This window comes from Anthonomus grandis, chromosome 5 (assembly GCF_022605725.1).
Source record: "Anthonomus grandis grandis chromosome 5, icAntGran1.3, whole genome shotgun sequence".
NCBI lineage: Eukaryota > Metazoa > Arthropoda > Insecta > Coleoptera > Curculionidae > Anthonomus > Anthonomus grandis.
This window is the reverse complement of record NC_065550.1, coordinates 12903057-13047235: the sequence shown is the minus strand read 5'-3', so window position 1 is coordinate 13047235 and position 144179 is coordinate 12903057. Positions and strand designations below refer to the sequence as shown.

At 31.8% G+C, this 144179-nt stretch overlaps 4 protein-coding genes and 2 long non-coding RNA genes across 7 annotated transcripts; 4 read left to right on the top strand and 2 right to left on the bottom strand.

Moving 5' to 3' along the window:
* Positions 1-21772: 21772 nt before the first annotated feature.
* LOC126736498 (NADH dehydrogenase [ubiquinone] 1 alpha subcomplex subunit 7-like) lies at positions 21773-22623 on the bottom strand. Of its 2 annotated transcripts, XR_007660680.1 has the most exons (3): positions 22412-22623; positions 22037-22359; positions 21773-21961 (listed from the first exon to the last, which is right to left on the bottom strand). XR_007660680.1 is itself a non-coding variant. In XM_050440876.1 (2 exons), the coding sequence occupies exons 1-2, from the start codon at positions 22514-22516 to the stop codon at positions 22156-22158; spliced, it is 309 nt and encodes a 102-aa protein (XP_050296833.1). In that variant the 5' UTR covers positions 22517-22623; the 3' UTR covers positions 21773-22155. The 2 variants fall into 2 exon arrangements, 1 of the variants encoding a protein (XP_050296833.1); XM_050440876.1 differs by having other exon boundaries at positions 21773-22359.
* A 140-nt stretch (positions 22624-22763) lies between these two features.
* Positions 22764-24299, top strand: LOC126736499 (uncharacterized). The gene is made up of 2 exons (XR_007660681.1): positions 22764-23061; positions 23954-24299. It is a non-coding gene; the product is annotated as an uncharacterized LOC126736499 (long non-coding RNA).
* Positions 24300-43278: 18979 nt separating this feature from the next.
* LOC126735873 (enhancer of polycomb homolog 1) lies at positions 43279-115416 on the bottom strand. Its single transcript, XM_050439967.1, has 12 exons — positions 114682-115416; positions 94248-94386; positions 92533-92633; positions 92320-92460; positions 92035-92252; positions 86267-86513; positions 81050-81253; positions 80777-80967; positions 77329-77687; positions 73930-74358; positions 65051-65141; positions 43279-47895 (listed from the first exon to the last, which is right to left on the bottom strand). The coding sequence occupies exons 1-12, from the start codon at positions 114832-114834 to the stop codon at positions 47709-47711; spliced, it is 2460 nt and encodes an 819-aa protein (XP_050295924.1). The 5' UTR covers positions 114835-115416; the 3' UTR covers positions 43279-47708.
* Positions 55100-56345, top strand: LOC126735874 (peritrophin-1-like). The gene is made up of 5 exons (XM_050439968.1): positions 55100-55256; positions 55361-55433; positions 55554-55750; positions 55807-55933; positions 56055-56345. The coding sequence occupies exons 1-5, from the start codon at positions 55187-55189 to the stop codon at positions 56239-56241; spliced, it is 654 nt and encodes a 217-aa protein (XP_050295925.1). The 5' UTR covers positions 55100-55186; the 3' UTR covers positions 56242-56345.
* Positions 85430-86688, top strand: LOC126735875 (uncharacterized). Its single transcript, XR_007660534.1, has 2 exons — positions 85430-85557; positions 86281-86688. It is a non-coding gene; the product is annotated as an uncharacterized LOC126735875 (long non-coding RNA).
* Positions 115417-133382: 17966 nt separating the features above from the next.
* LOC126736274 (DNA-directed RNA polymerases I, II, and III subunit RPABC2) lies at positions 133383-134049 on the top strand. The gene is made up of 2 exons (XM_050440553.1): positions 133383-133673; positions 133728-134049. The coding sequence occupies exons 1-2, from the start codon at positions 133547-133549 to the stop codon at positions 133994-133996; spliced, it is 396 nt and encodes a 131-aa protein (XP_050296510.1). The 5' UTR covers positions 133383-133546; the 3' UTR covers positions 133997-134049.
* Positions 134050-144179: the final 10130 nt, after the last annotated feature.

Here is a 144179-nt window from a genome sequence, read left to right as displayed (position 1 = left end):
AAATTTGCTCGGGAATTTGGTTCCGCTACGAGGTCTGTTAAAGCTTTCAGGAGTTTTCACTAATTCATGGATGACTGAGTAGTTAGCTGCTAACACCGCATATTACACATAAACACCGCATAAGTCACTAAGTACTTTCAAAAAGAAACATTGTGTTAGTGTATAGGTCTCGGTACTTCTGGTGTTTTTTTGTCTCAATTTCTCAACAAGGAAACATTAATCATCATTTTTTTAATAATAAAAAAAATAATCATTTATTTTTTGGTATAATATAGTGCTATTAAAAGGTTTTAATATAATGCTGTTGTTTTCATTAACAAAACTGATAGTATCAGGTATGTATACCAAATCCAAGCAAGAGGAGTTAGTCGAAACAAAATATTACACTATATTTTTTATGTTGTTGGGCAGCAACTAAATATTTTGACCTATAAAATTGGTAATTAGTGTACCTAATTTGGCCAAACCTATTTAGATGTGTGTGTTTTGTATATTATATAAATAGAAAAAAAAATTAACAATTATAATGAGAAAGTACAATAAAACAACATTTAAAATTTTAAAAAAGCTCTATAATATAGTGCTTATAATATAGGTACCTATTGTTTATGCTTATGCACAAATTAATACTAATACTAAGTTAATATACAATTTATTACTAAAATTATACTTAACATCTTAAAATTATAATTAACAATATGAGTGATCATAAAATGAATTATTTGAAATAATTTCAGTGCCCCTTAGAGTCTCTTCAATAATTTTTTGTTCCTCTTCATTTGGTTTTTTATTATTTTTTTGTTTGTAGTTTCTTTTTTTAGTTGAGTAGAATGACTGTTTTTTTATATTTTTGTTTATTGGTTCTTTTTTTATATTTTTGTCTACAGAAATAAATGGGGTTTTGCTTTCAACTTTTAATAACATTAACATATTTTTAGATTTGTCTAACAAATCCTTGAGATGTTCTGATGAATGTTCTTCATTCTCTACCTTGTTATATATATCTAATAAATTTGATTTTATTTGTTCTTTGATAGCTTCATCCATTAATTTTGATGGTATAGCAATATTAGGATTACTTATTAGCATATTTAACTCAACATTATTTTCAATTTTATTTTTTCCTTCACAAATCACAGCCTTAGTCACACTGAAATTACCAAGACAAACACAATGTATATGTTTGCAAATAATATTCTTAATATTAAAATCTATGCAAGTGCATTCCAAAGAATGTATACATATATTACAATATACACATTTTAAATTGCAGTATGGATTGTCATGTATCTTGGTAACATAGTGCTCATTATTATTTGCTATTTTAATAACAAATTGGTTTCCTTCTTGTGCTGTAATTTCACTTTTGATTGTTAGTGCAAGACGGTGTTGGGCACTTATTTGCTGACATTGTTTTGTACTTTTGCCTTCGGTTAGCTTAATTAGCCTATCAATAATTTTATCTCGTATGAGCTTTTGCACAAAATGTACAGACTTATCCAAACGTTTTACCTTCTTTCCCTGCAAATAGGTATGCTTTAGATTTTATGCATATTTTCAATATGCATATTTGTCGAAATACCACCGCTTCCTGTAGCAATATGCCCATTGTTTGGTGCAATTGCTATAATTATTTTTTAAATAAATTCCCATATCTTTTGTAGGATCTTCATCCATAAGTAATTGAATCACAGAATGAAACTCTTTTTCAAATTTGTCACACTCTAATATTCTTTGCAAGTATTTCAAAGTTTGATATACCCATTTCCTTTTTTCCATGTTTTTTACTTTACTGAGATTATTTTGCCATGCACGATCTATGTGCCATGAACAATACAACCTGTTTTTAACCTCTGTGCCCATAACTAAACACCAAGCATTAAAATAGGTGTTTGTTATATCACTCATAAACGTCATTGAGTGAATTGCTCCAACTTTATTTTTAATATTTCATTTATATAGGTATCTTTTCTATTACTATACATACAAGCTACTGGAAAGCCTTTAGAAAATTCATCAAGAACCATTAATGTGGTTAACTCGAAATCATATGGATTCAACCCATGTGTACTATCTATACAAATGATATTTGATCCAAAATTTTTCAGTACTTCAGCTTGAACACTGTTCATAAGGATAAGGCAAAAGTCTGACTCTATTAATAAGGTCTCTAGTTCAGATACTACACCTTGTTTTTTATAGAATAATACAGGATTATTTTCTTGTGTTTCAAGTTCCTTTATCCAAAGATCTATGCTAACTGCATCTACTGAATGCCGACAATCATTTCTGAGGTCAATGTTGTAAGTTTGTTTGACATTATTTATATCCTTCTTGGTAAGAATATCACTCCTCTGTATTTCTTGGCTGGATATGTTTTCACGATAATGATCCAAAATCCTAAAAAATAAAAAATATATTATTGGATGATCTGCTTTTTCTGTTGAGTTGACCATAATTTAAATAATCCGTACATTCAAAAATTTTAGATAAATAGATAGATAGATGTTAAAAGGGCTAGAGAATTAAAAAATCCAAGATACTTTTCAATTGTTGAGCGTGTGAGATAAAAATTTCTAAATTGATTTTTGCTATAAATGATGTAATACCCAATATAATAAGTAACTCATTATGAATTCGTCACAACAATACAGGTTTTACTTAAATCATATTTATTGTTGAAGAAAATATTTCAAGAGTACAAAATTTCCAAAACTGCCTGAATAACTTTATTGGGACACTTCATGTGAATCACTAAAGGGTCATTTATATTGATCGCATTTTGCAAAATCCTATATTCGTTTTTTTTTTATTTTACATAGACAATTTCATAAAAAATCTACAGCTGTACAGGTATGTACTACTGTAAAATTATCAAAATTATCTGAAATAGGTTGGTAGTATTAATGATAGATACCTGTAAAAAATTTTCAAAATTATCTGAAATAGGCTGGTAGTTTTAATGATAGATTAAAAGTTCCATCTTACCTGTCACTTGAAACACCTAGCATTAATTTTGAAGCAATTGCATCCTTTTCTGTTTTAGGGATATGCAGATGCTCAACTTGTTTGTCATGGCCATAATGGGTGTTGTAATATTTTATTTCACATTTACCATCCTTATTAATTTTTACAATTATTTGGCTAGTACAATACCGATCTGTTTTTTTACTGCCTTGACTTTTTGGAACTCTCTTCCTCTCCTGAGTTGATAACATTTTAATTTTTTCTACAAAATGAATAGGTATTTATATATTTTTCAAATAACAGCACACCTAGTTTTCTAAAATTAAGATTTCCAGCTTATTAATATTATAATATTGCAATGGTGATATACATATATGTATAGTAGAGATTATATAATACAAAAAAAGTTTTATAAAATTAATTTAAAAAATATGTATGTAGTACATATTATATGTCTAATTAAGTAATAATAATAACTTAATCTTACCAGATCTAACGCATTGTAGATATATCTTGCTGATACCATCATGTGTCCTTTTTGTGCCTGTATCTTTACTGAACTCAACATTATTTGTTTTTTCTTTATCGGAAAGCCAGTTTTGAAAGTCTAAATATATAATACAATATAATAGGTAAAAATGAATTATAAAATTGTTAGTCAATACTACAAGCTCGACTACAAGGTAATAAGCATTTTTTTTGCATTATAATTTTAACAGTCTTTAGCAAAAAAACTATTTTATTATTATCCTGTATAAATAACTTGATTGAGCATACCTAGTTAATTAGTAAACCAAAGTTATAATAACTTATTGAGGTGATTTATTTTCAAACTTTATTATTTTATATATGTATATCGAACGATAGTAATGAGAAATAAATAATAGGCTAAAATAAGATCCAACTAATTCATACCTTTGTAAGAACTGAAGAACAAGTATTCACAATTATCTAAATTCAAGTTATGTTTATTTGACAAATGATGCCTTAAACATTCATTATTTCTAACAGACACATGGAATTCTTCACATTTACATAATGTTTTGTCATAATGATATTCAACAATGGCTTTGTCATTTGAAGCATGAACTTCTTGACGATGCCGGTTATAATTTCCTAGCTTTGAAAAAAGCTTTTGGCAATCAAAACAATAACCACTCATGTTTTTAATAGGCAAACACAACAAATTTTTAACACTCTTCAAAACTCACGTCACTTTTAAAACCAACAGAGTTAATAAAATATTATATTATATTTTAAAATTCCCTTACTTAACAAAAAGAAAATAAAATAAACAAATCTGTAATCACCGCCAACTAGATTCAAAATTGACGGGCGGCGGACATGCGCAGAAAATGGAGCCGCATCCTGAGTGTAGCCGCCAGTCATATTTGATATTCCTGATTTGCGTGTGGAAATTTGTGTTTATGACCTAAAGAAGTAATGTAAATCCTTCTAAGTTACAGAATTTTGTTACTTAAGGCTTCAAATTTAAATTAATAGCATATATAATGGTCAACGTGATGCCTAATCGCAAATAGAGTGTATAATTATAGTTAAGCCGGGTGTAATTGTGAATTATATGTAAGTAGAAAATCCTTTATAATTTTTAAAATTTTGACTTTTTGTACTTCATCCTCACTTTTTTATCAATAATATGTTGAAACTCAACATTCTATGTAAAAAATTAAAAAAAAATCGGTTTTTAGACGTCCCTTTAACTTTACCGGACTCAACACCTATAATAATAAATGTGTGTGAAGCTAGCGTCCGATCCATGTCCAGCAACCAAAATCGAGAACGCAGCATAATATGTCGGTTGCCACTGTTGCCAGCGACTCTTCTCAAACCTCTAAAAACCAAGGTTTCGTTGTGAAAATTAATTAAAAAGTAAAATAATAAAGAAATGAAAAAGCTCTAACTGCCAAAATTCCCAAAGAATTTAGATAAAACTTTTTTCTATAATAGATAATTAATATCTAATATAAACGGCTATAACTTCCAAAACTCCCAAAGGATTCGAATGAAACTTTTATATGTAAGAATAAATATCTAAGCCGATTGCAGATGGTATCAAACCTCTATGAACGAAAGTTTTTCGGTAAAAAATTATTGAATTGGCTATAACCCCATAGCCAATCCCATCCCAATTCCTTATAGCCCCTTGGCTATAAGGAATTGGGATAAAACTTTATTTAGTGTTAATAATAAACATTTTAATTGATCTGAGATTTAAGAGATGTTGCAAAACACTCCATTTAAACTAATCGAGTTATTTTAACCAATCAAAAGACCATAATAATTTTACAATTATTTATTTTTTTATATAGCAGTTTATAATTTTGTACATCTAACAATTCAATAATTTTTATTAGAAAACTTTCGTTTGTAGACGTTTGCAACCATCTGAAATCGATTTAGATATTTATTATTAATACATAAAAAAGTTTCATTTGAATCTGTTGGGAGTTTTGGAAGTTATAGCCATTAAGTTTTTTTTTTGTACATCAAACAATTCAATAATTTTTTACCCAAAAACTTTCGTAAAGCAATCGATGAAAACAGACAAACATTTTCAGATGAGGGTGTTTTATTAGATTTATTGAAGTTGAGAATCGATTCAGGGGACGACAAATTAAAGAGTCACCTGGAAAAGTGTCATTGCAATCCAGTTTACACATAGCCAAAAAAACAAAACGAATTGATAAATTTATGTGGCGAAGTTATTAAGGAGAATATATTAAGTGAGGTTCAGAAGACCATGGCTTACGCAGTCTTAGCTGATGAAACAGCAGACGTAGCTGAGAAAGAACAGCTGTCAATATGCCTACGATTCTACGACGAAAGCAAAAGAAAAATCAAAGAAGAATTTGTAGGGTTTGTTGAACTAAAAGCACAGAATGCTTCAGCAATTGCCGAAGCAATTGACAATTTCTTTATTAGCTCTAACCTCCCTACCGAAGATTGCGTAGGGTTTGGATTCGATGGCTATTATACAATGCCAGGGAAAGAGGGTGGCGTACAAGCCATTTTGAGAAAAACATATCCTCGTGCTTTTTTTTTCATTTTCATTTTCATTGTTCAAGTCACAAACTCAACCTTGTTGTGAATGATGCGAATGCAGTGCCAGAAATCAGAAATACTGTCGTCACTGTAAAGGATGTTCAGAGAATCGACTACACGTTGAAACTACGCTCCAAACCTATCACGATTGTTTGAGACGAGATGGTCCGAAAAATATAAAGCAATCAGAAAGTTTTCTCAAAATTTCCCAGAGCTTGTGAAATCTCTAGAAACGTATCCGTAGAGGGAAATTATGCCACCAAAATCTGCATATCAGTTGCATTTAGGCGTTACAAAACCAATAGCCAAATATTCAGTAGTTTTAGAACCAGTATTTAGCGCACTGCAAGCTAAATCGATCGACATATCTCGGTGGGGGAACACATCAAAAATATCAAGGACATTCTCAGAAATGACGCGAGTTTCCCGATAGAATAAGTAATAAAAAGCCTCAAAAAGCGAGATGTTGCAATGGATTTGACATAGAAATTTCGGTTCCACGTCTTGCTCACAAGCAAACACATGGAAGTAATCCGCCATCAGACAATGTTAACGAATATTGGTGGGCGGCGGCGTTCCCTGATTATACCATATATTGATTCACTCATTTTATCATTGAATATTCGATTCTCCCAAGAAAATACTCCGGCGTTTGCTTTAAGTAAACTACATTCCTTGTATATGACCAAAACAGTATTACAGACTTACACAAGAACGTAGAATCATTCCAAGAATTTTATAACCTGGATATCACTGAAGAACTGAACCTTTGGCATAATTTATGGGTGAAGAAGGCTTTACCAGATGATCAATTAAGGTACATAGAAGTAGTTGATCTGTTCAACGAAGCCGACATTTTTGCCTGCTGTTAGGAAGGCATTGATTATTTTAAGCACTATTCCATGCACCACGGCGACCGTAGAACGGTCCTTCAGTACGCTGCGAAGAGTTAAAACGTGGCCTGGATCCTGGATACGCCCTTGGAATCAATACCTCATCTCAAGTACATCTGTCAAAATTTTTGGGTATTAAGGGAAACTGAGAAAACGTCATTAGTTAATTTTTAAAAAGAATGATAATAACAAATGTGGGTCACAAGGCTGTTTATGTTTTTATTTATGTAATTTTAAGGATTATTAGTCTTACTTAAATGGAATATGTTTATTTTAAAAAATACATACGTGTTATTGCTATCTTGCTTTTCATTACATAAGAGGTATTGCAGGCAGTCTAATAGGGAGGTAAAAGGTTTTAATCTTTTGTAGTGAAAAATAAATAAGGAATAAAAAGTACAAAAAATAAAATTATTTCTTATAACTTAATTATACAAAATTCTTTGGATTTGAAAACACAGAAATAGTCAAAACTTAAAATAGTAGTTACTAGGTTATAAATGGCTTATTGAACGAAAGTTAGTGCAATCTGCAATTCAACCTAATAAAAAAAAACTTATCAAAAAAGTTAGGCATTTGTATTTCCTGCTTATCTTTGGAACTTCTACAAAAATCATAATGTGGTAAATTTTTATAAAATTCATGATAATCAGGATCCATAACTTTTGTGATAGCAAAAAGTTAAAAAAGAAGTAAAGGCGTTTATTAGTAACATTATTTATCTCAAAAGACTTTATTTTTCTTAAAGGCAAATCATCAGAATCAAAGTCTGTTTTGAAATATATGACTCCATGAAGAATACCATTGAAACATTGGACCATTGTACATTAAAAAAATCATAGTATAAATATTTTGTGTTTAAGGGAAACGGATTTTTGCGTACATGCTTAGTTACTGATACATATTCCCCTGGTAAATAAATCTCTCTTTTATCTAGATATCGGTCTATTAGACTGTGTACGCTATCAGACTCCATCTGTGTGTGGCCCTTAATGAGAAATTTTTGCCCCACATTTTTTCTATTGCTAACAGCAAAGGTCAGTAAAGCATTTGAAAGAATCGCATTTCGGTTTTGATAACCACAACTATCGCTATAAATTATTATGGGTAAATTTGATTGACTAAATTGCGTCTGAAGATAATCAATTAATTATACAGCAAAATTTGAGGCTTCAACCCTCGCTTTTTGTGTTTCTTTATTGTCTGGGTTTCTTCTTCTCGATTCTGCCTTCTGAGCATTATTTACCACAAACATCTTTTTTTGATCCCATGTTAAGTCATTCTAAAAGTTTTAAAATATTTCTTTTTTTTTTGTCATTCGACACTTTATTGCAAAAATACACTTATTTTTTCATCAGTGTTTACCAGTTTCCCTTATTTTTCTTTCTTGCCTGATTTTATTGTTTTTCCAGTTTTTATTTTTTCTAGTAAACCCAAGATACCGTTTACCAAGATTATCGTTTTATGCGCTTGATTTTATTTTCGTTTCTTTTCCATTTATTTTTGTTTAAATCTAATTTCTTCCGTCTTTTATTCCCTCGTTTAATAGGCATGCTTTCTTGATCTGAATCTTCTTTCGACGTTCATCACCATTACCCTCATCTATATTTTCCACATCAGATTCTTCACTTTCTTCACTGCTGCTCATTACATAATCAGGATCCATCTTTTTATTATTTTCAATCAATGCTTTTGTCCATTGTCATGTCTGAAGTTTTCAATTTGGATGTTGTTGTTGGCTATTGTTTTAGCTTCGATATTTAACACTTCATCTTTTTCTGGGAGACTTGGTTTCTTTTCAACGTTGGGATTAATGGTGCTTTGGTCAGAGATAATAATGTTAATAGGTGTATTATGATAGAGCATACTCGTTAATTTTCTTCGAACAGGATTCCATCTTCAAATTCGATCGGTAAATCTTCTAAAAAATAACCAGGAGGGCAAATATCTGACTATACCTCTGGTTCTGGTAGATTCTGAGTGGAATCAGGTTGTTCAATTTGCTTAAGCAGAGCCAATATTTTTTTGCCACGATTCATTCTGGAAAAAAATGTGTTCTAATATCCCAACTCAAATTAAGGCTTAAAAAATTAACCCATCCTAATAAAATCATACGTTGTTTACGCAAACCGTTCACTAAAAAAAATCAAATTGTTAGGCAGCAATTTGACTTTTTTAAGGTATTCATATTTCGAAATTGTTATAAAATGAAAACGGTTTGACTTAGAGAAAGATTACCATAAAAATCGTAAAATACCAATAAACAGTTTAGCAATAAGTGCTTAATTTTTTAAAATTTTGTGACAATTAAGAAACATGCTACACTACGTATGTTGTACACTTGTAATGGATATTTCTCAGTTCTGAGTACTTTGCAATACCACGTATGTACACAAGGAAAGAAATAGGCTAATATTGTATAGAATAATTAAATTTAGAATTATATATAAACCAACAACGCGTAAACTAGTATTTCTCCTACCGAATTAAGAAAAGATATATAAGAAAAATTGTACATACCTCTAAAATATCAAAAATCTGGCAACACAAACTTTAACGCAACAGCCGCCATTAACAACTACAACAAAATAAATACTTACGAGTTATTGCAGGCAAAATTTTGACGCGAGGTATTGGCACGTGACAGAAAGTAGTACATTCATTGGTTCGTCTTGTGATTGGAGGACAGAGTTGTTCTCGACATGATTGCGTGTGCTGCCCTGGGCGCGATTTTGAAAGTCAAAAGACTTTATATAAAAGACTTGTAAGTTCTAATTTGGCGACTATTTGACATTTAATATATAACTTGTCAAAAGACATTTTGCCGTTTTTTTTACGCACTAGTCCGTAAGTTAATTTTTTTATGCACTAGTGCATAAAGCGATTTGGTTTTTTTATTTTTTTCCACTCATAAAAAAAGGATCACTTCACAGTTGTTATATAAATAACTAATTTCGATGTCCACATACATGGTGCTATTTGACAAAATTTGTGACAAAATTCATGGACGTGTTCTTTGGACGAAATCGAGCAAAAAAGTTTTTATCAACACATGTCCTAAATGTCTTAGATTTTTACACTACAGGGTCGTAAAGTTAAAAGAAAAAAACTTACCCCTGTGGAGATAAAGTGGTAAAAAACACTGAAAAATTTCAAAATAAAAACTAAAGTGTGAATGAAGCAGTTTTAAAATGACCGAAGATTCTGGTGAAAGTTTTAAACTTGTATTTAGGAAGGATTATAGTGATAGTTCTGAAGACGAACTATGTGCATCAGGCCCACCGGATCCAAAACGTGCAAAAGTGCAGTGACAAGAAACTTTAATTAATTTGGTTGCCGCCCACCAACAACAACTTGCTGAGTTGGCACGTCAGTCCAAGACGGCGATGTATGCAAAGTCGACGAAAAACGTCGATGACAAAAGAGCGCAAACTCCTGTTATCAGATACGGCGTGCCAGATTCACCATTTCGAATGTCTAGCTTTGACCCCGTGAAAAGTGTTTACCATATAAAAGAGTGGTTAGATATAATAAAAGAGTGGTTAAATGACTGCACAAAGCTAAAGCAGGTGCTGCAAGTAAGTGATATTTTAATGATAGCAAAAGCTGGCGACGCATAACGTCATCAAGGCTATCGCTTTTATTGTGATTGGAGGCCTTTTAGCAGAACCTGGGAAAATTTTTGCGAGGATCTTGTTATTGCATTTCCTGATAAGGAGACACCAATAACTGTGAGTCTCTTTGTGATTATGGAAAGCAGAAGTAAGAAACATTCGTAGATTTTCTGACCAACTGCCATGGGATACCGTACTCAGTATGGTTGAATATGGCCCAAATCATAGCCAAGCACGTTCTGCGATAAGAATTAAAAAAACAAGGGGCGAACATGAGCGGCATCAAACTCACCAAATAGCTCCAAAAGCTATTTGGTGAGTTTGATGCCGTGAAAAAAAAGTTGAAGCAGGTTCATCTGGTTCTCGTCGAAATGAGCGCTATGTACGGGAGCCTACCGTCGAAATAAGACCTCGTCAATCTGCAGAATTTAGAGGTAAATGTAGCCAAACGATGCATCAACAATATAACTGCAAAATAACGTCCAAGCGGAACGAAATTTCACGAAAGAAGAAAACTACCACAATTCCAACGTGCACCCATTGCAAGAAAATGGGCCACATTCATATTGAGGAAAATTACTGGGACAAAAATGGAAAACCCTAGAAAGCCCTTGTCTTAAGAAAATGATGCCAACTTGTCGAAACATCCATAGCCACTCCACTTCAAGAATGGACTTCTACTTATAACTTCAATGATGCACGTAGACTATTTAAGCAGTTAAAATTATATTATTAAATCCCGTGGTTGAGGTATATCAATTAAAGTATATGCTTTCCAAACACCGACCTTAATTATATTGTCGTCAATAACACTGTTATAACAAAAACAAATCCGGTAAAGTCTTTCATCCCAATCGCGGCGCGTTTGCTTACAATGCGCTTGTATCACCTATCCTTACATATTGGCTGTGATGTATATTAAAAAGATGCGAGAGAATTTATTTCGGCCAAAAATGGGCAAATCCTTAAAAAGTATATTATAGATTGCAGATCATGTGTCCTTGGAAAGTCTCATACTGGCCCAGAACATGGATTACGGCAGAATGGTGAAAAGCCTACTAATATTTTAGAAACATGGCACATCGATCATGCCCTTTGGTTAAGTCAAATTGATGCACGCAGATTTTGGTAATAATTGATGCATTCTCAAAGTTCGGTCGATTGCAACCAATACCAAAGAAAACATCTGAATGTTCAATTCGTGCATTACTTCCGGTCTTTAAAGAATTAGGAAAACCTCAACGAATTATAGATGATAGAAGAGCCGCTTTTACTTCAACTATATTTAAAAACTTCTTGAGTAAAAATATGTTAAACTTCACCATATTGCAACAGGCGTACCTAGAGGAAACCTAGTTGAACGTATAATGAGGACAGTTTTTATTAAGAGCCACCCTTACTGATAAAGAGAAGAATACGTGGAATACGCCGCAATAGCAGCCATAGAAGACCATTTAAATTAAACTATTTATTTAGTGACCGGTTATGCACCCTCTGTACTTCACTTCCAAAATCCAAGATTTTTTTCACTCAACAATTTTTAAAATGCCGCCGATTGTCTAATGACTATGGCCGTCATTTGTATGGTCTAGTACTGGGACATCCTAATGAAACATCGATGTTGACCATCGATGCCTTAAAAACATCGGTGTTTTCCTACATCCATATCGGGAAAACATCAAAGACCGACTTAATCAAAATTAAATATGTTTTTCACTATAAACACTTCACTTATAAATTGAAAATTAGTCTAGATCTGCAGGGCCGCCGAGAGAAAAACCGGGCCCGGGTAATTAGTAATTTTAATATTAATAAAAAAGTAAAAAAAACCCCAAACATTCGCCAAGTAAGAAATTCTTTTGAAAAATGACCGTTTTTCGTCTATAAATCCAATCTAATAGCACTGTTGTTGTATTAAATATTTATTAACATACATATATATAATTATATCAAATTTCAAACAAACTGTGTTATTACATTAGCTATTAACGACAAAAGCAGCTATTATTCATGCGTATTATATTGGATAACAATAAAAAATATTTAAAAAAACAATAAATTTTTAAAAAACAATTTGTTACTGGTAAGTTGTAGGGGTTGGGCGCGAGGGTTGGAAGGTTAGGGTTTATGAAAAACGATTTTTTTGTATAAAATAATTACCTTAGAGGAAAAACTTTGTAATTTACTAAGGAAACTCAAAAAAATACCATCCAAGTGATTTGATAAAAACTATCAAAGCTTTCCATGCTGTATAAGTGATATAGAAGAGAAATAAAGAATTATATAAAATAATATAAATTATAGTTAATTTTCTGTAACTTAAGAGAGTAAATTATTGATTTTTTTTTGTTTTAAGGCAATTATTATTTTATACAATAAAAACGTTCATCAACAATACTTTTAGACCTTCCACCCTTCCCAAACAACTTACCAGTAAAAAATTCTTTTGTAAAATCCCTGTTTTTCAACATGATGGACCAGTGAAGTTCCTGTTTTATGTTATACAGTATATTTGTTTCATACTATAAATTTTAATGTAATTTTGACTCAACGTTTTAAATTTTAATCGGTAGATAACCTCTTTAAAATAAGCCTATATAAATATTTTGACACCCTATAAATTAAAAATTAAAAACCAAAATAAAAATAAAACTAAATTAAAAACTAGACTAGTACAAAGTCTTTCTTTAAAAAATACTAAAATCCATTCACAAAAAGTCAAGATAACAGAATTCTTAATCCAGGAGTGCCTATAAAATACAAAATAATTTGTCTTTTATTTCCAAGCAACACATTATATATTATTATCATTAAATATAGATTTATTAAATGATTTTTAAATTTTTGGTTATGGTATATTTATCAACCGTATATTATGGTTAAGGTATATTTATTGAACTGTGGAATTTACATAACTAGTAATGGAATATTATACACAAAAAATCTAGAAAAAATAGGAAATGCGTTAACGTGTATGAAACAATAATTATATTAAGTAAGATATACAAATAGATATTATACAATATTCCATACTTAAAGGTTTAACTTTTATGAAATAATAATTTTATATCATTAATATGTAATAAACCTTCTTGTTAAACGCGAATAAAACATAAACATAATATTTAATTCCTGAACGTATACCACGCGAACATTTTATCCGATATTTATAGTTGAATTAAACGAAAATTAGCGTTAATTTAATTAATTAATCATGTGTATCTTGGGCATGTCATTTGAAAGAAAGAAAATATCACCACATCTAAAATCAGGGAGAATCTCCCCCATTCTCCCCTCCCTCTCGGTAGGCCTATAGGTCTCTATAGTCAATAGAAATAAAACATCGATCAAGAAGACTGATATTTCAAAAACATCCTCCAAGGCTCCTATGTATCCGCCTAAAATTAATGGATGCGAAGTGGTCACGAGCTTATAAATATACCTGGATGGAGTGCCAATTTAATGAAAAGTAAATGACCACTACTAGGGGGCCGCCATTTTTGCGTGATTGTGTGCTTTCGATGTTGGTCACTCTGACAAATTTTAGTTGTACAAACTGTAGGGAAACAAAACAATTAAAGTTTTTGAGAAGTTATGTTTACAAAAATACAAAATAGAAAGTTACATATAGGTAAGAATTTATGATAGTTGCGTTAGATCTGCGATTTTTCTGGTACTTCTTTAAGAATTTCGTTAAAATTTATGAAAGAAAGTAATCTTCACCTAAAATGAGACAAATTTTCAATAAACATTTTAAAATATTTGTTTTATTCTGATAATCTTGAATCTTTTAAATTCTAATACCATGAAAATGATGATATTCGTTTAAATTTTTGCTTGTATTTACTTAACAAATTCAGTTAAAGACACTTATTTTCTTTCTATTTTTACTGTTACGTCTTTTACTTTCCTTCTGTGTACAGTGTTTCCACATTAATAGGTACAACCACCTATAAAAATCAAAATATAGATGATTTTATGAGGGTTTGTAATTAGCAAGGATTTACATAGAAAAAATAAACAACTCTATATTATTCTATCATAAACACAGTCAATTCACAATAATTCTGTTTTGAGAAGCAGTAAACCAAATACGTTTAAATAAGGTCGGTGATACATTATCCACGTATTAAATAAGGAGGAAGCTATATCGCTTGTTGCAGACGATATACTCAAGCGTCATTTATAAATCGCCAAAAACTAGGCAACCATAAGTATAGGTTTAAACCGATTCGAAGCGTTCTATCGGTTTTAACCGCGGTTAAGCCCTTGGTTCACCTTGAACAGTCCCTTTATAACATAATCGTGTCCGCTTGGACGTGTTTGGTTGAAGTAACTTCGTAATTTGTCAGCTGTCACTATCATCATTTGTTTGTTTTTAAATAATACCCCAGAAGCCAGTAATATTATATGTAATTAGTTCTTAAAAATAAATATCAAAAAAGAAAACTTATTAGCCATAATAAATTTTGTGTCATTTTTAAAAAGGAAATAATTTGTTGTTTGTTTTTATTTTTTCCCGCATTTATTTCAATATCTTTGACATGTGACGTTTAGAAAACAGCTCCGGATGTGGGTAATTACTGTTCCAAATTGATGACGTATAAAGGGCTAATTGGCGACGTCACGTATCTCAAGCGTTTATAACTATAACCGCTTGGACGTGTTTGGTTAATACCATTTAGGAACGGTAATTACCGATAGACCGCTTGGAATCGGTTTTAAAAGTCTGTTTAAAAAGTAAGTTTTTAAAAAAGTAATTTATTATAGGTACCCAGTAAGTTCAGCATTTATCTGTCTATATTTTATGACATTAGAATTATGTATTATTTATGTGCTTCATTATTATATAAATTTGACATTTAGGAATATCATGTGCTAATAGTAGGCCATCAAAAAGTGGTAAAAATGTTCTAGTCTTTCCAGGGTTGCCATCCGTCCCGATTTGGTCGGGACAGTCCCGATTTTACCACTAAAGTCCCGCGTCCCCACTTTAAGATCTTATGTCCGAATTTTGGCTGATTATCCCCGAAAAAAAAATGAAAAACAGATTATCAAAAAAAATCTGCATCCGTGCTTCGAACGAATGCGGGTCGCAGAGTTGGCACCAACGCTTAACGTCTTGGCTAGTCGGGGGATTCCCCGTTGAATAGAATTAATATATTATTTTTGTTATTTTTCCCATCTAGTATTTAGTAGTTTTTGAACTAAACCGTTCTGTTAATCTATTACGGCAAGCACGATTTTGACTTTGATGACGCTATAAATAGTTGTAATTAATATTATAGTTGATTTTTTTTTAAATATCGCGGTGCATCGATAAACGTTATAAGTGTGTGTGTTTCATTAAAGCATTTTAAAAGGTAAGATAAAACCTGTATTTTAATTTATTCAGTAGTTATATTTTTGTAGTTTCGTTTACGTTCAAAAAAGATTTCTAGCATTTTAAAAATATTTTATTCTGAAAATAGTATTAGATAGGATGTGGTTCTTTTATTCTAATTAGATTTAAAATGAAAGATATCTGTATTCATTATTTTTTTAGATTGCATGAAAAGATGAGCTTGAGGAAGTATTTGGTAGCACAACCTAAACCATCAACTTCACAAGCGCAAGATGGTGAATCTTCTTCTGATTCTACAGAGTCTAGAGAACAAAAAGAATACGTAGATCCATCTTTAAGTCCACCCAATCCTAAAAAGAAAAAGAGGCTTTGCAAATATAGGAAAGTTTGGCAAGAGGATTTTCCATGCGCTGCAGGTACATCAAATGAGCTATATGCCCGGTGCATTCTTTGTAAAAGAGACTTTTCTATTTCTCATGGCAGTTTAAGTGACATTAAACACCATAAGGATGGAAATGAACATAAAAGACGTGAAAATGCGGAAAAGTCACAAATACTAACAACATTTTTTGTTGATAACAAGAACATACAAAACACTAGTAATGTGATAATAGCCGAGTTAGCACAAATTTTACATTGTGTTAAACACAATCACTCCTATAACTCTTTAGATTGCGGGATTAAACTTCTTCCGAAAATTCTGTATGACTCACATATTTGTAAGAAAATGTCTTGCGGGAGAACCAAAGCGGCAAATATCGTTAAAAATATTTTTGAGCCAAAGTCTGTAGAAGAGATTTTAAATGATTTAATTAGCGAAAAAGGGGTTTATAATAATTTTTCTGTAGCAACGGATACATCTAACAAAGGAAACAGAAAAATGTATCCCATCTGCCTACAATATTTTTCAATTAAAAAAGGTGTTCAATACAAACTACTGGATTTCTTTGAGGAAGCTTCAGAAACGGCTGATTCAATTGCCAATTCTGTTACCAAAGCACTAGAAAGAGTAAATTTGAATTGAAAATCTCGGTACTTTTAGTGCTGACCACACAAACGCAAATTTCGGAAAAATAGATCTGGTTACACTCTTTTAAGAGAAAAAAATTTTCGGTTTATTAAAAATTAGTGTTTGGCACATGTTGTTAACAATAGGTTTAAATTTTCTCTTCAGCAATTAAATGTTGATGTTTAAATAATTATTTTAAAAATTTATAACCACTTTAGTTCTAGTGCTTCCAGAAGGGAAAATTTAAAGGAATTTGTTAAGTTTGTAGATTTAGAATGGCAAGAATTATTAAAACATATTCCAACAAGATGGTTATCTTTAGTGCCTGCTATTCAGCGACTTCTTAAAAACTATTCTGCAATATTATCCTATTTTATTTCATTGGGTAATGAATGTCCCTTACATATTAAAAAAATTCTCGAAATTGAGAAATATGAAGAAGGTGTGACTGAGACGCTTATTTACACTCCAAGACAGTCATTTACTTACATTTTTGTGCCAATTTATTTCCCGTTTTTGAGAAAGTCTCGCTAATTTTACAAAATGAATCTAGTACATCTACAGAATTATTTGAAATTATGTTGAATTGCAAGAAAAGTTTAGAGAACCGTTTAGAAGAAGAATTTTTTATATCCTATGCTCAACTATCGGAACAAACAACTTTAATTAATGATTTTAAGTTGGTTTTAACTCGGACAATAAATTATCTGGAAAAGAATTTTGATTTTTCTGAGAATAATATTTTTTTCATAATACAGCCATTAAATTTAAAAAAAGATTTTTTTTTTAATGAATAATTAAAAATTGTAAATGTTTTAAAACTAGATGAAATACATGTTGATACATTATTTAATGAATACTCAATTATAAAAATTTGCCTTAAAGAAATTTGTGAAAAGAACATAACAATTATAAATAAATAGCAATCTATTTTTAAAGCTACATTCAAATGCCCTCATTGTTGAAAATTGTCTCTTTTTTATTAAGTATTCCACCATCTAATGCCTATGTCGAGCGAATATTTTCATCGATGTCGTTAAAGTGGACAAACACAAGGATTAGATGTTCAGTGGATTTAATTAAAAGCGAACTTCAATTTAAGTTGTGCGGAATTCGTAGAGAAGATTAAAAATGATCAATCTCTTATTTTGGCAGCAAAATCAAATAAAAAGTATTCTTTTAAAAATAAATAAAATTATAACTTTAGTTTTTAGCATTTCTATTTAGTTAGAATTAGTATATAGTGTACCTAGTAACTTTCTTAAATTTAAGTAAACTAGAAATATTAATTTTTCTTTTTAGATGTAGTTAAATAAATAGTCAAATGTATTAGAATGTAGTCAGGTTAAGTTTCTTTTTGGATCATATTTCTAATAAATAATATTATTTAGTTTTTACTTTTAGGTAAATATAATAAAATGTAGATAACAAATTTAAGAGTAGTTTTTTTAAATCAATTTTATAATATTTCGAATTTTTGGCTGTGTCAGTTCTGTCCCGATTTTCTAAACAGAAAAGGTGGCAACCCTGAGTGTTTCCCTTTATCAGTACGTCTAACATCATCATCAATAAACAATCATTTTAAATATGATGTTTATTTAGTGGCCTCTAAGAAGATTATTTTCCATTTAAAATGTGACATGAATGCATGGGAAAGATTGAGAGGAAAGATGAAATGATTGCTTTTGTGTTAGTGTGGGTAGGTACCTAATTGAGAAAAAAAAATATAAATTATAAATATCTCCTTGTATACTAAAAAAATAAAAAAAACTTTAATTAATTTTTTGCAGACTTTGTACATACAAATGTCGAATAGTAAAAATTGTAAATTCATTTATCTGGAAGTTGTAAAGGTATAATGTTAAAAAAACTTACTTACTTTTACCCCCTGTATAAAGCCAATTAATTTTAGTTTAAATAAAATGGTCTAATGGGGATATTCTAGAATAAATTTACTATTTAGCACTAAAAAAATTGTACCTAATTATTTTTTTTTAAGAAATTTAACCTTAAAATCAACCCAAAAATGAATATTGAATCTTCCTTTAATCTGTTTTTGTTCCAGTTTAAATCATGCATTTATATAATTATTAACGGCGCCTATATATATTTGAAACAATAAATCCACCACATAAATAAAATATTCTCATTTGTAAATGAAGCAAAATCAAAATTGAACGTCCATCTCGGCAGAGCCGCACTTTCAAAGCGTTAACGGATCCGAATCTCCCACGTGGTAACCCTACAGCACGCATTTTTATATACTTTATAAAATGTTCTCTTTTTTTCGTGTCACGATGTTAACACTAGAATCTGCACTGCAGAATTGAATTTTTTGGCCTTTTATTTGCATATATAGTTTTGTATTTCACTTATAAATATTTTATGTATTGTATTTTTACAAATAAAAAACATTTATTATTAAAATATTATCCCCTATAGAATCTGTTTGTTTTAGTAAAATAGGGATATTATTATTCTAATGGTAATGTATTTCAATCGATCAATCAATTTATTAATGCCAATATACAAAATAGTATTCACACAAGTCAAGAATTACAAAGCTAAAGTTAAAAAAAAGGGTGACTGTTTATAAAAATTGATAATAATTTTTTTTCCTAAAACACTACATAAAACTCATTAAAACCAAAACACAGTGATTGATATACATACTATGAACAATACACAATCACAATATGTCTTAAATAAAATGCAATATATAGGTAGGTACTCAGTATTAGAGAATTGAGTAATGAGATATAGAGAATGTGAAGTTTAAAAACTCTTCAGTTGAATAGAAGGCATTAGAGACTAGATTTTTATTTTATTCTTACGTTCCAAATCTAAATCGCCATAGTCGGTAGGAAGTTTATTATATAACTTAACAGCCAGAAATCCGGGACCACTCTGACACCTTGTTAAGTTGGAACTAGCCTATTTATGTTTTTAGTAGGTACCATAGTTGTGTATATCACCATGTACTTTATACCGATCCCTATTCCTGTGTACCCATAAAAGATTTTCCAATATATATACGGAAGGTAAGGTAAATATTCCCTTCATAGAGAAAACAGATCTTCAATCCTCCCTGCAACCCAGCCTACCCAAAATTCTGATTGCCCTTCTCTGTAGTGAAAACAACCTTTTTGTTTGTGGGGCATGACCCCACTCTAGAATAGCATATGTGGCTAAGGGATGGAAGGTGCCAAAATAGGCTGTTCTTAAGCCAGATTCAGATAAACATCCAGCTAGGCGACGAAGGGCATATATAGATGTTTTTAGCCTTCCGGCAACAATATTAATGTGGGAATGCCAGTGAAGTAGAGGATCCAATAAAACTCCCAGAAACTTAACAGAAAAATCCTTTGATATGTCAGCTGGTCTCAGAGTAAAAATAACTTTGTTGGCCTTGTCTGCGTTGAGATGCAATCGGTTCATGTTAAACAATGGCTGAATTTCCCCCTGCAATACTCTCAATTTCCTCTCTACGGTCTCAAGAGTATCTCCGGCACATGCCACTGTTGTGTCATCAGCAAAAATGGTGAATTTACCAGATGGTTCAGTTAATGGTAGGTCATTTATATATTTATTTATTTAATATATCAACGGGCTTTGGCCCAATATTACAAAAAAATATAAGAATAATAATTGGATGATTAAACTAACCTAACCCAACATACAATTAAAGCTTAGAATATAAAGATTACCTATAACTTGGAACAATCAGTTCAGAGAAAAAAAAAAAAAAAAAAGACAATACTTATAGTTAACGCAAAGGAACAATTACCATCACAATTCACAACACCTTATAGTTCTAGTTTAAGACAGCATTATCAATTAATAAGATTTAATATAGATCACAAAGAGGATAGGCCCCAAAACAGATCCTTGGGGAACACCTATGGTTATCCCACTTGCTGATGACACCCCACCAACACTTACCATCTGATCTCTATTGGCCAGATAGGAAGCGAGAAGTTTAACACTGTTGGGACTGATTCCATATTTAGAAATTTTTTGCAGCAATATGTTATGGGGAACACAGTCGAATGCCTTGCTCAGATCGCAGAACAAGACACTGCCATATTGCAAGCTATCAAAAGCATTTAACAAGTAATCAACTAAGTCTAAAATGGCCACTTTTACCTTTACCCTATACCTATACTTTTACCCTTCCTGAAACCAAACTGGCTGGATGTAAAAAGATTGTTACCCTCAAAAAATTTCATAAGTTGAGCAGCAATACATTTTTCAAAGATTTTTGAGATTATGGGCAGCAAGGAGATAAGACGGTAGTTCTCGGGTCTATCAGGAACACCCTTTTTAAAAATAGGTATTACCTTTGCTGATCCGAGCAAACCTGGAAGTGTGCTCCCTGAAGCATCTGTTTATTAGTTTTGTTACTGGAGCTATGATAACGTTTTTAATAGACTTAATTAATTTGACATTTAGCCCATAGATGTCTTGACTAGTCTTATTTTTTAAGCCATCAATAATCTCTCTGACTTTTATGAATGATACAGGAGAGAAAGAGAACACATTCTCCGGCATACCCAGAACAGAGAGACTTTGGATTGGGCCACCCTGCGACAGTGGAATGTCTCTAACAGTATCATGGGCTATACGCGAAAAGAAATTATTGAAATCGTCAGCCGTTACCTATTTACCTGTAGTTACATATCTGTAGTATAAGGAAATAACACAAAAATCATCACATATTTTCTAATCTGTTTGGGTTGGCATAGTTCAGTGCTTACAAAATACTTTTAAACATTTCTAGGTTAATTCTAATTTATATGATATCTGTTATAATGAATTATTGTATATTATTAATATAAGTTTAACTAATTACCTATATTTCAGGAAAATTAAATAATAAATGTATTGAAGAAAAACATTGTTTTATTTTCATTTTGGAATGGGTGATATGTTGTACACTATTGTTAACTGATAACACCCTGTGTGTAATTCCCCATTGCTTTCATAACTTTATGAATAAACCAAGTATTTTTTAGAAAAAAATCTCAACATCTAACTTGTACTCTGGTGCCTTGGAAAAAGGCTTACTTACCTAAAATCAAGGAAAATTAATAATGAAAAATCCATTTAATTTTTAAAACTCAACAATAACTCATAAATTACATACTGTTTTTTTTTTTAATTTCTAATGTTTTTTGTTACGTTCAAACTCATCATCCTAAGGAATTCCTAATATGTGCTGCTATTTTCCTAATAAATAATGTGCTGTATAACTATAATGATTGCTTAATCCCAATTATAAGTTTTGCCAGGGGTAATTTTTTTAACCCCCGAGGCATCATCTCCAGCAATTCTTTTAGGTACAGCAACAACTTCTGGAGGTTTTACTTCCCTCCTGCCATCCCTTGTGAAATAGTAATTGGCACTTAGTTTGTGAGTGGCTCCGTCTGGTAGAACGGGAGGAGGTGGTGATCTTGTTGCAAGGAAGTCCTAATAAACAGAACATCAGATAAAATATAGAACTCTTATAAACCATTTATACCTGGAAACGTAAAGCTAACGTATGTTTTCGTCCCAATAAAAACTCTCTGACCCGTTGAAGGAATGGATTTACATCATGGATTTGCACTTTGGGTTTTGGGGGCATTTTTATGTTCGAAAAACGAAAATTTTCAGAGTATATTTCCTGAAGATCTCGATAGATAACCTTAAAAATGTTGCGTAACGGAAGTGGCTACGGAATGGTATGATGTGAAATGTGTGTGAAGCTAGCGTCCGATCAATATCAAGTTCGAGAACGCAGCATTTGTCGGTTGCCAGCAACCTATTTATAGGCCGCGCTCGCTGTTATTTAATCAACATAATACCCGTATATCATGAAAAATCCAAGGGATTTTAATAATTTTTTGTCCAGATATTAACAATGAATCCTTAAATCAAATTATGGTGGTCCCAAACGTCTACAAATTAAGGTTTCTTTGTGAACATTAATTAAAAAGTCAAATGATAAAGAAATGAAAAAGCCTCTAGCTCACAAGTCACAAACTTCCCAAAGGATTTGGATAAAACTTTTGTGTGCAGTTATCCATAAAATGCCAGCCATAAAGTTACCGCTCCTCGTGACCGGCCTACTATTTGCGTCAAGCCGGATATTTTTAAAAATCTAAGGAAATTAACATAATCTGTAAAAAAGTATGTAATACTACTATCTTTTTTATGCATTAAAAAATAAATTTAATCTTAAAAAACAAGCGTACATGAGGACCAATAATATTTTTTAAAGTTTAATATTAGTTATTTCGTTTTAATTATTTCTGATATTTTATGGTAAATGAGTTCTTATATTAAAATATAATATTTTTTCCATACTTTTAAATATATATAAATTTAAATTCTCATAAATAAAAATAAAGTTTGAATGAAATCCAGATTTTTTTCTAATTTTGTATTACTTGGTGCCCTCCTATTTTTATGCAAATCGGAGTTCAGGAGTTCGGTTACAATAGGGTTTTTTGAGATACTTTTAAGTATACACTAATATAAGTTAAAATAGTTGCCACCCCTTCATAACCTCTAGAAAAAATTAAATTTGGACAAAATCCCGATTTTTTCAAAAATGTTCCTTATTTAGTGCCCTCCTACTTTTATGAATCAGTGTGCATGGGTTTTGTTATATTAGGGATTCTTGGGACACTTTTAGGTATACACTAACATAAGTTTAGATAGTTGCCACCCCTTTATAACCTATAGAAAAAACTAAATTTGGACAAAATTCCGATTTTATTAAGAATGATCATTATTTGGTGTCCTCCTACTTTTATGCAAATCAGAGTGCATGCGTTTTGTTTTAATAGGGGTATTAAAGATACTGTTAGGTATACACTAACATAATGTTGTGAAATTGGTTGTTGTTGTCATGGAAGCTTCTGCTTGAAAGACTTGGATTTGGATAGTACAACTAGGGTTCATTTCAAGGACGAAAGTACCTTGGTTAGTATATTGGTATATTGTCTTTATTGGGGCCACATTGCTTTACAGCTACGGTTTTGGATGTTGAAATTATAATCCATTTTTCTTGTTCCAGCTTCTGGATCTGGGTTTGGATGGTTTGGCAATTTGAAGGGTGCACCTCGCATAGCGGATTCTCAGAAACGCTAAAAGGGCTGTTTTCTTTGCAAAGGTAGATTTCATTTGATACCTCTGAACCTTTGGCATTGAACAGTACACATGAATGTTCATTAAGGATAAGGTATTGGCTTTGAGGGATAATTAATATAGTTGAAACATGGAATTTAATGGTACGGGTAGAGGCTATATATTACATAATTTTTGAGCTCTACAATAGGTATTTCTATAATAAAGAATATTTTATTTTCCTTTGTATAACTTTTAATTTCAACAATCTTTTCAATAAAATATTTTCTAGAGTAGCTGCAAATGGTAATTTAGTTTTACTTAAATTAGGGCAAATTAATTTAATTTCATTTAACAGTTCTTTTGGATCGATAATTGAGCTGTGAAAATTGTGTGACAAATTTTTACTTATATTCTCAAAGTGTGCAATATATTTTTGGGCTATAGTTATTTGCTTATTTAAAATTGATTTAAATGAGTTTTGACTATTTGAGATTTCTAAAATTGCTTTGTCATATTTTTCAGCATCTTCTTGGGCAATATTACCAGTTATAGATTTTACTACAGAACCTAATCCTTTAATAAGTCCTCGTTTGCTACGCTTATTGAAGAGGGGATTAATTTGAAAAGTGTCAACCAGTTTACACTTTTCATGTGTAAACTAAGTTAACGGTCGGAGATACTTACCGACCGAAACGTCGTGTTGTACGAAAACAAAGACAATGTCAGTCCGACTCCCCGTTTTTACATTACCATTGTCTACCACTTTCAAAAACAAATGGGGTATTTATCTTCGACTATGCGCTCATTCAATCTTCTAAAATCGATAACAACTCGCCATTTGCGTTTCCCAGAAGAATCGGCTTTTTTGGAATGATCCATATGGGACTGGACCAAGAAGAACACGAATTTCTAATAATTACTTGATTGAGCATTTTTGATATTTGTTCTTTTACTTCTTTTTTATGAACTTCAGGGTAACGGTAAGTTTTGATGAAAATCGGGCTTTCGTCTGTCAATTTTATTTTATGACGTACTTGATTTGTAAAGGTTAATGGTACTTTGTCGCAATAAAAAATATCTCGATATTCAAAACACAACTTTCTTAATGCCCCTTTTTCTTCCTTATTACAATGGTCTAAGCGTAAATTTCAGATTTTCTTTTAATAAATTGTCATGTTCGGTTATTAAATTCCAATCTGTTTCCATTTTTTCGCAAAAATTTACATCTAAAGAATTAATTGGTTCAATTTCGACTGAATCATTAATTTAAAATTGAACTGGAATTTCACTAGAATTAGTTACTATTGTATAAGCATAAAAATTTGAAATATTAACTAATGCTTTTGGTATTTCTAAACCATTTTCGAATTTTTGGTAATTTAAAATTCTTAACCAGATTTAATATTTACAGCTAATTTAATAACTTGTTAAGTTCTTGGTTCAACGGTTATGCAGTAGTTTTGAAAAATTTAGTTGGAATTATTAATTTTTTGTTTTTTATTTTCCAAAATTATAGGAATGTTAGCATTTTGTGTGCAAAGTTTAAATCTATTTTAGCATTTAATTGCTTTAAAAGGTCAGTATTAGATTCAATTAGTCCATCATATTTTTCCGAAAAACTAAACAAGTAAAATTTATGAGAATCTTGTGCATTAAATATATTAAAAATAGGTATATGGGCAACTTCGATATGAAAGGAATTGGCGTGTGCCGTCTGAATATTAAAAATCACTTCACACACAATCTCATGCGCAATATAATTCCTGAAACATTTATATGCAAGTTGCGGACTCATTAAACCCCTTGAACTACCGGTGTCGATTAAAAAATGGGCTCTAATTTCTGTGATGTACACGTACGGTAAATCTGATCTAATGCTATTAACATATATTATGTCATGGGGTTGTTATCTCTGTTTTCCTGAAAATTTTGCTTATCAGGCTTATAACTATGTTCATTGGAAGTATGAGGTGTTCGACTCTGACGGTCATCGAATTGTGTTTCTGCAAAGGCATTGTCTGCTGATGGCGACAAGAATTCGCTGTTATAGTCAAATCGGTATAATTATAAGAATTATTATAATAGGAGTCTTAAACTGATCATAATTATTATTAGCAGCATAATAATATCGGAATTAGAACAAATGAGATCGGGTGCACGGCCTCTTAATTTAATTAAAATTGTGCCGGTAAGAGCTAAACTAATGGGATTGTTTATATTATTAGCATCTTGAAAATTTGTTAAAAGATGTTCACATAAAGCTGTGATGAATCTATTCAATTGTCTTGGATTCCCATCGAAAGTAGGGATATTATCGGCTTGAATATCGAGACTCATTTGCTTTTTTTCTACAGTAAAGGTAAAGGAACTATTTCTTTGTATGAAATACTTCGTAAAAAATGTATGAACTCGTTGAGCTCTCTTACTTCATGTTTTATTTTTATTTAAATCTGTTCTAAAATAATTCTACAATCTACATGCTATCCCTGCTGTCCAGTGGGTGGGATATTAGTTATCAGAACATTAAAAAATATGAAAGAAATAAAGGGAACACTTATTAATTTTAAGCAAAAAACAGTTGGGTATGTAGGTTTTTTACTTAAACGCTAATTTTTAAACATATTCAATTATATCAACTGTATTTTTGGTGTTTTCAACCGACAACCTAGGCACAATGACTTTTTATATGTAAATGTTTTGGTGTAATCTTTTTTAAGATGCCTGAAAAATAACTTCATAGAGAGAAAAGAATTAAGTTAGTCTAAAACAAATCACAAAAGAAAGTTAACACAGAATTGCCATTAAATGTGAAAAGGATAAGTTTTTTTGTATAATCTTTAACGAACTTGACCTATTTCTAGGGTATTTCAAATATTAAGATTGGTTTGTGTATCCTTATCCTCGGCTATCCGGTATTATAATAATAATTATGCTAATAATAAGCTGTTGGATTTATTTGCTCAAATACATCCAACAGCTTAGCATCGTCAAAAGGTATAGACTGTCAAACGCCAATAATACAGTGCACAAAGGGAGACATTAATCTATCAGAGTTTTACCTACATAACATAGCAAATAAAAAAAAATTAAACAAAATACAAATTTTGGTTCGCATCAGAAATGCTCACAAGTATGTATGAAACATTTGTTATACAGGTATAAAAGTATAGTATTCGATAAATTTTGATAGACTAGGTTAAAGACTATTGTAGAATTCGTCCAATGAGTATGGACAGATCTCCAAAATCAGGTTTTTTGTTACTTGCTTAAATCTATTTAAATGTAGTTGTTTTGTGGTTTCGGGTATTGCATTAAAAAGTTTTATGGCATTAGTCATATAGCCCTTATGGGTCAGACTAAGCCTGTGTTGTGGAAGTAAAAGATTTCCCCCATGTCTGGTGTCATATAAGTGCCTACTATTTACTGTGCTAAATCTAAAAGAGTATGTTCTGGCAAATATCAGACATTGGTGAATGTATAGGCCAGGCATTGTCATGATTTTTAAATTTTTGAATAAAGGTCTACAACTATCTGTTGGTTTTTTGTTTTCTAGAATTCTGAGTGCCGATTTTTGCAACTTAAATGCTCTCTGCCAGTCAGCCGAGTTACCCCAAAATAACAGTCCATATGACAACTTTGATTGAAAAAGTCCCATATACGCCGTTCTACATACTATAGGTAGAAAAGTTTATAAAGAACCGACTGCTCAATATGCTCACAAACCCATTTTTCAACACAAAATCGATAGAAAATCCGGTGGCAGAGAGAAAAGACGACCGCAATATATTTTCTCTCGCTTCTTATTAAAGAAACCGCAAGAACAAAGCAGCCGCCGTACTTCGTTTCTTTGTACCTGCCGGGAATTTAAAGCCTATGACGTAGCCTGAAGGCCTACTCAGTGTCGTCTCGTACGGAAAGTGAGTTAATCGTGTTATAAGGCATTTAAAATCTGTTGTGTGTTTTTTTTAAAGTATAATAGTGAAATAGACTATAGTTTTTTAGTTAGACTATCCGATTTTTATTGTAAAAGGTAAGTAAAATTGGTTTAAATTATTAAATTGGCAAATAATTTAAAAAAAGAAATGAAAATTAATTACTGTTAAAAATTATATTATTTAAAATATACTTTGATTTTAAGTGACAAAATAATAGGTATTTAACTTGTAGGTATATATGTACAGCCTAGAGTGTGCATGTGTATATAAATTTTTTTACTTTCTAATTTTTTTTTTGATGTCACCTAAGAAAGTAGGCAAACAGGGACAAATAATTCACAGCCAAGGGAGAGAGGTTATTTCAGTTAATTCCAAATTTACTACCTAATTCCGTCCTAGTATTAGACAATGCAGCTTATCACAATGCTCCTGTAGTCAAGAATGTTACATCTGGAAGTAAAAAGCAGGAAATAGTTGACTGGCTCAAGGAACGTAATTTTACATTTGATGCAAAACTCACCAAGACAAAGTTATATGAAATAGTGTCTGAAAATAACAAAAAGTATGTAACTGTACTGTAAAAACCAAGTTGGACGACCTAATGGAAAACCATGGACATATTGTGTTACGTTTGCCTCCATATACCATCCAGAGCTTAATCCGATAGAAAAAATTTGGGCAACTATTAAGAATTGGGTAGCAAACAGAAATTCCACTTTTAAATTGGCGGATGTCGAAACTTTGACAAGGCAAAAATTTGCGGAAATTTCGAATGATGAGTGGATAAATATTTGCAACCATATAGAGACAACATAGAAAAACAATATTTCAAAAGTCATCACCTTTTTGATGAAGCATTGGATTCTTTAAAATTTACAGTAAATACAGGCTCATCTGATGGAGAGATCGAATGGTCTTCATCGGATGAATCTGATTTAGGTTGTAATACACTATCTGATAGTAAATAAAAATATATAATATGTAAAATAATGAAATAAAACTTTAAGCTTATACCAATTTGTTTCTTTACACAAGTCGTTTAAAATACCTAATCCTTAAAAAAAAATGCGAATAAAGAATAATTTTCAGCTACTTATTTGAAGTCCTGTTTTAAAAATAATTAGCGAACTGCATCCTCCTGTAAGTAAAACTATTTTTTATTAGATTTTTTATGGGCACATCACAATGCTAAAAAATATAATTTTAATTTATCTACATTTTTTTAAACGAATCTCGGAGCAATTAAATTCAAATATATGCATTCTTAGTTGGTATTTCAACTAAATCAAACGCACTTATAATATCGCTAGCTATACCTACTAAAAGTCTAGGGCTATTTAAATTCTAGTACAAATAAATATTAATAATTTCAACAAGTGTGCCGCCTCCACTGTCTTCAGACCTCGACATAGTCATCTGACCCGATCGATAGAATAACGAGATGCGCGGATTTTGCGGCCTGTTGATGTCACCGGTTCTTTATAAACTTTTCTAACTATACCGGAGGCGCCCATTGAACAATGAGCTTGGAAACGACAATTCGATTATTTTTTAGCAAAAAAGAGCAGGCTCCAACTTAAATTTAGCAATTTATTTCAGTTCTCTAGCATTTATAGTTACTTCACAATTAATTTTCAAAGTTCGAATAAATACGCCATGTTTAATTTTGTCCTTGTACCAGCGCGGCCGGGATGATACGTCACAGGCGCTCAAGTGGACGCAACGACCGACGCTAGCATGTCGACCGCGCACGCTGCTTTGTCAAAATAACGCCTGGGCACTAGGCTGTGGCTGGCTGGCTAGCGAGCGCTCTATAATACACCGTCGCGTCGCGTCGGCGTCTATGACGTAGCGCGTAATTGGGACGGAATCTCGGGAGGTATAAAAAACCCCAGACTAGCAGCCTTATAACTTTGCAAATACTTACCCTAACAACTTGAAATAAACGTCATTGTTCTTATAAACTTATGTTGTATTTATTTTTGGGAAAATATATATATATTTTTTTAAATTTTCCAAGCCCATTCTGCGCAACAGAAAAAGAACCGACGAGAGTTTTATTGCCAGATCTATTATATGGTTCTTCCATGATAATTTATTATCTAGATAAACACCCAGAAATTTGATCGCGTCTATTCTCTGATGTCTTTCCCTTAAAGAGAAATTAACCACCTCTGTTTTATTTAGATTCAAGCATAGATTATTGTCAGCAAACCATACTTTTAACTTGTGAAGAGTTGCACTAGTTCCATTCTGTAGGGAAATCAGATCTGAATGCTGACTGAGAAGAGTTGTGTCATCCGCATATTGTACAGATATCACCTCTGAGAAGTGGGCGGGTAATTCATTTACATAAAGTAAAAACAGAAGAGGACCCAAGATTGATCCTTGAGGCACCCCTGTTGTTATTCGAAGTATGGAGGATGTTCTTCCTCCACAAGTCACCATCTGCTGACGCTCACAAAGGTAGGACTGGATAAGTTTCAAGCAAATACCCCGGATACCATAAAAACCAACTTGCTCAACAAAATACTATGCGAGACACAGTCGAACGCTTTTGAGAGGTCGCAGAAAATTGCACTCACTGTCTTGCCCCTCTCAAATGCATGAACCAGGTAGTCTACCATTACCCTGAGTGCATCAGCAGTGGATCTTCCTTTTAGAAAGCCAAACTGCGCTGGTGAAAGTAAATTATGTTTATCAAGAAAAGATATGAGACGTTGGTTTAGACAGAGCTCAATGGGCTTGGATAATATCGGTATTATTGATATTGGTCGATGATTTCCTGGATCATCCATATTACCCTTTTTAAATATAGGAACAACTTTACTTATTTTAAGCTTTTGTGGAAATGTACCAGATGAAAAACATTTGTTTATTATTAGAGATAGTGGTAGGGCCAAACCATTTACAAGTTGTTTCAATATTTTATTGCTCAAACCAAAGATGTCTTGAGCAGAACTATCACTTAAACTTTTTAATAGATCAATGACTTCTATTTCGGTAACAGGTGAAAGAAATACTGTTGAATTGTTATGTACATATTTTGCTGTAAATTGTACGGGATCATTAGATTTTTGCAGTGTATTTGTATCGTATATTTTGTATATTATTGTATATCGCGTATTTGTATTGAGTCAGCTATATTCACAAAGAATTTGTTAAACTCATCGAGAGTTACATTACATTTCGAATTACTAGGATCATTATTTTTTGTTTCTTTAATGATGTTCCAGATGGTTTTGGATTTGTTATGACTATTTCCTATTTTGTTTGTATAATACGAGTGTCTCGCTTGTTTTATTTTAGTTTTATATTCCTTGATACGAATTTTTAGCCATTCTGAGAGATCTAGAGTACTGTTTTTGAAGGTGGTAGACAATGGTACAGTGAAAACATCTTGTCGGACTTGCATTGTCTTATTTATTTAATGTAACACGACGTTTCGGTTGGTAAGTATCTCCAACCGTTATCAAGTGTAAACTGACAGCAAACTACTATTCTATAGGCTTATATACTAGATGTGTGTAGCGATGTGGCAGGGGTGGGGGGGGGAAAGTCATCCGTGAAAAGAGTTGGGGGGGGGGGGGACACGCGTCTCTCTAGATCCTACACTGTCCTGAGAGTAGAGGCTTCCAGATGTTGGGTATATCGACGCTTGGCTGGCTGAAGATCCTCTGATTCTGTGAAGTGAAAGCTGCCTCTACTAACTTCCTCTTCCGCCAGTGATGTTCCTTGTGCAGAATCTTGGCTTCTGACCAATGGATATTGTGTCCATTATGCCACGCGTGCTCTGCTATTCCGGATTTGGAAACCTCTCCTCTTTGGGTCCAGCTGCGATGTTCCTTCGCTCTGATTTCTAGGGGGCGCTTCGTTTCACCTATGTATGAGTCACCGCACTAACATGGGATCCGGTAGACGCAATTTTTGGTATCCACCATGCCATCTGGTTTGGTCTTTGGTACCACGCTTCTGATAGTGGTGCTAGATCTAAAGGCAGTTCTAATATTGTACTTGCTGGCAATGCGTCGGATTTGTTCCGATGTATCCCTGATGTAAGGTATGGGTAGAAGTCTGGTTGTCGTGGGGGCCTCGTCTCTGATTTGATTTGGACGCGTCCTTTGGATAGTCCTACTTATTAGCTTCTTTGGATATCCATTCTGTTGTAGGTCTTTGTAGATAGTATCCACTTCAGTCTTGAGATCCTCGTCGTTTCTACACATCGCACCCCTGCCACATCGCTACACACATCTAGTATATAAGCCTATAGAATAGTAGTTTGCTGTCAGTTTACACTTGATAACGGTTGGAGATACTTACCAACCGAAACGTCGTGTTACATTAAATAAATAAGACAATGCAAGTCCGACAAGATGTTTTCATCTAGAGTACTGTTATGTTTATTTAAGGTAGAAAAGAAGTTTAAGTTATCTCTCAATCTTTTCAGTTCGTTATTAAACCATTTTTTTTCTTTATTTGTGGTGAGAATTGTTTTAGTTTTTTTGGGAATATAAAAGTCTATAATAGACATTAGAACATTGAGAAATATTTCAAAAGAATTGTCAACGTTTAGTAATGAAGTAACACAGCGGGAAAATCTCTCTCCACAATACGGTCTGAACTCTAAGACCGTTGTGTGGGTGTTTTCAGTAGTTTCATTTATTGATTCATATGTATTAATAATAGCCATATGATCTGACATATAAGTGTCCCATAGAGTACATTTACAATTAATTGCACAATTTGTTATGCAGTTATCAAGGCAACTGCTTTTTATGGTTTTTGAGATTCTAGTTGCGCTATTTACCAGGAATTTAAAGTCATATGTGCTGACAAGTTGGGTGAATTCGGCTGAAGTGAGGTTATCCTCTAGAAGATCTATATTAAAATCACCATAAATAAAGGTACATTTGCGTCTATGGAATAAGAAATTTAGAACTGTATCAAGACTCTGAAAGAACACGTCTAATTTACCTGATGGAGATCTGTAGACACTCAAAACTACAACCTGCAAGGCTTCAATCTCAGTCGCAACGACTTCAAAGTGTGTCTCTATTGACATGTTGTCTATAGTTGGGATCTTCTTTACAAGAAACGGTTCTCTGGTGTAGATAAGGACTCCACCTCCTCCTGCTTCAGTACGGCTGAAACTGTTGGATAGATGGTATCCAGGCAGAGAGTAACTTTCTACTGCTTGTTGAGGAAGCCAATGTTCTGATAGACATATTATATCAAAATTCTTGTTTTCAATCTGGATTTCCAACTCATCCAATTTTTTTGTCAAACTTCGGATGTTAAGGGACATCATTTTGAAATTGGAAGTCGGGTGTATGCGGGCAACTCCCTCTAATTCAGATTCTGGTTCAGATTTTTCCGTCCATCTAAAAAATTCCCTCCAAGTGAGAAGTTAAACCTTTCAAATGCAACATTCTTTGGCCAGAAGGAATTGCTGTAGATGGTATCCTTTAGTTCTGGAGTCACTCCTACCATAAACTTTTTTTTGTCTGATTGGTTTTGTTTTGGGATACACTGTTTAATGTAGACATCAGTGCAGTTGCTATGCTTGGTAACATAATTTTTTATATCCATTTCGGTGATAGTTTCATTAATTTTTGATAAGAAGACCCATACCCTTCTGTTTTGTTGGGCAGACGTGGAACCTAATTGTGTTTCATGATCTTCTCGACTTCCAATTTGAAGGTTTTTTTTCCTAAAGGATCGACGTTCTTGTCTTCCTTGATGTTGTTCGAAGCTTCGCCTCTTTGATAGGGATTCTGTTTCAGAGTTTTGAATGTGTTGTTTACGAGATTTTTTGCCTTTTGCAAGCACCCAGGCATCACCACCGCCAGGCTCGAAACCTGGAGTATCATCGTGTGGATTTTCAAAGAAGAGGCGGCATTGGATTGTCTGGGTACTGGGACCATACTTGAGCTACCGCTATCTTCACGTTGTTCAATGACTGATAACATTGATGACAGTGACACTTCAGTTTGTTTTTGTTTATTTTGTTTTCTTGCCAATTTACTAGGATCGTGGGGCCCTCCTTGCGACTGAGGCAGGTCCTGTTCAGAGTTTTTTGCTTCCTTAGGGTGCACTTCCTGCTCGAGATTCTGTATTTTTTGGATCAGCAAAAGATTATTCTGCTGCAAAATAATGTTTTTGCTTGACGATTCATCAAGCAGTTTTTTAAGGTAAACAATTTCTATATTGAGTTTTTCCTCCGTAATTTTTAAGTTTTCTTTTAATATTTCAATTTTCTGCTCACCTTGTTGGACCAGAGCTTCCAGATTACTTATTTTGAGTTCCTGACTTGCCGATTCTTTTGTGGGTTTTGAGGTTAGGTCTTGCACACAACAAATCATCCTTGAATCATCAAGAGGTGTTAATTTGGGAAAATCTCTTGATAGGCATGATTTGTGATAAGTTTTTCCACAAACTATACATATTGTGTAGGCACAAACTTGCGTTTTACAGCATTCAAACGTATTTTTTGCCGGAGCATTGTTTGTTGTTTCTTCGTTTGGCGGCGCCATCTTGGTTTTTTTTCTTATCTTTATTTAATAATTAATCTAGTCTAAAAACTACGAGAATTTTTTTCTCAAATTAAGTTATCGATTAAAATTCGGAAAATAAATGTTAAACCACTGTGTTTACTGGGAAATTGGAGTTTTAATTAAAGCCACAAGAGACAGCTCAAAACATTTTTAATTTATAACTAAAAAGATTACACTGTCAAGCACAGAACACAAATATATAGAGAAGTGGTGGTTGCATACAAACTGATGACAAGAAATTCTTCTGACAAGTCGGCTAGCGTCCTCTCGCTTGGCAAACTATTGTAACTAACTTGACATTTTTACGTGCCTAATTAGACCAATCAAAATGGTAGAAAGGCATAGCCAAATTAAGGCGGGAAAACAAATTTCATTTAATTTGATAATCTTATCATTTAATCGTAATATCTAAAGCAAACGCCTTATCAAAAAGGTTACTCATAGAGAAAAGAGCCTTTTTGATTAGGTGTTAGCATCAGATATTGATCTAAATAAAAATAAAACTTTTCAGAGTTATTTTACATATCTAAATGAGTTAATTTACTGCAATAAATAAATATGTATTGTAGTGTAAAGCCAGCAGTATCAGCATTATTAAAATCTGTGGAGAGAACTGATCAGAAGAAATTCTATAGCTCAAGGTCTTAATAAAATTTACAATATCGAATCAATTAAAATATTACTTCCAATATTGAAAGAGAACTTTTTAGAAAAAAAGTCATGAATATATAATAACATCCTTAAAACAAATAGCAAACTCAACCCACGCTTGCTTCATTGAAAAGAAAAACAAACTCAAATGGTATGACTGATGATAATGACAAATGATGTCTTATCAGTCAATGTCAAGAACTGTCTGTCAGCTCCCTGTCAATTTTGCCAAGCAAGATGGCCGACATACGATTCCGATTTTCACCATAGCCATATTTTAGCGAGTAAGTGACTATAAGCGTCTTTAAGACATCTATTCGAGCGATCAAGTCATGACGTCACCGTATAAGGCACTTCAAGCGTTTGTTAGCGATCTCCCGAGACCGCTAATAAACTCGATATGTCAAAGTCAAAGGGAAGCTATACGAACAATAATAGACAATAAATATTTATATCAATTTTTTGATATTTTTTTAGAGTAGAAGCATTATATTTTTTACTATTAGTTTTAGTTTATTTAATCTTAATGTCTCATATACATTAACAGTTAAGACATCCAAACCTAATAAAAATGCAGAAAATAATAAATTATAAAAACAGCGAATAGATTTGCAAAAAATACAGTGAAGAACGTAAAGGTGAGGTTGCTTGGATATTTTTTTAAATTGATTTTTGATTAGTTTGTGTTTATTTCTGTGTGAAAAAAAATATGAGTGAGATTATGTTTGCGCCAGTAACTTTTTTGTTTATTGTATTTCCTCTTGATCTGTTCCTTAAAATGTATAAGATCGGATTTAGTTAGTTTAGTATTTAGACTCAAAACGTTTTGAAAACTTAGACAAATGGGTGTTTTCATTTCATGGTTTAGGTCAGTCTCCAAAGCGAATGCAATACCGATGAAAGGTATAGCTAATATTTACTAATATTCATAGAAAAAGAATATATATTGGGTTACTTGGGTTGCTAATATTTAGACTCTGACGGCTGACATGACGTCATTCGAGCGCAACCATATGATGACGTAACGCTTAAGACATTGTAAGGCAACCGAGTAAGACGCTTACTCGTTAAAATATGGCTTAAGCTTCAAAGACTCTGACAGCTGTTAGACATGACGTCATTCGAGCGCAACCATATGATGACGTAACGCTTAAGACATTGTAAGGCAACCGAGTAAGACGCTTACTCGCTAAAATATGGCTCATACAAGCCTCATACATGTGCTGTCAAGGCACCCGACATCTTTCATCTTTTATGTCATATACTCTACGAACTTAAACTACTTAGGCCATTTCACCACAATACCTGGTTATAAATAACCGGTTCTCGGTCGCTACCGTAATAATTTCATTGTCTTACAACAAGAAATTAAACTTTTTTATCATGTAGAGCGAAAATAGTGTCCATGAAAATGTTTCAGTTATTTTGCTTTACAACTAAAACATTCGCAATTCAATACTGTTTTCAAGAGCCAGATATACAGGGTGTTTCAGAACTATGGGATCAAACTTCTAGGGGTTGTTCAGTGCAACAGTAGAATCCATTTGAGTATAGGAACCCATGTCCGGAAATCACTACGCCACTACGGCCCTAAGACGCGTTTAAATTTAGAAAAAATATTAATTACCTAAATAGGATCTGATGCATTTATTTTTATCTTTATAATATGTATGTCACTGCCTGAATACCACCCTGTTAAGATAAACCTTTCATAATTTTTGACAAAAAAAACATTCAAACATTTGTCTAATTAATTAATACTAATATCAAAGCAAAGACGAATATTAATATTAAAGGCGACAATATTTTAATACTTACTTACTTACAAACGGCTGATACTGCACGGTTCTCTAGAAACCAAAAATAAAGGCACTCAATATCCTTCTACCCGCCAGCCCGTTCATCAGACAGCGGCGCCAGGCGCCAACGACGGTCTTCTAGAAAGTAACCATTTAAACTACGAAAGTAACCATTTAAAAATAACATGTTAGTTGCGAATCTGTCCGAAAATGTTTAAGCTAGAAGTCTAGTATGGGCGCCTACTACGCCGCCTTAAATCAATATAAATAAATACGGTGTAAATGAATAATTCTATTAGTTGATTTGTAGTAAATTTCGTCGTTTAAATTATTTTCTTTGCAAAACGTTAAGATTGTAAAACGTCGGCGCTTAAGAGTAGAAATGAAACACTATTAATTGCAGCTTCCTCAAACACTAAAATAAAGACATGGACTTACATAACAAAAAATTAAAAAGCAAATGCCTTATGAAAAAAGTTGGTGAACAAATTCATAGCAAAACCCGAATTTTTAAGGTTTTTTTTTAAACTCAGTATTTTTTTTTGTTATTTAGTTTCAAATTCTTTCAATTCTGTGTTGTTTTTTCTATATTTAAACAAAGGCTGTAATTTTCATTTATTTTTTAAAGATTTTTTTAAAAGTTAAAGAAAAATAAAAAAAAATTTAAAATTAAAGAATTTTTTTTGAGTAAAATTAGTAAATACATATCTTTATTTCACTGCCTGAGGAACCTGGAAATCGGCGAAATGTCGCACTAAACTAATAGTGTTCCATTTCTACTCTACGAAACTTAACGTTTTACAAAGAAATTTCTAGTAGTCTTTAGTGATCGTGTTTAGTGTGTTCGTATAAAATAAATCTTAATAATCACTATTTTGGTGCATCAAATGTTTTAATTCACACCAGAAAAAACAGGAACGGTAAAAACGCTATAGCATGCATTTTTTCCTGGTATTTTGGCTTTTGTCACTTTTGTGGCGTAAATTAATATTTAAAAAATGGCGCTTACAGTGATTGAGGCCATTCAGACATTAGAAACTACCATTGAGATGCCTTTTGACGAAATTGGAATTTAATACTAATGCTAATCGGTGAAAAACAAAATTATTCAGATATGTCTCTACGGGTTAATTTTAGGGAGACCGATGTACTGATTAACATAATAAAAATTCATGAAATTTTATAACGTATTTTAAATGTTTAAAATACGTTATAAAATTAAGCATGTGTACAAAGTATCTAAACATATACAAAGAAAATTATTATGAACATATATCTCTTCTTTTCTTGCAAGCTAACCAAATATTCTGGGACACACTGTATAAATTTTGCACTCTACTCGTATTTGGATGACTCTCTATTTAAAAAACCATAGCATATTTTTTAATAACATATTTTTGTAGTGGTGTGTAGGACATTCAATTCTATCGGTCCTCAAAACATTGATTTGATACTCTTTGTACATTATAATCTTTAATATTAAAACAAAATATTAAAGGATTAAAGTTCAGAAACCGAAAAGACCTTAAAAATACGGATGTGTTTGGTTTTATAATAAATGTGCGTGAGTTTATAATAAATATAGTATTTTGTAACTACAATGACTCTGTTCATCTGTAGTCAAAGTATACTTATGTTGCTGGTTTTTATGTCGCAGATTATCACTTTGTTGCCACACTAAGGTCTGCCTGAATCAGGATATAAGTAATAATATAATAGAAATTCCCGGTGTTGCAGCTAATATAAAAAAAGGATTTCCTTACCAGGTTGTTTTAAGTAAAATCTGTATTGTTGTGACGATTTCATAATGAGTTACTTATTATATTGGGTATTACGTCAAAAATTTAAAAGATAAGTATATTTTATTTTTAATTTAATTTAATTTTACTTTAATTACCTTGATAACGGTAGTAGATATAACTACCGAAAAGTTGGTTCAAATTAGGTATTTTTAAAAAAAAAGTAGGGCTTTTATCGTTGTTTTTTATAGTTTTTTTAATTGCAATATTCATAACAAAGTTAGGTAGGATATTGAAAAGAAGAAACGAGCTCAGAGATTAATAGATTGAACCTCAGCTCCTAGGTATATAAAAAAAAAAGTCTATTATACCTCAAGTAAATTATTGTATTTAAAACTTATTGAACTTAAATTAAATTAAGTATATCGAACGGTATCGTTATAGATTTAAGTTCATATTTCTTTTAAATACGTGAATAAGTCTATTTTCTTCTTCTTTTCAATTGTTAAGCGTGTGAGATAAAAATTTCTAAATTGATTTTTGCTATAAGTGTCGTAATACCCAATATAATTAGTAACTCAGGTTGTTTTATTAAACAGACTTGACTCTTGAAAGTTTGTGGTTAAAAATAAATATTTTTGGGAGAACAATCTCTTCTTGGAATTATTTATAGGCCTCCTAACTCAGGTATATAATGCTCAAAGTTTTTTGGAGTATTTTGAAGAAATCCTAATTGATATGTTTTCTCAGTATACTGATACTTCTTACTTGGGGAATTTTAATATTGACATTTCTAGAATAGAAACATCAAGTATGTCACTTGATTTCTATTTGTAAAACTTTTGGTAAGACAAATTATTGTCTGAGGTTCAAAATCACTCGGAGGTGAGCCAATTTAGGAGTACAAGTTTATTACCTTTCTCAAAAATCCGTAAAAGCTTTTATAATTTTTTATTTAATCAATTACAAATTAACAATTGCTTACTCCATAAACACGATTAGATTATAGTTGTGCTTCTGTTATGTCCGATGATGTTTTAAGAGCTCGTGATGACAATAAGATACTGCCTTGGTATTGTTAAATTATACGAGGGGTTTCCATTACTTTTTTGTTTCAGGTTGAAACCATTACTTTTACTACATATACCTTAACATTTTATTTAAAATTGGCTAATAGCTCTTACAATGCTGACTATATTTCTTATTTATCCCATCTAAATAAAACAGCTGAAGTAAAAATTTCGTAAAAAAACGAGTATTTCACAAACACAAATATCTGCTGAGTACTATGTAAAAGTTAAATGCTTCTAATTCGAGTATAAATCTTATAAGGTTCAAAAACGCAAAAGCTTGGGCCTTATAAACCGAACCTTACCAAGAACTACGTTTCCTTAATACTGTAACGCCGCCAATATCAGCTGTTCTTCCAGAACCAACGCGTTACCACGTTGTGGCGGTCATACCGCACGAAATCTCTAGGGACGCGTGGAAGGTTAGCGAATCTTCTGGAACCATGGTATGCCGAGTATATAAGTAGCCTTCTTTTTAGAATCATTCTATCTCATTTCCTGTATTTCCATCCATTTAAATTTTTAAAAAAATTATTACCTACTTTGAATTCTTTTATAATATAATTTTTATGCATATTTATAGGTATCGGCTGGAGAGGGTTGATTTCAATTGTAATGTAAACACTTTCAAATTGATAAGGCTACAGACTGAAAAAATAATTGTGCTTTGTCTAGATATCTAAACCTGTTTGCCTTTTATTTTTATTTGCTACTTATTACATTGTACTGTATGTATGCAAATAAAAATATGTATTAATAATATCTCACTTAAAATAAATAATATCCTTTTAACAAAATTATATAAATATTCCATCGGGATTGAATACCATTAAGTGATCTAAAAGCAGTTTGATGCAAAACAAAACAAAAGTGAAAAAGGGTTTAATGTACGTACATATTTACATCAGTGTTCAAATAAAAGTCAAATTGTACTTTTTCGAAAAACCTACGAAATGCAGGTTTTCGCGAGTATCTTTATTTCTTCATCTGTTTCTTCTTTATTTTCTTACACATAACTAAATATTTACATGTCTCATATTATTTACATAAGAAGTAGTAATTAATCTTTAGTCGACGATTTTTTTTTCAAATTTGAAACTTCATTATTAGACCCGTATAGAAAGTTATCGCAATATTTAGTAAAATTAAATAATGTTAATAAAGAGGTACAAACATTTAGCAACTGTTATTGAAGCTGATTTAATTTTTCGGTTTTCTTATATAAATCCTTTTAAAAAGATTAAATTCAAGTTAATATGCAAGCATTTTAATTAAGATTTTATTTGCACTCCTTTATTAACTGCAGTGGGTTATATTTTATTTACTTAAGTCTAGTTTCAAATTTCTGACAACTTTATTGTAATAAAAATATATATGAAATCCTAAATAAACTGAATTATAAAAAAAATGAAATGGGCAACTTTTGATCCAAGTGATTTAACCTCGACTTGTCTGTCTTAAGGATTTTTTTTCTTTAACTAATCTCCTGCAGTTATAAACTGCATTAAATTAATAACCCTGAGGCTATTTTTTTAATATATCCAATTCTAATCATTTTATCTACAATGGAAGAATCAGTTAATGTTTTTAAATTTTTTATTTAGTTTAGTTAATAGAAAACTAGGACCTGGGTTTTTTTTTAATCAAGTTTTTTTTTTAATTTCGAGTGATACCTATACATATATCAATAATTTATCAGTTATTACTATTATTTGTAAAAACAAGATATTTTTATCTTTCTTATTTCTTATCACATCGTGAACAAATCAGGCGGGGTGAAAATTCATCCTGATGCAAAATTCTAAATTTATAGTGAAATAAAATGATGAAAACCAGGATTTTTCCTCGACATTTCGAAAGAGGTTATCGAAATAAAATTAACGGTTTGTATAAATGATATTAACTTTGAATATATTTTTACGATTAAATTACTCTTTTGAAAAAGGATTACATGTGCAAATCTATGAGAAGTTGTTAAAAAATTACTAAAATAAAATATGTGATGATCACGACGGTATTTTTATATTAAAAGGTTTTTATTATACCTTCGATATTGATATTCATCGTTGGATTTACTAGCCTGCGAATGACGAAAATTAACATTCATTATTTTAAAACAGAAGTTGGTTAAACTGTCAGAAACCATTTATTGAAGAAAATTTTAATTGCTGTTCTATGAACAAGCTACAGATTGTGCCCTGGCCAATATAACAAAATACAACCAATTGACCATATATCATCAGATACGAAGAGAAAACTTAAAAGTTAGTTTGTATAGTAAAAAGTTGTTTATATAGTTTCGAGCACAATTATAGTACTAAATATGTACTTGCACCTGAAATATTTAAGTCAACTGTTTGTCACTAAGAAAAAAAATTATTAAAATTATTTAAATGATTAGTTTTACCTTGTGAAAGTACTTTTAATAAGTTTTTAGTTTTAGTTAGGTACTTCGAAATGTTAAAAAATTACAATTTTTGGATATTCTAAAATTCGGCATCCATATTTATACAAAATCAAGGACTTTTTTAAATAGTTTAAGAAAGAAAATCCTATATAATATAGACTAGTGTCACCATTTTAATCCTTTAGAGCACTTGATTTAAAATAGGTGATGCATGTCTTGCAATCTCGTAAATTATTAGAGAAAGAAAGTGGCAAAATGGGAGGAACTTTTGGCAACTGTATTTGCAAATAATTGGCGTTGAGTTGTCTTGTAGTTTTTGATTTATTTTGAAAAAACTTAAGTAATTATTACATTTTCGAAAACGCTCTGTTTTTTTATGAAGATTTTTAAAACATGTAAGGTTTTTTTAAACTCATTCTATGTATTAGAAAAATTTCTATATATAAAAATCATTTTGGGCTCAAATTTTATTTAGAACGTTTGGATTTTTTTAAACAAGCAACCGCATAAAATGTTAGCACAATTTCTAAATAAAAAAAGCAGTTGGCTCAAAAAACTTAACGTATGTATATAAAAAGAAAACTTTATGGTATTTTCGAAAAGATCGATTTAGCCCTTTCAAAATTTCTTAAAAATCACAAGAGATAAATTGGCGAACTAAAAATCATTTATCTGCAAATACAGTTACCTAAAACTTTTCCGATTTAGCAGTTTTTCTGTTAGCTGTTTCTGAGACTACATGTATTATCAATTTTGGAGACACTGTATGAAGTACAACCAGTAAAACACAATATTTACAATTTTTTATCGCCAAAAATGTCATCTCAGGACGCAAGGTTCAATTTTAACATAAAAGGTGTCAGAAATGTTGCCCTATATCCGCAATGTGGTAAGTTTAATTAGGACCTTTTCAGTGAATTAGAGAAGTCATAACGTTCAAGTATAATATCGAACTGATAATATTAAACCAAGCCACCATTAGCGGAAGTTTTAATATTACCCGAAAAATAAGGAATGTAGCTTAGATCCTAAACATTTGCACCATAGATTCGTATTGAATGAAATAAAACCCTACAGGAAGTAAAGAAAATTTCTCTTCGAAAAATCAAACAAAATATGACATAAGAAAAAGTATGTAGCAAATATATTATTTCCCATTATTTAACATGTTTTTTTTTAAACTTTACAAAATGGTCCCAGTCTCCTTGCAAATGTTACGGCCTGATTAAAAACGAAATATAATGTAGATGACTAGAAGCAAGTAAAAAAGTTGGTTAAGCCAACAGCTTATTATGCTGTAATAAATATGAAAGTTAATGAACAGCCAACGCGAGAATAAAAATAAAATAAGGCAGCCAACATTTGCAATCAAAACCAGGCTTAATTATGCAATAAACTGCTAACTCAAGAGGTTGATCGCAAATCTCAAAAATTTATATGTAAGTACACATTCTAGTTTTGGTTATTTGGGAACGTTACAGAAACGTATAATTTTTAGTTTATTTAGTAAAACTAAAGTTAAATCTTAAAAATAGGTTTATTTTGTATAAAACGGCTCCCAAAAAACCAAAAGAAAAACAATGATAAGAACCTGCTTGAAGTAAAATAAATGGGTGTCTCATCTATAAAACTGAACAATACTCGAACCTTATTTTTAGTTTATTTCGACGAAACAAAAAGTAGAAGTAGAAATAATAATAAATTAGGTACTAAAATTAGTTTTTATAACAGCCTTTTACGATTTTCTTCGCTTATACTTAGAAAATATACATACCTACGAGTTAAACTATGCACTATATACACAATTACTTACAAAGGGCTAATATGTTACAAAAAAAAGGGCTAACTGTAATAAATTAGTTCATTACTAGCTATCACTATCGTATTACTTTTTTGTTTTTTGTTTGAGGGCAAAAAATTACCTTGCGCTCTTGAACAGAGATGTAGAGTTTTTGTCCTCAATTTTGTTTTTTTACTGTTTATTTAATTTTGCTATACCCACACAGAATATTCCATGCCTACAAGTCGAAATGTTTGCTTTCAATCGAAAAGGATTTATAATTAGGACAGATATTTAGGAAGTGGGAATGGTATTTAACCCAATTTTTGGTTCCTTTTCTTGGCTATTAATGTTAGAAACTATTTTGCAAAGGTTGTTTCTTGTTCTTAAGCAATCTAATGAGGCAATCAATGCCCTTTGACCGGCGTTTGACATTAATTTGAAAAAAATAATATCAATTATTAAAATATTATAATACTAAGCTTTGTATTGATATCGGGATATCACTGGCGTTATTATTTTATGTAATTTATTAATTAATTATTTCTTATTATTAATAATATTCAGTATTTTTTATTTGTGACTTATCGAACAAAACTTACTCAATTTTCCAATCTTATCTTTACGAAAAAATGAGATGTATCGATAACAACAGTTGAAAACTTTCACCTGTACTACACATCGATCGACACTTTTCGCAGTCCTTATATCTTCAGATTCTTAATGCATAAGCTATTTTATGGAATGTGGTTAGGTGGTAAATCGTCCATGCTTAAAATAGCCATACCTTGAATACACATCAAATAGGTAATTACTAATGGAAACACTTTATTGTTTATATAATAAAGTGGTTAACCAGCTGCCAAATGATTCCTGTCTGACAGATTTTCATTATAAATTAGGTATATTATTTATAGATATACAATTAAAACTAAAAATAATACATTCAAAAGACCAAGCCAATCGATGAAAATTTTTGATGCCGATGTTTGTCTTGTTTCCATGTCCCGCTTGTCTGATCTATATCGGATAATCTATATTATAATAATTAAAAAGAAATTTCAGCATGCTGCCATATTGGTTTCTTCACTTTACTACTTTAGGTTAACTTAACTTTTTCAAAAATGTTCAAATTAATTACGCCAAGCATCGTTTACTTATAGAAAAGTATATTATCATTCTTAAAAGCATGTAACATGCACACATTCTTATGTCGACAGTAAAAGGTACAATATAGTATGATTTCTCTAGAATATTAAATCTGCTTGAGATCTTTTGTTTGGTATCGAGCAATTCCCATTCTTATTACAGTAATGACAAATTCACAGATACCAGAAAAGAAACGGAAAAATTCTGTCAATGCGATAACTTTTTGCTTTATTTAATGAAAAGCTGCATTAAGATGTGTATTTCATCAGTTCTCTGCCTCTAAAAATAATAAATATTCATCAATAAATCATCATTATAAACATTAAATGTTACTTAATTTTAAAAAATATATGAAAACATCCCGTTACCAACAAAAAACTCTTTCGATGTTGTAAAAAAAGCCGAGGCAATTACAGCCCTCAAAGGCTAAAAATACTCTACACTGGAGATATAAAAAAATATAACCAATAAGTCTCCAACTTCAATTATATATATGAAGCGTTAATTTCCCTAACGTGACAAAATGCCTTATTAAGACTTTTAAAGTTTTATATGTACATAAAATGTTACAAATATCATAGCACAATTCTGTTGCCATAAATTATTTATAAATTGCAGTCGGTTGGATTTGGACATAATTATTTAGTATTAAAATATGAAATGAAACTAGGGAAAAACGTCCTCATTACAATCCCGAATGGGAATGCATGCTTCAAATTAGGTTTCTTTAAAAGAAAATGAATTAACTGCATCTACAGTTAATAAGTTACATCGGATAATAAAATTAACCTTTGTAGTATACCTCTTTAATCATTTTAAATTTCATTTCTTTTTAATTGCAAGCCAAATTTGACAATTTAGAAAAATGTGATGTAAAAAAACATTTAAACGAGTTTTTAACTTTCTAAATTATTAACATTTAACAAGTAAACTTTTCCATAGATACATTAAAAATGCTCTATTGTGCTTTGGTACAATCAAATTTGGAACATGCTACAGTAGTTTGGTCTCCACAATCACAGTCATAAAGCTCTAGTTGAACGAGTCCAGCATATATTTCTAAGGTTTGTTGCATTTAAATGTGATATTAATATTTCTTGTATTCATATACCTTGGAAAATAGAAGGATTGTCTTTGGTGAATCCTTTGTATTTGAAGCTCTAAACCATATTAATAACTAATCAGAATTGTTATTCTTGATTAATTTTAATGTACCTGGTACGGCTGGCCTCCACAATTATGGCTGACACTCTCCTCTGGATAGAGCACTTGATCTTGTTACCCCTCTGAGATTGCCATATTCAGCTGTTCACTCTTTGGCTTTAAAAATTATCTGTTGCGTAAAGTAGTTCAATGAAATGCCAAAGTTTACAGAGTTTAATTAACTTTAAAATATACTGAAATTTTAGACTCAGTGTTGTGTTATTAATACTATTATTACTGTATTTTGTGTCACTAATAGCCATGGTTAATTTGATGAATGTAATATAGATATATATGTATATTGCTTCTAATTTTATAATTATAGTTTATTGTAAAAATGGGGTCAACTGTAGATTTTGTCAATAAATAAACAAAATTTTATAGTCGGTGCAACAAACGGATGAACATTCAATGCATTTCCACTATAGCTCGAATTTCAATTTCTTAGTAATATAAAGACATTATTTTGAATTAAAGAAAACATTCCGACTGAACAATCCCAACAACTTCAGACCTAAATAATATCACTAATAAAAATCTGGAACCACATAGTAGCCTATTATATTAATTAAAAAAGATTTCTCGTTTTTTTTTTTTTTAATTACTCACTTGAACACATCACTACAAAGCGTATATTTTTCATTTTTCATCTTAAATTTTATCGGAAATTGTATACAAAAAAATAACGAATCGATAGGTTCGTGATTTACTTTTGGACACACTACGTATTTAATTTACCCATTAAAACAGGGTTACTATCTTATTAAGCGTATCATTTTTTAAGTTTAATGTCAATTTGCACAAAAAAATACTTTCTTTGCACAAACAAATTATCTATAATGTACAAAAAATATTCATACTAAATCACATTGTGGTCTACATACAACTAAACATTTGCATTTCCTTTAAAAGTTATTACTAACTAAATTTTAATATTTTCATATAAATAATAATTGCCCAAATTATAAAATATTTACCAGAAATAATTTGAAAAATTGTGATGTTTACGTCATGCAATACTTTGCTAGTGACTAAATACTGGTATACTGGGCGTTGCATAGATAATTATAATATATATAATAATTATAAGAATGAATGAAACATTCATGTAATTTTGAGCAAAAATCTAAATCGAGCGGCAAATTACTTACACAACCGAATATGAAATTATTAAATTGCATTTAAATTGCATGACATAAACCTCTTCAACATAAATAAAATCAATTTCAAAGGAAAGGCTCAATCTCGGTATGTACGTTTGCGTGTACGTTTGTGTGTCCACTTCATGCGCATAATAACAAATCTACCTATATTTCTCACACCTTCTTTTCAACCTTGGCCTCTTATTCAAGGATTTTTTCTCCAAAAATGAAATGGAAATCAGTGGTGCGCTCGCACTAACCTTTCGGCCGGCATCAGGTCACCTCCATCACCATACTGTTGTTCTTGTTGTTTCGAGTCACGCCGCCATTATTTGATTTTGGGGCTGAACTGCTCCCTCCGCCTAGCGGTGGTGTAGCTTGATGAGGTGGAGCGGCTGGGTCGACGGCTACGTCTACTGCCGCTGTCAGTGGGTAGTCTAGAAGGTTCGTGTGGTTAGCACTGCAAAAAAATATTGATTGTAAGACTTCAATATTATAGTTTTTTCAAAATAGGTTATATTAGGATTTTATAACTAAGTTTTTATAGACAGTATTTATATAGACAGAATATCATAAAACTAGACGAATTATTAAACAAACCATCCGAAATAGTCAAAGCTATACATGAAATAAAAATATATTTTAGAAAAAAAATATTAACGGTTAATTATAATGTTTTATTACCAGAGCCTTCGGTCGATTTTTATTTTGGTTTATCGTTTGGTTCCTGAAATGTCACGCACACCGAAATCATTTATTAACTGAGATTGGTTGAAATAAAAGCGACACATAACACGCCAAGGAGTATAAATATTACCAAACTTTTTTAGTTTTTTTTCTGTATGTTTCATGTTTATATCTTATTTATAATGATAATAATTAATATAAGTAATAAAGTAATGTCTTTATTAGGTATGAAATGAACATTACATTGGCCTTTAAAGGTTGGCAAATAGAAGACTACTCATAGGTATTATAAATGGCAACAGAGCTTCTCGCTTACTTTTTGGTTGATAAGCGGCGCGGCGGATTCCAATCATTTGATTTGCAATCATTGATTGAATAGATGCATACTTTGCGATAAATCTATTGCCAAAGATAATTGAGTAGAATTACTTATACGCTACGCTGAACTGTTTTTTCTTGTTTGCTACTGCTCAAAATCGAATTTAAGTAATGTGTGTCCGATTGTACTTCACAGTATTCGAGTAACAATATTTTTTTAATCCGATAAAAATTAGTAAGCTGGCATGCACGTTTTAGGTCGTACCAGAAAGTAGAAATTAGACCTAGTTTTAAAAAATTATTTACATTGTATATCGTCTTATGACTTTTCACCGACCCACCCAAATACTTCACACAATATGGCTGTCTACAGTACGGCTGGAACAATTGGGATAATTAATATTAATGGTTCTGAAAATCGATGTGATTTAAGGACTGCTGCATTATTTAACGAAAGCAATCCTGGAAAAAATTTAAGTCATACTTACGTGAGGCAACTAATTCTCAAATTTAAAGAAACAGGATCAGTGGAAAACAAAAAAAGAGTTCAACGTTGAGTACTTCATGAAGCGGCACAAGTAGAAGTATTAGGCCATTTTGCTATGAATGCTATATTGTCTCTACGCCAAGCTTCAGCGATAACAGAAAGTCTTAGTTAAATTTTTATTTCACAATTAAGTCATTTTCATCCATAGAAAATGCAAATTTTTAATGAATTGCGTGAATACAACACTGACTAAAGAATAGAATTTTGCGAGGGAATGGCAAAAAAATTACGTATTACTCCTGAGTTGCTCAAAAATATTTGTTTTAGCGACGAATGCACGTTTTTTTTAATGGTTTTGTAAATAAACACAACTATAGATATTGGAGTGATGAAAATCCGTATATTTACAGGGAAGGACACATACAGTATCCAGAAAAAATCAATGTGTATTTATTAATGGTAAGCTTAACGGCAAAACTTACTGTTACTAAATGTTGGGAACCACCATTCAACCAAAAATTGTTGCAAGGCATTTTTTACATGATGCGTTTCCAGATCAGGGGATTCAGAATCAGGGATTGGAAGAAGAGGTCCAATGGAATGCCCGGCGAGATCACCAGATCTAACACCCTTCGAGTTTTTTCTCTGGGGTCTCTTGTGTGTGATTATTATAGAATGTGCATCTATTCCAAGATAAATGTTAGAAATGTGAGAAATGAATTTGAAAATAGATCATACTTTTGTTTAGCCCAAAATGGATTGCATTTTGAGCATCTAATAAAATAAAATAATACTTCATAAAAATTGAGTTTATTTTATTGAACTTACACCTTTCTTTGACTTATTAGATTAGTAAGTGTTCTCTTTTTATCCTGGACCACCTGGTGTGTAAAGATTTTAGTAAACCCTATTTTTAAAAAATCTAAATTTAAGAAGGATAGAGAAGTATACATACGAATGTCCTAATAATTAGTTTGTCACCAACTGTAGGACACCATGTAGAATTATCTTAGAACAGGTTTAAATATGTTGATTATCTTTGTTGAAATTGCTTAGTTTCTTACCTAAATGAGAATAAGGGATATAAATCTTTTATCCATTAAAATAAAAGATTTAAATCCCATTATCAAAGATATTAAGTAAATGTACTTTCATACTTTCAAAAATGGGTATGTAATTATGTATGTATTAAATTAATCAGTGACCAGATAGATATGTTAAAAAAAAACAAAGTTAATTCTATAGGTAATAATATTAACAATAAAAGTATATACACCTTATTATTTATTTACTCATATCATACACTTGTTTTTTGACAATATGAATAGGTCCCACCTATTAGTTGGGCCTCACCTATTAGTTGCCAGGCACCAACAATTTTTCTAATATTACAACTTAAAATTTATTTTTACAGTAAGTATACACTTAAGTATTTCAACCTACAATTTAGTCTATTGATTATAGAAACCATCAAGTCAAAAAAACATTTACTATATAATATATAAACTAGCTGTTGGTGCATCATTTTGTTGCTTAGTTTAATTAGTAACATTTCCCAGGATAATGTGGGCTTGCTGAGGCAAAATGTTGGTTTGGTACCCTTAAGTCAGTATCAATTACATCATTAAAGTTGACACATTTTCATTCTGTAACTTTTTGCTACTAATATATCTTGTACCAGTTTTTCACAAACACTAAATAAACAAGATTCTATCAACATTTCCATAAAAACTCACATTTTGGATTGTTCAAATTCTTATCGTTCAAGTCTTACAACGATATAGTGTCATAGCGTCATCCAAAAACTCTTTGAACGTAAAAAAAGGCAGGAATCTAAAACACGGTCGAGGAGAGAAAGTACAAGTTAAAAAACCTTACATCAGATTTGTCTAAATTTTAGCACATAGATTCTCACACATATTCCACTCACAGCTATTTTTTTGTTCGATATTCAATCTGGATATCTATAAATTTAATAAACTGTAAATAGTTACCGGTACGCTGCAACCACCTAATCAAGAAGCCAGTTTGAATAGCTTACGAGGGAAGCCAATAATATAATCTTAATAATAAGGGAGGTCGTAATTATTATGCCAGACAACCAGGCATAATTACGGCCCCTTAAGGACGTATCTTCTAAGAAAGACTTAGGTATCTATTAACTTGGAAGAAAGTTTCAAATTACATTTGGTTCTGTTACCTACTTACCACTTGTTCAGTATCTCAACTTAAATATATGTGCTAATTTTCAATGGGCTAAGATACGTGGTATTTAATTAATTCGTCACTAGATCTTTACTTAAAATTTCTTTGACAGCCAATTTGTATTATAAAATATTGACCAAAAAAATTAAAAGAAAAGTATTCAAAAAATCCATATTTCGTTCATACTTTTTTACACTACCTTTAGAATTGCGTTTAAAATTTGTATAACAAGTATTGCCAAATAGTTTCAAATTCAATCGCATGTTAACACCCTTCTTTGATGGACCAATAACAATATACATAATTGTTTATTGTTTCAGATGGAAACAAAATTATTAGGTATGTTTATTTAATCTAGTAATTTTGAACAATGAAGTTTTCATCATTTAAAACAAAGATAAAGGTCCATCAATCTAAGTAATGATATATACAGGGTGTCTCACGACGAATAGACGCGATCGATATCTCGGAAACTAATTTTTCAAGAATTTTGAAAATTTGGCAACATGGCACAGTCGATGGGGGCTACACAATTAAAATATTTTGACAGTTGTGACGTTTCCGGTTATACCGGAAGTAGGTGTCAACTTCGTTATTTTAAATAGAACACCCTGTATATTTTTACATTTTTGGCTTTTACGTGAAATTTGAAATATATTTTGTGTATAATGTCCTATACCTAAGTGTAACCGTTTTTGACATATTTTTAATTTCATGTGAAAAACTATGTTTATAAGCCCTAATATAATTACCGATTACTCCCTTTTAGTAGCGTTTATTTATTGGTTAGTTTTGGTTTTATTTTAGAGGAAGGGCTACTTTAAGAGATTATTTTAATATTTGGCTAAAAAAAAGATACAGGGGGGTTAAAAACTAGCATTAAAAATTAAAATGAAAAAATCATTAAAAGTCAATTTTTTTAAATGGAAACCCCCTATTTTTATAATTTTTTCATAAAGATAATTAAAAATAAGGTTAACTTTGTATAAGGTTATCTAGTCCAAAAATTGATAGTTTCCGAAATATTGGCAGTTTAAATTTGGCCTAATATTAAAAGCCGTATAGTAACACGGCTCAAGGATTGTTAATTAGTTGGGCATGACGGTTGTCATAGTAACCGCTAGAAGCGGCATTAAGATAATGGATTATATGCATTAAATTTATAAGTTACTTGCTATTTAAGTTTACTATATATATATATATATACTTATATATATATATATATACTTATATATATATATATATACTTATATATATATATATATACTTATATATATATACATATACATATATATATACTTATATACACTTCAAACATTTTACTGTGATACAGGACTATCACAATATTCACAAACTATTATATTTGGTCACAAAATATAAAAATACTCATAAACCAGTTCAAAGAATTCCTAAAAAATCAATGAATATATATATATATATACAGGGTGTCTCACGACGAATAGACGCGATCGATATTTCGGAAACTAATTTTTCAAAAATTTTGAAAATTTGGCAACATGGCACAGTCGAGGGGGGCTACACAACTAAAATATTTTGACAGTTGTGACGTTTCCGGTTATACCGGAAGTAGGTGTCAACTTCGTTATTTTAAATGGAACACCCTGTATATTTTTACTTTTTTGGCTTTTACGTGAAATTCTAAGTATATTTTGTGTATAATGTCCTATACCTAAGTGTAACCGTTTTTGACATATTTTTAATTTCATGTGAAAAACTATGTTTATAAGCCCTAACATAATTACCGATTACTCCCTTTTAGTAGCCTTTATTTATTGGTTAGTTTTGGTTTTATTTTAGAGGAAGGACCACTTTAAAAGACTATTTTAAAATTTGGCTAAAAAAAAGATACAGGGTGGTCAAAAACTAGCATTAAAAATTAAAATGAAAAAATCATTAAAAGTCAATTTTTTTAAATGAAAACCCCCTATTTTTCTAATTTTTTCATAAAGATAATTAAAAATAAGGTTAACTTTGTATAAGGTTATCTAGTCCAAAAATTGATAGTTTCCGAAATATTGGCAGTTTAAATTTGGCCTAATATTAAAAGCCGTATAATAACACGGCTCAAGGATTGTTAATTAGTTGGGCATGACGGTTGTCATAGTAACCGCTAGAAGCGGCAGTAAGACAATGGATTATAACAGAAATGTACACTTTTTAATTAAATTACACTTTTAGGAAGAAAACTTAAATAGCAAGTAACTTATAAATTTAATGCATATAATCCATTGTCTTACTGCCGCTTCTAGCGGTTACTATGACAACCGTCATGCCCAACTAATCAACAATCCTTGAGCCGTGTTATTATACGGCTTTTAATATTAGGCCAAATTTAAACTGCCAATATTTTGGAAACTATCAATTTTTGGACTAGATAACCTTATACAAAGTTAACCTTATTTTTAATTATCTTTATGAAAAAATTATAAAAATAGGGGGTTTCCATTTAAAAAAATTGACTTTTAATGATTTTTTCATTTTAATTTTTAATGCTAGTTTTTGACCACCCTGTATCTTTTTTTTAGCCAAATTTTAAAATAGTCTTTTAAAGTGATCCTTCCTCTAAAATAAAACCAAAACTAACCAATAAATAAAGGCTACTAAAAGGGAGTAATCGGTAATTATGTTAGGGCTTATAAACATAGTTTTTCACATGAAATTAAAAATATGTCAAAAACGGTTACACTTAGGTATAGGACATTATACACAAAATATACTTAGAATTTCACGTAAAAGCCAAAAAAGTAAAAATATACAGGGTGTTCCATTTAAAATAACGAAGTTGACACCTACTTCCGGTATAACCGGAAACGTCACAACTGTCAAAATATTTTAGTTGTGTAGCCCCCATCGACTGTGCCATGTTGCCAAATTTTCAAAATTTTTGAAAAATTAGTTTCCGAAATATCGATCGCGTCTATTCGTCGTGAGACACCCTGTATATATATATATATATATATATATATATATATATATATATTCATTGATTTTTTAGGAATTCTTTGAACTGGTTTATGAGTATTTTTATATTTTGTGACCAAATATAATAGTTTGTGAATATTGTGATAGTCCTGTATCACAGTAAAATGTTTGAAGTGTGACAAAAGCACAAAAAATTATCTTAAAAACCCCAAATAAAGACTTTAAATACGCATGGACTTTTATAGGGCTAGCAAGCGGCAGACGACAGTTATGATTAGGGCAAATTAAAGCTGCAGTGGCATAGAAGATAGAATACCCTGGAAAGCTTTAACCTTTCCTTTGGCAACTTAAGAACATTAAATTCTACAGTGGTTCGCTAGGGGTTATAAGGAGACGCTTTATTTGGAAGGTTGGGTCACCTTTTATACCAAACCGCCTCGACTGTTTTAGCAGTCTAGACAATTGAAACCCGTGATTGAAATTCCGCCGGGAAGTGGAACATTTTTGGGAAAACATAACTTCTATGAATGTGACAGCTGCAGGTCTATTAAATTTTAGATCCTATTGTAGCGATCGTATTTCAACAGGACTATTTGAATGCCCAAAAAAATACCGAGGAAAAAGCAATAGAAGTGACCAGATTTATCAGCTCTTGGTCTATATGGCATTAAAAGTTTCTCGTGGAAAAAAATCCGAAAAAAGTATCCACCAACATCTTGCCAAACTATGCAACTCTTATATTAATGCAAAAGAGCCTATTTTCGGATAGGTGGTTGAAAGGAAAATAACATGTTTACCAAAAAAAGGCAAACTAGCTGAACCAAAGATAACGAAGTACAGACCTATCTCCTATCTAAGCTCTTGATACTCTTGATCTCAGTGGAACCGGTCATCAAAAACCACAAATAAATAAATATATTTGTAATCTGTTCTAAATGAAAAAAGAGGCACCCTATTGTATGGATATTCAATAAAAAAAAAAATTGATCGATTAAAATCGGTATCACAACGCTTGCAAAACAGCAGATAAGAGAAAGTATAAATACTTTTGTACAGTGTATCAGTGATAGTACAGTGATCCTTTTACTTACCTTTACAAGAATATAACTCCATGAAGACCATGAAGGCTATAGTAATGTATTTAATATTGGTTATAGCGGCCGCCACTGTGTCTAGTGCAGGCAAGTTTAAATATTAATAATTTGGGTCATTTTGATGGGTTTACTTCGTAAATAATTATTAAAGCTTCATATCCAATTCATTCAATAAGCCATTGTATTTTCAGATGAATTAGAAGTCCAAGACCAAGAAGTCCAAGAAGGAGAACCACAACAGGACCAAGATCAGCCACTAAAAAGGTGCGTAGTCGAAGTCGAAGATTATAAGTACAAGCTCATACTTGATAAATTTTATTGAATAACAAATAATAGTGAAAATTAAGTTTTTCTTGGTGCTAATGTGAAATATCATTCTTCAAGCCTTCGACCAAGATGTCCAAGAGACAATTCTAAGGTGGTATACATCCCAGATGCTAACTGTAACAGGTTCTGGCAATGTAGTAATGGCGTTTCTATTAGAATGTCTTGTCCTGCAGGTCTTCACTGGAATCGCAGATTAAACGTTTGTGATTGGCCTAGACGTGCGAAGTGTATTGGAAGAAGATTTGATGATGCAGGTATATATTTTCTCATTGATTTCCTTTGATTATACAGTTGGCTTTTGAATTTTTAGATCAGTCAGATGATCATGATGAAAAAATAGTAGTAAATCAATTCCGTTTACAAGTAGAAGAAGACCCGGTTTTATTAGTACCTGAAGGGAAATTAGCATTAGAGCATCAAAACCAACCTATAGAAAGGTTAGTAATAAGTTATACTGGAATAATATTCGATTCCCTGAATATTAAAATATTAGTAAGTTTAAAGAAAAAAAGTATAATGGTTCGGTAAAATTAAAAATCGTAATCTTTACTATTAAAGTCTTAGACGCAGATGTCCCAGAGACAACTCCAAAGAAGTATATTTGCCAGACCGCAACTGTAATAAGTTTTGGCAATGCAGCAATGGTGTCCCTATCAGAATGTCTTGCCCTGAAGGTCTCCACTGGAATCGCAGATTAAATGTTTGTGTCTGGCCTAGACTCGCGAGTTGTTCCAGTAGGGTGTAATACACGGAATCACAATATTTTTAGTATTATTGGAATATAATATTTTAATAGTCCCCCAATGTCAAAACGTTTACTAAAATATATAACATTTGTTTATTTTTGAATCTGTTTTTATTTTGGAGTAACCTATTTACGATTATATCAAAACGATATTTTAAAACTGGAAGCCGTTCTACTTTAATTTTTTTGTTATATTTAAGAATAATTATCTAACTTATATTGAAAATCATTTATATTACACAGATTACAAATGATCATAATCTAGCATTTGGTGATTTTTATTTATCTATTCATAAATGTTAAATATGTTAATCTCAAGATGATCATGAAACGTTGCATTTGCACAACTCAACACAGGGATCAAAACGTAACTTTTGCCCTAATAAGTATGACGAAATGATACAATAAATCGCAAACAGATAGAGCAAAAAGTTCAGTGTATCTATCCCTTGTGCAAAGAATAGTAATTCAGGATGAAGTCTCCTGAATTACTGTCAATGATGGCAGGTAAAAAGCAAACACAAGCCATCTGCCTTCTTGTAAATGTTGTAGACACACGCAAACCTGCAGATAATTATAATCATATTCTTCTCTATTAGCCACAACAATAATAATCCACAACCCTAAGGAATTTTCTCTAGACTCTTTCAATTTCCTCATTCAAAATGCCATAACAAGAAAACTATACTACAGAACAGTATGCCAATACAGAACGAACAAAACAGCAATACAGCTTTAAAAGGGTTTTTATTGACCAATTTTCACACAATATTTTGAATATGAGTGTTAAAGGTTAACTATCAAATATCACTAGCAAGATCTCTAACTTTAGTACCCAGTGCAAGTATTAGTGCGCAGTGTCATTATGAAATGAATTAAATACTGGGTGCCGGCATAAATCTAGTAAATCTAATTTTAAAGCATTTTGATGTATTATTTGCCCAATCCTGTTCACATTGCACCAATAGTAAATCCAGTTCATGAAGTATTGTATACGATTGGTATCCAAATCTTAAAGGATTGCGATGAAGTGCAGCATAATCCAACTAAAAGTCACCTGTATATTGTTAGTCATTTTAGAATACTTTATATTACTCATTCAAAGGCATTAAGTAAAAATACACTGATAGTAAAAGGTTCATTTTATCTTTATACCTAAACAATCGAATATTTCAGTGTGGAAGCAAAAAAAAACTCTCTCGGGCTGACCCGTCTAGCGATGTAAAGCGAACGCGTTCAGCCAGATGCGAGGCCGAGTCTCAAAATTTGAATTAATTCACCCACATCGCTCGAAGTGGGTACTTTACGCGGAATTATGATAGGCCAGATGAGGAATCATTTCTTTTCCAAAGTTTTTGTGGCGCACTGAGCGAAATAAGACTCTACGATAAACCTGTAGCAGAACTTTAGCGTTCAACATTTCGGGTGAAATATTATTCAGTGTTTCACATACCTTGCCATAAAGTTCCTCTAAATTAGGGGCACATACATTATCATGACTGTGCCTATAAATTTTCTATGTGATATCCTTTCTATAAGATATTTCTCTCTATTTAGGTTGCCATCAATAAAAAAAGAACCAATAATTTAGTTTCCTATAATCCCGACCAATCTTTTGTGAGTACGTTTTAATTGCAATATTTAAATGTATATTTCCTGTTGAGTAACTTAACGCAACAGATAGATTGTGATGTCCATGAAGGAAAAAAAATGACTTATCGGTGAAGATGATATCCAAAACCGTAGTAGAATTGGCCAATTTTCAAAAGAAAATGCAAACCTGTCAATTAGGTCCAGTGTGGAACTACCTGAGTATTGCCATTAAATAATTTGTTGCAACCAGAAAATATACCTAAACAGCCCGCTGTTGGAAGCAAGATGAAATAAATCAAAGGGACATGAATTCTCTATGGTTCGCGCTTTCATGTTCATATCGGTATATTAAATAAATATAACCTATTCCGACACAACAATAAGTAAAAGCCTTTTTTTTTAGTTAAAATCTTAAATTTAGTTTAGTTTCTTATTTCATATATACCGGGTGACACAGACAAAAGGGAAAACTTATAACTTTTTTTTTCTTTTCAAGATAAACTATTGAAATTTGGTATAGCAATAGAATAGTTATAAGAGCATCTTTTGACATATTCTATTATTTTCCATCCCTTCCGGTTTAATAGGAAGAGACACTAACTTTCATATTTTAAATGGGACACTTGGTATATTTTTACGCATTCCGATAAAAAATAATATTCTAAAAACAATAATACTGCATTTGCCACTTTTTATTTTATACTCATAGAAAAAATAATTTTTTTTAAATTTTAAAATAGGGTACCATGAATGCATTGAATGTTTTAATTTTTAATCAAGTAATCACGGAAAAATAGTTTTCATTGCATTTTATGACTTAAATCTTCTACATGTCTATTTAAAATGTCCACACCATTAATTTTGGCATTTAGTTAATTTTTTTAAATAGCACATTATTGGGAACAACCACTTTTCAAATGCGGTTTCTTTTTCCCGCTAATTTGATATGATTATTTTTTAAATCGGTTGTTAAATAAGCCCATAAGAAAAACTAAGTCACATAAATAAACGCACTTAATTAATAAAAATAGCATAGAAGGCTTTGATTGCTACATTTAGACATTTTAAATATGCGTGTGAATGATTTAAGTCCTAAAATGTAACAAAAACTATTTTACCGTGATTACTTGATTAAAAATTAAAACTTTCAATGCATTTATGGCATCCTATTTTAAAATTTGAAAAGGTTATTTTTTCTATGAGTATAAAACAAAAGGTAGCAAATATAGTATTATTGTTTTTAGAATATTATTTTCTATCGAAATACGTAATATATACCAAGTGTCCTATTTAAAATAAAAAAGTTAGTGTCACTTCCTGTTAAACCGGAAGTGGTGGAAAGCAATAGAATATGTCACAAGATGCTCCTATAACTATTCTATCGCTCGCTATACCAAATTTCAATTGTTTATCTTAAAAAGTAAAAAAGTTATTAAGTGTTCCCTTTTGTCTGCGTCACCCGGTATATCTCAATTATTAAATTATATAATTTCTTTTGACCTACTTGACTTGACTTTCAAGTGGCACTTGACGACCGACAATTAAAAAAAAGATGGGAAACCCCAGTAGCGCACATGACAGAATCTTGATCGATCATTATTTCAAAACGCTTGCAAAACTCATAAATAAAAAAGTATAAATACAAAGGGTTTAACTTGACACTATGGCTGTGCAGCATCAAAGATGGTTAAGAGAAAATTTTCTTTTTTAGGATAGCTCCCTCAGAAAGGCCATCATCTTGCAAAGTTGAAAATGAACTGGTCAGGAAACGTCATGAATAATTTCCGCTACACAATAGTCCTTAATACGCATAGGAAACTCTTCTGTAGTTAACTTAACTTTTCTTTAGACGCCATAGCCTAACCATTTTTGTATAATATCACAATGACGAGCAAAAGAAAACAATTCAATAGCCACAGTCTGGGAATATTCTCGAAAAACAGTTATTTCTTATGGAATATCCTGCCGACATATGTTGAACGTTTATGATTGACTGAAAATGAAATAAAAAGAAGCCGCAATAATTCGGATGCATAATATGATCTTTTAACATATATAAAAGGAACATCTTCTTACCTTTAAAAGAAATAGAACTTTTATGAAAATTAAATATATATAATAAAATTGACTAATAGAAATGTAAACATTGGAGTCACACGAAATAAAACGTAAATTGTGATATTTCGGTGACGTCATGATAAACACTTTGTTTCTTTCGTCTCGCCATTGGCTATTTAAAACAACTCTCTCAGTAAATGCAGACTTGGCGGGAACAGACAGTAATAATTAAATTACTTTTAAAAGTTCGAGAAATGATCATCAGGCTTATTGGATAAATCGGGAAAGTTAAAAAGAATGAAAAGACGTATTCAGCATAAGAAATATACTAACATCTGCCTAGCGCTTTAGGCAGTACGCAGCCGTCAAAATTCCAGAGTATTTCTTTACAGCAATACATTGAGTTATTTAATTATAGGGAACAATATCCCTATAATTAAATAATCCAATGTATTGCTGTAAAGAAATAATCTGAAATTTTAATTCTAATGATTTTAACCTGTTCACGTTTTTTGACTACGGCCTAAAGCGCTAAGCAGATGTTAATATATTTCTTACGCTGAATACATGTTTTATTCTATCTGACTTTCCCAATAGTCAATTGCAGCGTACAAGAAATTTAATAATTATTACATAGATGCAGCAGTGGATAATTCAGCAAAACCCTTAGATTTAAATCTGCTTATAAAGTTTGTTTACTAAGCAATTTTTCCATAAAGAACATGCAAATTTACGATAATATAGCAGGTTACACTACATCATCTTAAATTTAGGAGACCAGTTCATCATTTTGTATCGGTGTGAATCTGTCTGAATCTAAGTACGACTTAAATATCGTCCTGCATTTATTGCTTTTAACGCCGGACAAATTTAAGAATTTTAGTCAAGTTCTATATTAAAATAAAACCCAAAGCCGATGTGTTCTTTTGTTTGGTGTATTGAGAGCCCAAAACAATAATTAGTGTTAGTCTAAATCCCAAAAAACCATAGTGCCAGTAACCTGTTTGTTTAATAAAACCAGTTCTTCCAAAAAAATATGAAAATTGTTCTCCTATTCTTTGACGAGTATCATCCTATTGGAATCTACTGTGCTGTGCTTGTGGTATGCAGATAATAAGGCTAATGTGATGTGTTGAACTTGATCTTCCCTGGCTAGCACACTTGGCTCTTACCGGTTTTCTGACTGCTTGTTTGTGCGAAATTTTTAGGCGCCTATCTTTATTCTATTTGGTCGCATCGGAGTGCTATGGATTGTAGTCGGCTCGAAACATGGGAAAAGGTTTGGATGGTCATATTTATGGTATCAGTGGTAATCTGGTATTAGTCGCGAGCCCGAGGGATAAGACTCACAATAATTTTTACTTGGCTTATCAAAGCCGTTATACACGTTTGCCGAGTTGAATCTTACGGATTGAGTTTTAATGTATTAGACCTAATAGATAGAGAGTAGACAGAGAACGACTGCATCGGTAACCTCCCACCGATAGCCACGCCGATTTTCCGTACCGCTCGCAATGTGAATTTAATTTCGGCTTGCTCGCAGTGATGTTTATGGAGATGGGTAGGTTAGCCTCGAATCAAGTATTGGAATTTTACGCGCACACGAAAGATAAAAATGTATGTTGTTTTTTAACGTGCTCATAATCGCAAGTCAAAAAAACAACTTTAATATGCTCAAATCTTAAAAACCTTTGGTGAAAACTAAACACAATATTCTAAAATAAAATTAAAAAACTCTTAAACAAAATAATAATTCTAATTAAATTTATTATTTAATAAGGTGTTCAAATACTCCTCCTTGTTGGGCTTCACAGTATCCCAACCTGTCGTAAAATTCTCTACGTACATTGGCTAACATTTCAGGTGTAACGGACCTAGAAATATTAATAATTCTAAGTCGCAATTCGTCCAAATTAACGGCTCTTTCATGTCGGTGTTGGTAAAGAATTTCCGTCAAATAGCCCCATAAGAAGTAGTCGCAAGGCGTCAGATCTGGAGATCGCGGAGGCCATGGTATAATACCTCTTGTGGAAATAAGCCGTTCAAGAAAAGTGTTTGTTAAATAGTCCTGCACTTGTCTAGCGTTGTGAGCGGGACATCCGTCTTGTTGAAACCAAATTTCCTCGAAATTAACATCCAAGTTTCGGTACAGCGGGTATCATATTTTGTTGCAATAAAAGTAAATATCTCTCAGAGTTTAAGGTACCATCAATAAAAAAAGGCCCTACAATGTGATTGGCTAAAATACCAGCCCAAACATTTACCTTTTGCGGGTATTGAGTTCGTAATGGTACACTCAAATGTAGATTTTCCCGAGACCAATATCTCACGACTGAAGAATTATGTTGACCTAGAAGAGAAAAAGATGACTCGTCTGTAAATAAAATATTACTTGTGAAGTCGTCATTTTGATCAATTTTTTCTCTTAAGGTTTCACAAAACTCCAAGCGTTTTATTTGATCTTCTGGAAAAATTTCTTGAGTGTTTTTAATTTTATAGGTTTTGTACTTATTTCTTTTCAAAATATGACGCACTGTACGACTTGGAATATCAAGTTCTTCAGAAATTTGGGAGCTAGAACAAGGTTCACTTACTTCCACAAAAGCACACACCTTGACCTCTTTTTCAATCCTAGCGTCAGGTGTTCGACGAGGTTCCTGATCGCCACTAGAACATTTTGCACATCCCGACTGCTCAAACTTATGCCAGATATTATAAATTGTTTTAGCAGTAGGGACTTGCTGATCAGGATATGCAAATATAAAACGGCCGACAACTTCTTCTGCACTATCCGCATGACAATACCATTTAATGATATTAATCTTTTGATCAACAGTGAAAACCATTTTTATTTTATTACTGTATCCGTCTTCGTACCAAAGGTTGAAATAAATTGTAAACATGATCGGCTAACACATACAGGTATGCGAGGAATTGCAACCGAACTTTAACCGGACTGATAAGCGCAACGATGACTTGATAGCCGCCCAGGGTCGAGCCAAGTTTGTTCTCGCTTGACTCTGTCTCCTTCTTACACATTACGCAAAAATCATATTCGAAATTTTTCAACCGCCGAATGTGTATACAGGATGAACTGCAAATTTAGATATAGATGCTGTGCTAATAAGGCTTATTTGTACCACTGCTGCGTTGTTTGTAATAATGTATTTCATCTTATCTGTTTAGAAAGAGATTTTAGAATCCTCAAAAAAAAAAGATAAACAGTAAATCTTTGTTCCCACCAATGTGAAAAGACTGGTTTAAAAAAAGGCTCTTCTTGTGATTTGATATTAGAGGACCTGGACAATTTGAGAAAGGAGAATCATGACATTAAAATTAAACTTAAAAGCAAGGATGACATGTTTGATCTTATTCAAATCAAGAATGATGAGGACAGCTACATCAAAAAATAGCTTCACTAAATAAAATCATTCAAAAAATGGAGCTACAAATTACCAAAAGCAGTAGACTAACTGACTTTGAAAAAGATATTCTTGAAACTGAAAAAAAAAATGTGGAAAGTCTAAAATATGATAAACGTTTGGAAATTGCTACTTTAAGTGAAGAAATGTATAAACTAAGAGATGAAAAGATAGCTTTGGAGAAAAAAATTGAGCAGCATTGTGATAACATGGAGCAATTGAAAAGGAACATAGAGGAATCCACATCATTAAATAGAAACATGGTTTCTTCCAATCAAGCATTAGAAGCTGAGAATCATGCATATTCATTGGAAATAGTTTACCTTAAGCATAAAATACAGCAGGTTGGAATCCAGGATTCCTGTGACAACTCACTGCGTTAGGAGGGATCAGTTATTTTTTTAAAGAAGTTCTGGTACCGGTGAACTCTGCCACCAGTTAAAATTGATGAAATCGCGATCTCAAACAAGGACATTTAAAATAGATCTGACTTAGAGGTAAAGCAAAAACAAGTAAGTTTTTTAAAAACTAATGTGATGAAATGAATGATTATGGAAAAAGTAATTTTCTGCTTTGCACTTTTCTTTTAGAGAAAATTCCATTCTGGTAATTTCTAAGCTTCATGCTATGTTTAATGATGTTGTTTCTGGTGTGGATTTCAGTGATTTAACTATTACTAAGTCAGATTTTGCGATGTAATTGTGATTTGGTGGGAGTAAATGATGTTGACATTTCTGCTAAATCTTTAACCTCATTAGCTGATAAATGAAATTGAAAAATTGATAAATGAAAGTTTAGAAAATTTACTGATAAATGTGATGAAATTAATTCGAGTTCTTAATGGCTTTTGGTAGATTGTTCAATATTTGTGTCCTATGTATATACAGGATGGAGATTTGGTTTCCCTTTTGCCAGTGAAATCAAGGGTTGTGGTTGCACGAGATTTTAATATTAATTATTTAGATCAGCATTCTTTACATACTCAATGCCTATCTGAAATAATTTATTGTTTTAACTTAAAAATGTTGGTAGAGGATCCAATCCGTATAACTAATTTATCTAGCACTTTTATTGATTATTTTTGTGTAAATTTTAATGAGAGTTGAGAATGATTATTAAACTGACATGGATCCAGATACTCTTAATAATTATTATTGTAATATTGATTAAATGTCTTATTTCTATAAAACATATCTAAAAGGAAATCCTTTTGACTATACCATACAGATGTTCAAAACTTTAAAAGTATTTTAAGAAAAATTAAAAACAAGAATTCAGCAGGTATTGATGGTATTTCTTTGACACTATGTTGACCTTCCTGACTCAGTACATGTAGATCTCTGTGAAATTATAATACGTTTGACAAGAGTAGTTTTCCTGAGAGCTTTTGTAAAACCACTTTTTAAAGGGACAAACTCTACTTTGGCTTTACGGATAAGAGCAGTACTAGTACTGCAATTTTTAATCTTTTGGAAAAATGAAAAATAATTATCAGATTTATTACTGTTAAATCAAATTTAGTACTATCAAATAGATATCAGATTTAACAGTACCTAGTAATTGTAATCTCACTGGCTACTTCACGACAAAATGTTTGTAGCGGAAATAGATTGAATAATATTAAAAGGGAACTGAACTTACGACTTCTCAATGAGACAAAAATATGCCATTTAATTAAAAGTATGCAAACAAATGCTATAGAACTATAAAGACGTTTATTATTATTAAAAACTTACCTATGACTATTAAGCGTAACAGATTGTGCAGACTTAAGCAAGCTCAACGTTGTGGCTGAATTGCTGTTCAATTTGCGACGATTGCTAGACACTAAAATAAAAAAAATTGTTAAAAAAAGTTTAAACCAGCATTAAGAAAATGCTTATGTTAAATTTAACAACAAAAAGCTGCACATTTCTGGATACGTATTTGACTACTAATTAATTAATGAGTTTACACCAATGACACATTTTTTTTATGAATATTATTTTTTAGCAGTTTACAAAAACTTGAAAAAAGGTTTAATTAGTTAAGATAAAAGCAATAAAAAAACAAATATTATAACCAAACTTTTTGTTTAATAAGTCTGTAGGTTTAATTTAATTTTTTTTAACTTTGTAATTTTTGGCACGGATTCTGCCGGTAGAAATTGATACATTTCTTTGTTGTAATCTATACGCTATTTTGGTACATCTCGGAGACCACTCGCGCACAATTTCTCGGACGAGAAAGTAAAAAGCCGACAGACTTTAAGTTCAGAGTTTATTTTTCAATGTAAATAGTGCAAATATGGTTGTAAATAAATGTTTGCCTATTTATAAATTTTGGCGTGTAATGTTTTTCAAAATTTAATTTTAGACAGACGACACTCTTTTTCCGTAAAACATGCTGTATTAGAAAAAAAGAAAGAAATTCTTCGATAATTTTCATGTCAGTGATGTACGGGAGGAAATTAGCGATGACAGAAGGCTCTTTGGGATTAACTCCGATATCCGTTTCACTCTTAGATTTAGACCAAGGAAAAATTATTGGGTAGTAAGCTTATTCCTATCTGGGATTATTCGAGTGTTGGCCGCCTTCAAAATATCAATTGCTCTACCTAGAGCCGTTGAACTATTCTTGTGAGATTTTTTGGAGGTGATGCACGGTTACTTACGATAAAATAAATATTTCTTCATATCAAAATTAAATTTGACAATAATAGTACTATAATCATTGTCAAATTTAATATAATTATATAATCGTATATGGTAGTCTAAATTTATCACTTAAAAACAAAAAAAAAACAAGTTTAACTTAATTTATTACCATTTTTTACCTCGGTCTGAGCCGAGAACTTTTTAACCTGTTTTTCTTTATCATAACTTCATTTCAATTGTGTTTTTTTGCATAGTTGGTTAAAAAGAAGAAACATAATTTTAGTACCAATCTTTGTTATACGCTATTTCGGTTCGTCTGGGACACGACCCGCGCGCCACATTTTTATTAAAGAATTAAATATTATAATAAATATTAAATATATATAATTATTAAATATATATAATATTAAATATATATAAAATTATAATATATATTAAATTAATTTATTATAATTTAGCCGTTTAATGTTCTCAAATTGTTTAAAAAAATTAAAGTCGTAATCACGTGTGGCTTGACAATGGCAGATATAAGCTTTTCTATAAAAAAAAAGCTTGAATAAAGGAAAGAAATTGCTAGACAGTTTTCATATCAGTACTCTACGGAAGCAAATTGGCGATAATAAACTTCTCTTCTCTCTAAGACTTAAACCAAACAAAAATTATTGGGATATAGGCATACTTTCTGGGATAGTTCTAATTGTCCTCGCCTTAAAAAAGCACGATTTCCTACGCCATAATAAAGATTTCTTCATATAAAAATTGAATTTTACAACAGTAAATCGTAAATTGCAGAATAAAAATTAATAAAATCCGATATTTACTGTTGCAATCCAATAATTAGATATAATAAATAACGGACATCTATGCAAACCCTTGTTTTTTGGAAAAAACGCTACAACTACAGTTATTAATATTAATGAATGTTATCTTAATTAAAACTAAAATTTTTATGACATATCTTCATAAGCACTTTTTAGCTTTATTTCATCCAAGGAACAATTCACATAATTATTGAATTTTGTCATAATACAAAAGAAACACACTGTATAATGAAATATGCTCGTTATCCCTACAAAAACAAAAGTAGTTTTAAGACGCGTGGATTTTCCCTGTAGAATTCATGTGGATTATCCACCCAAAAATATAGATCTTTAAATTTAAAACCAAAAAATTAGCAATTAGAACGATTAAATTAGTGTAAGGGACAGAAGCGCAAGAGGCGAAAATAGTGCTGGCCTAGCCGCAGGAAAAAACCAAGAAATAAAATTACATTATTGTTATTAAAAAGAGGAACGTTTTAAAAACTATCCAATTTTTTTTAGATTTTGAGTAATAAGTAATATAACAATAGAATGAGAATTTCGTTGCTAAAACTTCCATGTTGTCATACGTAGATGTTTCCATATCATCATTTTATAACAGCAAATAACAAATATTTATCATAAAATATGATAAATAACAAATAACAAACAATAAAACAACAAAAGTTAAATAAAATCGAAAGAACAGTAAAAATGGAAATCTCGCAAACACGTATTAATAAATACCAGTTTAATTCAAATACATAATTTTACTACGTTGTGATATTGCTCAGAGCGGAATGAACAAACACAGTAATTATTTTCGAACGTTACTGAAAAAATATTGCAAATAATTCTATATGTAAGGGGTTGATTTGGCAAGCCCCATAAATTACTTTGCGAGACTCCAAAATCGTTGTTCGATAATATAACATCTTTTTATATCTATTAAATATGACATTTTCACTTAGAACATTGTTAGGCTAGAATTAGTAAACAACTTTGTTTGAATTCAACATGTGCACAGGGGCAAGGGGAGTGTTTTGTTTACAAACATATTCATCGATTCTCTGTTGTCAAGTTTAAACGCATTTTCAAAAGAGGAAATTTTCAGCTATATATCAACACATATAATAATGTTAATTTAACTTATTGATGTTAGATTTTGGATTAAAAATAAGAAGTAGAAATAGATATATGTTACTCTAAACACAAAAATAACATCTTCAAAGCAAAAAAAAATTAACATTCTTATTCCTAAAACCACTTCAAAAAAATTTGAAATGGCAACTGTGGCAAATTTGAAATATCATCTTGACAATCGGCATTTGTGAAGTTCTGTGTTTTTCTATAGTTTTTGGTTGAAAAAGGAGCAAGGTTGAGTCATTTCAGTCTTGTTGTGAACTGTTATGATAGTAAAAACTTATGCCGTTTGTGCCGCACCATGGGAAAAAAGCAGCTTAAGCCGATCTTCACGGTAAGTACGTATAAAAAAACGCATTAAGAGTTTATGAACGGGAATATTGTTTATAATTTAAAGCATAATCTATTAATAATAAATATTATGTAAATATTTTTTGAAGACGTCACTGGTAAAAGTTACCTGTGTCGGTGAAATCAACAATGCGATCAAACGGCGTTGCGATATTGTTGCCCTTTTCTCTAATATACGTGATCTACATTCATTTAACTTTGAATGTTGACTTCTTTATACAGTATCTTATCATATTTTATGAAAAAAAATCATTCATTTCAGGTTCATATTTTAGTAAAGAGGAATAGTATTGTTTTGCCCAATTGAAAATGTTAGTAGTATATTTCATAACCTAACAATTATCGAGATAGATAATCTTTTATAAACAAAAATGGCTTTTGGAAATTTATTCAATCCCATGTTAGTATCTCTCTCAATATTATCCTGTACTACGTAAATTCTACTAAAGCGAAACCTCTTCTTTGAGAAATCAATCCCAAATTTAATAATGAAAACCCCCCGCAGAAAAATTTTTTTTTTGACATCCTGCAAACGTCATTTTACACATAAAATTTCAAATATCTTAAAAATCATTTCACTTGGGTATATACATTATACATTAAATGTGCTTAAAATATAAAATTTTTGGATTCTAGATAAAAAAAATTACAATAGATTAATAGATTAAATTGAAATAGATATTTAAATGAAAAGTTGACGTCTACCCATATAACAGCAAATGCCAAAAGTAACAAAATATTAATTGTGTGAGTTTTAATGACCCTGCCATGTTACCAAATTTTCAGTAGTTGCCTTTTTATACTTTTACATAACCCATTGATGCAGTTCCTGGAGAAACAACATGTATATGATTAGTAATTGGAAATATATGATTTCATTACATTTCAATTTCTAGTGGAGAAAATATTAAATTTCAAGGAGATAAAATATTAAGTTACATTTTAAACACAAGTGATATGCTTTAACTTAGCATAATCTCTGAGATACCTAATTTTCCATAAAAATCTTAAAATTATCTTAATTAAAAGTTTAACTCATTATGTATATTATGTTGATATACAACAGCAATCTAGAATTATAAGTTTGTACAATATAAGCAAATATCAAGATAGCTACATTCTTAAATCAGGACATTAATCATAAAAATATATAAATTTAATTTAACAATTGAAAAAAAAGGAAAATCAATAAATATAGAAAACTGTATTGGCTAAATCACATTTAGCTAAGGGAATGAATTTAAGAAAAAAGCTTGATATCGTCGCCCGCTACTTGGTACATTAAGTCCCATGAGCCCCACCAAATTTCGAAAACAAATATGACCATGAAACAATTTTCAGACAAACTCTTTTAGAGGTAGTCTTGACGAATTTTCCAACTCGCAGTCATGATCTACAATTTATTGTAATGTGATTCCTATGCACAAACCATTAAAAACCTCTGTTGTGCACTTTTCCAATGACTCCCGATGTGTCTGAAAATAGTGACCAGACAACAGAACAGTATTTCGAATAGACATCACCAAAGCGCAATAAACAACTTTCTAATAAAAAATTTTGTCTCTGACTGCCGAAACATCTTTAAGTGGCTCACTACGGACAAAATAAACACATACAAATTTTTTACATTCAACGATAACTTGCTTTTTTCACACCACTGAATTAAATGATCCAGATCATTCTGGAAAAGAATCTGATCACAAATACCTCTAATCATTTTCCAAAAAAAAATATCCGTTTTTATACTTTAACTTTTTAATATTTAAGAAAATGAAATCCAAGCAAGTTTAATTTCTGCAAAAGGAACTGATGATCCATCCGATCTTTACACACCCATATTATCTGTTTGATAACAAGACAGTCAAAAAGTTTAGGTATTGCAGATTGAATACCAACACTACGATAATTTTCGATATTTTCTTATTGGCCACTCTTTAAATTAGAAACAACGAAACTTTTTTCTTCCAGCGATCTCGAAACACAGATCTGTAATAATCTGTTAAATATGATATGCGATGGCTAAACAACAGTACAGACATATGCCCTTAATAAAAAATCAATTATACCATTAGGTTCCATATGTAAGCTTCTTAGGAACCTTACTTATTTATTTATACAGGGTGTTTCCTAACTACGGTACGAAACTATACAGGGTGAATCGTTAGGTCGTTTTATGAAAAAAAGTTACTATAAACGTATGTCGGGAGTTGCTTTGTTTCTGAGATACAGGGCGATGAAGGTTCAAAAAAATAACGGTATTTTAAAAATACGATAACTATCCTTAAACCGATTTGGTTGAAATTTGGTGCAGTTATTTGAAGTTATAAGACGCTTATTTAGCTGTAACTAGATTGAAATTATTAGGTCCAGTGGCGTGTCAGTGAGCACCACATGCTTATTGTTGAGAAAAAAACAAGGCCAATAATTGTTTTGCAGCTTTTTATTTATTTTTGTATTTAAGCAACTAAAAATACAACTTTTTCTTCATATCTGGCTTTGTTTTCGAAAAAAAAATAATTTAAAGCATCTTTAACTCATTCTAAAAATTATCCATGGACGACAACATGAAATGAACACCAATTAATTCGATAAACAATTTCGACCTTAAAGTAAATGAGCAAAATGCCCACCTTCTGATAAAATACACGACTGCAAACGATTTGTCATTGAGTGTCTGACACACTCAAAAATAACTGGAGCATCCCTTATGATATTGCAATTGACAATTATCCGATTCCTCAAGTCATTCACATCTAGAACAGGAGTTTTATAAACAAGAGCCTTCAGATACCCCATAAATAGTAATCCAGGGGATTCATATCAGGACTGCGAGCCGGCCAATTTTGAGGTCCTGCACGACCAATCCAGCAATTAGGGTAGATGACGTCGAGATGCTGACGAGCATCCACATGTTGACTCTTACTTGTAGGGGTACTTCTTCTAATAAAGTGGGTAAATGGTGTTGCAAGAAATCCGTGTAGGATTCACCTGTTAATCTTGCCGGTAAAAAAAATGGGCCAATTAGGTAGTCACCAATAATTCCTATCCAAACGTTCGCGAAAATTGTTGCTGAAAATGAGTTTCTCTAATAACGTGGGGATTTTCGTCGGCCCAAAAATGATCGTTCATAATAGCATCTCTAGAAAAATTTGCCTCGTCCGTAAATAAAATATTTGGTAGGAAATTATTATTGTGTGCCATCGTATGAATCAACCACCTGCAATACATTAATCTTGGATGAAAATCCAGAGGCAGTAGAGCTTGTACACGCTGTATGTGATATGGATGCAGAAGGTTTCTTTTTAGAACTTCCCAAACGGTTTTTGAACTGACTTCAAGCTGCAGTGCAATCTTCCTGATACTATTGGAAGGATCTTCTTCTATCGCATCAAGTATAGCTTCCTCCAGTTCCGGCGTTGTTATAGTTTCTGGTCTTCCACCACCCATATTTTTATTAAAACTCCCAGTTTCACATAATCTTGCATGTAGTTTTCTAAATGTTTTTGCACATGGAATTACTTTGTTAGGATATCTGTCCTGGTAAATTCTTCGTGCTTCTTCCGCATTTCCATTTGCTAATCCATAAATAAAGTGCATGTCGGTCATTTCATGGTTAGTAAAATTATTCATGATGGAGTAATGAATCACTGCTAATTGACAGCTGAATTTTACTTATAGCAATTCTATCACTGTCGGCTGGTCTCCAAAGCAGGTAGGTACAAAGGAGGTACTTGAATGGACTTGCCAATTATTTGTCATAAGAAGCAATGTATTTGTTATTTTCTTGTATTTCAAAAATCTGATAATAAAAATCGTAGAAGTTGAATGTTTATTATCACAGTAAACAAGACACAAGAGACCAAAAAGTCGTGCATTGGAGGGTGTACATTTTGCTCATGTACTTTAAGGTCGAAATTGTTTATCGAATTAATTGGTTTTTATTTCATGTTGTCGTCCATGGATAATTTTTAGAATGAGTTAAAGATACTTTACATTTTTTTTCTCGAAAACAAAGCCAGATATGAAGATAATAAGATAAGATACGAAAAAGTTGTATTTTTAGTTGCTTAAATACAAAAATAAATAAAAAGCTGCAAAACAATTATTAGCCTTGTTTTTTTCTCAACAATAAGCATGTGGTGCCCGCTGACACGCCACTGGACCTAATAATTTCAATCTAGTTACAGCTAAATAAGCGTCTTATAACTTCAAATAACTGCACCAAATTTCAACCAAATCGGTTTCAGGATAGTTATAGTATTTTTAAAATACCGTAATTTTTTTGAACCTTCATCGCCCTGTATCTCAGAAACAAAGCAACACCCGACATACGTTCATAGGAACTTCTTTTCATAAAACGAGCTAACGATTCACCCTGTATAGTTTCGTACCGTAGTTAGGAAACACCCTGTATATCTCTACTATAGCGATCTTAGAGCAATTCATATTACGATATTTATTATCAATAATGTCACCAGAGAAATCTGACGGACCCTGGTTATTTAATGCTGACCATAAAATAAAAGAATTTAGAAGGCTGTGATTAAGTATTTGGTCATTTTTATATATTCCAGGAAGATTTAGGATCTTTCCTTAGATTTGTATCAATGAAGGTGACATTTAGGAAAAAAAGACTTCTACGTTTTTAGAAGTACAAAGTAAGCAACACAAAAAAACAACCCAACCCAATAAGATGTTGACAAAAATCTAAACACTAAAAATAATTTTACATCTACAGGGTGCGTCAAAAATAACGCCATTAAATACAGGGTGTTCCATTTAAAAAAAACTACATTATTTTAACTTATTTTTGACGCACCCTGTTTATGTAAAATTATTTTTAGTTTGTAGATTTTTGTCAACCTTTTAACCATGTCGCAAAGTTTTTTTTCCATTCGGAATAGATTACGCGCTATTCTAGCCGTACGCCTTGCTGACGCACCCTGTATATAGTAAAGCTTGATTCATTGTGCCTATTTATCGTTAGACCGCACAGCCTTTGGAACGTTATAGGCATCAAATAAACAATATATTGCTTTGAATTTAACTGACATATATATTCAACTGACTCACAGTACCAACTATAAAAGTCCCTAGAAGAATGTGGTCGATATAAACAGTACCTAAGATAAAGTAGGTATTAAGCACCCGGAACAGCACAAAAAAAACTGCTCTACGTGATAACTTAATATACTTAAACTTTATGGTATTTTTGACAAATTCTATTTGAACTCCACTGGATTTCAGTTTCAGATTGGTATCAGAATCTTTAAAGCATATAATCTTAACAGGTCTTTGTTTATTATGTGATTGCTTTTTCTTGCTTAGACGTACAACTTGGCAAACAGATGTCACAATCATCTCAAGTACCTCAGTTTTGAGCATGAGCTATTTTTTTAACTTTTTTTACACTGATAAGAGATTCTGCCGATGTTAATCTTGTATTGACATTTTTCTGACCATCAGTGGGAAGACTCTTAAAAGCCTTACGACACTTAAGACAGAAGTGCATAATGATGGCTAATCCTGAGAACAGGATTTAGGATAAGATATTTTTATTGAAATTTTTGGAAGGCAAAAACTAACTAAATTTAAAATAACCAACTATTGCCTTGCAGGCAGCAAAAATTAATAATTCTATATAAGACATTAAGTACGTGATAAAACTTAATCAGAACCACTTACCATCAGTCATAAAGCTGACCAATCCGTTGGTACTCCCGATTTCCTGGCCACCTTGCGATGTGTCCATCAAATCATTTTTCCTTCCACTTAGACTATCGTACTCCAAATCTTCATCAAAAAAACTACCGCTGTCGTCGGGACCACCTGATCTGCCTTTCCTCTCACCACCAGCATCCGTGAGCGTAAAACATGACACGCCGACGTTTCGCCATGCGGCGTTCTCGTCCTCGGGACTTTCCTCGAATATATCTTGGGGCGGTTCTTCAGCCCATCGTCGATCCAGCTCGAAGGTGTCGGTAAGGAAGGGCCCGCGATCGAGCAAGAACAAACTGGAGTCGACCGGTTCCACTTCCATCTGGAAGGATGGTAAGGAGTCATTTGCAAAGGGCGGATCGTCGGGCGGGAGTAGGTGACAGGGCGGTTCGTAACCTGCAATCGTTTTTAAAGATTAATCTACTATTACTTACTATTAAGATTAGTGGCTATTAAGCATCTTTATTTACTTATTATTAAAATTAAAGGTAATTTATCATGATTTAGAAGAACAACATATAACTTATAGCGGGGGAGAAAATCACGGTCTATATCGAAGTAGTCACTAGCTTATCGACAAATCAGAAAATTGCCGAAATCCAAATTCACGTAGTAACATTGTGCCTATTTTTTGAAAACGTCAAGATAAAAACGAACTCCGGGCAATCAGGATCCTGAACTCTAAGGAATATATTTAGTTTTCTTGCTAATCAGGGTAATACCAAAAATTTTAATAAAGATTAACAACTGCAGTTAAATTACTTTCATTTACGAAGTACAAAAGTTGAAAATTGATACTTCGTACAGACAAGTCTCATTAAGAACCCTAAGTTACCAAACAATAGAAAATATTGCAGAAAATATTGTAACCCTTTCGAAATTACATACAGGGTGTCCCATAACTATTTGATTAATGTGTGAATATCCAGGGAACTAATTTTTTTAGTTCTATGGTTGGAACCTTTGGAGACACTCAATTACGAGACAATGGTACTGATAAGATAATTGAGACACTCATTTATCTTAGCAGCTGCTCTTATTATTTGCGATTTTGTCAGGGTCTTAAGAATTTTGCAAACTAGGCTTTGCTTAGGAAAAACATCATAATTACGACCTGTAAAGGTGAAAAAATAATAAGTGTCTTTAATTCGTCTAAAGTTCGTATTCTAGCGTTATTTTCGTTTAGACAGTGCTTTCAAAGGTGAGTCATTTATTTTAACACCTAGAACTCGTCAAACGACTTTAATATACCAAAAATCACCTTATATAGGCGATTTCATAATAAGAGTTAATTATAATTTTCATAATAATATATAATGTTTTTTATTATACAACTTTAATATAGGTGATTTTTGATATACAAGCAGTTAAATTAAATGACTCAACTTTGAAAACACCCTATATATGCCGCGTCACTATTATTTTTCTTCTCAGAAGCGAGATATGGTATGTGAACGACCAAAAAAATTTTGGAGCAGCGTTATTTCGAAAAAAAAACACAAATGTGGAAAGACCGAAGAAAGTTGCATTGTTGCTGTTACAACATTATTATGATATCATTACCTAACATCTGATTTTTCTGATGCTTATGAAGGGAACTTCAATTATGACTTATATAGATGTGACCGTGAGCCAGGTATAAATACAGGTGCATGGGGGTGGTTTGTTGATTGCAGCTAGAAAATATTTGTGCACACAGAAAATTATTATTCCCTCTATTGAAGCTGATATTTATCAGGTCTATTTAACATTCACATATAAACACTAATAACACAGACAGCAACAATCAATCTTTTCTTGCTGTCTGTGTTTATATACTGTCTCTATAGTCTCATGATACTTATATGTAGCCCATTGTAATTCTATTAATATTTCTTATATCTATTTGTCAGATTATAACTTGCCTCAAGCTGGGTGGGGTATCTTAGTCTGACTGTTGATTATGAACATAATGACAGTTTCATATTTTTTTTCTCAAAAAAGACAAAATCCTTAACTTTTAGGATCTGGTAATTCAAGTTCTATTTAAGACTTCAGAAGAAGAAAACAACATTTCAACAGATCCAAAGTAAAAGAGACAAATTTAATATTCCTTCTAAAATTACCTATAATGACAAGGTTGGCTTGGATATTAAGTACACAGGAAATATATCTGCTGAGTGCTTTTCATTGACATATTCAGATGAACAGCTCAATATTATGCATTTTTTTAATTTTGAAAATTGAATTAGCTTGAGTACTGTATCTGTATCAATAGCAGAGGTTGTCTATTGATCTATATAGATTTGTCTAAAGCTTTTGATCAAGTCAATCATGGCTTCTTCTTAGGGAAACTAAAGAAAACTTAAGTGGTTATCTGATTTTGTTGGAGAGAAGTGGTTAATTTTGCAGGCTCATTATCTGACTGTCTCTTCCTAATTCATTTTATGAAATCCCAGGACAGTCCAAAGGTCTTCAAAGGGACTCTGTTTAGTTCAGGAGCGCTGCCCTCGCGACCATCTGGCTGCTTCAGCCCTGATAACTCTGCACTAGATTGAAAAATAAAGAGGTACAATGCCTCTTCATTCTTAAGCAATTAATTGATTAAAAAATTTAAGAATATTATAAAATTTGAACCCGTTTTTTACTGAAAAATAAATTAAGCTCCCCAGCTATTTGTCTTGCTGGTATTAGTAATATGTCCTGGTTCTTAAGTAGAATATCAAGTTTTGTATCCTTGCTTACCGACTTAGGTCTTTCTTTAGGAACATTCAGTCAAAGCACGTCCATGACTTCTGAAATGCCTTTCAATTTTATTTAGAGTACTTTGGGTTAATGGAGGCAAATCAAGATGTATTGGTTGAAATGACGTAGCAACTGCATTTCTGAATTCACACCTGATCTCCAATCCGCAATTTAGTTAAAAGAAATGCGTTTATTAAATATAAATGCGCAGAGAGACAAACGAACAATCCGTCAGACTGACTTATGTTTTGAAAATAGTTGTTGTATGATACTTACTGATTTGATTTCCTGATCTTCAAACAAAAGCTACTAACAAGTGTTTTTGCATTTTTACTATTTATTAAGTAAACAATATTTATTTTTAGTATGGTATGGAGGTGACACACACACAAACTTTTTGGAATTTCATTTTGAAACTAAAAATGGAGTAATATTTGAAGCCTTTTATCTAAAATAAGAAAATTGATATTGGCTACTGCTACATGACACACCTTGTATAAAAAGTCTATTGTAAAACAAGGCATAACTAAAATACCAAGAAAAAAATTAAAATAACTTTAATGTGATAGGTAATTTTAAAAACGCTAATTAACTTTGTTTAAGATCGATTAAGACTACGTGATCTAATAAATAAACTCATACCCTCGGGCGGTGTCTTCGGTCTAAAATGTAACATATCCCTTCGCAACGCCCGCAAATATTCCACAGAATCGTCTTCGTTTGTGCCTCCCGTCATTTCCGCTGGCTTAACTGTCGTGTTAGTTTGTTCATCCACCGGTTCGATCTTCACTGTCACTGCACTACTACTAAAGTCACCACCAAAACTAGGAAGGGTAAAGGTTGACGAACTACCACTGCTTGCCGATACCGCACTATATTTATTATAAGTACTTGTACTGTTTTTAGTCCATAACGGCGTCTCTTCCTCTTTAAGTCGCACAGACAACGGGTCGTCCTTGATACAGGTACTAGGTTTTGGCTCGATTATGGAAAAATCTAGTCTGAAATTTCAAGACATTAATAAATCGTTTTACTTTCCCATAGGTCTTACGATATAAGGGTCTTATATTACAGGAAAATAAGCCGCAATTTATTTAGAAATTGAAAATGGTTTTGAATTAAAATTGTATTCCGTAACATTCATAATTTTCTCAGTTGTGCAATCCTAATAAGACATATATTTTGAAAACTTCTATCAAAAAATACAGAGGGAGTACTGGTTATATTATGCAGGTGAGAATTAGTTTCAATTCATACAAATAACACCATATTAGTTACTTAACTGATTAACTCTTAACTTAACTTAATCAAGGTATATAACTGATTCCCTACAAAAAAGAACTATGCCTACATAAAGATTTAGTTTTTTTATGATTCGGAAACATTGTACATAATTGGATGAATTACTGACGAAAACAAACAAGCTACATATTACTTTTTTCAAATTTTTACATATGGGTGTAACATATAAAATTTAGTTATTTACGGTATAACACCAATTATACAACTAACGAAGATACTTTCTTAGGAGATCTTTTCTCCATGAAATAAAATGCCAATCTTGTTTCAAAAGATAACTTATTGACTGCCGTTCCTCTGCAGGAACCTTTTTACTTTAATATGTATAAAGATTAGCTAGTTCACTTCCAAAATTGACTTTAAAAATGAAAACTTTGGGTACTTAAAAATAATTTTAACAACAATCTATAATATAAAATTCTTGTAAACAAAGTAAAAACTAAGTAAAAACTAAGTAAAAACAAAACACAATGTATACACATAGCAAAAAAACTAGAGATGCAGAAAACCTCATGAAATATAAATATAAAGAAATGAGTTTTAAGACCTACTTGAAAAGGGGATTAAAAGCTGTTTGCTTAATTTTTACTTTTGTTCGATATAGCTCAAATAAGATAGAAAAAGAATAAAAAAACGAAAAATAATTCATATTGAAAGTTTCTAGTCTCTAAGCCTCTAGCTTTCCCATCAGTATTTGATGTGATACACAGTCAAAAGTTTTTGCCAAATCACAGAAAACTACTGCAGGAGCCTCCGGATCATTGAGCTTCAAGTTTCGAAACCAAACTATGGACTATTAAAAACATGACTGGCTTCCAAAAGGCCACTTTCCTTTTTTGTAAAGCTTTTCTAATAATTTGCTAACAAGTAACTTGGTAACAGTGAGATGAGCCTATAATTTTTATGGTCGATGCTCATCCTGCCTAAATATTGAAAGTACCAAAGCCTTTTTTAAAATATGTACAAGGAAAATTTCCCCTAAAGGATTCTTTAATACGGTTCATCAATGACCACAGGCCATCCCAGCCTTAAAAATGCTAATTTTTAATTTTCTTTAAAGATAAAATAATTTCCTCAGCAAATGCAGGAGCAAAGTAAAAGGTTTCTTGTATAGACAGACATACATATGTCTTGTATAGCTTAAAGGATCAATGTTAGTATAAGATATTTTAGTAGAAAGTTGGACAGAAACAGAGTTAGAGTTTGATTTTTTGTTGTCAACAACATCAGAATGTAAACAAATAAAAATTAAAAACAATAGTAATAAATAGAGGGTTTTTCATATGTATTCAAACCCTGGGGCGGGTGCCTGTTACCAATTTTAAACCTTTTACCTCCTGATGATGGACACCACTGTGTCCGAAACATGAAGGGAATTTTAATCTAACTAAATGTTTAATAAATAAGTGGAGGGAGACTGAAGGATTTTCATTTTATCTTAACCTACGACTCCACTGCAAGTATGGACTATTTCTTCACTATTAGAGTTAGAGTTGATAATATTTGCATCTAAATTATACTGAATGAGTTAACAACCTTGCGGGTGTCCTTTTGCTTGTTAGCTACGTATTCTCAAAATATTTTTGTTTAAGAAGCTTAACTAATTTTCAGTATATACTTTGATATTTATTAGCATATATTAGATCTGATTAGTAAGATCAAACTTTCTTATATAATGAAGACACCTCATGTTCCTAGAGCCTACCTTTAGACCTTTTGTCACCCATGATTCACATGTTTTACTTCCCAGTGTTAAAACTTCATGGTCAGTAATAAGATGAGAATGGAATAAAGATAGTGAATCTTCATTCCCAAAAGTATATTTTCCATTTATATTTTCCATGTATATTTCCATATTTCAATTTATGTGCTCAAAAAATAAAAATAGACAAGCCCATGTTTTTGTGTGTTCTCCATGTTTCTGAAAAGCAAAATTAAAAAAAAAAAAAAAACATCTTCAGTCTTGTGGCCTAACAATCCAGCACTAAGAAATTACTCCGCGTTACTAAATTAGGCAGTTAGCAAAATTACTGTTATTCTTCTTACTTGCCTGATTTTTTATTTGTAAGAATAAATTTCATTTTTGATTATTTTTTTAAGATGAGTTAATTCAGGAGCTTTAATGCAAAATATATTTTTGGGAAAATTGAATCTAAAAATATATAATAATCCATAAAATGCGTGGTGGTGAAATTGGGATGGAAGTATAAAAGCAATAGAGGAAGCCTCTTCAAAACTCGAATAGGGTTATCAGTAATCCACTCCTTAATGTAAACCTTGCTGTTATAATCATTATACCATACATAACAGCTAACCTAGATACATCGGCCGAAGAAGACTAATATAGTGGCATTATCATTTATCTATTAGCATTTATCCTTAGATTTTATCTATGGGTTCACTTAAAAATTGCAATAATTGCACAAAGGCAATACTTAGAGCACTTATTATCATAAACAATGAATAAACAAAATTCACATTTTCTGGTTTATCTGTCTTTGTAAACCGATTAATTTTTAAATAGAATAACAATGTAGTTACATAAAATTAACGTAAAAATCAATACAGAGTTTTTTATTTTGGCCTTAAAAACTTTTTGATTATGTTTAACTTGGGGTATTATTTGACCTTTAATCAATTTAAATTGTATATTAGAATGACGATGATTAATTTTTTTTGCATTATTTTCTCTTAAAAATTTCTCTGTAAAATGGCTCTGTCATATAAATAAATAAATAATTTGTAATGTAATGTCATGTTATTTGAAGTTTAAATGAATACTGTTACTTACCCTCGCCAAAACTCATCACAATCTGTGGAGGCGCGATCAAGTATGATCCTGCCGCCTCGGCCAACCCGCCGCCTCGCGAACCCGACACACTTTCGATTCGAAAGTGAGGTCAACGAAAACCGAAACCGCTTGTCGCCTCCGCCATTTTCTTCTGGCGCGCACCAAGGCCAGTTTCCCATAGTGGGTCGAGGCTAGAAAGCGTACCACATACAACTTCGAATTCGCTATTAATGCGAAACCAAATGATATCAGGTAATACACTTGCTCGCTTACCTTATGGTACGAGCACAGTTGGTTCCTCCGAAAAGCGAACGGGCCCTCGTCTTCCGGTTCTTCGGGCTCTGGCGTAGGTCCTCGGGGGACGAGTCCCGGAATCTCTTCGTCGGAAGAGAGACCCTCTAATACCCCAGCTCGCCCACTTAGTGGTTTGTGTTTTCGTTTTTTGTACTGTCGTTTTTCACGTCTTCCACCAATTACCTGTAAAAATGTGATACTGTAAGTCGATTTCTCATGTTCGTGTTTCTTTTTGTTTTTAAATTGTTCCAGCAACATTTTTAATAATTTGGGAGTTATATATCTTATACATCTTGGAGTTACACAAAAAGGGGGATGGGTATTATTAGATGTGTATGCTCTAGCATTAACATTATGACTAATAAATGTTTTAAAAGGTTTCTACAAATCGAGAATCTAAGCACATTTTTAATATAAAGATGGGTAACAGTAAATATTCCAGATTGTTCAAATAAAAGGTTGGAGGGAAACAATCTGAATTTAAATAAAATAACTTTTAAAAGATATTTAAGTATAATATTAATATTCTTTACAGTTTCATTGTTAGGCATTAGCTTGGGCATGATTCAGCTAGCTGTACACATTTATTATTTTTTTACTGAGTATATTACGTAAGTCATAAAATTTATATATTAATTTTTTTAGTTTGTTTTGAACATAATCACTATGATGCTGCCAGAACAAGTACAGTCAATATTCATTTTACAATCTGGGTATGAATCCTAAGAACATGCTTGCTTGGTAATCCCACTATATTCATTGAAAAACACATAAAGTTAGTTTTTTTTGAAATTTACTGTCAGTGATTTAACATCTATCCACGTTTGAACACTACATATTGCACTTTCAGCCTTTAAAAGCTTCATTCCAACAATCCCCTTTACATAACAGAACTGTGTCATCGGCGAAACATACCACTTTTACTTTCGGAACTACATGTGGAAGATCGTTAATGTAGATTAAGAAGAGTATTGGGCCAAGCACTGTACCCTGTGGAACACCGCATCGCACACTTATAACAAATCCTACACTTTTAAGAACTTGAAACTGATTTCAGATTTACCTTTTGAGATCTATTTATAAGATATGACTTAAATAGGTCAATTACAATTCCTCTAACACCAATATTATATAATTTATTTAGTAGGATGCGATGATCCACAGTGTCAAACGCCTTGGTAAGATCCAAAAAGACAGCCAGAGGTTTCCAACGGTTATTAAAATAGTATGTAATAAAAGTGCACGCTTGATTCAAAGCATCATCCAAACCTACACCCTCGGTGAATCCATACTGTGATTCTGACAAGACCCTATTAGCTTTTAAAAAACTGCACAACCGTTTTTTTTTTATACATTTCTCGATTACTTTGCAGATAGGACTAGTAAGCACAATGGATCTATAATTATCCGGTTCTGTAGAGGATTTTGCTTTAAAGTTGCAACAGCATTAACAATTTTATTTTCGGTGACAGGGGACAAAAACATGGATGGAAATTCCCTTTGTTGCTCCCGGATCACACCACAAACATTATTAGGCTTATGTATCTTATTGTCTAGCTTAGAACCAACAGAACTAAAATACATATTAAGTTCATTAGCTACCTCTTTTTGGTCAGTGATTTCTTGATTATTAGTACTTTTAATACAAGGAATATTAGATTCTATCTTACATTCATTGTTAGCTGATTTGATTATGTCCCAGGTTTTCCTTGAATCGCTTCCAGCACTTTCTAATTGTTGCTTATAGTAGTTAGCCTGGGTACTTCGAATAAGTTTAATTAGCATATTTCTATAACTTTTGTAAGTAATATGAAAATTTTCATCTAAAGGATTTCGAATACATAATTTATGAAGCTCATTTCTTTTTACAATTGAAATTAGCAGGCCTGGAATGATTCAGGGTTTAAGGCGAATTGTTTAATTTGAAATTGATTTTACATTCAGAGGCGGGACTAGACATGATAGAATTTCTTCCCATTTCTAAGATTGTATTGAGTTTTTAAGCTATTCATGGTTAATTTCATTAAAAGATCTAATATTTGTTACAATACAAGTCGCTGCTGCGATTGTCGGCCTAAGGATAAACGAAATTTGTATTTAGGTGATGTTTGTCTAGGTACTTATTACTTTAACATAGTGTCAAAACCTTGAAAAACTAATTGTTTTAAATTACCACCCTTGCCAGGCCTTGTCTGGGCTCTTCCAATAACACATGTTATTTTAAATAGATAATAACCTCTAATAATTGGTCTATCAAATTATTATTAAGATTAAGATAAAAAAACATGATATTAAAGCCAAAAACTAAGATCTAATTATCGCATCGGTTACGCGGCATTCCTACCTGAACACATTAACTAAAATTCAAATTACCTCAAATGCATGTAACTTAATATTGCTCAAACCTATTTAAATATAACCACAGCGCTACCTAAATATTTCTAGTTTTTTATTTTTGTTGCTGAAAAGTTCTTTTCCACCCTGTAATGACTTGCAGTATGTTATTGCTGGGCCACCCTATAATTGGGTATTGTGATGTTACTAAGATTATCCTAGAAACTCAATAAATGGATTTCGTAAAGATGTAAGCAACTGGCTTCTGTCACTGACGAAATAATAATAATAATAGTTAGATATCGAAGTATTTTAAGTTTAAAGTTAGTTGATTTCAATGGGTTAGCCAGGTTTTGTAGAGTAACTAACCTTAAGCTAAACTGCGCCTTGCTATTTTAAAACGTAATAAATTCACATTGTAAATTATCTTTGTGAAGTTACGCAATATATTTATTTATAATTATTTAAGTGACTCGTAACTTTTAATTTTTCTTTTGTTAAAAGTATTTCCGTTTCTTATTTAAAAAAAAATTACCGGAACCTCGGCGGCCGCCTGGTCCCTCTAAGTGTACGGCCACACATAAGGCGGACAGCGGAGCGTTCAATTGCTTAAATATGTATGGTCACACATACATGATGAAAGACGCGTACTTGCTAGCTGGTAGCGAAGCGTTCAAATCTGTTTGATATTTTCGCCGGCATAAGGCTATTTTGTATTAAGTTTTGAAGAACAACAATCAAAATAACCTTCCAAACCAGCGACATGTGTAGCCAGGATCAAAAGTACTCTCCGCCACCTTCTCCGCTACCTTTATGTGGGGTCGCACACTAATGAATAATCCCGCGATGCTTATTTCTTAAAATTATTTTGCACTTTGCTCGAGGGATATGACAATACGCTTGAAACGTCTTGGAAAAAAACTGTGCCTTCTATAAAAGTCTTCTCTTATGAAAGGGCTTCAGATCATTTAATTTTTAAAGATCATTTAATTCATGTTAAGTTTTAAATTCTTATTAAATAGACTAGGAACTATATTGTGATCTACCAATAACTTTACTTTTATTAATTTTAAACGGATAAAAATAATTTTTAAAGTAAAAACTTACCAAAATGAAAATCTTTCCATAAAATTTCTATGGAAGTCATATGGATCTATGATGTAAAGTGATTTGAGTGTATTTGATAAGACTTCACAATAATAAGCTAATAATAAATGAATATATCTATTTACATAATGGTCAGGCTAAAATTGGTTGGGACACTATAAACAGAGTGACTTAGATTCTAGGGAAACAGTTAGTAGGTACATGGTTCAAATTCGAGAGTTTATTTAAAAAGTGTATTCATAAGCTAAATAGTCTCATTAAAAAAAAAAACGGAAACACCAAATGCATTTAAAAACATAATGTTTGTAAGTGGAAAAGCAAGTGGGCATGATAGAAGTTGTTAGAAGAGAAGCAGAATGATTGGATTAAAAGTGACACTCAAATTATTTTTTCATATAGAAAAACACAATACAACTTGAACTTATTCAATAAAAAGAACTTTCAAATTTTAACATTCTGAACTAGGTAATCGTTACAGGAAATAATATTAAATTATTAATATGGATATAAAGTTTACAGCATTATCGCATATCGGATCATAGTGAAATAAATTTGATTAATATAAACATTTTTAACAGCTTAAGGAACACATTTTAGAGATAGAGGATTATTATCATAAGCAAGAGATCTACAAAGCTCGTAAATCTTCAACACCAACCAATTCCCATGATATCTTAAATACAACAAAGACATCCCCCAGGCCATAACAGAATCACATTTAGAAATTGAAATGAAATATTTGAGAAATTGATTTAAAATATTTTACAACAGTCATGTTTGTTTTTAACTGGCTTCAATTATTTCATTTTTTCAATCAAGAAGCTCTTACAGTTTTATCTATATTATATATAACGACAGCTTGGCTGATGACATGATTTTATTGTATAACCTTTAAAATTGTGCAGGTTGACATTAATTTTGTCTGTCACTTTTACAACATTCTGCAGGAGTTTGTTGCAGACAAATTTACGCATTGTTCTTATACATGTTTAATATTAAAATGAGGTAAATAAATAATAAAACTGAAGAAAAACTGAAAGTTCATTGTAAGTCCCTAAACTTTTATGGATGCTTATTATGTACTTATGGAAATAAAAATATTTATATTTACTGTAATTTATGTACTGAATATATAGGATCAGTTTTTCATGTTTGGTGCAGGTATATCAGATGCTAATAGTAATGACAAAAAAGTTTAAATGGGAAAAAATATTGAAGTTTTTGGGAAGTGTTCAAAATAAATAAATAAAAAAAAAATAATAAATTTTCTAAAATTTGACAATCTGTTAATAGATATTTAAAAAAAAAGGCGAGAAACAGCTATTTATCGATTTTCTATATTTAAAAGGTCCCTTACTAGCCTTAAAAGAAAAAGATTGATACAAATTTATATGAAATTTTATGTTTAATACATGATATGGTTATTTTTAAAACAAATCAAAGCATGTGATGGGAACATCATTAGAATCAAAATAAAATTATCTATGAAGGAAAAAATAAAAAAATAATACGGTTTCCATTTATAACAAACATAACTTTTTAACTGTATAATGTAACATGTATTTCAAAACAAATCTTTATCAATTTATAATAACTAAAATTTCCTAACCTTTGTATGAATTTGTATGAACTTTTTTGAATAACTCAAAAAAACTCACTGTGTATTTAGTTGTAACAATGTAATAAGTTTTTTCTAAAGTTAATATTAATAAAAACTAAATGTGTTTTCAAACATTACGCATATTAAAAGCATACCTGGTCCTCCTTAGTTTTGTGGTGCTGCACGGCGGCATGCTGCGCCTGCGACACAACTGCATCCGCCCACGTGGACGATTGCGAGTGATGATGATGGTTGTGGAAAATCGGAGTGAAGGCAGGTCGTGGCGTTGCTGCTGCAGCCAAAGCGGCCTTCGATGCAGCTGCTTCCGCTACCACTGTCCCGCTGTAATCCTTAGCTTGGAACCGTTTTTCGAAAACCTCCACCGTCAGATGAACAAATTCTCTGTGAAAAAAAAATTATTTACAGAAAAAATTTGTGAAATAGTTTTTACAAATATGGGTTTCAACAGTTCAAATTAATAAAAAATTAGATTTTACACACGAGTAACATACATTAAATTTTTTTGTACTACTCAAGAATACTTAAAAGAAAATCAAAAATACTAAATTATTTCATACATTATGCTCTATCTAGTGCGTAAAATATTTATACTCTACACTAAAATACAGAAAAATGAAAATTGTTGAATCCCAAAATAGTGCTGTATAAGATATTCGTATAAATTTAATTCTTATCGAAAAGATTAATAATATAGTTACATTCATTTTATTAAAAAGAATTTTTAGTAATATTTTCTTCTTGCAAACAACAATATAAGCACCGAGTGGCCCAAGATAAATGGAACACAATTATTATACAAATTCATAATTCTGTTACATAAACGATTGCCTTCGGTCGCTTCCTGTTTAAAGAGAAATTGCCTGAATTTTAAATGTTGTACCCGTCCATAAAAAAATTGATCGTGGTTTGTTCATTATGTCCCCTACTACTTACTAATTTTTTTCAAATGGCACCCCAATGGGAACAATAACTTTAGAGCCCTAGTTTTTTTTCCAAATATGATGTGTATTGTATGGCTTTCAAATCTGCGTCTACGAAAGGAATCCGGAAAAAAAAATTCGATGTTGCCAAGAGCTTAATTGCAAAAGAAGATTTAAGCGGGGGGCATCATTTTATTTTAAAATTATATGGACAATTGTTTACAAAATATAGACAAAAATGAATGATGAACATGACATTTAAAGTTATTTTTGTATTTATTAAATATATTTTCATTGGTTAAACTGGCGAAGTCACGTGAAAGAGATGTGTCGATCCGATCTAATCGCACCTAACTGGTTGCTATGCATTCTATGGAGAAAATCGACTCGCGATTGGAAGTTCAGTGTTCTATGATCATGACTATATGAAATTGCACACGTCGCTGGGCATTTTATCAATAAAGTCAACTTTTTATTTACAACCTCCTTACCGATGCCACGTAACTGCACAATGGATTGACAGACAATAGGCAGTTTTCGAAACCATTAAAAAGTATCACCGGTAACCACTAATTGACATGTATGACATTTGAAGTGTCATTTATCGTATATCCCTACCGCTATCTTACGGACGATAGACATAGCCATTAGCGAAACGCATGCGCATTAATATTGTTTACATTATTGTCAAATAATAATAGTTCATAATTCAAGTTTATTTAGTCTCCTTTTGTCTGAAACAGGAAGAAGAATATGTGTTTTTTATTTTTTTAATTTTGCGTAACAATGACCACGACCAAGAAGAGAATTCAAGTAGGGTTGGATTTAATGATGAAGATGACCAAATACTTCTAACGGACATTTTAGCTAATAATTTACAGGAAAAGATATTACTGTAAGAGGAATGAAGAAACATGTAAATTCTAAAAAATTTTGAGAGGAAAGAAAAGGAAAATTAAAGAAATATTATTTCTGTAATTTTAAAACGATTTTAGATCAGGAGGTGAGGAACTATATACTGACTTGGACGGATTATTGCAAGAAGTTTTAAAACTTATTAACGGCATTCTAAAAGAAAAAAAATATATTAAAAAAGAGGCCAAGAATTCTGAGAAAAGCAAATTGTCGAGGAGGGGTTTGACACAACAAAATATTAAATTGGATAAACAAGTAGTTATAGAGCCAAAGACATCATCTTCTCCATATCAACATCAATAGGAACAGCAGGAATTTGATTGGGACCCAAGCAATTCTAATATTGAATATATATTTGATAATTATATTTTTGATTAACTTTAAATACAGCAGAGCCTTCACCTCCACAAATTTTGGGAGTTAAGAAAGAAATTAAATATAGACATTTAGGTATAGAGTTTACTATATTTTTGTCTCCAGGAGAACAGAGTGCTACAATTCCAAATAAACCTCAATCTCCAATTAATATTGAATCTCCAATACCAATAAAGGATCACCCAGTAATTAATGAATTTCACAGAGAAACCCAATCAAACATTCAAGGTAGTTTTATGATTAATACCAACCATTATTTATAATAATTTTTTGTTATGTTATTCTTTCATTTAGTGAAAAAAACTTATGATTTTAATCTGGTATATTACAGGCCCAAGTCATAAAAGAAAAGGCAGAGCAGTACAAAAAAAATTGAAAAAAAAAAAAAACAGAACATAATCAGTAAAGTTGGAAATGGAAAAACAAAAACTGGCTTTTGAGCAGGAAAAGTTTGATATAGAAAAAGAAGACAGGCAGGCTTTGATGCAGCTATTAAAAACCCAACAAGCACTTGTAAATGACCTTTTAAAAAAGGTTTCACAAAAATAGGTAGTAGATAAGCCTTTAGTTCTCAATTCTTTATACATATGTGAATGTTCCTTTTTTTTGAGAATTGACAAAAATTATTATGTAAAATTAATTTATTTGCAGGCATTAACCTGTTTTTGTTTTGTAAATTACAGGTTTATGTTAAGTTTTTTGGCATTTTATAACTGTTAATGTATTGAAGATAATTTCATATAAATGTAGTTTAAACACTTTTTTTTAAGACTTTGAAAATTTAATCTTTTTTACATACTCTGAGGAACATGCGAGCAAAATATCTTACTTTAATAAAGAAATGATCTTGGAGTATGTAAAAAGTTTCAAAAAATGTAATTGTCAATGTTTTTTTTTTAATCAAACTTTAGATCTTATGAGATAAAAGTAAATAAAAATCAATGCATCTATAATTTTATCAATTTTATTTGTATTAACATTTAACACCCACAAAAAACTAAATTATAACATACTTTAACATGATTTGGCTAAGAAAACTCTACACTTTTTGCATATATTAAAAAATATTTGTAATATTGAGATGACTGTAGAGTAAACATTTGATACATAAAATATTAGTTACAGTTACTGCAGATATTCTTCTAATTCTACAGGGTTAATATTAAATGACTGGGCTGTTTGATTACTATATAAACAAGAATGACAATTTGTCAAAATACTGCAGCACTATACATGAGACCTACTTTTTGCAGAAGTTTCTGATTTTTTTTTTTGTAATCTGGGAATGCGAATTCAGCAATAACCTTTCCAAAACCCCACTCTACTGCAACTCTCACCTGACTCATTCTTGCATTAAATTCCCTCTGTTCTGGATTCAGACCATCGAAATGAGGTTAACAGCAACTCCCTTATTCCATATCCCTTATCACCATAAACAATGAAGTTTTCGCCATTGGGAAATCTTGAACTTTCTTCAAACTGGTTGTAAAGCTGAGATTCCCTTAGAATGGTAGAATCATGTTTTCTCCCCTCATAGGCACCTTTTAAATTTACCATGAATTCATCTGGACAGGTAAGACCCTGCAATTTGACACAATGATGACGTTTATGTCCGGAGTAGTATGCTTCTTGAGTTTGACTTGGTCTACATATGCCTCATGTTGTCCCATCAATAAAAGCCCAACAATTGGGGATTGGTACGCCTTTTATATTTATTGCATTAGCATACAACCTATCAAAATTCAACCATTGCAAATCTCTTAAATTAGACAGTTTTTGCCCAAAATTATCAAATACATGATGTATCATATAATCAATTATTTTGGATGATGCTGGAGGTGATTTACCAAAGACGGGTTCTAAATCACTTAGTCTGTTAGGATAGGCCAATCTCCTTAAAAGAATGCAGGGTCCATCTTGACCAGAACACTTATGTCCACTATCAGTTGTAAATTCATTTGGAAGTCGGAATTCACCGATCTGGGTATATCTGTCTTCTCACACCGAAAATACAGTCTACATTCTGTGTTGGATAAATTGTTTAAATTCAAACTGCCATAGATATTGGCTCGGTTTATATTATTAATAGGTGGATTAATTATTTCTAACAACAGGGCATCATCTAAGTCGCTGTCAGAGATGGAGGATTCTAGGGCTGCAAAATCCTCAATATTGTAACTTAAGGAAAACAATGAACATGCATTTCATGGAAATAAATCTTTTTGCTATCATTAGGTTAGTGGTAAACGTATTACCTATTTCGAAAACACTTTTTGGGGAGCTGTCAAACAGCGGTTAAGAAAACGTTTATGTCTATGTTAAGCGTCAAAACATATGCATCTTCGAACACTGCCTAATAACTAAATAAATTTGCTTTAAATGAGAAAAGGTACAAATTAAATTGGTTATGTCGTTACATATTGTAATCTTGGTATTGTGTGAAAAAAAGAGTGGCATCTTATTTAAATAATTTTTAGGGTATTCTAAATGTTTTTCAAAATACTTTTAAACAAAATTATGCATTTAGTTTGATTTTATGTTACAAAATGCTCATACCTAATTTTTTATTTTTCTTTCTGGTTAACCCTAATATACATCTAAAAAGTTGACCACCAATCAAGTGTTGACCTCTGAATGAAACCAAGCACCTTCATTGCCCTATTTGTTACATGATTAATATGGCTCTCAAATGATAATTTTGTGACAATTCAGATTCCCAAGTCAGAAACTTCTATTTTAGAACTAATTGAAATATTGAGTGAATAAAACCAACTAAAAAATTATTGAATAACCTATTCCATTAAATCCTATAATCCTAATATCCTATTCCATCAATTAAAAATAGTCCATATTGATCTTGTAATTGAACACAAGGACTGTTTAAGAAAAAATGCTGGGATTCCATCTGGTCTGGATAACATCTGAGTATACCAATGAAATTCATTTAGCAAATCATATTTGCAGTCTCCTTAATATCCCAACTAACCTTATCATTATAGGAAATTTTAGGAAGAATATTAGATATGGCTCTATGAGTTTTCTATTTTAATAATGTACTGTTCATATCAAGCATCTCTTAAAACTTCACACTGATATCTTAAGGAAAAAATCTCTTAATCCACCTGTATCCCACTAATCTTAAACTTCTTATGTATTTATTATTTCTGTATAATCAAACGAATTTCTGACTAAGATTGAAGAGTAGAAGTTTTACACTTTTTTAGAGATATAAATAATTGTTCTATTAATAAGTATATTATATAAAAAAATACAGTTATTATTTTATTTGTTATTTTATTGCTTAATAAAACTTCCCAATCTATGCTGGTCATATATTTGAAAACAAAATGTTGATAGATAAAGTAAATAACTATTAGTATTATAATACTAATAGAAGTAATATGTAATATACGTTAAAACATACGTAAAAAAATTAGCGTTTATGTATCAGTTACATACCAAATTTCCTTTTTTTTTCTTAAAAAGCAAAGAAGTTTGAGTAAGAGTGTTGCCACAATAGATCTAGGATCGCAGTGGAGGGACAAAAGGTGCCCCGCTCACAACAAACCTAACCTAAGAGTGTTACCTTTTTCATGGGCCACTGGGTATAAATGCGTGATTATTACGGTACACGGTAGAAGAAAAACTATACTTCTGAAAAAACTCTTTACAGCGCTAATAAAGATTATCACCTCTTGCACTTTTCCCTTCGTTTAACCAGCTCAAGTAGCGTAACAGCCCGGACAAGGTCCCGCCTCAACTTCAGCATCTTCTCATACGAAACTTCGTCATTCTTCCTATTTTTGCGGGTTTGCATTTTTTCGGTGCGACGCCTAAACGCCAGGTATGGGTTGTTGGCGGCCTGACCTGATCGATGCTCTGTTCTAACCGAGAGGATCAAGGGGTGTTGCTAATTACGTAGGAAAAAACACAATTTAAGCAACTTCTCAAAACTCTTATATCAAAAAGCCACTAACCGTTTTAAGCCTTTTATTTAACCAATAATCAAATACGGCAATGGTCAGCTCATCGTCTTCTTTTAACAGAGCCTTAGCCTCTGCCAAGGTAACAACCGTCTGGCCGCTGCTTTTTTCGAGCCGATCCATCATTTCCTCAAACTAAAAGTTGAGGTGAAATTTTACAGTTTTGTAGCCTTCAAAATATATTAATGTAATGTATAACGGGCTAACCTTAAGAGGGCTTAAGTCGAGCCTGGGTTGTTGCTCCAGCAGCCACCTTTCGTCGTCCGAGTCCATGTCGTAATCCGGGATCTCTTGTTCCATTGTAAAAGCTGAAACATCTTATTTCTTTAGTACTTAAATAAAAAGGAAACTATTTCTACATAGGAAGAAGAAAAGAAGAGAAAAACATATATTTCAAGTTGTTTAAATTAGCATAGTAAACAAGACACAAGGATTGAACAATGCTTAATAAATCTCCAGAACAAGGAAATACATAAATAAAACTTCTCTTTATTAAGAATAATATTACATTATTAAAACTTTAAAGAAGATGCTAGCTCGTTTAGTTTAAATAAACCACTACTCTAAATTAGCCCTTAAATAAATAACATCGACTAATGATTTGCCTAATATTAATTAACCTACATATTATGTTTAATCGAAAGTTTAGACAGTTATACATTTTCTGAAGTTTGAAAATAATTTTGGCTATTGTGCAATGACACGGCTATGAACAAAAAACTTCTCTGAAACAATTAAATCTTAGGTACATCAATGGAGTGATAAACATTTAAAGTGGGACCATCACATTATAAAATTGACAGAAAACATCCGTAAACTTATCTATGGATTTTATATTTTAAGAAATATTTTAAATGAAGAATTACTAATTTTAATTTACCAATCATTAGTGGAGTCACTGCTAAGATATAGGGTGATAATCTGGGGAGGCCTATAATAAAGTTCTTTGAAACAACTTAATATAGTACAAACATTTTTTTCCTCTCTGTAACTGCTGTTGATAGTGTAGATCAAGTTATATTGAATTTAGTTATTAATTAGTTGTAGGTTTTGGTTAATTTACATAATAAATTTTTTTTATTTACTTTTTAACAGCCATATATGCATCTAGGTACATGTCAAACTATGTATGACTTTTAATCACTAGTAAGAATTTGTAAATCTAAATGTTTATTGCCAATTTATCATTCAGCATAAAAGCTCGTTTTACCTTTTTCTGCATATTGTTATAATAAAATAATAATAATAAAACATGGCACTCCGAATAACATTCACAGAACGACTGCAAGCGCAAGCTCAAATAAAGTGTTAGCTGCTATCACATCATAGAATATCGTTTCCCAAAAGCCCTGGTAAACGTCGTTCATAATAGACATTTTTGGTTCACTGTAAATGAGTACATCTTGTCCGAAGATTTTACGACTTACGACTATACGATTTTAAGACTTGAAAATTTGTTCAATTACATGTGAGTTTTCATTATACGCGAGTTCATTATAAGTGGATTATAACGTATATCAAAACTTAATTCACTGGCAAAGAATCAAAGGTGTATAATAAACATAACATCAAAATGAGACCCTTGTGGTACTTTACATATTCTCGCTTATGTACGCATAAATTGTTTCCTACCAATAAATAAGATTTAAAAGAACACTTTTCAATAATAAATTAATACTAACATGGTGGCCCAATTTTTATCCATTTCAATATTACTCTTAATAATAATCAGTTATTTTTGTTATTATATTCCAAATGCAAAGTTTTTATATGTTTTATTGATTTAGGGCATTCCACAATAGAGTGGTTTACATACATAATGGTTTCAATAGATATGGCTTACCTGATATAGATAAACTTATACATTCACAGACTTATGGAAAATATAAACATTAAATATACATAAAGAGGTTATATCTTACGTTGCATATGGATGAGCTGTCGAGGTTGTTTATAATTGGAGGGGTAAACCCTGTCATAGAAGTCCTTGAGAGGAACATCTGTGACTTCTGGGGTTGGTATGATGAGTCCAGCACATATTGCCCTTTGTAAATGGTGCTCCTGTAAAAAAAATAGTAAAGTTTGTATTACACCAAATTCAGAATGAAAAAGTAATTTTAATTTATTATATTAACTAGTAAAAAACTTTGATTGGTCCGACCTCTTCAAATGTAAAAATGTTGATAATAAAATTGTCTTGATTTGTTTTATATTAAATTTGAGTCTTCTAGTCCAAGCCATACCAAAATAGGTAGTAAAAGATATGGCCCATAAGTTAAAGTATTCATTCTAGTACTCTCGAAGTTAAATAGAAGACGTAAAACTAAAAAATCAACTGCTAAATTAATAAAAAAAAGGGAGTCGACTCGGTTCAAATAAATACATACAAAACATAAAACAGCAGATAACAGTTAAGCTACAAGTTACATAAACTAAATATTGAATCAAATATAAATCGACATCCAAGTTCATTTTGGCAATTTGGTCACTCTAAATCCAGATCAGCTGGAATTCCTGGAGAAATGCATTTCAATGGCTCTGAGTAATTTCAGGAGTTTACTTTTCCTAATCCAAACTTGATGTTCTGAGTAGCATAAAAAAATTCAAATTCAAACTACTAATCTGTTCTGTCTAAATATGCCTCTCAAATAATGTCAGACAAGGTTCAGTTGGATGAAATCTACACAAACTGCGAGAAGGTTATTCATTAGGTTGATTGCAATGGGAGTATCACACTCAGCATTTCTTTTTTTTTGCCGTCAGCAAGTACAACATGTGAAGCAGCCAGGGTCAGCTCTGGACATCATTAGTAGAAAAAGTAAATCTTGTGCAGATTGTATAAATTTGACTGCATCAGAATGAAAGGTTATGAAATTAAAAAAGAATCGTAGGCTGAAATACTTTTGTGACTACTACTGCAATAATCATAAGCTTTCATTAGACAATTTTAAGAAACTCAATTCACCAAATCAATTCTTCAGTCAAATAAACAATTTGACTCATAACTGGAACTTGGATGTACTTCCAAATAATCAGGCTGCCAGAGAATAAGACAAAACTAAACAAAGAAAAACCAGCAAACCTTGAGCAACAGGATCCATAAGTTCTATTGACTGTGGTCCAATTTCTAAAGTTAAAATAACCTTGGGAGCAAATACAAATATTATGGGGATTTCAGCAGTTGAAAGCTGTAGATTTGTGTTTGTATTGAGACTCAGACCTGAAACAACTGTACACCAGCTAAAAATAAGCTTGAGGTTATATTCAATTAAGGTTTATCTATTTCTGTTTTTTTTTTTTTTTTTAAAGTAGAATAATATAATTTTTTTTGGGTAATTAAATAACAGATCTTATTAGTATTTATCTCATTATTAGAACCTGCTTCCTCAACTACAGAGAAACAAAAATTATGTGTACAATGACCATCCTGCATCCACAGTAGTGTTGTTGAAGCAAAATCTTAAAAAAAAAGGCACACTAAGCACTAACTACATATTTTCTTTCATATATATTGGTGTCTGTAATTGACTGTTGGGCTGTTGATAATTAATAACTAAATAAATGAAAACATGTAAATTGGGAAATCGCCTTTGGATAGTGCCACACCTGCAAGGAAGGTACAAGGCTTGTATCTGTAAAACATTATTTTTTATTTACTTTAAGTCATGAAACAGAGCTTTTTTTGAATTAAATGAATCAGGCATTTTTGTTACCGATGACAAATGTGGTTAAACAGCACCAGCTAACAAGACAAAATCAGAAATCATTGAAACAACCAACAATCAGATGACAAAGTTTTCCAACTGATTATTGTAGAGCAACAATTGAATGAAAGTATTTAGATTCTAATTTATTAATATCCAAAATATACCCTTTGTACACTGAAGAATCTAAAAATGCTCAAATTCATTTTTTTTCAAATTTAAATATGCTTTATTGTTTTCAACAAAAGATTGTTATGAACAAAGCTTACTTTTACATTTTAATTTCAATCTTTTAAGTGACTTCTCTGATGCCTCTCTAATGATTTAAGAAAATCAGGCATTCAACTTCCTGTATTTAGTGGCAGTAAGAATTCTTTCAGCTTGTAAGAATTCCCTCTCTAGTAAAAGATGGCCGCTGACGTCGCTGGAAATCGGTTTTTCTTAAATAACTTTTGAAATACTTGGTATAATTTAATAAAAATTTTACGTTATCAACACAACAACCTCTTAAAATGGAGTCCTTAAAACACATTTACCTTGTTTATTTTACCAGGGGCGGACTAGATTATAATGCTTACATTTTTAACACCCTGTATTATAAAGACTCTGAAATCAGCTACGCAGTTATTCAAACAACAGAGAAGTACCGTTTTAAGTTGTTTATCTGAAAAGTAGATGTTTTCAAAAATGCAGTGTGGTTTTTTAAAAAAAGAACTTAAATGTTTTTAAATCTTTTTATCGGCATTTTTTGTTTTTCTAAACGCACGATATGGCAAACGTTTCTATGGTACACAATAAACAAACATATCTTTTAAAACTGGCCATCTTTCACGTTGTTAATATATCATTTACTTCGATAATAATTTATTGATTTTTGGATTTGTTGGTGAATGTAATTTGAATTAAGTCGAAATATGGAATTCACGTTTATTGAGTATGCAGATATGCATCTTATGTATGGTCTTGCGTCTTGCAATGGATTGGAAGGAAAAAGGTTGTATAAAGAAAGATTTCTTAATCGCACTATTCCAAATCATAAGACATTTCAAAATTGACCAATTTCTCAGGGAAACTGGTGTGTCTCAGGGTAACTAGGTAATTCCACTTATAAAGGTGATATTATTGACTTTCTTTATTGTAATTAAAGTTTTGGGAAAAAAGTACTGATGCTGGTCAGAAAAGAACAGTAGGTTCACTAAAATTGGAGGAAAATATTTTGGATGATGTAGCTGATACTCCTTTAACTAGCACTCGAAAATTAGCCGCTCCGCTTAATACATCAAAAGTAAAGTAATTTAAAAACAGCTGTTATATCCGTATCATCTACAAAAAGTGCATGAACTAACTCGTGAAGATTTTCCTTGTAGAATACAATTTGCGAACTGGCTATTAGATAATAAATAAATAAACGTTTATTATGCAACAACAAAATATTACATAAAAGGTAACATTCACATAATGTGTTCTTTCATGCTACCTAAAAAATACAGTATTAGTGGGCAGTTTCAATATAATAGTACTTTATACTAAACTTGTTTCTTAAAATTACTTAACATTACAATAAAGGTATATGTGAACAGAAAAGCCTTGTATTTCTTCTTGAAAGTGAAAAGTGAGCATGATCTTATTAAGTTGTATACTTCAGAGTTTAACAAAAATACACCCTGGTAGGCAAATGAGTTTTTAAAACCTTCAGTTCTATGCACTGGCATTTAAAATCTTATAATGTTTCTTAGGGGGTGACTATGTAAAATCTTGTCTTGCTGTCAAATAATCTAAAAGATATTTAGGGTACCTCAACTTGTAAATTCTATAAACAAATTGACCAAAATGTAAAGCTGCTCTCCTTTCATATTTTAGTATTTTATTGTCAACATATGTTGGTGTTATGTGATCAATTTTTTGTATGTTGAAAACAAATCTCATAGAGGCGTTTTGACCTAACTGAATTTTGTTCTTTATTTTAAGAGGGAGGTAATTGTAAAAAGCAACATTGCAGTACTCTAGCTGTGACCAAACAACAGCCTCCACAAGCATTAATTTGATATTTTTAGGCAAATACTATTTAAATTGATACAAACTTTTAAGTAAAGCATACATGCATGATAATTTTTTATTGACATGTACCTGAAAGTTTAGGACCTCATCAAAAATCACACCAAGATTTTTAGATAAGAAGTGAACTAATCCAAACTTCATTTATTCAATGGGCAAAAAGCCCAATAGTAGAACGAATAAATTGAATTTCAAATCACAACTACATGGCTACCACAAGATGAAGTAAATTTTATCAGCTCAGTATTAATTTATTGTATACATATTTTTGGAAATTTATTACATCAGGAAAAATATTTACTTATTTAAAACTCATAAACATTCTCATAGTGATGAAGCTATGATGAAACTAGAAACGTACATGGCATAATTCCCGCATATTGGATGCTAAAACGATGCCTAACTGGTGCAACTTACTGAGCCATAAAGCTTTTTAATTACCTTCCAAGTGCAATTAGAAAACTTGACCAAAAACTTTTTGAGAAAAAATATTCTGATTGAAAGTACAAAGCACATACATAAAGTTCTCTAACTGAAGAAAAGTCATAGTCACAGTACAAAAAAGGCAAAATTCAAATACTATTAATACATCTTTCATTAATATACATACATACACATAAATTTTACATACATATAATTGAGAGAGTAGAAACTTTTCACAACCAGAAAATTTTTGAGCCTTTTCTTAAAAATGAATATATTTGGGGCATTTGTTATGTTATGATGCAAGTGATTATAAATCTTACAAGCATTGTAAATAATATTTTTCTGATAAAATGCTGTTTGGTGAACATCTGGCAATAAATGGTCTCACTTATGAGTATTTTTTTTTTACCTGGACAGATCTATTTGCTTGAAAAATTGGTTTATTTTTATATACATAAGTACTTATTTCAACAATGTAAACTCCAATCAATGTAAGGATTTTATTCTTTATAAAGTGCACCCTGCATGAGTCTCTAAATTTTATATTACTAATGATCCTGATGGCATACTTCTGAATAAACACAAAAAACTAAAACCATACACATTTGGAATTTCTGGATATACCTACTTACACTGGATACACCTTAAAGCTTAACCATAATGTAATAATAGTGGGCGACTTTTTTGACTTGCATCTAGATTTCTTTATTAGCTCACCTACCGGTAATCATGGCAGTCAAGACTCTATTGCTGTGAATAATTTTCCTAACACTTTTAATCTTGTTCAGTGTAATCACATCTTAAACTATTATAACAGTCTATTGAATCTTGTTTTATCTAACTTCACCTGTACTGTTTCTCGTAGTGACATGCCTTTTGTCTTGGATGATTTGATCATGACATCAGCCTGCACTGGAAATTGATCTTACTTTGTCTTATGCCAATGTGTCGATAATTTTCAGTTCAATTTAAATTTCATTCTTCATAAGAATTTATTTCATTCTTTTAACTTTTAAAAAGCCAACTTCCATCTCCTTTAGGACTCAATCCTTGAACCTGACTCTGGTCTGATGGTCTACTGTGTATTTAATGCAAATAACATTAATTTAACATTAATGATCCATGTGGAACCCTATATGACATATTAAATGGCATATTTGGCACATACATTCCTCTTAAGCAGCAAAGGAAAAGAAGATCTCCAAATTATTATTCTCAAGAATTGATTACTAACATTTATAGGAAGGAAAAGATTCTCAAGGACTTTAAAATGTACAATTCTTTCAAAATAAATTCCATTCTCTTAAATGCCTTATGAAATTAAAATACACAATGAATATAAATTCTATATTTTATATCAAACACTAAAAGGAATATTTCTGCGGATCCATCTAGCATTTGGAATTTAATTAGTTCTAAGAAGGGTGGGACCAGGATTCCTGGTATGATGAGGCTGCCCAATGATTTAAAGCTATATTTGAATGTATATTGTTTGAAGGATTGTGTTTTTCTTTAGAGCTGCCTAAATACATTGGAGGTATGGTGCGCTGATAACAGGTTAGGCTTGAATGTGGCTAAATGTAGGGTCGCCAGTTACTCTTGATCAAAAACATCCTTAAATTTCAATTACTTCATTAATGATACTATTTTGAGTAGGTTAGATCAAATTACTGATCTTGGTATCACCTATGATTCTGAATTTACATTCGTTTTACACTTCAACATAGTCATGTTAGCTCTGAGAAGGCTTGGGTTCATAATTAGAAATTCTCAGAGTTTTACTTTGGAATCTACATTAAGACTGCTTTACTGTTGCTTTGTGAGAACAAAATTGGAGTTTGGCTGCATTATATGGAACCTGCTCTATCAGAACCATATTGGTCTCCTTGAATCTATTCAGCATAGATTTGCTTCAAGTATTTGGTCTTCAAGCAGGATGACATATATCCAATTAGAGGGTTTGATCATAGGCAACTATTGGAAAGCTTCAATCTTTCAATCTTTCAGATGAGGTGGCTGCGGGACTCCTCTGCCAGTATGCTGATGATACATCGGCTGTCGTGGTGGGGCAGGATTTTGGAAGCCTGGCTAACGAGTGCTCATGTGCAGCGGGGACAATGCAGGATTGGTGTGATGAGGCAGGGTTAATTCTGAACTGCGAAAAGACTGGTCTAATGCTATTTCAGAAAAATCCCAAATTAACAGAGTCTGTTTATTTGAAAATGCGAGGTAAATCAGTGCCTGTGGAACACACAGTTAAATTTTTAGGGGTCACCTTGGACACTGCTCTTGGCTGGGAGGAACATGTGAGGGTGCTCCAATCTAAACTAAATATCTTTTGTGCATTAGTGCGAAGACTAAAATATTCATTAACAGTAAATTCCATAAGACAGTTTTATTTTGCAGGGGTGCAGTCATTGATTGCCTATAGTGTGATGTTTTGGGGATCATCCTCTGTGGCTCCTCAAATTTTTGTAGTTCAGAAAAGGATCATCAGAGCTATGCTGGGGTTGCGCCCTGGAACATCATGCAAACCACATTTTGAATCACTGAACATAATGACTGTGCCTTCAATCTACTTTATGTCCTTAGTGATGTTTGTCAAAAGGCACCCACACCTTTTTTCAGTAAACAGTGACCATTATGGCACTGATATTGCAGTAATCACAAGGGGGAGGGAAGATCTTCGGGCACCAGCCCATGGTTCAGCGTTTTTTGAAAGGGGTCCTTATTATATGGCAGTTAAAGCATATGGGTTATTACCACCAGAAATAAAATCCATTAATAATAGTGTTAAATTTAGGAAAGCCACTAGTCAGTTTCTTTTAGATAAGTGCTTTTATGATTTTAATTTAGATTTTGATGTGCCAGACCTGTGAACCTGTTACACATATGTACATATTCTATATATTTTGAACTTCATTTATTGATATTGTAATTTTAACTTTGTAGTTGCTGTTTTAACTTTTACTGTTTGTTAGTCTATCTCATTTTATTCTATATGTATTTGATTGTATCATGTTACTTATTATATGCAATATTCATCGTGAATCTATTTTAGGGAATTCACAATTTCTGCTTGACGTTGCTTTGTCAAATTTATTTTGATTTTGTTGGCAATAAAGGAAATATTATTATTATATTATATTATTATTATCTACACACATTACATCTCAGATGGAATGGATTAATTGCCAGGCCTGTACTTCTTTCTGGTGTAAGTTTTATGATGCCTAGACATCCCCTAAAATTCTTTCTGCCAAGGACTCATACTAACATCCTGTTAAAATCGCCACTATAACAATATGCACTATATATTTAACTGGATCTGTCACAAGTGTGATATAAATTTCTCTCCAGTTCATGTGATTGTCGATATCTTGGTGGATCATTACTCTTGGGATTAAGCCCCATGTATCTAAGTGATAATTGGTAGGTATATTGCAGTTAATTTAATTTTGTTGAATATATAATTATCTTGTTAAACTTTTATAATTGGGTTTTTATATTATATTAATAGTTATTTATTTTAATTTTTTGGATAATTCTTGAGATTGTAACTTTTCTTTTCTTTTTTTAGGTTTGTTCTGTTTTTTTTTCTTTAAACTATATTTTTCCTTGTAACTGTGTGTTTTGTAACTGTTTCCTGTTATTGGACAAGTTGCCTGTTAAAAATACAGGCTTATTATTAGAAGAAATACCCTTGAAGCTAGAGGACTCAGTCCCCAGTTCAAAATCCCATATCACCTGAAGGAATGGAAATTGGCATAATATAAAGTTAAAAGACCTGCTTTACCACAATGCTGTGAAAGCAATTTTAATGCATAGCAACAAGTTTTTAATTTATTGCAAAGAATATCTACACAAGAAGTCCATTTTAGATTATGGTCAATAATGCCCAATAAATTAGAGCAGCTTGATGATTACCTTCCATTTAAAATGGAAATATAATCCTTACAAGTAACAGTGTCTTCTTTTAAATCTGTATTGTTTCCATACACATAAGAGTATATGCTTTAATTTTTTTTATCTGAAAATTGAGCTCATATTTTATTGGACCTAAATTTTTGATGTGTCTCAAAACTAAACAGAGAAGAATTTTCTGAAATGTGGCTTTCTATGGTATCATTAGAAAGCACTTTTCAAGAGCTTCAAGATGATGTATTAGTCTTTCTATCTTTCTATTTTGTATTTTGAAGGTTTTAGGTGTGTGTACCTTCCAAGGGGTTGGAGATTGAAGGGAGATATAATATGTTTGTTTTTGTCCCCCCTTTGGTATAAATTATATTTTCAGCATTTTTGTACTCAGTTTTTTGTTCCTAATATATGGTCATTTCAAGTTTTTAAGCTGTCATCCTGTATATTCAGGTTGTTTGTATATGACAGTTTAAATACTTGAATTTTTTATAGGAAAGTTCCATATTATTTCTCTATTTTCTAACTGAATCTGAGAGATTTCCCACATTTTACGGGACACCCTGTATATAGGTAACATAACTAAAGAGTATTGAGTAGAAAATTAGACTAACCATTTTAAAATGATAACATAGCACAGACAACTTCAAAATCATATCAATCACACAGGGGTCTTTACATCACAGGATTTATCATGACTAATTCATTGCCATGTGATGACATTGCAAAGGCATCACAAATACAAATAGAATAGATAGGAACAAGTGCAAGCAGTACTTGGTGTGCATGTCTATGAAAGGAAATAGCTTGATGGGTCTGTCTATAACATTATATAAATGACAATATTCAGCAATAGTTCCATGAGTTATAGGATTTTTTCTGCTTTCAAGAGTTATCAGATGTACAACTTTCTCAACTTAATAATAGTTAGGTTGATTGAATTGGTCCAGGAAGATTTATCCTTCATGTCATATGTCTAAGGAATTTGTGTTGAACTCACTCAATATTCTGATATATTGCAAGATCAGTGCCTGATATGTACCAACTACCAGACTACAAAATCTGATGATTTAAAGTAAATAATAATAATAATAATATTTCTTTATTTCATATTACAAAGTCACATTATACATGAAAACTTCAAAAAGTAATTGTCCAAACTATATGGTTCTAAAGTAAGTAGTACACTTTTCACCTTTTGTATAAACCTGTTTTGCTTTCCTATAGTTTTTAGTTAATATTAAGTTAATATTACATATGTGAGTATTAAACCTATGATCAACAGAAGTAGGAAGGAAACTTATCTCTATTTTTAAATAAAAACATCACTGCTTCAAATATATACAATGCATATACAGTTAGTATTCTCTTAGATCTAAAAATACCTCTACATGATTCCAAGTATTGCATCCCAAACATTATTCTAATTACCCTATAATGACAAATATACTGTGTATCTTAGAGTTGGCTGCCCAGAAAATAATGCCATACCTAGCCGCAGACTCAGAGTTCGCAAAATACAAGGCTCTTGTAGCCCATTCATTTAGGTATTTTAGAACTGTATGGAAACAAAAACAAACTCTATGCAGCTTAATTTGTAAATATTCAATGTAATCTGAAAAGTCTAAGAATTCATCAATATGTACACCCTGAAAATTTGGTTGATGAAGCCTCAATATTTTTGAAGTTTACTTCTTTTATATATTTATTTATTTATTTGGCACACATTACAAACACCAGTAAACTAGTAATTACAAGTAATGACATAAACATATGAATAATTCAGTAACTAAACTAGAAAACAGCATGGAAAAAGAAACATACATAAAGTTGAAAAGAGAAAGCACATACAAATTTAAGAATTAATATTATTGTTTAATAAGAATTATCTTGTTTATTAAGAAATAATAAACAAGAAATAAAATAAACACAATTGACTTTTAACCTAAGGCCTAATAAACATTAGCAAGAGTAGTTTGCAATTGTAGTTGAGCTATATTAAAAGTATCTATGTGATTTTTTTTAAGTATGTGGTTACATATCAGTAGCATTCTATTTATGGGTGAAGGGCTCGCTAGGTCGATTTTGAATAAATTGTAATCTAGAATTCTCAAATTAATCTTAGGAATATTGAAATATATGTACTTAGCTAAATCACAGTCTCTATAATTTTTTATTGTTTAGGACAGAGTGTATAAAAATCTCAACCTGTAAATTGGAAGCTGGCCAGCATGCTTCTGTATGAGACCACACATGGATAAGCATTATTTTTTCTAACACAGAGGTATCTTAGGAATCTCTTTTGCACTTTTCCTATGTAATCTATGTGAATGTGAGCAGATGGCTTCCAAATTTGTGGAGCATATTCCAAGTGTGGTCTAACCAGCGCAATATAAAGCCTAACAGTAGTTTCTAGCTTAAACTCCTGCTATTTTTAATCACAAACCCCAAAGACTTATAAGCCTTATTGACCATTTCTATATAATATATATTGAATTTCATATCACTCCAAAAAGTGACTACCAAATCCCTAATTTTAGTCTTATGCCCCAGGATGAACCCATCAATTTTGTAATCATACTCAATAATATTTACCTTCTGTGAAAAACTTATAACAGAACACTTAGTAAAATTTAATGACATTTTATTGTTGCGAAACCATAGAATGATATTGGCTATGTCACTCTGAAGTAAAATGCAATTTTGAAGGTTGGTTATTATTTTAAAAAGTTTAAAGTCATCTGTAAAAAAAAGTCCCACAGATTTTGATAAGCAGTCGAGAAGTATATTTATATATAATTATTTAGTTATTTTTTTTATAAATGACTTAATTGAGTCACTCACTTGTCATAAGCTGGCTTTTGCCGATGATTCGAAGCTATATTTAAACGTATATGGTTTGGAGGGTTGTGTTTTTTTTTTCTTCAGAACTGACTAAATACATTGGAGGTATGGTGCACTGTTAACAGGTTAGGCTTGAATGAGGCTAAATGTAGTGTGGTCAGTTACTCTAGATCAAAAACACCCTTAAATGTTCATTACTTTATTATTAAAACTATTCTGACTAGATTAGAGAAAATTACTGATCTTGGTATCACCTTTGACTCCGAATTCACATTCGTTCCACAATTCAACAACATAGTCAAGTCAGCCCTGAGAAGGCTTGGAAAAGGTAGCTTTGGAAGGCTCATAGTTTTACTTTGGAATCTACATTAAAACTGCTTTTCTGTTGCTTTGTGAGATCAATGCATTATATGGAACCCGCTCTATCAGAATCATGTTGGTCTCCTTGAATCTGTTCAGCATAGATTTGCTAAGTTTTTGGCCTTCAGACAGGATGGCATATATCCAGTTAGAGGGTTTGATCATCGGCAACTATTGGAACACTTCAATCTACATCCATTATATCTCAGAAGAATGATCTTCTCTGTAAAATTCCTGCATGGGTTACTGAATGAATTCATTGATAGTCCTGTACTTCTTTCTGGTGTACATTTCATGGTCCCTAGGCTTAATGCTAGACATCCCCTAACGTTCTTTCTGCCAAGGCGTCATACTAACATCCTGTTGAAATCGCCACTATACAGGTGTACAGGTATCTTGGTGGATCATTACTCTTGGGATTAAGACCCATGTGTTTAAGTTATAGTTAGTAAGTATATTGAAGTTAATTTATTTAAAATTTGTTGAATATGTGATTATCTTGTTAAACTTTTATAATTGGGTTTTTATATCATTTTAATAGTTATTTGTTCTAATTTTTTGGATAACTTTTGAGATTGTGACTTTAATTTTTTTCTCTTCTTTTCATTCTCTTAGGTTTGTTTTGTGTTTTTTTTTTCTTTAAACTATATTTTTCATTGTTTTGCAACTGTTTCCTGTTATTAGGCAAGTTGCCTGTTGAAAATAAAGGCCTATTATTATTATAATGTAAAAAGAAGGGGACCTAAGATGATACCTTGCAGTACACCTTAAGTAGCCCTATATCTATTTGAAGTGCTTTTGTCAATCTTTACCATCAGGATCCAATTTCGCAGATGAGACTGCAAAAAACTGAGTATGATAGATCCAGTGCAACCAGCCGGTCTAGGAGCACCCCATGATCAACCCAGTTGAACGCCTTCTCACAATCTGTATAGATTACATCTAAGTGAGCTTTGCTTGATATTGTTTGTGCTGGATATTCAGACAGTATACAAAGGTTGGTGACAGTTCTTTTTTCAGTGACAAAGCCATGTTGAAATTTAGAAATCCTTGAGGTTACCTCCTTGTTTTGTTTTAAAAATTAGAACGTTCGTTTTTTGTTCATTCAATATAAGCTTATTTTTATTAAACCAATCTTTGCTTTTTTTAAACAGTAGATCTCCATTCAGGCATAGCTCAGAGATGTGAGATGAGATTTGTGTCATCTGCATATATTGTTAGGGTATTGCATACTGTTTGAATATTATTAATGATTTCAAAAGGCAAGAAGGCAGAAGGCATTTATAAGCACAATGAACAAAAAAGGCCTCAAAATATTCCCTTGTGGTATACCTATTTCATTAGCCTGAATTTCTGATCAGCTGCTTTCTACCACTACTTGTTGAACTCTATTATTCAGATATGAAGTGAACCATTTTAAGGAATTGTTTTTCACCCCATATAACTGTAATTTCTTTATTAATAAATTTCTATCTGAACAATCATTTACCTTAGAAAGTCTAAATCTCTGAGTTAAAATCTCTGAATTTTTACCTTGGAAAGCTCTAAAAATATTCCCAATGAAAGCTTTCCCTCCAAATTCCTCAAAATTGCACAACTGAACCGAAATATGGCAGTTTGTGTAGATCTACCCTGAAGATTTCCATGTTGACTATCAGATAAAATATGGCACTCTTAAAAAACTGAGTGCAAACTGTCAACTCAAACAGCTTTGAAAAAACTTGAAGTAGGCTGATCGGTCTATAGTTGTCAAATTGATTAGGATAGCCCTTTTTTTTGTAGCTTAGCTTAATGATCACTTTTTAATTGATCTGGCAAAATTCCATGCTTTAATGAATTGTTCAAAATCTGGCAAAAAACTTCAGATATGGTTGGAATGCAAACCTTGATAATTCTTGCTGGTATATCATCATTTCCACAGCTTATTTTATTTTTTATTTTTTAAGAATACTTAAAAGTTCGCTTGGGCTTATGGGCTTTAACAATAAGCTTCTAGGGTTAGCTATTATATTTGTTTGCCATGTTGTTTGTTTTAAATCTTTTAAGAGATTAGGTACTATTTTAAGCAAAAAATTTTTGTAATCATTGGCAGCTTGCCCAGTGATAGAAGGTTCTTGATTTATGACTTTCCCAGAAACTTCTTTGTATATAGTCCACATACATTTATTTTTCAATCTCAAAAAAAGATTAAGTGATTCAGGTAATATTCAGAGAGAAGCTTGGAAAGTGGTCAATGAACTGAGAGGGAAGCAAAGGAATATTTCATCCCTAGGATCAAATATAGAGCCTAATCAATTGGTAATGTATATTGGTAGGGACTTGGAGCAAGTAAAATTCCAAATTTTTGTGATTTTCCTCAATACTTTGATTACCAAGCTGAGTCAAATTCATTCTTTTTCTTACTTGTTGATCTTGTAGAACTGAAATCAACTTTAAGAGAAATGAAAAAAAAAAGAACTTCTGGTTATGATGGAATAACTGGGCAGCACTCCTCAAATATTTCTGATACTTTGGTAAGTGTCATAAATCAGTACTAGCCCTGTAAAGCAGTAAACCTGTTTTTCTACAGGCATATTTCCAGAACGTCTTAAGATAGCAAGAGTAATTCCTTTGCATAAGGGTGGTGGCTCCTGAAACTCCCTCTAATTACAGACATATAGCATTGCTTTCAACCCTGTCCAAAATTATTGAAAAATTAGTAAAAATCCGCATGGTATCTCATCAAAATACAAAAACAATACAAAAACAAACAAAGTAAACAATTTGGGTTTCAGGAGAACAAAGGAACATTGGATGCCATTTTTACTTTTTTAGAGTCTTTATATCTGGGACTCAACAATGGGGAGCTTGTTGCAATGGTATTCTGTGATCTGACCAAGGCATTTGATTGTGTTGATCATGGAGTGCTGCTGTGGAAGCTTGAGAGAACTGTCTCTTCAATGGTTTGGTTCATACTTAAGAGATAGGTAACAGACTGTAACTATAAATGGTGTATTGTCATATGGTGCATAGTCACATGGTGACATAAGGGATCAGTGTTGGGTCCCATTTTGTTTTTACTGTAATAATATAAATGACATGGCAAGTCTAAAGATCACAGATAAATTTACTTAATTTGCCGATGATGTAACAGTGCTGTGGCATGATCTTAGTGCTGCAAATCTAAATGAAAGAATAAATAGGGACATTGCTGTGAAAAAAAATGGTGTGACTGTAATAAATTAGCTCTAAATATTTCCAAAACCAGTATTATAAATTTTAAATGCAGTTTAAGTAAAGTATCCTTGGGTACAAGTGCTTTAAATAATTTGGGGAAAAATAAATTTTTGGGAATAGGCATAGACAATAATTTAAAATTTAAAAGCCATATTAGGTTACTAAGACTAAAAAAAACTAAACTAAACTAAGATCAAATTGGTGGTTTCTCAGGAACATGAGTTTAGTGTTGACAAAAATACTTATTTTGCATTAATTGAATCAAATCTAAAGTATGGGTTATGTTTCTGGGTGCATGTTTTGACACTTTTCAAAAGTGTTTTTGTGTTGCAAAAAAGGGATATCAGAAAGATTTGCAAAATTAGAGAAAGGGATTCATGTAAAGAACTTTTCACTTCACACAAAATCTTAACTCTACCTTCTTTATTCATTTTTGAAGCTGTTTGTCTTATTAATAAAAAATATAGAAACCACAGAAATGTAACAGAAAGACATGAATATAGTAGTAGAAGGGACAATGATGTAACTTTACCGATACCTAACAGTATCATCAATAAAAAATCTTTTATTTTTGATGGTAAAAAGATGTATAGATTCATAATTAAAAGCTCTTTCGAAAAACTGTAAAAGGATTGCTTGTTGCAAAAGGCTACTGTGAAATAGGAGACTTTTTAGCAGAGAGATTTTAAATATACTGTGTGCTTTTTTAATATGTTTTAATGTTAAAGTTTTAATATTTTATCACTGTATATGTAAACTTAAGTTTGAATTTTAACATTGTAATTTGTTTATTTGTATTATATGTTAAATCTAGTTTTACTGTATTCTTACTATATTATAGTTTATTCATTTTTTGCTTTTTTTTACAGCTTTGTCAACAAGATTTCTTATATAATATAAAATAAAGCTTATATTGACATTTGATATTATATCATTTTTTATAAACCATTTAAAGATATCAGCTTTAGTTTGTAGCACCCAATTTTCTCTATCCTTATTTCTGCATTCTTTCTTAGTGATGACTTTTATTTTGTTGTTCACATTGTCTCCAAATATAACTTTTATGTCAGGATTTTCTTCTATTAGTTCTGCCACAAAGTATTCTGGGTCATATCCTTTTTCAATGCCAGTTATCAAAAGCATAGGATCTGTGTTTTCTAATTTTTAGGTTTGCAGTCTTGGAGTTCTTGAGTGCATCTTGTAGAGCATTTTGTTGAGTAACATCTTGGCACTCAATAATTATTCCTCCATTCCTCAAATGCCTTACATTTTTCAATTTCTCTTTCCCGTCAAGGATTTCAGAAAGGTTCTTTTTTACTTCCTGCATTACTTCCCTGGAATTATCTAATTCTTTGGATTTTATGAGCATCTTATTTTTTTTTGAGTTTTCTCCCTCTTGCTCAATTGAATGATTTATTTTCAATATCATACTGTTTGTTTTTATTGACAGTGGCTTAATATTTGTGGGCTTAGGAGTTGGTATATGTTCCTTGCATAATCCTTCAAACTGTTTCTGATTATCATTGATATTGACTATTTGTTGCAGCATCATATGACTTTCCTTCTCCACTGATTCTACTTTATAGGCTAAACTGGTAACTAGAACATGATCTTTAAGGCTGCCTGTTTCAAATTTGTTACATCATGACATCATCTTCGAAAACAGTAAGACAGTCGCTATTGCCTCAGTAAACAATTTTATTACATCTTTAGCTGCTTTAATTTTGTCCTCGGTGACTAAATTGTGTCTTTGAGGAGCAATGAGTGATGTGCACCGGTCAAACTCTCTGAATGGATTCATTAGCTTTGTATAGTTTGCTCCTTGCTTGAGCATCTTGGGGACTAGTTTCCGAGCGTGACCTTTTTGATGTGACTGTTTCTATCCTATCTTCAATTAGTTGTAACTTTGAACAATTGAATTCCGAGGGTTAAAAATATTTTTGAAATTAAAGGGATCAGGTTCATGCATATTAACATATTCTGATTTTAGTTTAGCTCTACTTGATGATTAAAATCATTATTGGTATATATTCCGGAATTGGTACTTTGTTTCCGTCGACATCTGCATTGTTACCTTGAACATTGGATTCCATCTCCTCTGTGGTATTCACACCAATGATTGTATTTATTTCAGATCTTGAAATGTTTATAGATCCTTATGAATTTGCCCTATTATGTCTTAGATTTATATTGGATCGTGCCTTCTTTTTAACACTGTCTTTTTCGCTGTCACTTGCCATATCCATATTGCACTTTTTTTTTTTTTTTTTTAAAGATTATAGAAGGTACTTATTTCTATGATTTTCTTATGAACTGAAGTTTTAAACCTAGATCTACTAATGTTAAATATATCAAAGTGCTTGCAATGTTTATTATTAATTCATCAATTTATTATCATCACCAAGCTAAAAAACAAATACCAGGCCTAGGTATATGAAAAAGAGTCTTTCTGGCTGGAACATGAAGACCAAATAAAGACAAACATTTAAGGGTTTTTATACACCCATTGAGTACATAGAAAGTAAAACAGATATTCTCTTCTTTTACTAGGCTCGCATATATTAAGATATGACAGTTAACTCAACATTAAGTGAAATATCTTGGCATGACAATTTATATCTGATATATTTATTAAACTTGTGTTGTACCATCTCGAGACAGTTTGTATGTGCCTGATAATATGTTGACTAAATGTTTTAGAACTCTAATATAGATATGACCAGAGATGTGTACAAAGTGTTTATGGCAAATATATTTTTAAAATCTTTAGTACTGCTTTTAATGAATTTGAGCATTCTATTTGCTCTGCCCAAAATGATGTCATAGTATTCTAAAAATGTAAGCTTAGTATCTAAGTAAATACCAAGATTTTTGATCACAAATACTGTACTATGATCTTTTCCTACAACTTCTCCAAGAGTTCACCTGCTGATTAATCTCAAAGTTATTAGCAATATTCTGCACTGTTGTTTTACTTGGAAAATGCATTCAGGGAAATTCACAGAGAACATTTCAGAGAATTTTCAAAAAGTATTCCCTATCTAGTACCACTAAGGCACTAAATCATAGTTATTTTCTCTTGATTAGTGTAATAATTATTCATACTGATTGATATATGACAACACTCTGACATAACATTTTGATAATTTGGCTGGTAATTTCATATTTTAGTTTTTTCAAATAAATTGATTTGACTTAGATTTAATAAGGCTGTGTGAACTTTGTTTGGAATAATAAAGTTACTTTTTGAATTTCAATTCCAAATTGCTTATTAGAAATTAATAAAATTTTATATGATGGCTTATCTTACTTGCATCTTTAAAAAAATCTAATACAGTTTTTCTGTTAAATATATAGGGGAGCCAATAATTGAAAGTATCATAATTTATAATATATATATGGGATTTCCTATAGCCAGCTTGACGATGACTGGGTAGGTATATGAAATTGAATTTTATTAATTATTTTAGGCTACTGATTAATTATAACACTATATAAAATTGAAACTAACACTTGTAAATTGCAAAGAAATTGCAATATAGCACCAAAAAGACATTTTAAAGCTTTGTAGAATGGAAACAAGTTCCTTCTGAATTTCATCCCTGGTACCAAATCAATACCATTAGAAAGTGAAAAAAGAAATCTCTCCAGAACCATCAGTGTTGTCTGATGCCAATTTGAACCAGTTCTGATTAAATATTGCTCTATTTTCTACTTCAAAGAGAATTGCATATTTGTTTTAAATTTATTTAAATTTATCTCTCCATAAATTTAAATCAATGCATTTTTTATGTTTTAGTGCTAGACAAAGTGAATTTGTTACTTGATCATCATTGCAAAATGGGTTACATTCTTAAATAGAAAAGTGACAGTAAAATTTTTTTTCAAAATTGTTTGTATGTTGTAAATACCAAAATAATTTATGAAATCCATATTACAATATTTAAAAGAAAAAAGAATGAATTTTGTGCTTTATGTATCTACTATAAATCCAAAAAAAAACTGCAAGCCTTTAAATTAATTCATTTTCATTTCAATTCATTCATTGATGACTTTTCAGGTCAATTACTGCTGTATACCCACAATATCAGAGTCAAAAATGAAATTTACATTGTTTTTGAGGCATTGATTTGTGTAGTCCAAAAAAGTCAATATGATATTAAATAAATAATGAAATGTAAAAAAACCTTTAAAAAGGAAAAAAGAATGGAAAAATATTATTGGTGACACTGCAATATAGAAGCAAAAACTACTACATAATTAATTTCTTTGGTGTAGATCCATTTTGTTTTTTTATCATTTAAGGGCAAGTTTAACATTATATTTTACTTATTACCTAAAATTTTGTACACATTTTTATAAAAAAATTTTATATTAACCAAAGAAGTATTAAACTTAGCACTTCAATAAAATGATAAATAAACATCCCCTTCTGCAAAAAATCTTTTTTTTTCACTTCCACTATTTTTGCCATCCATTTTTTTACAAAACAAAAATATTCAATTAAAAATGTCAAGTCATTAACAATTTATAAATGTTTCATTCATTAAATTTCCTTGCAAATAATTTATTTTGTGATCTTCTGGCTCCTTTAACAAATAATATAATACTCTATACTGCAATAAAGATTTGGACTACTAGAAGTTGTCAAGCATATTTTTATACTAGACTAAGTTCTAAATGTTGAAAATTAAAAGGCGACATCAATTATCATTTCTTCTGATGGCTTATCTTAGTAGAGACAATTTTCACAATGAACAATTTCAATATCATATAGATTCTTTTTGAAATTGAAATTGTTGTGTCTTGTGTCTGTCTATATGAACTATCCTTTAAAACCTATTTTTAAGTCTACCTAAGTAAAATATCTTCTACAAATCTTATGACTTATTCATATGGTTCAATGGAATTTTATTATACCCTGAGCCTTAGGGCCTTCCTTATGACGACTAGATACAATATACCTTGAAATACCAGATTATCACCATTAGCAGCTTTGGAAAATTGGCAGAATTAGTTACTGACTAATTATTTTCTATGCATCTTGCTAAGTGAGTTGCATGTGAGGTCAAATAAAACTGAGGTTTTAGATGTTAGTATTGCCAATGTTTCACCTATATTAGGAGAACCTCAGAGTGATAAAAAGTAAAAACAGTTTGTCCATAAACATTAAAATGTAATAAATCTCAAAAAATGCTGATAATATGCAATGGTTTTTTTGCTTCTTTATATGAAGGGAAACCAACTAATTAATAGGTAGTAGAGTAAATGAAAACCTTGGTGAAACATGCCAATTTTTTTGTATATGTGCAAATCAAAATTCTCAGGTGACCTCTCCTTTTCTAGTTGATCAGTGGATGTCTGACACCCACTTTTAAAATTTTATCAAGGTATTAAAACATCAGTAAAAGTGTTTTAAATAAAATTGTGTATGCATCCAAGTTCTAAAACAAGGTGAATATAAGAGGTAAAATGTTTTTCCAGGCAGTAGAAATCCGAAAAAAATATAAACTAAGCAACAAATATGTTTGATTGATGAAATTTTGTTTAAACATGAAGATGTAATTGTAAACAAACAATGCATGTTCAACTGTCATCAGTTTATTTGCGGCATAGAAATGAAAAACGATGATGACATCGTGAGCACACCATTCATAACCTTTTATTTTAAAATTCTGTACATAAATCTGCTATTTTCAATAAGGCAGAATTCTTCAATAACCGTAAAAACGAACTCGAATACGAAAAAGCCGGTCGCGGTAAAATCGCGCGCTAAAACCAACATGGCGGGCGCTTCCAACATGGAGTAAGGAGGCAATGGATTGAAACAACTTACGCATTCCTCCTCTTTTTGCATCCCGGTGGGCATTTGGGGCACAGCCCTGTTGATTGCCGAGAAATCGGGAAGATCAGGCAACTCCTCAGCCATGTAAACGGGCATAGGTTTCGAGGGATCGAGGGCCCTCGCCCTGAACGAAAGCTTCGACATGTTTGTCGTTGAGGGAGACACGAGTCAACGCGCGGCCACGCCAACATAAAATCGGACTTGTAACGTAGTTTCAACCGCCCGGACGGTCCGAGTCCGGCACTAAACGGATTTAGGAGTCCTCTAGTATGTTCCCATCGTGTTTATTTACACGCACTCAGTCACAAATACGATAAAACAACTTCGAAACTTTCCATGTCGAGTGTGTAATACAGAAAGCCATCATGGCGGCTCTCTGGCCTGCCTTGCGACCATAGAAATTTACGAGTAACGTGCCGTGCGCAGTACCCTCATGCGCAACTTTACCATCGCAGGCGGTCCTTGCATTTGAACCCTTTTTTTAATTTAATACCGAATAGGATATCAATTAAGGCTTAAAGAACTAAAAAGCACATAACAATTAACAAACAGCAGACACTTTTATCTTGAATGGGTGTTTTTATATTCGCAAATGGATCCTACTCAGGTGTTCAAATTCAGGGACATGGATTTTGCGCAAATCATTTAGGATTTGGTAAACTTAAAGAGGAAATAATTTTTTTTTTATTTTATAACTTTTTCGTCAGATAAATTCATTTATGTCAAAAATATTAAAATTAAAACTGACATTTCCTCACGTTGTCAGTTGTCATTGACACTTGTTTTAATCAACTATTTTCATTGTTTAAAACTTAAAACATTTAAACTTCGACTGACAACTGGGGCTAGTGAGTAAGCGTGTGCAGATATGAAATTTGGTATATTGGAATCCCGGACGTGACGACAAAAAGCCAAACACGTGTTTGATTTTAATTGGATTGGTCTTTGCTGTGTAGCAACCAACAATCGTTTATTTGTCGTTTGGAAAAACTAACCATTATAACCATATAACATGAGAACTGTTGTGAAAACGAAAATCACTGAAATTCTTGAAATTTGTTTATATTCTCATTAAACTTTTTTTCGTAAACGTTTTTTTTATGTTTTTTTTTTAAACTGGTTTAATATACGGTGAATCGGAAGGAACGCACCAAACTCCATGTGACTATTGTACAGGGTGGCCTTTAAGCTTCATTCTGAGTAGGGCGAATTTCGCGGATTTTTGACAGAATGTCTCAAATCTAGATTTAAAAATATTCACGGCGGGAAATTTTGACTTTTCTGTGATGTTGATGTTTATCATGGGAAATATCATAATCTAGAATTATTATTTGTTGATGTTTTGTTTTGTGTTACAACAGTTACTGTTGGCTGTTTGCACTTATAAACAGATAATTTAGTGATGAATGCTCATCTTTATTACAATTAATATTTACGATATTATTATGCATATAAAGATATTATTATGCAATTTTTTTAATTCATATGTTTCATAAAAACCGTAGACCTGCCACCTCCTGGAGTCTTATCCTCAGTCTGATGTACCTGAAAATATTGGCACAGTGAGCTAATTTTGACCATTTTCTTACAAATGTCACAATAAATCTACAAAACACAATACAAGTTTTCTATTTAAAAATTAAAATAAACAAATCATAAAATAACAAAAAAAAATTACAATTAATGACAGCTGACAGAAGCAATTCGCTAAATAGTTGAAATCATTTGAACTTTTTTGTGAATTGAATATCCGCTTTTTCGCGGAGACGAATTTGACTTTTATGTATATGGGTCAAATATGCGAATGTGCGAGATAAAAATTGTCAAAATCCGCAAAATTCGGCCTACTCAGAATGAAGTTTAAGAATGCGAGATACTGTATCTCAAAACGTACTCATCGCAGAGGCTTGAGATAAAAAGGATTCTTAAGTTTCTGAAATGACCGCTAGGGGGCGTAACTGAAATATTGAATCTAAAAAAAGTAAAGTTTTTGTGAATTTCGATATATAAAAATACCAAAAAAATACTTGATCTTTAAAGTAGAAGACAATCCGAAAGATTTTTGTTCAGCAGTTTTTGCTGTATCTCTGAAAGAAAGTAGTGACGGGGTATTCTAAGGTTTCCATAAAAAACACCCTGTATCTTAGAAATGGCCTTGTCGACTTATACATAATCCAATTACATATCAATAGCCTAATACAATTGTGTTCTTTAAAATGAGCCATTCTTAGGCTGTAACTATTTTAGTAGTTATGTCACCGCCAGAGGGCTTTTGAACATTCCGGCAGAAATGGTAAATTTTCTTAAACAAAATTATGATTTTTTCCATATAAAAGTAGCTAAATAATGCTCAAACAGGCTCGCGAAATCGCATCTCGATATCTTATTTCTAACCGAAAATTTAGGCCAAAGAAAATTTTATACGAATGTCTAAATAATTTTTGTGTCTTTTTTTTTTTAATATAAATTTGTGGCCCTGAAAAGGACCGAGTTCAGAGAATCAGGGTTTTAATGCCTCCGTAGATGTGCAAAATGTTGACCATTTCAAAGAATGTATAGACCATAAATTCTTAAATCCTCTTGTGGGTAGACAGAACTGCAGCTTCAATTTCGGCTCTGGGTATATTCCTTATTGCCTTGCGAATTCGGTCTTTTATAATTATGTTCTCTAGTCGTAGATTGACTCTGAAAAATGATGTCCTTTATTCGACCTCATGAATAAAAATTAAGACATTTGGTAAAGTCAGACAAACGTTGCCATTTAGAGATTGTTCGAAAAAATATGGCCCAATACTTCTTCCTTCCAGTATACCACACCATACATTTAAGCTCCAACAGCCTTAGCGCTGAACTTCACGTAACAATGTGGATTTTCTATAGACCAGTAATGCATATTGTACATATTGAACCTACCGTCGCTATTAAAGGTGGCTTCATCGGTGCAAAGAATTTTGAATAACAATTCTTTATTTTCCCGAATCATAGCCAAAACAATAATCCAACCTCCTACCGAAATCTTCCTGTTTTAAGGCCTGATGCAAAACGACATGATATGGGTGCATTCTAAAATTAATTAAAAATAAAATAAATGTTAGATAAATTCAAATAAGTCAGTATATTGTGACGGTTAGACCTATGGTCTTTCAAACTATTTGGAACTATGTAAGATAAGTACTACTTTTTTTGGAATATTGGTTTTCTTTTGTTTCCATTGATTCCTTAATAGGATTTTAAGATTTTGGGTTAGAAACAAGATATCACGATGCGGTTTTCGAAAGCCTGTTTAAGCATCATTTAGTTACTTTTTCATGAAAGAGAAATCATACCAATGCATTCAAATTTTAAAAGAAAATTTATCATTTCTGTCGGAATGTTCTCTGACGTGACATGTGAAAGTAAACTAAACTTCGAATACTAAAGCTGTTAAAGCCCAAGAGTGGTTCTTTTTAAAGAACACAATTGTGTTAAAGTTGACTAAGCCATTACTAAGATACAGGGTGTTTTTTACGGAAACCTTTGAATACTCCCTCACCACTTTATTTTCAGAAATACAGGAAAAACTGTAGAACAAAAAAGCTTCAAATTGTCCTCTTCTTTAAAGATCAGGTATTTTTTTGTTAGGTTAATATATCGAAATTCACAAAAACTTCACTTTTCTTTCACATTTGTTTTCTAAATATAGCGTAAGTATTAGCAAACAAAATTTCTTACAATAACATGGTTTTAATTAGAGCGCTGTTTTAACAAATGTTCAAAAATACTGCCATTAACCTCTAAACACATTGAACTTCCCTTGCGAAGGGCCCTTGTTGCTTTTCTATCCACACTCATTTCTTTCTATGAGGAATACTGCCGCATTTCTAATGCGTCGAATGAGAGCCTCCCGAGTGTCGACTTTCACCAGCCCGAATCGAGTGGTCTGAGATCTGGAGATCTTGGAGGCCAACTAATAGGACCATTGCAACCAATCCATAGTCCTGCAAATTCTTCGTCCAAATATTGCTTAGCGAAATTTGCGGGAGCTTCGTCTTGCTGATAATACATTTGCATTCTGCCTAACAATCCTAACATAATCTTCCGGTTGTAGATATTATATATTTTTTCCTTTTGAAACATTTTATCCAGATATTTCATAAACATTGTTTCTATTTTATCTTACACAAATTTCACATAATCTCGTAATGCATTTTAATGAACTTAAAAGTATAATGGAACGTGCATACAAATTCTGTATAGCTGTGCTGTCAATATGTCCTGATGCACCATCTCGTTGAAAATACAGGGTTTCAAATTTGACCCTCAACATGGGATCTTAGAATCTATGAAATATGCGAAGATGATTATATTAAGATAAAGTTGAGAATTGTTGAGCATAGCAATATGCGTTTAAAAAATTACAAAATTCTGTATGATTTCGGAGATATTCAAAAAAATCCGAAATTTTTAAAAATCAATCGATTTTATTTTTTTTTGAGCTTATTTATTATCCGATTTTTAAATAATTTACATTTTTGCATTACCAGTTTATTCGTGCTCTATGATAATGTTTTTTGACTTTCAATACCACGTTTCGTCTCTTGCCAACCATCATCAACTTTGTTTTTTTTTATAAGCGCCATATTGAATTTTTACGTTTTTAAAATCTCTGAAAAGTTGTCTTTTCATATATATTATGAGTAATATTTATTATTTTTAAAAATTACCCTAGTAGGCTATAATAAACTAACAAGACAAAATTTAAATTGTCATAAATATTATATGTTTTGAAAATTCGTATGCTTTGTAAAAGTGACAGGTACTTTACTAATAAGTTAAGCAATTAAGGTTTTTACGAATAAAGAAAACCGAGATATTACTTAATTTAATTATAAATACGAAAGAAATGCCATTATAATGTCAGAAATATATTAGATGAAGTATCCGGTGCGACATCAACCGCACTTTACTTATTTAAAACTTTGGATACACTTGTTGGTTGGTTTAATAAGATGTTTGGTTCGTTTAATAAGTCTAAAAGTAAATATGGAGGTAGAATGGATGAAGAGACGAGGTAGCGATTTTTGTAGTTCTTGCGCTACATAAAAAAGTAATTTGTAGAAAAATATAAAAGATAAATGTTTAACGACAACTTAAAAAAAAGTGGATTTAAGCCATTTAAAATTCATTCAGCTAAAAATCTGCATCCTGGTGATGCTGGAAGACGTGTAACTGACTAGCGCAAAAAATTGTGATATGGCCCGATGAACGTACATTCACAAACTGTGGCATTTTTAACAGAAATAATAAATGCGTTTCGAGCCAAAATAATTTCCGACAATTTCGGAAAATTCGAGTGCAAGTGCGATTTAGCCTAAATGGTTAAGCGGGTATTTATAAAATTCGAATTTTAGATGTATATTGTATTAATGGAATTCTTAACGCAGATTTTTACAGCCAGTTTTTAGGATCGGATCTTAAATTCTATTTGGATAACATAATTTTTCTAGAAAATTACTATATGGTGTAGTTTCATCAAGATGGTGCTCCCGCGTATGTTAAATAATAACGGAGATGCAAGACAGGTCGCAAAATCGAATATTTTCAAAATCACTGTGTAGATTACAGACTATGATAGCTGTCAACATTTTGAGAATGGCAAAAACCGCAAGACTCTATCGTCTATAGCAACCGAGATAACCTACAAAAAAGTCCAAATTTTGACACCCGGTATATATTGTTTAAGTTTGTCAAGCGAATATTTTTTATAAGCTTGGGAATGACTTGTACGACCTTATATAGTTTAAATACCAGTCTGCTGTTAGCATCCCTTCAAACATTCTAAAAACTACAACTGTAGTTTGCAAAAGTGTCAAAATTTGGACGTTGATACGCTGTACATGGTATGGATATAGGCTTTGCTTGTAGAGTCTGTTGATTATTCTTTTCTGTGGAAAGCTACTCAATTGGTAGCAATACTTCGTGAGCTCGTCGTTGCATTATCTTCTTCCGAATTTCAGAATATTTTCTATTTCTTCAAAATCTTGTCGAGCGGCTCCTTTAGATGTTATGTTAGTACTGGGAGCTTTGGTCTCGGCGTCTCATAAAGTTTATTGAAAACTAATAAATCCGTTCCGTTTTTGTCCGGATTTCTCCGGTGTGGAAATCGTCCACGGTATTCTTGAACAGCATTCTCGTAACGTAAACGAAAAATCCATAAACAAAAACCAAATTTGCATATTCTACATTTGAATAAATGTGTGGCATTTTATACGACATTAATCGTACAAACTCGAAAATAAATGCATCAAACACAATGGCACTGACACTAATACATGTCAAAACAATGGATTTTTTCCTTAAGAACAAATTTTGAGAAAACGGTTAGAGATAAAGGCAAATTTGTTGGTATCAAATTGAAGATAAAAGAATGCTCTATCAAAACGCGTTACTAGATATAGGGTATTCCATTTAAAACAATAGTGCAAAACTGAATCAAAAATATCATTATTTGAGTAACGATTTTGATCACCCCATATAAAAAAAAATAAAACAGAATTTTAGAATTTCGAAAGATAAAATGAACTTAGACAAGGACTCTACATAGATTTTTCAAAAAGATAAAAAACGTCGGTGGCAAATATTAAAATTTAAGTGAAACATTGATTTTCTTGAAAATTTCTTTAAATTGTTAATAGCTAGGGAACGTCGCAATTTAGGGCAAAACAGTTTTAGGGTTAAAGAGAGAGTCAAATGAGACTAACTTAATTAACATTACTTCCATTAAATTTTTTTTCGTTTTAAGATTTAGCCGCAATCGAGCCCGCAATAGTAAATGAACACCATGTATATTATATAGTATTATAATTATATAATTTACTGATATTCAGAAAAATAGCGTGGAAACAAAATAACTTCAATGAATACTTAAAAATCAAATAGATGACGCGCTGTCATGATTTTTAACAATTTAACACAGCAACGAGCAATAAGAAACATGCATAGGCGACTCCGCGACTTTATTTGCGTTAAATAAAAACGCGTTATGGCACTTTTTTAACGCGTTAATGAGTAATATTAATTAAGAGTTAATATTAAAATTCTTGTAATAAATCTGATTTCTTAATTTGCTTGCAATCGACGAACAAACATTTTCACACCGTATCAGATTTTTAAGGAAGTAAAATTGTTTTTAACCAAGAGATTAAATTTGCTGAAAAGTGTTTGAGGATCTTAAAAATAAATTTATTTTAAGAAAAAGCAATGGCGTAGGATTTTTTTCACTAAAAATATTCAATAGAAGTCCTGTAGGGACGCCACTGGCAACGAAAATATTTTTTCCACCTCAAAAAATGCGATTTGATGCATAAAATACATGTACCAAATTTCATAAAACGTTTACAATATTGTTTAAGTTATTAATAAAAAACTGACTTTTTTTAAACTTTAACATCCTGTATCTCAAGGTAAGACGTTTAGGACATATGTTCATAGGAACTTTTTCCTTAAAATGGGTCCAGGAATCACTCCCTTAAATATTAGCACGTCTTTAAGGAACATCCTGTATATATGAGGGTGGTAACTTCCTGTATATATGTATATATGTATATACAAAGTGTTTTTGTTTTATTTTAATCCGATTCTTAACCGTTTCTGAAATAATCGGCTCTAAAGTTTTTTTTGTACATTTTTGGAATAATATATTCTCTGTATTTCTAACTCACGTTACAGGTATTTAATCATTGTTTGTTAATACCTATATTAATTGACTGGTAGTTTTGACTAGCATGTTTGTCAGTTTGATTGATTCTGAGCGTTTTAATTTGAAAACAGCAACGTTTCTACTACGTAATGACTCAAACATTCACCCATAGGGAGTATGCTGACATGATATTCGTGTATGGTTTCTGTAATGGTAGCGCATTACCTGCTGTTGATGAATACCGACGTCGTTTTCCAAATCGAAGAATTCCTAATCGAAAAGTTTTTCAGACAGCTTTTGCAAATGCTCAGTAAGCAGGAATGTTTCTAAGCGTAAGAATTAATTCTGAACGAGAGGCGAGACTAAAAAGAGGGAAATGAAGGAAATGTTCTGGATTACAAAAGAACTGCGATTAGCATTGCATGTGAACCTTTGGAAGACACTTAGGAAAAACGGTTTTGAGTTTTCCATATTCAACTGGTTTAACATCTTCAAAAGGGGTTATTATGGCTTAAGGTTTCAATTTTGCGAATGGATCCAACAAAATCGAGGCCTACATAAATACATTTTATTTAGCGATGAGGCTTATTTTACCCGTAATGAAATTAATAACCGACACAATGAAGGTGGTCAGATGAAAATTCTCATCCACCTTTGAACAAAACTTTCAACATCGAATCAGTGTTAACGTGTGGTGTGGAATGCTGAACGACCAGTTGTTTGGTCCTTTTGTATAAGATGAGCGTCTTACTGGAGAAGGATATTTACGCTTTTTGGAAGACCAGTTAAAACACATGTTGGATGATGTTCCATAACTGTATAATACTAATACTACTATACCACTAATACTAATTTTATTCTACTAATTGTTCGACACCGAACATTTTCAACAAGATGGAGCCTCGCCTCATTTTACTCGAGTGCGTAATTTCTTAGACAATCGTTTTCCTGATCGTTGGATTGGCAGAGGAGGACCTCAAGTTTAGCCACCGAGGTCATCAGACTTAAATCCACTGGATTATTGCCTCTGGGGGGTGGATAAAAGCTCTAGTATATGAAACACCAGTAGAAACCGTAGAAGGACACAAATTTTTAATGCTTCAAATATTATTAAAAACAATCCCCAAGCAATTAAACGTGCAATACGAGCGCTTAACAAACGTGCTGCAGCTTGCCTTCAAGTTGGTGGGGGTATTTCTGAAAACATTTTAAATTAGTGGAATTTTCTTTTTTACTAATATTTGTTCGGGTTGCTTTTAAAATAAAAAATCTTACAAAAAAACTTGATTGAGAATCGGATTATTACATATGGGTTAATTTATCTTATTTTGACCTTCTGAACATGTTCCCAAAATATTTCCCTTTCCTCCCGAAACACCCTGTATATAAGAAACAATATAATACAAAGAAACAAGGACCTGGAGAAGAAGCTACAGCCCCGGTAGGTACCATAATGCTACCAAGTGAAAAAATGATTGCTTTGGAACGAATTCGTGGAAATGCTGGGTGGAAATGACGCAACACTTTCAAAAATTATTGTTCTAGTGCAAAAAGAAGACAAGTTGGCAATGAAATCATGTGACAAAAAAACATTAGATGTAACTACTATTAAAATTTGATTTATTTAAAAAACACAAATTCATTATTTTATAAAAAAAAGTTTTATACTTTTGATTATTAATCCATGAAACTAATAAACTTATTAGGTAGGTACAGAATTTTATACCATCCCGTGGAAACAGCTAGTGGACTAGCAAATTGCCCGCTGGCAATCGACATGATATGCTACGTTCCTGGGCTGGGATTCTAAAATCACGACTCGATCTCGATACGATCACGACGTCGAATTCGATCGCGACTCAGTCGTGACGACAAGGGTGATTCTAAATTTCAATCGTCGGCTAAACTCGTTTTATTCGATTTGATTTAGGTTTCTTGGTATATATTTGTTATTTTCCCTAATATTTGACAGATGGAAGCGTCAATTGTCTTTTCTATTGATAAACACTAAGAATTTTCACTTATTTTGTTAATTTTTTTCGCCGTCGTGTTTTTTTATTTAAATATATGCCTATATTATTTCTTTAAAATAAAAAATTGTCGTTTAAAACCATCACTATCCATTGGAAAATCATAATTGAATTCATGGAAAATCACAAAAACTTGTGATTGTGTTCATCCACTTTTGGTATGTTTAAACGTTTTAATATGGCAACGTGTGCAATCAATAGGACCTAGAACACCAGGGAAATTGAATCTCTCTATAAATGTTAATTTAATAATTTCTCTAATCTCTTATATTTGAAAAATTAATGAATCGGTCAGCAAGGTGATTGTCAATAATGTCAGTAATTTTATGGATCCAATGACTTGTAGTTTCGCTAATTTCAAATTTAAAATCTTGTCCAATGCTTCTTTGGTAACAATATGTGGCATAAAATCTTGATATATGTACTAAAACTGCCTATTCAATGGTAACTCTATTTCCTCTGCCTCTATTATTAACAGAAGGTTGTGGAAAATAGGGTCGAATTAAATCTATTAGTTGTTGTGTTTAAGAAAGCTTCTTGATATACTAATGAAAACCTGGTATCATAGATAATATATATGTTATATCCGATTTTCCCACAACAAATGTCACCTTCACAAAGTCACCCAGTCCTTGGTTCTCACCGGATCAAATAACACTTATCTAAACCAGATAAGTCACTTCCCAGACGCCGGATCAGCAGACACCCACACACACGGTCAACCAAGATGCCTGTTCCCACTGAATCGGCATATTTTACGTATAAATAGGATAACAAAAACTATTGTATGAGATTTTATTAGATTAGACTCTTTAAGTTAAGTCATGATACTGTAATTTTTGATTTTATATAATAAAAATATTTTTTTAAAAAGTTAATTTTAAAATCAGTGATATAACAATTGGCGCAGTCGATAGTAGGATCTGACAACGTTGCTAGAACACGAGCATTCTAACTAGTAACGGTGGATCCCTATCCTTTAACAGAAAAAGAACCATAAAAGAATCCCGAAGTCATAATTCTTCACGTCCTGACGTCCTCACTCACGGCGAACTACGGAAGGAACACCTGGTGAAGCCCCTGGTAGTTAAATCGGCGTAGAGAACAAGACGATCAACTAGATGATTTCCTTACTGTAAGTACAATATTGAATCATCACGTGTTTATATTTTATTGTTTTATAATTTTATTGATTTGAATATTTAATCAAAGTTAGTCAAACTGCACGACTATTTAATATTTATGATTTGATTATTCTGTTAATCAGAAAAAGAGAAACTAAACTTCAATAAAAGAAGTATTTAAAAATTTTAAATAACAATACATTTATCTGTAATAACAAATAATTACTTTTTCAATTATTTTTAAGTTAAAATATTTACAAATTGCTTGTAGTTTTATTTTATTTACTATCGATTTATTGATCACCATGACAGACAACGATAATAATGTTGCGAATAATGCTGCAGAAATAGAACCATATAAACTATCAGAAATTTTCTCAATAATTCCTGAGTTTGAAGGAGATCAAATTTTTCTTCAAACATTTCTTAATGCTTGCGATTGTGCTTATAACATGTCCACCAGAAATCAGAAACATCTATTAGTAATTCATATCAAAAATAAATTACGCGGAAGAGCAGCACAGCTAATAAGCTCTAGAAACCCTTTATCATACTCAGAAATAAAGCATCTACTTAACTCTCATTTTGGTGATACTAGAGACCTATCCTCACTCATTCAGGACTTGCAACGCGTTAAACAAATAACAAACGAATCTCCTTTAACATTCCTAAATCGTGTTCAGACCTTAAATGCAAAAATGCATGCAAATATTCAGAAATCTAATTTGTCAACTGACGAAAAACAAGCACAAATAACCCTAATCGAATCAATGGCACTCAGTACCTTACTAACAGGATTAGAACCCAGAATTGGTCATATCATTCGAGCAAGTAACCCAAGAGATCTTTTAGAAGCCCAAGTTCGCATAAGACGTGAACTTCAACTGTCTTACTTTGAAAATCAAAAAGCTGTTAAACCGAACCCTCCTAAACCAATTTCTAATCAACCAATAAACAAAAGACCCAATCTTCAACCACCCAAATGTCATTCATGTGGCCGTATTGGTCATTATGCTAATGAATGTCGCTCACAACAACGACCAAATTATTTTCAAAATGGCAACAACAACAATTTCCAAAGACCCCTCTTTAATAACAATCAGCCTAATCCTATTCAACAAAATAGACCCAATGAACAAAGACCCCACTTTTCATCTTCTAACCCACAACCAAATAATTTTCAATCACGTCCTTCAGTAATACAAAGAAATCCAAATTTAAATCCCGACAAGTTTAGAGCCCATTTTGTCAATCACGATCCTAACTATGAAAATAGCTACCCTAATAACTATTATCAATCACACGAAAGATATGATTTTCCCTCAGAATTCAACCAATACGATCAATCAGCAGATCAGATCGATATCCAAAATTATCAGGATTTTCTATCCCTATCCAATCAAAACCACCCACCAGACCTTACGTCCAATATGACCCACGAATCAGAAAACCAGTCAGAAATGACAGAAATCCAAGACCAAATTCAGACATTGAATCTAGACGATTTCGACCCGTCACTGAATTTCCCGGAACAGAATTTTATGTAAACCCCCTTTTAACAGTCAATCCTAAAAACTTATACTACATTACAGACGCGACAAATACCTTAAAACTATTAATCGATACAGGTGCAGGTATTTCAATATTTAAAGAAAATGCCGTGAAAAATTTTAAACAACGTTTTCCCGAAAAAGTTTCTATCCAAGGTATTACCGCTGAAAAACTTCTTATTACAGAATCGACCCTTGTACCCTTTAAAGTCGGAGACCCACATAAAGTCTATATATACAATTTAGATATTGATTTTGACGGAATCTTAGGTCTTGATTTTTTGGAACATTATAAATGCACTATTGATTTAAACAACAAACAATTAATAACTTATTTTAAAACCGTGCCACTTTACAAAATTGAGAAATCTACAGAATTTAAAGAAGAGAGAGGAAGAACTCTAACTAAAAGAAATTATCCAAATAAAATTAATATTCCAGCCAGAACAGAACAAATATTCAAACTTAAATGCAATCTCTCAAATACAGACGCTATTTTATCTAGACAAGAAATCGAAAAAGTCCACATCCCTAATGCTTTAGTTCACATAAATACAAATGGTGAATTTTTTACGTCAATAGTCAATGCTAATGCTATCCCTAAAAGTATAGAATTTTCCGATATTCAAATTGAACCTTTTGTTTCACATACCCTACTAAATTACAATACTTCTGAAATTCAATCCAATTCTTCCAGCAATCGAATTAAGAATATCAAAAACCAACTTCGCACAGAACATCTAAACGAAGAAGAAACTGAACTTATTACTAATCTTTGTCTTGAATACGAAGACATATTTTATCTCGAAGGCGATATACTTTCTTTCACTAATGAAATCAAACATCAAATTGAAACAAATAATGCCAGGCCCATTTTCACTAAGTCCTATAGATACCCTCACGTCCATAAAGAGGAAGTAAAATCTCAAGTAAGCAAAATGTTAGATCAAGGCATTATCAGGCCCTCTATTTCCCCATGGTCCTCCCCAGTTTGGGTTGTGCCCAAAAAAATGGATTCTTCTGGAAAACAGAAGTGGAGAGTAGTTATCGACTACAGAAAACTTAATGAAACTACCGTGGATGATAAATACCCACTACCCAACATCTCTGATTTACTTGATCAACTTGGAAAGTGTCATTATTTCACTACACTTGACCTCGCATCTGGTTTTCACCAGATAGAAATCGACCCCAAAGACATTCCGAAAACAGCATTTTCTGTTGAAAACGGTCATTATGTCATCAGAATGCCGTTTGGTCTTAAAAATGCCCCGTCCACCTTCCAACGCGTCATGGACAATATCCTCCTTGGCATTTTAAATGAACGCTGTCTTGTCTATATGGACGATATAATCGTTTACTCATCCACAATTCATGATCACATTAACCGACTAACCGATGTTTTCAAACGCCTAAGGAAATCCAACCTTAAAATTCAACCAGACAAGTGTGAGTTCCTTAGAAAAGAAGTAGCTTACCTTGGCCATTTGATAACACAAGAAGGAGTAAAACCAAATCCCGAAAAAATTAAATGCATAAAAAATTTTCCAACATTAAAATCTCCGAAAGATATTAAGTCCTTCCTTGGTCTTACTGGCTATTATCGACGGTTTATCCCAAATTTCGCCAAAATTTCTAAACCATTAACAAGATTACTCCAAAAGGATGTACCTTTTGACTTTGATGCAGATTGCAGACATGCTTTCGACGAGCTCAAAAATGCGTTAATTTCAGACCCAATTTTAATATATCCAAATTTCGATGAACCATTCCTTCTAACCACTGATGCGAGTGCATATGCAATAGGCGCTGTCCTATCTCAAGGCCCCGTTGGCAAAGATTTACCCATTGCCTTTGCGTCAAGAACACTATGCAGTGCTGAAACAAAATATTCCACCATTGAAAGGGAACTCCTTGCAATTGTGTGGGCAGTAAAGCAATTTCGTCCATACTTATATGGAAGAAAATTTACTCTAGTCACTGACCATCGCCCTCTCACGTGGCTCTTTTCAATTAAAGACCCCGGAAGCAGATTAGCACACTGGCGTTTAAAGTTAGAAGAATATAACTACAAAATTATTCATAAACCTGGAAAAGTAAACAAAAACGCGGACGCCCTTTCTAGAATTAAAATTAATCATTTTCAAGATTGCTCAAATTTTCAAAAGAAGATTTCAATTTTCGCTTCAAACGAAGACGATTCTGACTCAACCCTAAGTGCTGATGAAAAATCAGATGAAGTAATAGTAGACGATAAAAAAATAACTGAAGAATATAATAATTTTGCCCATTTATACGAAACAACATCTTTAATTGACTACTCTAAAATCGAAATTTCAAATGAACAACTTTTAGAAAATACTCATAAAAGAATAGTCACCTTTTTTTGGCAAAACAAACTAGAAGAGCTTCATCATAAAATATTAGATGATATCTTTGAAGAAGACGCTAACTTTGGAGCAAACCAAATTAATATATTTTCTAGCAGATCTGTCAAAAATCGAAATTATTTAATAATTCCCCTTCCTTTCGACCCTGAAATGGTAGTTCAGCATTTGTTTTACGTGATTTATACGGGACAAAATAAATTTGATATGTCAATCACTTATTACGTCGAAAACCGCCTTGAATTACCTATTTTAGAAATTTTATCTTACGTTTTCGCCGACAAAGACATTAAAATCAAAATTTGCCAAAATCTCATTAAAACTCCCGACGCTGACGAAATTCCCCAAATTCTAGATCATTACCATCGCGGTAAAACTAACTTACACCGTGGCATTAATGAAACGACACGTCGAATAAAAGAAAAATACAATTGGCCAGGTCTTTCAAAAGACGTTGAAAATCTTATAAAATCATGCGAAACCTGTCAAAAAGTTAAAGCCTGTAGGAAAAACCTAAACAACCCTCTTGTAATAACCGAAACTCCTAAAACACCATTTGAACGTATTAATCTCGATATTTATGAATACCCAACTAGAAATTACGCACTGACCATAAGAGATGAACTCACTAAATTTACGCAGGCATACCCTTTAAGTGACAAAACTGCCAAAACAGTAATCAACACCCTTCTATTATTCTTTCAACATTATGGCACTCCCTTAAGGATCCATGCAGATTATGGCCGTGAATTTGACAATATCCTTATGAAAGATCTTTGCGAACTCTATGAGATAAAACTAACATTTTCTAGTGTAAGCCACCCTCAATCCAATGGCTCAATCGAAAGATTCCATGCAACTTTAGGAGAAATGATTCGGGCTAATCAAGCCGAAAATCCAAACGACCACCCTTTCAACATATTACCATATGCTGTTATTTGTTATAACAACACAAAAAATAAAACACACGGATTCACACCATATGAGCTTATTTTTGGGCATACGTCCTCCAGACCTCCTGAAACCATCTATAATGAAAAAGCTTTAATATCTAAATATGTACGAGACTTAAGCAATCGAATGCAATACTTCTATAAAGTTGCACGATCTAAAACTGATAGAAAAAAAGAAAAAGCTAAGGAACGTTTTGATCAACATCTTTCCCAAAACCCTCCAAACTATCAAGTAGGTAATAAAGTATATATTAAAGAATCTCAAATTGCAAATAAAGCAGCGAATAAGTTTAACGGACCCTTTGAAATTCTCGAAATTCTTAAAAACTCAGCAATTGTATTAAATCCCCAAACAAATCAAAAATCAAAAATAAATTTTGATAGAATGAAACCCTATCATGAGTAAATTCTCTTTCAGATTCTTCGGACTGTTTCCAGTCATCCTTTGCCAATATTCCATAACACCGATCAACAATACCATTGGAATCTTCTTTCACGAAGAATCAAAATTAAAAATTTCTAATAACAAATGGACCCTTCTTGTTTATAAAGATTTAGAACTAATAAAAAATACAATAGAAAATAATGATAAAATACTAAACAACCTGTTAAACACCCTCGATGAAGACGTACCTCGAATGTTAGCTTTTAAGACGGAAGTCCAAACTCACGTTAGTCTCCTTAGACAAATATCAAACTCCATAAATCAAAAATACTCAGACATTATGGTTGACACACGCAAATACATTTTTAGAGAAAAACGTGGATTAATAAACGGTATGGGATCAATTTGGAAATCCATAACTGGAAATCTAGATGCCTCAGACGGTGAATATTTTAATGAATGGATAGACAAACTAGCACGTGACGAACATGAACTAGAGAACCTCTTAAAAAATCAAATTTCCGTAACAACCTCAGTAATAAAGAACTTTAACGCCACCATCCAAAAACTTCAAGTTGACGAGGAAACATTTAATAAAGATATAGAGGAAATTAGGAATTCAATAATGGATATTTCTGATCAGCTTAAATACTACTCATCCCAAATCGCAATTTTAAACATTTGTGAATCATTAATGGAGAGTTATTCATTTATTGAAAACTATCTTAATGATGTCATAAATGCAATAACTTTCGCAAGATTAAAAATACTACATAGTTCAATCATCACCCCGCAAGACTTAATTGAGTCCTTAAAGCACATATCACAATCATTACAAACCAATAACCTTCCATTACCAATCTACACTTCTAGTGTGGCTCAATATCTCGATATAATAGAACTACAAGCATACCAAATAGATTCTAGAATAATTTTTGTTCTCAACATACCACTGGTAGATCCTGAAAAATATACTTTGTTTAATTTGTATCCAATTCCAATATTGGATATTCGAACAGGTCTTCATCATATTTTAACTACATCATATAAACACATTGCGCGAAATGATGATTCACTGTTGTATGTAACAATCCGGAACCTAGCAACATGTAAATCTCTTGGAGGAAGAACAAAACTATGTTCCAGTATTCTTCCATATCCAATAGACACAGACGCCATCTGTGAAGCCCAACTCCTCAGACAACTAAGTAATCTACCCAGGACATGCCAGACTTCCATAATACTTGCAAAAGATTACAACATCCAAGAAATTAGCCAAAACTTATGGCTAATAGCCGTTGCTGACCCTCTTCCCATAACAATCAAATGTGGCACCAGAGATATCGTCACGAAAATCACTAACAACAATACACTCTTGAAACTCCAACCTGAATGTAATGCATTTGTTGGCAGCACGAGAATCCACGCCCAAAAACAGATTGACACACATGACAACATCACTTATAGCAGTCATCCAGTTATTATACCCTATAGCTGCTGTGACCACATACCAGAAAAAATACATTTGCCCGATTTGAAACCACTTAAACTGAATAAATTGAACGTAGAGGACCTCAACATAGCACAACATAAGCTAAACCAATATTCTGACGAACTGGACCGGCTCATAAAGCAACCTTTTGTTAACAAACACATAAGCTGGTTTACTATTTTAACAATAATCTTGATTGTAGTATTGCTCATCCTCTACATCACCTGTAAATGCAAAAAACGAAGAAATCTCAAAATAGGAATCGCCACTTCAAGCGATGACTATCCTCCTTCACCACCTAAGCATCCAGGCAATACTTTTACCAGACAATGGAGGAAGATCCTCCCCAGAAGAAGACCAAGCATCCATATTGGAGATCTCGTAGAAGAGGGAGAAGAACTAGAGCTCAACCCGAACAAACAGATGTGTTAAAAAGTTGCTGTCACCCATCAACTTTTTTCTTAATGGGGGAGCTGTTATATCCGATTTTCCCACAACAAATGTCACCTTCACAAAGTCACCCAGTCCTTGGTTCTCACCGGATCAAATAACACTTATCTAAACCAGATAAGTCACTTCCCAGACGCCGGATCAGCAGACACCCACACACACGGTCAACCAAGATGCCTGTTCCCACTGAATCGGCATATTTTACGTATAAATAGGATAACAAAAACTATTGTATGAGATTTTATTAGATTAGACTCTTTAAGTTAAGTCATGATACTGTAATTTTTGATTTTATATAATAAAAATATTTTTTTAAAAAGTTAATTTTAAAATCAGTGATATAACATATATAATAACTAAAAATGCCTGGTATAACTATTGGTAAACAATAAATGAAACAAATACGTTTAAAAAAGGATGCTGTTACATTATGCACGTATTAAAAAAGGAAGAAGCTATATCGTCTGCTGTATACGATATACCCAAGCGTGTCGTCGACAAATCGTTAAAAACTAGGCAATCCGCAAGACACTCACGACTGAAAATTTTATTTAGAATCAGTCATATCGAGTAATCGTGTCGAGTCGTGATTTTAGAATCCCAGCCCTGATTTGGCTTGCAATCGACGATCGGTCACTAGCATCACACGACACACACATTTCATTGCCTGATGCCTGTTTTGACGGTTGACGGTTGACTTATTTATACTATTTACGATAGGAGTTTTTAAATTCCAAACTTTTTTAATATAATTAACTGCAAGTTAATTTACTTTATAAAGTATTAAGGAGTTCCTAATAAACTAGTATGGCAGATGAAGAATATGATGATAACGATGTAGCAGACGACTTCGATGACGATGTTGAAGATGACAACATTGAGGAATTGGAACAACCAGAGGAAGAAACTGATAACATTGATATTCTTCAACCAGGTTAGTTCTTTGAAGTCTTTTAGCCCACTTTACTAACATCACAATCTATTCAAGGTCAAGCAGGTGGTGGAGTTCCAAAAAATAAAAGAATCACAACAAAATACATGACGAAGTATGAAAGGGCAAGAGTGCTCGGAACAAGAGCTCTCCAAATCGCTATGTGTGCCCCCGTAATGGTTGAGCTTGATGGAGAAACAGACCCCCTCCAAATTGCCATGAAAGAGTTGAAACAAAGAAAGATTCCAATTATCATAAGGAGGTATTTGCCAGATCATTCTTATGAGGATTGGGGGATTGATGAACTAATTATCATTGACCATTAAGTTATAAATGAGTTTTTTTAATTGTAAATAAACCTTTTTTGTATGTAAGTAAATTTTCATTGTCATTTGATTTCAATAAATACTGTTCTTTAAGCTGAACTTATGGGACGGATGAACCAACTACTACTATATGATATACTATGAAGTAAAATAAAATATATCTTTAGTAAATAGGTATATGTCTAATATACAGAAATAAATAGTCTTAAATAAACACTTGATTATTATCATTCAATTTTTATGGTAAACTAAGCCAAAATTTTAATTGAGTGAGTTGTGGGTTACATTCTTCTTTTAGGTGGAAACTTGTTAAATTCCTGAAACCCCTGTAAAACAATAAATTCATGATACTTTTAAAGTTAGTCTTTGAATTATGTCTGAAATTATTCAGGTCTTACTTGATAAAGAGAACTCAAATGGTAAGAATAGATGATACTCTTGGTGACACTCTTCCAGTGTTGCAGGAAAGAGTCTTAACACCTGTATATTATTTTCCTATATTTTTATTATTAACTTATATAAATTTCCCGATGGATTCAATTGATGAGGATAAAGTAGTGTTTTGCAGATTCTTTGGCAAAGATGACTGGAAGCTAGCTTAGGGGCACTAAACGCTGATAAAATAATTTTATGTGGTTGTCTCGGAAAGAAAAAAAGGAGATATAAAATTCTATCAAGATTCATAATAATTGTTTTAGGAATCAAGAAAAACAGTAAAAAATTCATCAAAGCTATAATATGCCCTAGTTAATAAAAGTGTTTTGAAGTTGTGGAAACACAGAGTTTGCATCAAAATGACAGCAAGTGCCTATCAATAAATAAGCAAACCTTTTCAGCTATGGATTTGTGAAAGCTGCAAAATTCCAGTAAGTTCAACTGTTGGTAATGCTGACATGATAAATAAACTGGCAGACCTGACGAACAAATTGAATGATGGATAGGAAATACACTGCACTCTTGAGCAAATCTAATGAACAAATAGAATTAAACGCAAAACTAGAAAGAGATTAATAAGATCAAGGATTAACTTAATACCCAGGAGCAAAATACCTTAAATAATAATTTGATCATACAAGGTGTTCCACAAAGTCTAATGAAAATTTAAAGGAGGCAATTAACAAAATTGTAGAAAAGCTAGATATAGATATAGAGGACGCAGCCACTATGGAACCAATTTACAGCTTATAGATAGAGTCAGTAAGAGTACCACAGAGATTCATGCCTCTGAATGTCGACCTATAAAGGTAATTTTTTCAGATAATCAACAAAAATCTCGATTACTTAAATCAAAGAAAAGATTTACCCTAACATCAACCGACTTTGGGCTTGGAGATCATAAAAAGAATTATATGAATCATGACTTAACAAAGACCAACTTGGAAATTTTTAAGGCTGCAATGCAATATAAAACCGATCAAGGATATAATTTTTTATGGATTAATAATGACAACATTCTACTCAGAATAGACGAAAACAGCAAGACATTTTTAGTAAAGAATCAAGGACCAACTAAAAAACTAACAACCCCATTAAATAAAGTCTCTGCCTACATGGACATACAAAGTATGAGAAGTATATCAGATGAACTACAATGTTTTGTACCGCAAAGAAACTGCGATGTTCTGGTACTGACAGAGACTTGGTTAAAATACGAAGAAAGTAACTTTTACAAATTTAATAACTACCAAGCAGTTCATTCTTGTAGAGACAGTAGAGGAGGATTTTCTATGTATATCAAGGAAGATATAAAGTTTCAACAGGTTGAAATATCGGCTATGGGGGATGTGTGTAACTGGGTATGTGTACATACACATCCTCGATAGTCCTGGGGCGAGATTGGTGTTAAGGTGAGTGGAATTTATAGACCTCCAGCGTAAAAAAGTATGATTTTATCAATGATTTAGATATAATAAAAAATAAATAACCATTTAATCATTTAATAATCGGGGACATGAACATAAATTTGTTAGATGTAGCATAGTAAAACAGTATAATAATATGTTAGAGTTAAGTAATTTTAAAGTTGTAAATAACATATCTGAAACCAATGCCACACGTATCACAAATCATTCAAAAACAATTATAACCCATATTTTAATTGATAAGTCCAATAAACACATTACTTCTAATGCTGAGAACCTTGTTAATATAGAATCTACATCCTTAATTGACCACGAACTTGTTATATTTAATTTAATACGCATAGGTAAAACATTCAAACCCAAAATAATAGATAAATATACATAAACCCATAACAATATTCAGACTTTTGAAGAAAATATTATTGGAATCACAACATACATAAGAAGAATGCCTTAAAATAAAGGAACTAAAAATACGTAAAAATAATGAATGAGAACTTAATATGATGAAAATAAAAAATAAGGCCTATAAAAACATCGCAATAACAAACAACTGGAATTGGAGTTCTTAAAACTCAAAAATAATGTTAATAATAAAATCAAAGCTTTAAAAAATCAATACTTTCGGTCCAAATACCAAGCAGTAACATAAAGAAACAATGGGGTTTTATTAACAATTTTTTTATGAACAAGAACTACATAACGCAAATTGATAAACTGAATATTGGCCAAAATATATATGTAGAAGAGACCAATGATATTGTCCGACATTTAAATATTTATTTTACTGAAGTAGGTAAAACTATATCCTCTGACCTAGCCAAAGAAATACAACTTGGATATCTACCTTTGGTGAAAACATTGTAAATAGCCTGAGCAGCGAATTAATTGAAAATTATTTGGTTGTGCCATTTAGGGAACTTGAATGTAATAAATTATTAGATATGGCTTTAACAAACAAAAATCAAATAAATAAAATTTTGTTAGAACTAAAAAAAAATTGTGCTCCAGGGGACGATGAGGTTACAGTTTTAGATCTACTTAATTTGAGGGAGTATATTGTACCGATCATAACAACTTTAATAAATTCAGTTATTAATAGTGGTATATATATCCACAAGAGTTAAAAATAAGTCGGATAACCCCAATTTTTAAATAGGGAGATAAGCAAAACATGGAAAACTACAGACCAATTTCTATAATAGGAGTTTCTTCAAAGATAATAGAAAAATTAATAAAAGAACAAATAATGCTTCATGTAGACACCAGCATATCATTTGACAAGTTTCAATATGGTTTTTAAAAAATAGTAATACACTATAGGCGCGACATTAATTTTATTTTGTAAATTGCATTTCAAAAGCTTTGGATGAAAAGAAAGTTGTTACAGCAGTATTTGTAGACCTAAAAAAAGCTTTTGATGTGGGTAGCATTGATTTACTCTTAAAAAAAAAAATGGGGATTAGAGGGAATGCTCTCATTAAGTTGATTGTTAAGAAACTTATTTCAGAAGTAGACGCCAATATGTAAAATTAGGAGAGACGGTTAGCAAGCTACTAATACCTATGGGATACCACATAGATATCTTGGGCTTATAATTGATGATACTCTGAGTTGGAACTATCATATCATTAAAATCAAAGATAAAATTCTTCCCATGATACCAGTTATAAATGTCGAAATTACCTGTAAAAAAAAACAAAAATTAACATATACAATGCTTTCTTTTTGTCCCACTTTCGATATTTGATGCCGGTTTGAGGTACTTGCTGTTAAACTAGAATTATGGAAATGCAAATTTTACAGAATAAAATACTAAAGATTCTATTTGACTACAACCCATTAATAAGTACTCAAACATTATATGAGAAACTGGGGGTGGGGAAAATAGAAACAGTTTTAAAGTTTGAACAGATTAAATTGATATACCAGTTGGTGCATCGCCGAGCGGAACATAGGAAATCCCATGTAAATTTTAAGGGGGTCAATTATTGGCTTCCCTCTGTACGTTTTACCGTTGATTGAATATTTGGTTAATATTCCCAAATATTCAATCAACGGTTTTACAGAAAAAATGTAAGATAACTTTTTGAAGAGACCAATCTGGCAAACCCTCGTGCAAAGTTTTAAAAAAATTTAATAAGCGAATCTTGAATTATTCAATTAAATGTAATTGCAAAATTACCAAATTTTCGGTTCAGGTAAAACCAGACACCAGCCGACGTACAGCCGAATACAAGAAATGTTTTTTTTTTCGTATTATCAATCTCACAACCATACATTCAAAGTAAGACACGTTAACATTACTTTTTTATCTAAACTTTTATTTAATATAGAGTAAAGTGGGGCAAAAAGACGCATTTAGGAGAAGTTATAAAACCTAAAGTTTCAAAACATATTTTTATTGATGTATAAAACTTAAAAGTTTGATCCCTTGGTAGTACAAATAAATGCTATTTTGTATTTAAAAATACGTTTTCAAACATTGGAAAAAATAAAATATTTAAACATACCTCATAAGACTTAATTTTGCCCCACCCACCGGGTAAAAGTCCGATTGATTGCAAATATCCGTAACTAATTTAATCGCAAAAAGTCGCACTGAAAAGGTCCAATATTCTCATATGCTGTACAGCTTTCGTGCCACCACTCCTTGCAGTAATTGCACTGGATCCAGGACTCAAAGCGGCGGTTCTTCATATGACCCGAGGCAGCCCGGACTTGCGTTCGATTTATATTTCTGTTTTTTTAACCCTTCGACCTGATCAGTAATTTTTCTCTTGGTGCGGGTTTTGGATTTCAGGCTTTCCTTTCTCAATTTTTCTTCAGCCAGTGCTTCCAATTTATTCTTGTTGGGCGTACTGGACAGAATTGTAGACTTTTTACCTTGACGCCTCACTTTCTGTTCTTCTTTTCTTTTCGGAAACGGAATAATTTGTTCAGGTGGCACCGATGGAATTTTGCTGGAAACTTGTGTTGATGTAGAAGGCTTTTGCTGGTGTCAAAAGATTTATTGTATTGGAAGTCGACGGTAGTATTATTGCTTGGTTTTCAGAATTCTTTTGTGTGCCGCTTGTGCTCGGAAGAAAATAAGACAAAGGCATATCATCTGAGTCTGCTACAGAGTCCAAGTCATTTTTCTCTTTGTCTACTTCTTTATCTGTGACTTTGGAAGGAAGAAAATCATCTTCTGTAAACAGGTTCCTGTTTATTGGATATATTCCACACACTTCAAAACCGGTAACACCTCTGTCCATAGTCGAACAACGTTCGTATGCCTTGTCAAGTAGCTTAGAAATTTGGAAGTGAGTAATTTGCCTTTCTGGATTGTTCGTTAATCATTGATCACATTCATCTGCATAGAACGTTTTAAGGGCCTTAAAGTAGCATCTGCTTAATAGCTGAATTCTGTGACTACTGTGTGGTGGTATCGTTAACAAATGTATGTAATTTTACGGGCATTATGGGCCGGGCAACCATCCATTTGGTACTTGGATCATTTGATCTTCCTGAACAACTTCTTCCAAGGCGGATCCAATTTGATTTTGAAATAAGTCCAAATAGGTTGCAGCTTTTAGGTTATAGTCCATAAAAAAGGGATCACTGATATGGTGTCCGATAATTCCCACGAATACATTTGTTTTTTGGGAATATTGTGTCCAAGTATGAACAAAGCGATGTTCATTTGCTTGGCTCCAATACCGGCAATTCTGAACATTTCCTGCAGCTCTTGATGTTTTTCGAATTTTTACGAAAAATATTTGTGTTTTTTTTAAAGTGCGCAATACGCGATGTTTGTTTACCTCTTGCCCAACCCTCGTACTAACCATCTTGTTTTCCTCCACACTCAGTAGAATATTAAGATCTCTGTTCTCTCTTTCTTCGGCTCTATTTTCGATATCCTGAGTTGAACATTTACAATTATTTATTACGGTACCTTTGGACTCGAACTTATTGACAATACATTTAATAGTTGAAATGGGCTTCGTGGGGAAATAAACTGAAAATATTTCAGATACTGCTCTAAAACTGTTTCCTGCATAATGCCACTTAATTATGGCTATTTTTTCGTCGATTGAATAATTCATACTTGTTTTCAAATATCGAGTGTCACTGATTTATTGACACTTTTCCTCACGTCAGTGACAATATTCATTTTACTGGTGAATAATTCAAGATTCGCTTATTAAAATTTTTTGAAACTTTGCACAAGGGTTTGCCAGATTGGTTTCTTCAAAATGTTATCTTACATTTTTTCTATAAAATGTACAGGGAAGAAAATAATTGACCCCCTTAAAATTTACATGGGTTTTCCTATGCTCCGCTCGGCGACGCACCATCCGGTTTAGAATAATAACACAAAAACAAAAAAGTAATACAGATTTTACATTTATCAATGAAATACACAGTCACAACACAAGGGCCCATAATAACTTATATCTAGATTTTAACCGTAGAACCGTGCACCATTGGTCACATTCATCTGCATAGAACGTTTTAAGGGCCTTAAAGTAGCATCTGTTTAATGGCTGAATTCTGTGACTACTGTTTGGTGGTATCTTTAACAAATGTATGAAATTTTCTCTGCAGTAGTTCACGGCTTCTAAACTTTCATGGGAGGAGTGATTATCCATAATCAGCAGCACAGGATGCTCTTTATCTGACCTTACTTTAGATTTAAAATGCTTAAGCCACTGTATGAACAAAGTAGTATTTATGTATCCCGAATCGGAACACATTGCAATGGATTTTCGTGGAGAACCATCCATAAGCTCATTTTTTAGTCTTTTACGGGGAAAAATTATGGCGGGAGGCACAAAGCTTCCCGCAGCACTCATGCAACAAACAATAATAACAGTTTCCCCTCGTTCAGCAGATGAAATCTTTCCCAGCATCCTTTTTCCCTTAGCACTTACAATCTTTGGTATTTTATTCGGAACAGTTGATATACCGCTTTTATTCATATTAAGTACAGCGCTAGGAGGAAACTTAAACTCGTTATAAACTTTTGTTACAATTTCCAAAAATACCTTTGTTTGGCATTTATTGGAGTACAATGTTCATTGAAATCATACAATTTACTGCCTGTTAGTCAACTAAAAAACAAAGGACATTTCTTAAAAAGCTAAAAGAATATTTGATTATTTGAAGTTATTTGATAGACATTGTGAAAATGTGTAGATTTAGGTTTTGGGGTTTTGTATAGTCATGAATATAGAAGATTCTGATAGTATTTAAATTAAGTACAGTGCAATTTATTTATTTTTGTAATGCAGACTGTTAATAATCTAAGTTCCTATTTCTCGAGGCCGGGGTTATAAGCACTGATTAGAGTTAATATTGTTATTGCATTGTAAATTATATTTTGTTTGAATAAAGAAAATTAAAAAAAAAACTTCCCGGAAGTCACACAAGAGCCGATTTTCAGCGTGGAATGCTTCTTAATTGGTATTTACCAATGCGTTTCTGCGTTTCTGGTTTAAGCTAAAATAGGAGAAAATGTGACGTCACGGATCAGCGTTTGGCGTTTGGTATTTACCAATTATTACCCGGTTTTGAACTTGGATTAAACTTTCAGTTATACAGTCCAGAAGAAGGCAATACTAAGATTGTACAAAATTTATTGAGAATTGCGATATGATACCCTTTATAAATTAAGAAAGGACGCGCTTTATAAATTAAGAAAAATAAATACCAAATAGTTTTAAATTATCAAGGAGAACAAGACAACAAGTAGTAATACGCCATTTAGTAAAAAAGAGTTAAAGGAGAGCAAATTTAAAATTAATTCCGGCAATAAGGTGTTTATGGCTTCACCCATGCAAATTTACATGACCATTATACATAATTTATTTTAGATCCAATAAAAGCATTTTTGTTCGAGAGAAAAGAGCTAAAGCTTGGCTAGGGTTCTGGAAAATCAAATAATTCGACTTAATTTTTTTAATAAAACAGAAAAGAAAAAACATAAACTCTTTAATTCCAAATAACCAATTTATTTCAATGACGGACTGTTTCTTTACATCAGAATTTTTAAGTGGTGGGTTAATTGCTAACAATACGTCACACTTACCTGTCAAAGTTGTCAACCAAAAGAGTAACCGCGATTCTTACCGATTCAACTCTGAAAATCGGCTAATCGGCTGAAAATCGGCACTAAGTACAGTGCGAGTCTGTAACTTGGAATAAATTTGATAATAAATAAATGGAGGTGTGTTCGGATATGTCAATTGAGATTGTAAGCTGCGCATTTTTTACAAAAAAGTTTTTATACAGGGTGTGGCATGTAGACGGGGCTAATACTAACTTTCTTATTTTAAATGGGACACCCTATTTGTTATTATATGTTTCGATTCTCCATAAAATTCCAAACATTTTGATGTATCACATGCTCACATGATACAGGGCGTTAAAGAAAATGTATTTCATAATCTTAAAGAGGGTTCTTTTAAATCTTTTTCTTTAATAAGTGTTCAAAACGTAAAGCATTTACTATTTGGCAATATCCTAAACGTACTACAAATTAATTTTGAACGTTTACTATGCATTCTGGAGAAATGCTTTCACACTCTTGTCTTATTCAAGTTTTCAACTCCTCAATATTTGCCGGCTTGGTCACATAAACTTTGGATTTCAAATATCCCCATAAGAAAAAATCCAGCAGAGTCAAATTGAGCGATCTTGGTGGCCATTCGAAAGGTCCTCTCCTGCCAATCGATCTGCCTGGAAAAATAGTATCCAGATAGTCTCGATAGTCCTGCAAAATGGAGGCGCACCATCTTGCTGAAACCAGATGTTTCTATTTGGCATATCGGCTTCTATTGAATCAGGAAATAGAACAGCTAGATTTGAAATTAAATCTTCTTGTAAAAACTGTAAGTACTTTGCTCCATTTAAATTTTCTTAAAAGAAAATTGGGCCTATAACATGCTGACCTAGAATTCCTGCCCAAACATTTACTTTTTCTGGGTGTTGAGTGTGGCCTTGCCTCATCCAACATGGATTTTCTTGTGCCCAATAATGGCAATTTTGACGATTTACTTCTTCGTTCACCATAAATGTCGACTCATTGGAAAAAATAATGTTTTCTGTAATAAGATTCTGCATTAATTCCATAAATTGTTCACAAAATTCAATTTTTCTATCTGCATCCTCCTTATTGAGTTCCTGGAGAATTGTTAATTTATAGGTATGATTTTTCTGCTTCAAGAACCCTTACTACTGAAGACTGACTCACTTCTAATTCGCGCGTTACCTGCCTAGTGGGAATATTAGGATTTTCTTCAATTGCTAATAACACATTAATTTTAGTGTCTTCATTAAGCGACGAGAACTAGTTATTGTTCTTATGTGACTATTTTCCCGAAACTATTTTTCAATCTTGCTTATAGTAGTTTGAAACATGGCTTAATTTTCTGTCCCGGTTGTGTTAGTGGCTGTTTTAAATAGGTAATTCTTGTTTTTATACTTTCTAACATATTTAGTCTGAAATTATATTTTTGTTTAGGTCTGAAAATGCTGCGTAAGAACGCAAAACACCTGTCACGTTGCTGAATATATTTTAGTTGCGAGACTTTATGATTAAAAATTGTTTTTTATACTCAAAATAATGTTGTTTAAGAATTTCAGATTCTTAAGTAACATATTGTTTAAAGAAAGTCAAATAATCATGAAAATTAGTGCGCTCTATATAAAAGCGGCGTCAACATAATAATATAGTTGATACATATCATTGAAGTAGATACATACTTAGTGAACTAAGATTGAACTAGGATTAGTGAACACAAGGCCCAATATAATAAATTTAAAAATACCGAAATCACAGTGACCAGATCAGCTTTTGCTAATCACCTTTTCGACTCCAAACATAATTTTCATGACAGCCAAAATATAAAAATACTGCATCGTCGTAGGTCGTCGATCGTTCTTTGGCATCAGCCTGCTTTAGTTTTCTGGATTAGCGGATGAAAAACTAATGCCTCCTAGACTGCGATCTGCTTTGCCACATTCCCAACACTTCAACTTTCGGTCCTGGTGGCTACGTCCTCCATTAACCTCTTTAATGCAATATTTATGTGACAAGAAAATAATTATAATACGTGATTTTAATATCCCCAATTTTCTTAGTCACTAGGATGACTCTATTGTGAGCCTCAACCTTGGCATTTATGAATATAATGGAATTCATACAATGCAATAACGTCCTTTATGTTAATGGAAGAATTCTGAACTTAGTGATTTGAACCAATTTGTCTGAGTGTGAAGTTTATTCAAGTAGTTTTTCTTTTGTTGAATGTGATACTTAACATCCTTCATTAATT

Excerpts from the sequence above, each read along its gene's own strand:
- LOC126736498 (XM_050440876.1), bottom strand. The coding sequence starts at position 22,516 with ATGCCCCCAAAACCCAAAGTGCAAATCCATGATGTAAATCCATTCCTT. Across the intron at positions 22,360-22,411 it reads CGTTAGCTTTACGTTTCCAG|GACTTCCTTGCAACAAGATC; the intron begins GTATAAATGGTT and ends TCTGTTTATTAG.
- LOC126736274 (XM_050440553.1), top strand. The coding sequence starts at position 133,547 with ATGGCAGATGAAGAATATGATGATAACGATGTAGCAGACGACTTCGAT. Across the intron at positions 133,674-133,727 it reads CATTGATATTCTTCAACCAG|GTCAAGCAGGTGGTGGAGTT; the intron begins GTTAGTTCTTTG and ends AATCTATTCAAG.
- LOC126735873 (XM_050439967.1), bottom strand. The coding sequence starts at position 114,834 with ATGTCGAAGCTTTCGTTCAGGGCGAGGGCCCTCGATCCCTCGAAACCT. Across the intron at positions 92,253-92,319 it reads TAAATAAAAGGCTTAAAACG|CAACACCCCTTGATCCTCTC; the intron begins GTTAGTGGCTTT and ends CTACGTAATTAG. Across the intron at positions 80,968-81,049 it reads AACTGTGCTCGTACCATAAG|CCTCGACCCACTATGGGAAA; the intron begins GTAAGCGAGCAA and ends TACGCTTTCTAG.
- LOC126735874 (XM_050439968.1), top strand. The coding sequence starts at position 55,187 with ATGAAGACCATGAAGGCTATAGTAATGTATTTAATATTGGTTATAGCG. Across the intron at positions 55,434-55,553 it reads CAAGATCAGCCACTAAAAAG|CCTTCGACCAAGATGTCCAA; the intron begins GTGCGTAGTCGA and ends TCATTCTTCAAG. Across the intron at positions 55,751-55,806 it reads AAGAAGATTTGATGATGCAG|ATCAGTCAGATGATCATGAT; the intron begins GTATATATTTTC and ends TTGAATTTTTAG.